This window comes from Triplophysa rosa, linkage group LG9 (assembly GCF_024868665.1).
Source record: "Triplophysa rosa linkage group LG9, Trosa_1v2, whole genome shotgun sequence".
Lineage (NCBI taxonomy): Eukaryota > Metazoa > Chordata > Actinopteri > Cypriniformes > Nemacheilidae > Triplophysa > Triplophysa rosa.
In genome coordinates this window covers 2,817,331-2,938,798 of record NC_079898.1, presented here as the reverse complement: position 1 = coordinate 2,938,798, position 121,468 = coordinate 2,817,331, and the positions used below count along the sequence as shown (strand labels likewise).

At 38.7% G+C, this 121,468-nt stretch overlaps 1 protein-coding gene across 2 annotated transcripts; it reads right to left on the bottom strand.

Annotated features, from left to right (window-relative positions):
- Window positions 1-8,720: 8,720 nt before the first annotated feature.
- LOC130559254 (exportin-5) lies at window positions 8,721-117,246 on the bottom strand. 2 transcript variants are annotated; one of them, XM_057342217.1, is made up of 34 exons: window positions 117,167-117,246; window positions 116,956-117,071; window positions 116,579-116,700; window positions 116,420-116,492; window positions 116,196-116,333; window positions 115,143-115,325; window positions 115,036-115,062; window positions 114,740-114,925; window positions 107,711-107,787; window positions 107,593-107,622; window positions 107,016-107,109; window positions 106,846-106,929; window positions 106,619-106,744; window positions 106,453-106,543; window positions 106,139-106,267; window positions 87,423-87,538; window positions 87,081-87,236; window positions 79,269-79,307; window positions 78,872-78,961; window positions 78,483-78,682; window positions 69,404-69,503; window positions 66,818-66,999; window positions 53,198-53,298; window positions 53,011-53,107; window positions 50,570-50,705; window positions 50,290-50,388; window positions 46,827-46,876; window positions 38,421-38,524; window positions 34,279-34,338; window positions 33,639-33,745; window positions 18,108-18,215; window positions 17,843-17,980; window positions 13,550-13,714; window positions 8,721-11,923 (listed from the first exon to the last, which is right to left on the bottom strand). In XM_057342217.1, exons 2-34 carry the CDS (start codon window positions 117,055-117,057, stop codon window positions 11,774-11,776), a joined length of 3,660 nt encoding a protein of 1,219 aa, XP_057198200.1. In that variant the 5' UTR covers window positions 117,058-117,071; window positions 117,167-117,246; the 3' UTR covers window positions 8,721-11,773. The 2 variants fall into 2 exon arrangements, with proteins under 2 accessions (XP_057198200.1, XP_057198201.1); XM_057342218.1 differs by lacking the exons at window positions 8,721-11,923; window positions 13,550-13,714; window positions 17,843-17,980; window positions 18,108-18,215 and adding an exon at window positions 32,078-33,321 and having other exon boundaries at window positions 116,956-117,231.
- Between the last annotated feature and the right edge of the window lie 4,222 nt (window positions 117,247-121,468).

Genomic DNA, 121,468 nt, shown 5'->3' with positions numbered 1-121,468 from the left:
GAATCGCGTAGCCGAGACGGATCGTCTTCCTCAGCCAGCCTGACAGTCTGGGGGCTCCCAGAACTGTGACAGGGGGACTAGAGGTTGATCTGCTTCATCGCCCCCGCGGAGGGTGGTTCGATGGCTAGCAGTACGGATTCCTTGCCAGGGGAGGCCCCCCGGGGAGGAGATCGGCTCTGCCATTTTTCCTGCCTGGCGACTGCGCAGCTCAACGCACTGTCTGACTGAGAGTGCTGAGGGCTGGTGTTTATACTCGACATTGCGCTTTGCCATGACGCAACGTCGAGTTTGCCGTTCACCGTCGTGCAGAGGGTGAGAGCGGCTGAGGTAACCCAGAGAGAGAGGAAACTCTCCTTTTTGAGAGTAAGTGGGCGCCAGCCCCCCAGAGGGGGCCAGCAGATGGAGGGACGGGGCAGGAACCGTCCCTATCCGACCTACCAGCGCTGTGGCTGGGGTCGGGCCCAATGGTAGCCTCGATCCCCCTGAGGTGATCCCATGACAGCCGCTGCCCGCGGCTGCTGATGGGGCGATGGTCTCCTCTTCGCTGTCTCCTCCAGGTCACTGGAGGGCGTTGAAGAGGACCAGGGCTGCTGGGAAGCAGACAGTGCACGGGACTCGACGGCCGAGGCGGCCGAGTTGCGGCACGGAGGACTGCTTTTTACTGTCGAGAACCCTCCACAGTAACACCAACCAGCCCCCCCTTGCGAGACGGGTACGTCGAGAAAGCGGACCTTCTCAGCGTTACTCATCTGCGCAAGTATCGGCCAGAGGAGTTCCTCATGGACCACAAGTGTGGACATCGTCCGACCCAGGGCCCCCGTGGTCACCTTGGTCGCCCGTAGAGCGAGGTCGGTGAGGCGCGGAGTTCCTGCATAAGCGCTGGGTCGGTCTTACCCTCGTGGAGCTCTCTCAACGCCCTGGCCTGGCAGGAGCCATAGCGTGGAGAGAGGAGGCAGCCTGTCTCAACCTCGAGGGAAGAGAGGGTGACAGAACTTTGTTTGACGTGAAACGTGCCGGAAGGGGCGTTCCAGGTCTTGCAAAGTTCCTCATGCACTTCCGGTAAACACGGCACTGGGGGCGGGCGCGGCTTGGAGCCGCGCTCAAACCCGAGGCGCCATGTAGCCAGCCGCGAACGCCGGGAGAGGCAGTGCGGGCACTGCAACCCAACACTCACGGCGGCCCGGGAAAGCATGGCCGACATCTCGACATCCGCTTTTTCCTGGGCTCGACCCCCCGAGGGAGGGAGCCCGAAGAATCGTCGGAGTCGGATGGCAGTACGTCACCCCCCGATGCTGCAAGAGACCTCTCATCATCACGCATCGTGTCCGAATACGTGATTGAGGAATAAGACGGCGGACCGTCTTTTTTGGGGAACGGTCAGACGAGCGAAACGAGGTGTGAACGGTCCGTGAGCCGTGGCTGGCGGATTATCGCTCACAGTAATCCTCATCTCACCCTCGCTGTTTGCCATAGCGGACGGCAGGGCCGTAGTCCTGCCGCCACGGAACGGGGAGCAAACGAGGTGGTGGCTGAGTCCCGTGGGAACACAGCCACCTGTGACGCAACGTCTGAATCGTCACCGCCCGCAGTGCGGGCAGGACGTATCCACAACGTCTGCCCCAGCGTACTGGAAGCAGGCATTGTGTCCGTCCCTCTCCTCGACGAGTGTCCCAAGAGAATCTCATCATCACGCATCGTGTCCGAATACGTGATTGAGGAATAAGACGGCGGACCGTCTTTTTTGGGGAACGGTCAGACAAGCGAAACGAGGTGTGAACGGTCCGTGAGCCGTGGCTGGCGGATTATCGCTCACAGTAATCCTCATCTCACCCTCGCTGCTTGCCATAGCGGACGGCAGGGCCGTAGTCCTGCCGCCACGGAACGGGGAGCAAACGAGGTGGTGGCTGAGTCCCGTGGGAACACAGCCACCTGTGACGCAACGTCTGAATCGTCACCGCCCGCAGTGCGGGCAGGACGTATCCACAACGTCTGCCCCAGCGTACTGGAAGCAGGCATTGTGTCCGTCCCCTCCTCGAGAGTGTGTTGCACCCATGAGAACAGCGGGACAAGCCACGCTGGAGAAATTTCTCTTTTAGAAAAGGAAATTTGCTCGAACACCTCCGGAACTGCCGAGACGCCCAGGGGAGAGTCACTGCAGGAAGGGACCGTCCGCTGTCCACGTCGTAGATTCCAGCAGAAAGAAAGATCATCCAGATCGTAGAGAAGCTCACCAGATGCGTAGGCTCTGAAGAACAAAAGGTGAATGAATGAGCACGCCGGCTTCCCTCTTATACCCGGACATCCGGGGAGGAGCCCGGCATGCAAATTTCATTCGCCAATTTTCATTGGCCTTTTAAATATACTCAGAAGATGATAGGTTCTCAAGACAACCCCATTCTGTCGGTTCGACACAACGTCGAAGAGACCGACAGAAAGGGNCACGCACACACACACACACACACACACACACACACACACACACACACACACACACACACACACACACACACACACACACACAACACACACACACACACACACACACACACACAACACACACACACACACACACACACTAAAACAAGTCACGCAGCTAATTAGAGAGATTGCTTGCATTGACAATCCATTATTTTACTGTCCGCCTGTCAGCGCACTGCCAATCAAGTCAAGTCTTTCAAGGCTCCTGGAAACTTCCAACAGCAGAGTATAACATTAGCTGCTATTTAATACATACGGCTATTGAGGAGAAGACCTGCAGAGAAGATAAGAGGGAAAAGAAATGTAGAACATCTATCCTCTCAGACAGAAACCACCGTTACAGAGTAAAATGATAGCATCTGTTTTATTCTGCAGTGGGAGGAAAGACATTTATAGCTCTGGTCTCAAGCACTTCTGGCTTCATTCTGAGAACTTCATGACACTCTGAGAGTTCATTCAGAATCAATTTCCCATCTACTCTCAAGTCCTAATGCGACCAAATATACTCGCTGAGTTGAACACAACATAATAAAGTTGAACGTCTCTGTGGATAACCAATTTAGATCACATAGGTGTTAAATGAGGGTAAAATAGATAACTTTAGGCAAACATACGTATTGTATTGCAGGCTGTTATCTGGTATTCATGAGAACGACATGATATACTTAACTTTGTAAAAAGCTACAAAAGGGATATATTGGATTTTTTTTGACAGCATTGAGTTCAAATGCAGAGCAAATGCTAAATTGCTAAAGTCTCCTTCTCAGAAAATGAAAATATCCCATATATGTCTTAGTAGTTTCAGAAGAGAGCTCAATGACTTTGACCAAAATCATTCATTTTAGAGCTCTATACTTGAACTGTATGTCAACAACTGTCTAATTTTTGGATATTTTGATTTTTTTTTTATATTCACATTTTTAAAGAGTAAAAATTTGGATTTTTAAGGTAATTTGCTTTATGGAGTGTCCAACAAAAGGTTTACGTACATACAAGGTGTAAAAACACTTTCATTTTCGAATAATAGGCAGTTATTATTACCTTAATTTCTTGACCGACTCTCTCTAATCCCCTCCTTTCTGTCAGCCCAATCTGATCTGATTGGTCAGATGGTCTAGTCTGCTGTGATTGGTCTACCACATACAGAGTCGCAAATGGAAAGTCGACTCCTTTTCTCTCAAGCCAATAACTTTGTTATTCGTTCACTTTCAGTTTTACAACTTGGCAGACTGCTTAAATTCACACACAATTCGCAACATTACACACTGCATGGAACATACTTTCAAGGACATTGTAATACTTACTCTTTAATATCAGTTAATTTTTGTGATAAGATGAGAGAGGAGCGTTGTTCTAAATAATCTGCACACACATTCTTGTGTCACTTTACAAAATGTAAAAGCCCATGATTTTACTGACAGGCAGATTTATTAGGTCAAAATGACATTTTAAAATGTAGGTGCCGCAAGGTTGCCAATAACCTTGATGGAATAAACACCTCCGGCAAACACATCACTCAGCGGCACTCTTAAATAGGCAAATAAACACACACACACGCACGCACACGTTTCAACATTGTGTTTCAACATACATTTTCAACCACAGGGAAAAAGCCTGATAATATCACGGGATCATAATAATTGTTAATAATTGTTCATCTCCATGGCAGCGAATCATGCCATGACAACTGCTGGCATCCCTGTAGTTCATTTAGTATAGAATTACTAATAACACACCATCCCCAAAACATTTAAGTTATGATTTTCTGTAATGCATGATTGTAAAAAGTACTACACAAATAAAAATGACTGAGTGTCATCTGGTATACAGTGGTGATACACACACAGTTTAACGTCACTTTGGGGACTGTGACACACAACTCCAGTTTAACTTCACTTTGGGACTGTGAACACAAACTCCAGTTAATCACTTTGGGACTCGTGATACACAAACTCCAGTTAATTCACTTGAGGACTGGTTATACACCAGTTTAACTTCACTTTGGGACCTTTATACACAAACTCCAGTTTAACTTCACTTTGAGGACTCTGGTTATACACAAACTCCAATTTAATATCACTTTGAGGACTATGGTGATACACAAACTCAAGTTTAATGTCACTTTGGGGACTCTGGTGATACACAAACTCAAGTTTAATTTCACTTTGGGGACTCTGGTGATACACAAACTCAAGTTTAATGTCACTTTGGGAACTCTAGTGATACACAAACTTCATTGAAACATCACTTTAGGGACTCAAAATCATGAAAACAAATCGCCCACTGTTACTAAGTAAACAGTTTTTAAACTGGTTAATGAAAAACTACAATCACTACAGTGATTCAGACCTTACAAACTACAGTGATGTTGACTACATAAGCAAAATCAGATGAATCAGATAATAGTGATTGTAGACAGAACCATGAACAAAAGTTGACCCCTTTCAAAAAGCAAAGCTAAAGATGCAGGTAGTTTTGCATGCATTTGCATTAGGGCTGTGCGATTTGGGGAAAATATCTAATTGCGATTTTTTTGACAGACATTGTGATTGCGATTTGATTTGCGATTTTAACTTTTCTAATTCAAGCTTCAGCTCAATATTGTTGTGTGGAGAACAGTATGGGTATAGTTACCCTGCTGAAAGAAAACGACAAAAAAAAAACATTACAGAAATGTTAATTGTTTCCATTAAAACTTTTAAAATTCATTTTTGTAGTGTGTTTTGGGCATTATTCAAATAGGGCTTACTGTTGTTCAATTGGTTCCCAACTTCCAGATTACATCACACCAATAGAATCCAAATACCAGTGTACACTATTATACTTTCCATTAAAACAAATACAACTCCCATTGTAACCCTTAAATCCATAACATTTTCTATTGTGTTAGTGAACTATTAAAATAGTTCATAGGTTACATAGGCTGATTTGTTATTTTTTAAGTATGTGGGATTTTTTAAAACAAGTAGAAAATGTGCTGAATGTTTAATTTCATCCAAGTGAAATTAGCAAAACAGTTAGATAGAATTTACATTTGTTTGAAACGCGGAGCTAGGCATGAGTTGACACAGGGTGCGCGTGTGCATCAAGCCTCGCCCATATTGCCAGATGCCCGTGTGGAGCCGGACTCAAGTACTATAAATGTCATTACGAAACAGGCTGTGTGTGCGCATCAAGTTTAAACGGCTCGTCCACGAGACCGCAACGCGGGGCAGAGACGTGCGAGTATGAAACAGGCTATGTGTGCGCATCAAGTTTAAACGGCTCGTCCGCGAGACGCGCAACGCGGGGAAGAGTCGCGCGAGTATGAAACAGGCTATGTGTGGCATCAAGTTTAAACGGCTCGTCCGCGAGACGCGCAACGACGGGGAAGAGTCGCGCGAGTATGAAACAGGCTGTGTGTGCGTGTGTGCGTGTGTGCGCGTGTCTTTGTGTGTGCACGTACTTGTCTGTGTACATGTGTGTGTGTCTACGTATATGTGTGTTAGTACGTGAGCATATTGTGTGTGTTTTGTATGTGGGTATGTCTGTCTTCTTTGTTTTCACCTTTTTCTTGTTTCTGCAGGTACAACTTTAATTGGTTTGCTTATATTATAGTCTTATGTACAGCTGCTTTGTAACAATGAAAATTGTAAAAAGCGCTATATAAATAAAGTTGAGTTGAGTTGAGTTGAGTTGAGTTGAGTTGAGTTGAGTTGAGTTGAGTTGAAAGGCATACATCTGCTGAGTCTGCTCAGAAAAGTGGTACAGAGATGAGGAAAATATGATTTTGTTGTGCTATTTATTGCTTTTAATGTATTGTGAATTATTAATTTGTCTCCCCAAATGGCACAAGGCGCATCCATGTATAAACTTTTTAAAGTCTTTAAAAGTTGAATACATGAAAATGAAAAACTTCAATACATTGACCTTGACACTATAAATCAGAATCAGAATCAGAATCAGAAGAGCTTTTATTGCCAAGTGTGCTTGCACACACAAGGTATTTTCTTTGGTGTTGGAAGCTTCTAGTACAGACATTTAACACAATGACAATACAATATAATACGATTTACAGTCTAAAAGATTCTAAATTGTGCATATATAAAATAAAGACTATTTTACAGAAAATGGGGGGTAATAACATATAAGAGACATTGTACAGGGTAGTAAATAGTAGAATATATAAAGAACACAAACATAAAACTGGAGATAGTTTTAAAAGATTGAAGATTTAGAAACTATTTTTATATTTTTTACTGACCTAACAGTTATTGCAGGTAAACGATGACACTGATACCTGCCTATTATTCATGGAGATTAAAAATAAATATGCATGTGGGCCTAAACATGTTTGTGTTGTTTTTTATTTAAGAATAATAAAGAAATGGTATTCCAAAAGTTACATCTCATGAAGCTCAGTCTAAGTGTAGTGGTTTGGAGATCATCATCAGTGTGCACTTCCATCACAGGTTTCCTCTCTTTTTTGATGATGTATGTAGTGTAGCACATGCAACATACAGGCCCTGTCAGGTTCATTCCTTAGACTTTTTATAAACTGAAATCCTTCATTCCTATCAGTTGCCCAAAGATCATTTCATGATCCTGTCCTGGCTAGAGCTGCAGTGTAACAGGTTTGGGTCAGGGAATGGTGTCTTTAAACACAGTCCCATCATAAATGGGACTGAAGATTGTTGACTGATGCAGATTCAGGTCATTTTGCTTCAGTGCTGGTGATACTAGGTGCACATTAGGTCACACATCATCTAAGATATTTAATCAGTCGGCTTCCTTATTGATTAAATTCCTTTTTGCTTAATACTATTATTACTATTAAAATTAATATTACCTGCAAATATTATAATTTATTTTCAGAAAATAACCTGAGGCCTCAGAGGCCTATGACACAGTCTATGGCATCAATCAAGACACATAATGCTCATTGATGTGATCATTAATGCAGAATCTTTAGTTCCCTTATATACTGTAATATTTATTAAGCTGGGGTCTTCAAAGACTGAAATACCACAAATTTGCAAATGGCAGGACAGACTGCATTTTTAATAAATGTCCTGCATCGTATATACATATGCACTTGTCTGTGCTTTTATATATATTTAATATGAAGGTCCAACAAATTAATATGGCAAATATCTCCTTCACAAGAACAAAACAACATTTTATTTATTTATTCACTCATTTATTTCAGTCCTCACTGAAGATTTTCACAGTAAATAAAATTTGTTCTGAATATATTATATTACAATAAATATTTTTCTAAAAGGAAAGTATCGCGTTAATTAAATGTTAAATTCGCAAAGCACTTTCTATTAATCCTGTACCTTGCACAACAAGTTTTGTATGAATGAAGCTGACTTGACTGCGTCAAGGCTGCCGTCTAATCCTGTTTACATGAAATAAACATGCTCCCGAGCAGGTTTAAGATAATGGACCAGTTGCTAAGACAACAAGTCCAGGATGAGCGTCGAAGAACCGAACAATCCAAGACCATGCGAAATAGTCAACAATCAAATCCAACTAAATGAGTTAGCGAGGTACGAAGAACGGGTCCCTGGTTGGAAAGGTACTCATGTATATTTATACTCACATATCTCGCGTATCTTGCCGCTGTGATTGTAAATACATATAAAACATTTACATTTAGTCATTAAGCAGACGCTTTTATCCAAAGCAACTTACAGAGAGTTCAGGGAGCAATAAGCAATATGTCATAAAGTAGCAATACTACTACTGTAAGTTACTAGTTTCAACAAAAGCTAGACCAATAGCTAGACCAAAGGTTAGTTTTTTTTCTGTCAAGTATTCACAGAAGAGATGGGATTTAAGAAGTTTTTTGAATGTTGTGAGAGATGTGGTTGACCGGACTGAGTTAGGAAGAATGTTCCACCGGGAAGGAGTTGTGAAGGAGAATGAGCGGGAAAGCAATTTACTTCCCTTATGAGAAGGTAACACAAGACGCCGCTGGTTTGCTGAACACAGGGTTCTTGATGGGGTGTAGGAGGGTGTGAAATTAATACTATATGTATTTGCTTAATTTATGAGTAATTTTATGTTGACTAGGATAAATGTTAGTATTAAGTTTGTAATTTTTGCTATATGTCAATTGTTTAGTTTCATTTATATGAATGTGAATTACTTACACATTCCAATATTGTTTATTCATCTGTTTTAGCTCTTATGGTGTTGTGAAGTTAATAAGGACAATACACAAATAAAGGAAACCGTACAACATTAGTGCAGGAGCTACACCCTTTATTATTTCAACCGGGCTGCTACACAGAATATTACCCTAACTTCTTCTTTCCAGATCAATCCATCCCCATGCACATCTATTGGGTACATTTGTGTTATTTTAATATTTGATAGACAATGGATAAAAGTAAAATATCCTTCACAATACATTTGATTTAGTTGCAAATCAAAAAAATCTTTTTTCATTAATGAAGTAATTATTTAAGTTATTTAAACATGTTTCTCAACACAGGTTTTTAATAAAACGACACTGCACCTCAGAATCAGACATATCAAGATACTGAAATAAATCATATAAATAACCATGACTTCAATACACAGCATCTAAAGCAGATATTTATTGACAGAAGAATGAACATTTATCTCTTCAGGCTTACAACATATTCTTGTCTTACAACTGAACTACCTCTGTTTCAGTCACTAACATCATGGGCTGTTGATTTAGATGTGTCAAATCAATCGAAAATTACAAAATGTAGGTTTACTCTAAAATATAAGTTAAGTTAAAAAAAGAAAATAAATAAACCACTAAACTAAGTGGTAAGTCAGTAAGGCAAAACGAAATGAAAGTTCCACTTACTTTAATACAAGCACTTCAAATGTACAAAAGTGGAGTCAATCAGCTGCCTTAAATTCTTTGAGTTAGTAGAACTTGTCTGGGTTTACAGTGTGGGTTTTGTGTGTGCTCTTATTTTGTAGTGTACTTTAAGTCTGCCTTATTCTTGTTTGTTTCCATGGCTTTTACTTGGTCCCTTTTTGGATTAAAATAAACCCAACTCCATGTGGATCCGCTTTCCTGCCTGGCTTGCTCTTGTGACAGCGTGCTGGAGAGGAGTGCGCAGCCTTGCACATAGCAAACATCCGCACTAAAGAAATGCGAAAGCATGGATTTATAATTGTATTTTAAGTGAAAGCGCCGCACCTTTAACCACGCCAGGCCAAAAATGTTATACTGCCTACACCATTGCAATAGGCTAATTTAAAAGTTTTATTCATAATACAAATATTTATTAAATAAGTCAAATGTATTATTTGAACTATTTGTGGAAGACAACTACCGACCATGACATTGAGTTTACCCTTTTTTCAGTCAAGTATGCGGGCGATACTTCACAACTTATTTTCTAGAACAGTGGTTCTCTAACTTTTTTGTTGTAAGAGCCCCTTTGTGTAGAGTGCATCGCTTTGCAGCCTCCCAAATAAAGACTTGTAATCCTAAACTTAGAATTGTAATGAAACCAAAAACATGTTCAGTTATACAATGCTGGAACATCAATTATTTTGGTTGGAGATCTTTTTTTCTGATGTTTGACAAAATCTGTGCCTCCCCTGGATCCATCTTGGGGCCCCCAGTTTGAGGACCACTGTTCTAGAACAAGTGAATATTCTTGAAATGCTATTAGAAAACCAAAGGTGTGACTGCTAACATCAGGGGCTGACTTAAAAAACAGGTTTGTTCTTAAATTATTCAAATCTAAAAAGAATGGAGGTAAATAGAACCTATCGCTCTGCTGCGCTGCACTCCTCTATATTTTGAGACATGGATAGGCTAAAAGAACCTGCAGTAGACTTAAAGAGGCATGAATCAAAATTGAAAATCATAGGTTTTATGGAATATTTCAGTGTTTTATAAGTGACTTATCTGTGCATTTCATTATTTTTAAAATTCATGTGCCCTCAATCTTCAAATACGCTTTCTTTGTGGACTGGTACCAATGCTGAGTCCGGTGTGGAATAATCCTCCACGATTGACTGCAAACTCACATTCAAATCTGCCTCCATTTTATAGCAATGCCCATCTTCCAACGATCCAATCAGTTCTCCATCAAGTCCAGCCCTACATTTCAGAAGCAGTTTCACTTGGACATATGTCACGAATACGATTGTTACTTCAGTTTCATGCCAACTTTAATGGAAACTCCAGTTTAAGTTTATTTATGTAACTGGATTCTTACCAAGATTTTGTGTTCCTCCACAATTATAATTGAAAGTACATTTGACTTTTTGTCAAAACAGCTTTTTTCTATTAATGCTCAATTTAAGAGGCAATCCACATCATCTTCAACCAACATACAAGAATACAGTTCCTCTACATTACTGTGTAGTACTCTATATTTGTATTTATTACTTATTAGAACTTTGGCTAAACATAGTCAACTTTTGACTGACATAATAGATTTTACACATGCAATGCTTATTTGTGTCGAAGTCTAACACACTTCAGATTTCCTAACTAAGGAAAGTCTATGGTAACTGAACTGTTCAAGCATACATTTATTAAAAATTCTGAATATAAATCAACACATTTTACATAATCTGTACACAGTCATGTCAAATGGTAATTAGCGTTAACCTGGTCTTTTATTTAAAAAAAGGCCATCATACAATATTGGAATGTAGTGTTGGATGCTGGTTTTGGATATCTAATTCACAGAATAGAATTAGAACTTTAAAGTTTTACTTAAGTAATATTGCATATAGGAATTTATAGTCTGTTATAATTGACCTGTGCTTCTCTCTCCTTTATCTTAAATGTGTGCTCTCACTGTGCGTGTGTGTGCGCGTACTTGTCTGTGTCTGCGCATCAGTGTGTGTTTGTCTATGTGTGTTAGTACGTGTGCATATTGTGTGTGTGGAGTGTTTTGTATGTGGGTATGTCTGTCTTCTGTGTTTTCACCTTTTTCTCGTTTTTACAGGTACAACTTTAATTGTTTTGCTTATAGTCAATATGTCTCATGTACAGCTGCTTTGTAACAATGAAAACTGTAAAAAGCGCTACATAAATAAAGTTGAGATGAGAATAAATTACAATTACAAAGATTACTCTTTCAAAGTTACTTTGTTTTGTTTAAATTGCTTTTTTTCCAAGCAGAGGTCCTCATACAACTTTTAATTTTTTTAGATAACAAGGACACATAAAACAACAAAAACACAACCAATCATGTGACATGAACACACAAATGTTCTTTTCTTGTGTAATAATGAATTGCTCTAACAAAACCCAGATCAACTGTCCATAAGATATTGTAAAGTGACTGTTCCCTCAGCAGTTGTCACACTCAGGAGTGAATAGACCCATCAGTCCTGCAGCATTAGTGTTCTCCAAAATATCTTGCATAGGCTTCGGCTTCTTAAAAAGAGATGGTAAGTTTCGGATGTGAACATATTTCCTGAACTGCTGTCCAAGTGGTTTCTGTCAGCACAAAAAAAAAACAATATCTTGGGCTGTCAGTAATTGGTTATAGAAACTTGTTAACAGAATCACAGGTGTGCCGATTTTCACAATTTAGTTTAAATCCACCAAAACCACATTTTAACAGTTAATAGTAAGAAGTTGGAAGGAAAAAGGAGTGACAAATAAAACACATGAGCAATTTAAATATTTTAATTAAGGGATAATGTACAGGCAGAAGGTTGTTATCGCAGAAATAAGCCCCGACAGTGTGATCAGGACCAGATAAGGCCCTAAAAACTTTGTTCATCTTCAGAACACAAAAATAGATAGATTTGAAGTTTCCTGACTTCTGTGCCAGTCTCCAATGTCTGAGAGCACGCAACGCATGCGCGTGGTCTCAGAAATTTAATAAAAGAAATGTTAACCAAAAATTTGGTGAAATACAATTTATCACTGAATTTATGTATGACAAATCAAACATAAATTGTAGACACCCATTTCATTCTGCTACATTATAAAATCATTTGTGAATATATAACATTATACAGTATTATATGATATTATGTATTGCTTAAAATTTTAAGTGAATGGAACAGAAATATGCATTAAAGCTAAATATTTCAGGTAATGTTGGGCAACAAAATTATCTTAATTAATCTTAGATGCACAGCGGTTTAATTCTAAAATTGTGGATAAAGAACCATTTCTCAAAAATATAACATTAAACAATAGAAAATAGTTCCAAATAGTAGTTTAGTTTAACATTACATTTTTAATTAGCATCATAAACTAGTGGTATTTGACTAAATGGGCCCCTAACAGAAACATCTGTGATAAAAGTCCAACCTGCGTAACTGTTAACACTACAGGCTGTGTCCACCGAGGCGCATTTACACGGCTGAAAACGCCTGCTGCAGGCGCAGCGTTCTGCCCAAAGTTGAGCATTTTTCAACTCTGGGCGCCCAGTCGAACGCTGGCGCTGATCGTGGGAAAAACGCATAGCACCAGTGCTGAGCGGAAAAAAAACAGGCATAAATGGACACCTACGTAAACGCATGGCCTAGTTGGGAATTTTTCATATGAAAATGTTCAAGTTAATACTCATTTTTATGATAATGATGAACGATCAATGAATTACCGGGGTCATACCATTTCACATGCATACCTAAGAATACCTGACCATACCCTTAAAATGTCAAATTATCTAACATGTGAAAAAGAATGACTAACCTTTGCATGCACCAGTTAGTGTTACCAGGGGTTCTTCTCTGTGATTTAATTTCCTGTCACATGTCTTCTCGCATAATATTAACAAAATTGCTCCTTAAATGGTGGTTACACCACTTTGACACTTTATGAATTTGACTTCACTCACATGATTCCCCAAATGAATTATAACATTCAGAACAATGGTGTTCCATGTACTTTTACTTAAAATAATCTTACAATAGCCCTTTTAATAGTAAGTTTAATTGAGAATTCCACAATTTTTAAACAAGATCAGTTTTTTAGTATACATTTATTTACGATTTCTGCAATATTTCCCCAAATATTCTCTCAAAATTATTTAAAACTGAAAGTTTTAAAAAAGTTGTTCTTGCAATAGGAAAAGATTAATAAAAAGGAACAAGTTAGCAGCCTTACCCCCACAGTGCCTGCAATAAGTCTCTTAAACTGATCCTTTCTCTTTTTCTCCGCAGCCTTTGAGACAGTGGGCTGGATGGTTTTTTGGTCAAACTGCTCAAGTGCATCTATGTGGATGTCTGGGATCTGATTCATGATGGAACGTAGCTCAATGTACCGAGGCCTCTGTGGAGAAATAAAATGTAATGCTCCTTTTGTTTATTTTCTCAAATTACAACAACACTGCCGCTGCCTTATGCACTTTTGAATTCTAATGGTTAACAAGGAACTGTTGTTTGTAGGTGACTGCTAGTTTCAACCCTTTGGCTTTTAAGGGATAGCTAACCCAATCATAAACATTCTGTCACCATTTATTCACCCTCTATTCCTAGACAAAACCCTTATATGTCTGTTTCTTCTGTGAGGCACAAAAGGAGATATTCTAAAAATATGTCAGTGGTTTTGTCCATACATTGGAAGTCAATGGGGGCCAGTGATGTTTGGTTACCAGCCTTCTTCAAAATATCTATTGCATTCTGTATGACCTTCTGCAGGTTAGTAAATGACGAAAGAAATTTCAGTTTTTGTGCATCTATTTTCCTCTATGCGGCAGCCTACCCACTTTAAAGTCCACATGAAACCAAAATCAACCCTATTTTCTTTGTGTAAGAAACTCGCACTGGCAATCAGATTTGAATCCATGTTAAAGAATTGTAATCAAACAAACCCAAAAGAGTAGGCAAATGATCATAATAAGGACATAGAATTGTTTTTAGAGGTATGTGAACACACACTCTATATCAGTATTACACAGAACAGCTTTTACAGCAGATGTTAGTCATGGATGGAATCGCTGACTGATATCTTTAGGCTCGTTTGAGATGCGCCTTGCCTCGCCTGAAATTCAGACGACAGCAGGTGGCTGCAGTGAAGGGTGAACTGAAAAAAAAGAGTTGTTACCCAAGTTGTTACTTGGTGATAGGAAAATAAATAGACTTTATTTATGTGTCACTACTATACTTTTATCTTATGTATATATCTGCAAAACTTTTGTTAAATTTAACATTTCTACATAATTATATCTTACATAATTGCCAGTTTGTAAAGGGAGTTTTACTGAATGACCGCAACAGCGTGTATTGCAAGAATATCACAAGAACCTTTAAAGAATGGAAGAACCCAAACTATTTAACAAGTAGATACCAAGTGTTTTTCCATACAAATGTATTGAGAATCAATGTGAAATGATCAAAGAAATCATTTGTTAATGGCCAATAGCTTTGGCTGTAACGTAGCATCAGCTTAAATAGCTGCCGTGCAGTATCTACAATGATTGGCAACATGCAAAGCCTTATGAAAGCAATCTGTGGAGATGGAGAGCACATTTACACTGTCTGAATCATTCACCATATAGGTCATAAAAACAAGTGAAAAAGTGGCTGATTTCTGGCACTGTATGGTGCTTTTACTCAATCCTTAGTGCTGCCTTTGTCACTATTGACCACAGAGTCCTTTTAAATAGGCTACAAAATTATATTGGCATTAATGGCACTGCTCTAGCATGGTTTAAATCATATTTATCTGACCGTTTTCAGTTCATAGCCGTAAACAAAGAGGTATCTTATCGATCATGAGTTTGGTATGGAGTGGCACAGGCCTCAGTGCTAGGACCTATGTTCTTCACGTTATACATGCTATCCCTAGGGGCTATAATTAAGAGACATGGAGTTAGTTTTCATTGTTATACTGATGACACTCAGCTCCCTGTGAAACATCAATTAACCAATATGATGCAATGTATCAGAGACAGTGTTAGGAGTAACGCATTACAAAAGTAACGATATTACAGTATTATATTAGTTTTTTTTGTAACAGTAATATAACGCATTACTAATAAAATTTGGGTAATATTATACCCGTTACAATCTCAGTAACGCACGTTACAGCAACGTATTTTCCCCCTGAAATTCTTTTTTAATAATTTACCAACACATCGCATTCCCAGAAAAACCAAATCTGTGATTAAAGTACTATGATTGTAATACCAATTCCTATTTCTGAAATCCGATGGTTGAAATGAATGCAACGGATTCTAAAAAAGAATAGAAACAAAATGAAAGTAAGTAGTAAGAAGTTCTGCGTTTGACCCTGTCATTTAGCAATAGCTTGCATCATAGTGGGCTTTACCGCTACCATAATATACCACATGGCAGTTTGTTTACTTTTGTGATTCTGACAGCGATTATTAGTTAAATTGTGCCATGAGCCTTCTCTGTGCCTTTTATATTTGAGGCTCCATATATTTCATTTGAGTATTTAAACGCATCTGAAAACGCTGACTGTGGGTGCTCGACAACGCATTGATGCACATTGTTTGCCTTGATACGGAATGTCCGCATAAGTATTGTCAAACTAGTACTAATTTTGCAGATAGTTTGTTTAATTAACTTTTTTTATATTGTGGTAGTCCAGGGATATTACCTGATACAGACATTGACACTCGAATCCTAAAGTATTAATTCCTGCATTGTTTTTAAGCATTGTAGACAGACATACTGTTGTAGCCTACAGCAATTTGCCGATTGGTTGATGCGGTTTTTGTCCCGCCCATGACATAGATGAGCACAATCATTATGCATTAACACATCGTCCTCCAGTGGATGTACAATGAGCAGCAATAAACTATATTTTAGCACTTTAGAATGCATACACTGCTGAAAAAGTGATAGAAGCAATCACATAAATTCTACTGGATTTAATGGTTATGATAGTAATTTTATTGGTTGTAATGGAAACAAAAGTCTCTACTGCTATGTGTTGGGTTCTGTTGAAGAGACCATTAAATCATAATCAAATAATGTCCAAAACACACTACAAAATGAGTATTTAATAAAACCTAATGGTTTCCATTAAAACTCCATTGGAAACCATTAGGTTTTATTAAATACTCATTTCTGTGGTGTTTTTTTTTCCAGCGGGGTAGTCATTACTTTTGTGGTTATTTTGATAAAAGTAACTCAAAAGTATTGTAATGCATTACAATTCAAAGACTAAAATAATATAACAAATTACTTTTCAATGACAGTAACTAGTAATATATAATTTATTACATTTTGGAGGTAACTTGCCCAAAACTGATCAGAGATATACAAATCTGGATGGCTAGCATTCCAAATTCAAAACAGAAGTTTTACTTATCAGACCAAAAAATCTGCACAATGATTTTCTTTGTAATAAAGTTTAAATCTAGATTAAAAACGAATTTATTCAACATCACTTACTCCTGATTCTACTGCTCCACACTCCAAATCCCTTACATGATTGTTAGGGTGCACTAGTTACATCGACCAGAACCAAGAACACTTCCCATTGAAACTGATGTACTTAATACATCAAATAGTATGGAATAATATGTTACTCTTAGTATGTTTGTCTTCTCATTTTCCCGAGGTAACCAAAGCTGGATCTGGCTCGTAATTAGACCGAATGTGTATCTGAAAGGATTAGATGATGGTCAAACAAGTCCTCATCACAACGAGATACTAGATACTTGTATAAACTTAAACATTGTGTCTGTATCCGTTTTAAGATTTTTTTTGTCTATAGCTTAGTTAGTTTACGGACAGACACAATGCTTCGTTGTCACAGGAACATGCCAGTTGAAGATAATGAGGAAATTATGTCGCTTCCATTGCCAAGTGCATACCAAACGTCTACATAATGGCAGGTAAATGCCTTGTTCACTCCAAAGTATAAACTCCAAGGGCTCTGCCCTTCGAAGGGAGTAGGGCATAGGAATGATGACTTCATTTGGAATTTTCCCCGTGACAGCTCATGACGGTTCGATACGAATACGCGTACCGTTACAAAAGCTGTAGCATTTATCACCAATAGAACAGGAAGAATTATTTTAACTTATCATAACATCTAAATCTACAATTTATTTATTAGACCCTGTACCCACCAAATTACTAAAAAAGTAACTACCTGTTGCAATAGAGCCCATTCATAATATTATTAACTCATCAATCAGTCTAGGCCATGGGTCGTCAACATGGGTCTTACCTGTCTATGTATTTAACTGCAGGTCATAGATCTGGTTCTGCCCATCCTTTAAAAAGAGGGTTAGGTAAAGTTTTCTTTTATCACAGTCTCCGTTTACTGCTGTTAGCTCTGGTGATAAAGACTCAGCTACACAAATTCTAAAAGATCACTTAAAGTCATCGATTCCTTCCATAATTTAACATCTGCTGTGAAAGCTGTTCTGTGTAATACACTGATATAGTTTGTGTGGTCACATTTGGCCTGACGTACCAGAGTCTCGTAGATGAGCCACGCCAGTTGAGTTAGAGCAGCATTGCAGCCTTCATGCTGCCCATGCATCTGCAGTCCTTTTAGTACACTGGTGAAAAGCCAGGTCACAGCTTCTGGTAGCAGGTTACCATCAACAACCTGTTCAGTAATTAAATTAGTTAATCTCAAATCCATAGTGACAGAAAAAGTATGCCTATCATATTTGTTTCTTTTATTTCACTAGGAAATGTATCACATTTCAACAGAAATTAAGGAATATAGGCACCTGTTTTAGCAAAGGCCAGCAGAGCATACTAGCAGTTCTTTGGCAGTTCATAGTGTCTCTCCAGGACAGGGAGTTAAAAGAAATAGTCAGGAGAGTCATATAAATATCCTAAAAGGAAAAAAAAACAGGAAAACTTTATTTAGCAAAAAGCAGAAGTCACCTGTAACAATTCATAATGTAATAACTGCACATAATGATACATTTTACAAGTATTACATTTTTTATGTAATAAAAATGTTTATAATGTAATATTTTTTCATAACGTAATAAGGTCTTGTGCTCATGATTGAATAAAATCATAAAAATATGATTTTTGTTTTTCAAATAATGTAATATGTTCTACAGTATATGACAAATGTGTACATACTGTGGCAACTTGTAATGTAATAACCATTCATAAGGCAATACCAGCACATAATGTATAACAGAAACAACCTTTACACTAGTAATTACCTTTCACTAAATTTGGGCACAAAATATATTTTTTATTTACATTATGTTTGCAAAAGTACTTGTTTTGTGTAATTGTTAAAATGTAACAGCTGTTATTAAAATCTGCTATTACAATAAAGTAAAAGAATGCTTATAAGGCTTCATTAAGATCCATGAACATGACATTTTTACAAATGCACTAATTTAGTGATTATGAGGTGCTCCATCAGTTATTGTTGCTCATCTCAACTTTGCAACTATTATGTAATTAATTGTTTATATATATTCATATATAGTAATTTAAATGGTTCTCAAAAACTATTCTGATTACCTCAATTTACTTTTGTCCTTGGTATCATTACACAATGTATCACATAAAAAAAGTTGTGTTTTGCTTTATTTTTTAAAAAGTTAAAAAAGTTTCTTTATGAACTTGAACATGCTGAATATGAAAATCACATAATTTTTTTTACCATCGACGGTACTCAAAAAACAGTAAAATATTTCCACACATTTATACATTATATACAATATTATTTTTCGTACACAGAAATGAAAAGGTACTGGCACAGCACTATATTCAAAACAACAGTTAAACATAGCAGTTACTTAAAATGAGTCGTCCAAAACTCCAGGGCCCGCATTCTTAAAGCTTCTAAGAATCCTCTAAGCTCTTAATTTAGCTTACAAACTTATACGTAGGAGTCTTATCTTAAAAACGATTTAGGACCAATCTGAGAGCAACTCCGAGCAAGGAAAAGACACATTTTTTTTTATCTTCGTGAGGAGGAGGGGCTGACCCCGTTGTTATGTATGACACAGTCTTTTTAAGACTGTGATTGGTTGGTTGACCAAGAAGGCGCTATGGCATTTCTGCGCTGTCTTGGAGATGTTAGCGTGTCTCTAATAGGATCGGTCACAAACATCAACCCTGCACGATATAATGTGTTGTGTCTTATCAACTCACAGTCATTCAATTCAACTCAATGTAATTTTATTTTATAGCACTTTTACAATTTGCATTGCATCAAAGCAGCTATACAAGAAAACCAAAACCAAGATAAACAAAAGTTGAACACACACAAAAAACAATAAAAATCAGATAAACCTTAACAGTAATATGGAAATTGTCATGAATAGCAACACATTTCTTCTCACTTTTTGTGTTTTTGGACCTTAAGAGCTCTTTTTAAGGGTTAAGATGGTTTATGAATTACTTTTTTCTTTACTAGGATCTTTTCTGCAATTCTAAGGGGAAATGCCAACATTTCTAAGAATTTTCTTAGAATTTTGTCACTAGGAGCAACTCTTTGTGCTAAGATTTATCATGAATACAGGCCCAGAAGTGTACATTTAAGCGCTTTTGTCTTCATGTCTAATACTGTTCTGGTGAGCCAAGTTCCAGACGTAGTCACCCACCATCGCTTCCTCTCACCTTCCCTATGCTACAGACATTTCTAGAATTTTCTGACAGTGACAATTGGAAAAAAAAAATTAATATGTGACCCTGGACAACAAAACCAAAACCAGTCTTAAGGCTCAATTTTTCGAAATTGAGATTTTTACATCATCTGAATAAATAAGCTTTCCATTGATGTATGCTTTGGATAGGACGATATTTGGCTGAGATACAACTATTTGAAAATCTGGAATCTGAGGGTGCAAAAAAATCTAAATATTGAGAAAATCGCCTTTAAAATTGTCCAAATTAAGTCCTTGGCAAAGCATATTACTCACAAAATAAAGTTTTTATATATTTCCGGTAGGAAATTTACAAAATATCTTCTCGGAACATGATATTTACTTAACATAATAACTTTTTTGGCATAAAAGAAAAATCAATCATTTTGACCCATACTGTATTTTTGGCTATTACTAAAAATGTTCCCTTGCTACATAAGGTTTTGTGGTCCAGGGTCACATATGTGAAAATTTGTACAGTTTTTGTTTATATATATGCAATATACCGATATATCGTAGTTAATGATAAGCTCAAAATTGACTTAAATATCACTAAAACATAGATTCTACATTAAAATAAATTTTACCACAATATTTAGCACCACAGAATTGTAAGAGAACTATAAAAAGGTCGGGCATAGAGTGTGAATTTGACCACGTCTAGGCTGGGATCATGGCCGTGCACAGAACTTTTGAGTGGCATGTGAATTAGAATTTTTAAGTTTTACTTAATTAATATTGCATATAGGAATTTACAGTCTGTTATATTTGACCTGTGCTTCTCTCTCCTTTATCTTAAATGTGTGTCTGCGCATCCGTGTGTGTGTTTAAATGTGTGTCTGCGCATCCGTGTGTGTGTTTAAATGTGTGTCTGCGCATCCGTGCAGAGGTGGGTAGTAACGCGCTACATTTACTTCGTTACATTTACTTGAGTAACATTTTGGAAAATATGTACTTTTTAAGTAAAATTAAAAGTGTGTACTTTTACTCTTACTTGAGTAAATTTCTAATAGAAAATCTGTACTTTTACTTCGTTACATAACTTACATTGCGTGACGTTCCTTCGTTCCTTCATTTTAAAATATGCTTTTTAAAACGCGTTGTTTATTTCAAGGTTGTCGTCTCTTTTTACGGGCATTCCCGAGTGATCGATTCTTTTGAGTCGATTCTTTTGAAAGCATTGATTGAACAATGGGCAAAACCATTTGAATAGGCTAATGAATCAGTTCAAATGATTTGTTCAGTTCGCAGCACGATCTGAATCATCTGAAGCAGGATTACTCACTCCTCGTAGCGTGAAACTTAAGAACACGCAGAACACAAAGAGCGTTGGATGAAGTGGATATTAATCTATATCTATACAATCAAAACTGCAAATGTGTCATATTGTTTGCCAGCGATGATAAATGCCCGCCATATGCGCGCACCCGCGCGACCTGTTCGTCAGACACCGCAACATGCGCGTTACCTGTTAGACACAGAGACTTGCGCTTGCAGAAATATACGTTTGAAGAACAGAAGGAAGAAAACTTGTTGATGGGCGTGTGGTTCACTGTTTACTGTTTGTTTACAAGTAAGAGCGTTTCACAACACACACGTGACACAACACGAGAAAACATGAGCTTTGTTCAAAAATGTGTATTTCATTTAAGAGAGCACTGCAGATGTTCTAGATCATCTTAGGAAATGCTCTGAGTTTAGTTCATGCTTTAGTTTGACATGGTCTATTATTCTAAATAAGTTGTGTAAACTACATTGACATCAGGACTAGATGAAATTTACAGAAATGCTTGTCTCTTCTGTGTTTGTCTATTCTTTAGTCTCTCTAGTATATTGCAAAGATATCTGCTTATGATAATTAAAAATATTGATTAAAATGTAATATTAAAATATTGCCGTTAATATTAATTTCATGTAGTAGGCCTATATAATCAGATACAAAGTAACTAAGTAACAAGCTACTTGAGTAGTTTTTTCATTGCATACTTTTTTACTTTTACTCAAGTAATTTTTAGAATAGTGACTTTTACTTTTACTTGAGTAACAATTTCTATAGTTACTTGTACTTTTAATTGAGGAAAGATTTTGGCTACTCTACCCACCTCTGCATCCGTGTGTGTGTGTGTCTATGTCTATGTGTGTTAGTACGCGTGCATATTGTGTGTGTGGAGTGTTTTGTATGTGGGTATGTCTGTCTTCTGTGCTTTTACCTTTTTCTTGTTTTTAGTTGAGTTGAGTTGAGATGTGCTGAAACTAAAAAAAAATGGCACCACCCCCTTTTTATTGGTCACATCTTAATGACAAATTAAATCAAACAAAACAATAGTCTCAAAAGCTTTAGATTTATTAACCATTAATAACAGGTAGTCTAACAGGTAGGAAATATGCAGAAATTGAATAAAGTTCTCAAACACAGTCTTTACTGCAAAATTTTAAATTAAATACATAAGCATTCTCATTAAAGCTACAAAACACTTTAATTTCTTCTTTCTTTTGTTCTTACATTAGTGACAGGAGTCACAGCAGCAGGTTTAAGAATGTGGCCCCTTTAAGAGCTGACGCTCTTCGCAGATCTGAAGCGTTCCGGATTTTGCTTTGTGCTTACGAAAATACTAAACAAAATGTGCTTTAAGGCATAATCTTGTGTGTTTTTGTTCATTCAAGCACGAAAGAGAACTGACACATTCTGACAGAGATTCAATGACGCAACCCGCTTTACTGTTGCGTTGTGCCACGTCACGCAGCTAGAAGCTGTCTTGAACTAAGGAAGGCTGTTTTGGCAAATATTTCTTTAGACGTAATGTGGACAGATAAAATATTCACGTACATCAGTGTCAATTGCAATCTTTTACACCTCCATATGAAAAAATTGTGTAGTATGCAAAGCATATGGCATTAGAAGTTGGACAAAACTATGTGAGCGTGTAAACACAGCGCGCAAGCAGATTACAGCTGTGCGGGCACACTGAAAACAGTGTCATTACTAAAGCTTCCTGTTTACTGCATCGCTGCCGGCGGCTTGTTTGTATCAGTGCGCTTACCACTTCGCTCTAATATTAGTGTATTTTATTATCGTTAATTATTATTGTCGTTGCCAACTTATCCTGATATCTCAATAACCCTGTTCTTGTTATTCACTTGAAGATTCTAAGCCAAAAGTGATAGTTAACTTAACGCCGTTAGCATAGCAATAGCATGTTAGCTTGCTTTCTGTTTACACTGTGGAATATCATCTTGCCTCTGGTTTGTCTTGTGTGCTAACTGTTTCTCTTTTTAAGCGTGTATACTACGATTCATCAAGTAACCTTGGTAAATTGGAATTGCACTTCAAATCCGGTGAGTTATGGCTTCTATTCCTATTATTGTTACTTGCACCTCATGTCATATGTTTAGCTTAGCCTTCTCTGTCAGCTGCGAGGGTTTTATATGCGATAAATGCAGGGAGATAGTTAGGCTGACAGAGAAGATCTTAGAATTAGAGTCTCGCATCCAATCTTTATCTGAGGATAGTAAGAGTTTAACGACGATAGAAAACACTTTGGATGTGAGCAATATTGGCGCACACAGCTCGGTTCCTGTTGAAAATCCCCCGCAGCTGGGAAACTTCGTGACTGTGAGACGGCGTAGTCGCAGGACAAAACATCACTCGACTGTTCCGATACAGTCTCGAACAGGTTTGCCCCGCTCAGTGACGCACCGACTGAGAAACCTGCTGAAAGTGCTTTAGTTATCGGTGATTCTATTGTTCGGAACGTTAACATAGAGGCACCAGCCACCATAGTCCAATGTTTACCGGGAGCCAGAGCGCCTGACATCAAGTCAAATTTAAATGTGCTGGCTAAGGCTAATCGTAAATTCAGTAAGATTGTTATTCACGTCGGCAGAAATGATGTTCGACTCTGTCGATCTGCTTATCGTGGTGATGAGATTTATAGCAGATTATCATCACTAAATGGCTGGTTGTCTGAGTGGTGCCTGCAGAATGATATAGTTTTTATAAATAACTGGAAGAGTTTTGAGGGCAGACCTGACCTGCTGAAACGAGATGGTCTCCATCCCTCCTGGGCTGGGGCTTCCATCCTGTCTAGAAATATGGCAAAAAGTCTTAATGCTAATGCTAAAGCTTTACTCGCTGGGGCCCAGGTCAGGGAGCAGACAGAATGGCTTAACCAACTGTCTGCTTGCCGTCTCACGTCGCAGAATAAACAAAATGTACAACATGTAATAATCCGTTCTCCCAAACATCACAAAATAGAGACTGTGTCTGTCCCTCGGATTAGCAAACATAAAATAATGCGTAAACCTTTTGAAAGTAATTTAATAAACGTTAAACAAACTAAACATGAACAAAATACAGATAATCAACTGTTACGACTCGGATTGCTAAATATTAGATCTCTCTCTAATAAAGCACTTTTTGTTAACGATATGATAACAGATCATAAAATAGACATGATCTGTTTGACAGAAACATGGCTAAAACCAGATGATTATATTTCTTTAAATGAATCTGTCCCCCAAGATTATTATTATAAATATGAGCCTCGTCTAAAAGGCAGAGGGGGAGGTGTCGCAGCACTTTACAATAACTCTTTTAGCATTTCCCAGAAGTCGAACTCTAAATATAATTATTTTGAAGTCATGGTTCTTCATGTTTCAACACCTAATACTAAGGATAAAACACTTTTAAAATTTATTCTAGCTATTGTATACAGGCCTCCCGGGCACCACATAGATTTTATTAAAGAATTTGTTGGGTTCTTATCAGAACTAGTACTGGCCGCAGATAGACTCCGTGTCGTTGGTGACTTTAACATCCATGTAGATAACGATACAGATGCCTTTGGAATGGCTTTCAAAGACACTCTTAACTCCATGGGCATTAGTCAACATGTGTCAGGACCCACTCACCTTCGTAATCATACTTTAGATTTAATACTGCCTTACGGTATAAATGTGGACGATGTTAAAATTCTTCAGCAGATTGAAGACATTTCGGATCATTATCTGGTATTATTATGTTTGCTTCACTGGCCTACGGCTGCAAATAAAACTCATTGTTACAAATATGGTAGAACAATAACTTCAACTACCAAAGATGCGTTTCTTGATAATCTGCCCGAATTGTCTCAAATCTCTAGCATGAGAAATAACGTTGAAGATCTTGACATTACCACTGAAAATTTTAACTCCACCTTCTTGGTAACGCTAGACACAGTTGCTCCTCTACGTTTAAAGAAGATTAAAAATGGCAGCCCCACACCGTGGTATAATGAACACACTCAGGCTCTAAAGAAAGCGGCCCGAAAAATGGAGCGCAACTTTAAGAAAACTAAATTAGAGGTATTTCGTACAGCATGGAAGGATAGTATTCGAAAATACAGGAAAGCCCTAAAAACTTCTAGATCCGCCTACTTTTCATCACTAATAGAAGAAAACCAGCACAACCCTAGGTTTTTATTTAACACGGTGGCTAAATTAACAAAAAATAAATCATGTCACAGTACAGAGACTGCTTTGATCAGAGTTACAAATGATCTGCTATTGGCGTCTGACCGAGGTTGTATCTCGTTATTGGTGCTGCTAGACCTTAGTGCTGCATTCGATACCATTGACCACAGCACACTCCTACATAGACTCGAAAATTATGTCGGCATTAAGGGAATAGCTTTGAAATGGTTTAAATCTTATTTATCCGACCGTTTTCAATTTGTAGCAATAAACAATGAGGTGTCACGCAAATCGCAAGTCCAGTACGGTGTACCACAGGGCTCAGTCTTAGGGCCTCTGCTCTTCGCATTATACATGCTACCTCTAGGAGATATAATAAAGCGACACGGAGTTAGCTTTCACTGTTATGCTGATGATACTCAACTTTATATTTCCTCGAAGCCTCATGAAACACAGCAGTTCCATCGAATAATGGAATGCATAGTCGATATAAAAAACTGGATGAGTAACAACTTTTTATTACTGAACTCGGACAAAACGGAAGTGTTACTTATTGGACCGAAAACTGCTATAAGTAACAACCAAGAATACTGTTTAACTATTGACGGATGTTCCATAAAACCCTCGTCGTCAGCAAAGAATCTTGGCGTTCTATTCGATAGTAATCTGTCATTTGAGAGCCACGTCGCCAACACCTGTAAAATTGCGTTTTTCCATTTTAAGAATATATCTAAACTACGTCATATGCTGTCAATCTCAGATGCAGAGAAGTTAATTCATGCATTCATGACATCAAGACTAGATTACTGTAATGCACTGTTAGGTGGTTGCCCTGCAGGCTTATTACAAAAACTCCAATTGGTCCAAAACGCGGCAGCTCGAGTTCTTACACGTACAAAAAAGTATGAACATATTAGCCCGGTTCTGTCAACCTTGCACTGGTTACCTATAAAGCATCGCGTTAACTTTAAAATCTTGCTTATTACCTATAAAGCCTTACATGGTTTAGCTCCTCAGTACTTGAATGAACTCCTTTTGTATTACAGTCCTTCACGTGCATTACGCTCTCAGGCGTCCTGTCAGTTGGTAATACCTAGAATTTCAAAATCAAGTGCAGGTGGTAGATCCTTTTCCTATCTAGCGCCTAAACTTTGGAATAGTCTTCCCTGCACTGTCCGGGAGGCAGACACACTCTGTCAGTTTAAATCTAGACTAAAGACGCATCTTTTTAATCTTGCATACACTACTCTTCCATAATATAAATCTTCAGAGGGTTTAGGCTGCATTAGTTAGATCAACCGGAACCAAAAACACAACTGATGTACTTGTTGCATCAAAGAGTACAGAACAGTACTCTACTCTCAGCCAGTCTTGTCTCATTGTTCCAAGGTTACCACAGCGAGCAGGATGCAGTTCATGGCCTGACCTGATGGTAGAGCGGAGAATGGGAAGTGGGGACCTGACAAGAGCTGAGATGATAGAGCTGGATAAAGAAGGACGCGGTCACCTGACATGTCTTCACCACAAAATTTCAAATGCTATTAGATTATTAATGATAATCTTAAACTATAATTTACCTTATTAGTAAGTTTATTTATTTTATTTAGCCTTGTTGTGCAAGCTCTCTGGAGCTTGTGCAGAGGCAGCAGCTTTTGCCAGAGGGGAACTGGAATCCCCTGGTTGGGCCTGGGTTCTCCTGAGGTTTTTTTTCTCGATTAGAGTTTTGGTTCCTCGCCACCATTTGCATACTGTTTTTTGCAATATTTGCCTGGCCGGGGGGGCTGCTTTAGAATTTTAAAGTTTTACTTAATTAATATTGCATATAGGAATTTATAGTCTGTTATATTTGACCTGTGCTTCTCTCTCCTTTATCTTAAATGTGTGCTCTCACTGAGAGTGTGTGTGTGTGTGTGTGTGTGTGTGTGTTTGCATACTTGTCCGTGTACGTGTGTGTGTGCGTGCGCATCCGTGTGTGTGTGTGTGCGTGCGCGTCCGTGTGTGTGTGTCTTTGTCTGTGTGTTAGTACGTGTGCATATTGTGTGTGTGGAGTGTTTTGTATGTGGGTATGTCTGTCTTCTGTGTTTTCAACTTTTTCCTGTTTCGCAGCTGTAATCTGCTTGCGCGCTGTGCTTACACGCTCACATAGTTTTGTCCAACTTCTAACGCCATAAAAGCATTTGCTAAAGTAAATTGTGGTAAAATTATTAGATATTATAGTGTTTTTGAACATTACCATAGTAAATGATACTATATTACAGTATATTATTGTAATATATTACTATTTAACATAGTTTGTCAATTCACAATATTTAATACAACGGAATACTGCAATACACATGATAAAATATCATTCACAGAATAGGGAGTAGTGTTGTCAAAAATATCGATATTTCGATAAGTATCGATACTGAAAAATCTGAAACGGTTCCAATACGCATGTCCCACGTATCGATACCAGCTGCGCGTTCCCGCTCACTCTCTTTTTTCCGACAGTGAGTTGACACACACTGCACGTGAACGCTGTGTCAACAGAGCTCCGCCTCCTCTCACAGACTTGACTCGTTTGCGGCAGTTAAAAAGTGTTAATGTTAGAAAAGATGGCCAGTGCAGAGTCTCAGTAACACATCTGGCGCTTGGTGAACGCTCGTTGACGCTTCCCATGTTTACCATCACGCTCTATGTATGTGCGCTGATCAATAATTTCATCCACTCGTTTTATTCGCCCTGGTTATATGTTGTTTATGTTCTTACAGAGTCTCCGCAACAGTTCTCATGTTTAATGCATGCGTTTCTGTCTTTATGTGCGCTCATCAATGATTTCATCCACTCGTCTCGTTCGCTCTGGTTAAGTTGATGTTTGAAATGATGCTGGTGCGGGTAAAGTCTCCGCAACAGTTCTCGCGTGTGATACACGTTTGCACTTTCTTGTTTAGCATAGCGCTCTATGTGTGTGCGCTGTTCAATGATTTCATCCACTTGTCTCGTTTGCTCCGGTTAAACGTTGTTAATGTTAGAAAGATGGCCAGTGCGGAGTCTCTGCAACAGTTCTTGCGTTTAAAGTTTGCGTTGGTTTCTGTCTATATGTGTGCTGATCAATGATTAAATGTGAATAAAAGCCAAATTAAAAAATTGTAATCATATAAATGTAGGCTATTAACTAACATTAACGAACAAAGAATGAGCAATACATTTGTTCAAGTTTTTTTTAATCTCTTTTAAATGTTAGTTAAAAAATACAACTATTTATGTAAGCTCTGGTCCATTAATACTGACAAATACAACTTTGATTTTAAATAATAAATGTATTAGTAAAATTAACATCAGATTAATAATTAATAAATAATGTAAAAATATACCTCATTGTCTAATCTTGTTCAATTTAACTTTAAATAAAATGTAAAAAATTTAGGGCCTTATTGTTAAGGAAGTTTTTACCCCGTGGTATCGAAAATGGTATCGAATATCGATATTTTTTTAGGTATTGTATCAAAGTTAGAAATTCCAGTATCGTGACAACACTAATAGGGAGGCGCAGAGATGACATATGTTTGAATGCAAAACCCGGAAGCGAGTTAGCATTTTAGCACTTCCGGTTCCATCTCTCCAATGTCTATGGGTTTTTTTAATGGGTTTTTGGTAAATCGCCCAAAATAAGGTCTGTGGTAAACAAAACTCACAAATAATGCAACATGGGCACAAATCTCTTAAATCGTAGATGTGGATTCATTCACGGAGTAATTACTCACCAGGGAACACATTTTTAATACATTTTGAAAGAGTTGTCGGAGGCTTGGTGGAGACGTTGATTTAGAGCGACCTTATGTGTAGTCTGTTGATAGCATTGTGTTAGCTTTTTACTTCTGCCGATTGTATTTCTGCTTCGAAAGTAACAAATGTGGTGTCAACTTGTAAAGATTATCTTGATAGACAAAACGTGTAAGTGTCATAACCCTTTTTTAATCACAGTCTATGGGAAAAATGCATAGGCTTTTGATCGAGGAAACCAGTGCGCCGCTAATTTCCGGGTTGGCATACAAAAACATGTCATCTCTTTGGCTCCCTATACAACCTACTACTGCTTACATATAGTAAACATTAAGAGTACATTACAGTATTTTTTTGTGTGCTAGTGAACGTTTTTAAGAATGTGTCAGCAGTTTTTAAAGGAGGCATGAATTAAAATCATAATTTTAACCCGAGCTTTTGTTATATTAGGGAAAGAGGGAATCGTATTCACGCGTAAGTGTCAGAACTGAAAACGCCCTTGTTACTGAGATTACATCTGTTATTGACACCAGGCCCAGCGAATGGCAGGTTCTGGAATGCACCTAGGTTGAACACCGCCTCCAAAGAAAAATATCAATGACTACTTCTAGCCATGCCCACTGGTTCGCGCACGACAGAACCAGTGGCGCAGAACCAGTGGCGCGGAACCAGATAGAGCGAGCAAGCAATAAACAAACATGTCGTTAAAGATAGCTAAATATTGTGCCATCCCAGGTTGTGGAAGAATACAGTCACTGCATAACCTTCCTTCGGATTCCGATATTAGGGATGGGGGGTTAAAGTTTATTTTTAAAGACGTTCCAGCTCATGTGGGAAAAACATGGAGCGTTTGTTCATTTCATTTCTCCAAGGATTCCTTTGTGAACAAGGCACTGGATTTGTAGAGAGACTAAAAATAAAAAGCAGTGCTGTGCCTTCAATATTGGATCCGATAGGAATGGCGCAGCAATCTTATGCTAGTAAAACATTTTTGTACTATGCGTCACTATTGCTTTGTTATTGATCGCTTGATCTATGCAGAGGTTGTCTGTGATCTTAAGCCCATGCGAATTGGGTTCTCTGTGATTTGGCGGGCTCATATATCATTTTTCAAGGTTTTATCCACCGTTTGCGAATAATGGAGGCTGTTTGAAGTGTTTTTGGTATTATTTCGGGTGCTGGGTGATATCCATAAGTTATCCATAAGTTATCACCGTGATCTTTTGTCGGGTTCGCGATCATGGGTCTCAAATGCAGTCAGTTATGGTCATATATCATTAAACGCCGTACAAGTATAGGCTATACAAACTATCCCCAAAGCCTTGCCATCACATGTTTGTTTTTCGTTTTTGACATTTGGGGAAGTGAATTATCATGAAATTTTAATTCTAAAGTGAACTACTTGATTATTTACCCTGCAAAGTGTCAGTTTGGCCTGGCTACTATTGACTTTCTTGGTCATTCAATCACAAATGTTGGGGCAGTTCCTCTACCGGATGAAGTCAACATCATTACATCAGTTCCCTGAACTACACCCAAGCACTGCAAGAGTTTTTAGGGATGGTGAATTTTTATCACAGGACCCTCAAAAGACAGCAAAAACATTTCCTGACCAAATTGACCCTTCGCGTGGAGTTTGATTGACATGCGAACGGACCAATCATAATGCCGATATTATGCGCCCCCCTGTTGCTACTGGCCATTTGTCCGACAATCAAACCATAGAGTTTAACTGGCTGAGCATTATGCGGTTTAAAAAAGTCCTTCGCAAATGTTGCTGGTCGTCACACTGTACAAACATGATCCCAGCTAAAAGTCATGTCACTGTGGAATCTTAGTTTTCATAATGTACAGTATAACAGTAAAGACTTCTTATGCCGAGTCACTTTCACATCCTGAATATATACTTCAAATGCATATTGTAGACTTTATTGCTTTTGGCTGAAAGTACACATCATTGTTTTCCAGAAAAGATTTTTCACGATAAATATTCTTTAGAGCAGTGGGAGCGCTTTGGCTGAAGTCGGACATAGCAAAATGGGGCGGGCTTTGTGAAGGATCAATTGTTTGAGGATGCTTAAGACTCCTTAACTCAAGCAACCATGCTATCTCATTCGATTCCGGATGCCCCCATTGCTATACCTATCGATGCCTCAGACTGTGCTGTACACAAACATTTACTTTGCGGTATTTGGCAACCCCTCACATTTTCAGTTGGTAGCTACACCCAAATGAGCAGAAGTATAGCACATTTGACAGAGTTGCTCACTTTATACCTAACATTCAGACACTTCCATTTCCTTTTGGAGGGCAGTGTTTTTATAGTATATGTTAACCACAAACCCTTGGTTCATGCAATGTCCACAGTGTCTGAGCCTTGGTCAACACATAAACAATACAGAACGGCTGACTCAAGTTTGAAAGTAGCAGATGTCCACTATACAGAGACAGGAGTAACGCAGATGAGTGTGATGTCTCAGGGGAAGGCCAATGGTTTGTCTCAAACAGGGCGGAAATGCGACTCAAACCGGCTCATGGGAGCTGGGCCAGCCAAGGGTTCCACAGGCTGCAAGAAGGGGTCGTCCAGCCACTAACAAGGACACCGACTTTAGGGAGGCATCTCAGACTGCTCAACCAGTGCAGTCCGCTACATAGCAACACCAATTTATGCATTCAGCGGACAAGCTCGAGCTCCAAGCAAGCTGATGTTGCTGGTGTATGTGAATTCTGTGTGGACCTGTGTAGGGGCAGACGCAGGCACCTCACAAATCACTGGCCTAATTACAAAACATACACACCAATAAAAAGAACAATAAGAAGGCATATCACATGAGTGAGCATTGATTTTGGGGTTGAGCGTTGTTATTCCTAATATATTTTGCCTTAGATGCTATAAACTGTAATGATCTGTTATACTGTAAATAATCTGTCATGCATTTAGGCATGTCAAGTCGAACACAAGTTAAGTCATTGTGTGAAAGTTTTATTTGAAAACAGCAAAATTCTCCAAAGATAAGTAGTTTGCATTTCTGAGAAAGAATCATATTTATTCTAAAACCATTGGCTTTATGTTTGCTTTCTCACATCTCACTGTCGTCATCATTAAAACTGCGCTTGGTTTCTGTTAGTGCCCGCCTGTAAAGTTTTGTCTTCTTCAATTTGACTGGCCTAAATGCTGCTTGCTGGCCTCCGTAATTTTTCTGGGTTTGAGGGAATATCTAAAATCCCAGTTGTTTGGAACGCAGCATAAGCGCTCCCTCCCTTCAGTGTGATGTTATTACTAGTAATCACCCATACAATGACGCTTTGACTTGGAGCGGCAAAGTACCGGCAACATCTGAGAAAAAGTGAAGGTACACTAAAGATTAAAATAGAGATGTATACTGTATACCGGCCCACTTCAAGCACTACACATTATAGTAGATGTCTGGCTTTCTAATAGAATATTTGCATCACAGACGATTTAAAGGGGTGGACAGGACATCACAGAAAAAAAAGTTCCTGTTTGACAGCTGTTAAAATAATGTGCCCATGAGTAATAGCTGTCAGTACTGTCTGAAACGGAATAAGACCTTATTTCCATTAAACTAAGTGTGACTATCGGACAATCAATAAAGAATGTGATCATTAGGAATTAAAGGGATAGTTCACTGCAAATTTAAAATTATCTCATGAAGTTGTTCCAATGCTGCATAAATGTATTTGTTCTGTTAAACACAAATGTTGGCAACTGAGATTTCTGGGTCATCATTGACTACCATTAAAATATTTCAAGTTTGTTTTATTTATATAGCACATTTAGCAAACACGGCTGACCAAAGCATAAAACATAGAAAGTACCACATGCACACATTCAAAGACAAGAGCTGATAGCGAATTAAAAGCTAGACAAAAGTAGTAATTCTTAAGGGATGATTTAAAAAAATCTGATTTAAGCCGGGGGAGGCTGTTCCACAACCTATGGCCAGCAATAGCAATGGCTTTATCCCCTCTATGCTTGAGCCGTGCTCTGGCTGGCCAAAAAACTCTGGCTGTTGGCCCTGAGTAAGTCCAGGCGAGGCACATTCGAATCCCGGAAGCCTCGGGCTTGATAGTGGAACTGCAGCTAATAATAATAATGGTACAACAATTAAGAAGATCGCTCAGATATGAAGGTGCTAGATTATTAAGAGCCTTAAGTAAAAATATAATCCGATATCTAAACGGAAGTCAATGAAGACACCTTAGAACTGGAGAAAAATGAATTGCTTTGTGAGCTCAAGACATTTAGAGAACATATCACATTATGAACATTTAATTACATAAAAAATGTTACTTATCTGATAAATGTTACTGTACTTATCTGCACATAATATAATAACGGCACACAATGTTATGTTAGAGTTGTTACACCATGTGGTGTTTTTTCAAAAAAAATCTCACCTCACACTGAAGAAGTTTCTTGCCCAATTCCGAGAGCTCTTCTGATGCCTGAGCAGCATTCATTTGAATACCATGAGAGGAATCCATTAACATCATCTCTTCATGTCCTAACCAGACAGTAACATGCCTTAAAGCCATTGTACTCAACAGTTCAAAATGCAAAATGTGACTGGGAACACTCAAAGTTGGTAACCTTGCTTTCCATATTTCTACTTTCATTACCTCTATGGTTAAGGTACACACTTTTATACAAACACAGGTCACACTTTATTTTAAGGTCCAATTCTCACTATTAACAAACCCTTAACTATGACTTCTGCCTCAATAAACTCCTAATTTGGTGCTTATTAATAGTTAGTATAATAGTTGTTAGGGTAGGATTAGGGATGTAGAATATGGACGTGCAGAATATGTGTTTTATAAGTACTAATAAACCGCCAATATTCTAATAATATGCATGCTAATAAGCAACTTGTTAATACTGAGAATTGGTCCCTATAATAAAGAGTTCCCCAAACACTTACTGTATATATAAATATACATATATACACAAGTATACACCCCCAAAGATCTATAAGGACAATCACAAAAGTACATTTACTATTAATGATAATTAACTGGAACTTGATCATAAACTCACCCTCTTCTTCCTCTTTTTTCCCAAACGAGTCTGGAAACTTTCTTATAATACAAGTCACACCTGGTAAAACAGGGTAAGAGTTAAGGGTGGGAAACGTTTGGTAATTTAGGATTCGATTTAGAGCTGATTCTCTATGTACTAATTAGCATATTTGTGATGTCATCTCGTAGCATTTGCGCTCAAAGTCAGCCAAGTGTTGTCACTTTTGCTTGTAGTCACTGAACTGTCACATACTGTATTTTCAATGCAACTAAGTGCCCAATAAGGGCCTGATCAGACAGAACTAGGTCTTCAATTTTAGAATTTTAAAGTTTTACTTAATATTGCATATAGGAATTTATAGTCTGTTATATTTGACCTGTGCTTCTCTCTCCTTTATCTTAAATGTGTGCTCTCACTGTGCGTGCATGTGTGTGTGCATGCGTACTTGTCCGTGTACGTGTGTGTGTGTGTGTGCGTGCGTGTCCGTGTGTCTGCGCATCCGTGTGTGTGTGTCTATGTCTATGTGTGTTAGTACGTGTGCATATTTTGTGTGTGGAGTGTTTTGTATGTGGGTATGTCTGTCTTCTGTGCTTTCACCTTTTTCTTGTTTTTACATGTACAACTTTAATTGTTTTGCTTATAGTCAATATGTCTCATGTACAGCTGCATTGTAACAATGAAAATTGTAAAAAGCGCTATATAAATAAAGTTGAGTTGAGTTAGCGATATGTATAATTAGTGTGAATCACGATATACTGTATGTCTAAATCGATTCTGAAATCGATTCTGTGTTTTATGCACAGCTCTTCTGTGAACTACGGCTCTTTGATCAGTAGGAAGTACTGCTCGATCTAAAATCATTACGAGATTGAGTCATTTACGTATACTGTAACATGCATTTGAAAAAGCAATACTCTTCAAACATCCTCACTATAAATATACTTTATTATCATGAAAATACAGGAAAAGGTTTGAAGAACATCAATAGAATATGACCACTGGCATTTCCTGGAGCTAATCGTTCTTCTTCTGTTTTCCATATTCGGAGTTTCTGCGCAAGAGCGCCTTCTGGCTTTCGGATTCTGGCAGCATTTAACCGTAATTCGTTGAGAAACTGAGAGCATAAGAATCGCACGATAAATCGGTTAGCCCTAGACAGAACGCGTCTTTTGCTGTTAGACGCGCCTCTTTTGAATTGTTTTAAGTTGACAGGAAGCGCTTTGCGTGCTGCTTATGCGCGCCTCGTGTTCTTGCCACCTGCTGCAAGAACGCCTCGTGTTTTTGGCGGAGCACTCTGAGCACCTGAAGTGCTAAAAAAAAAAACTCAACTCTGGGCAGAAAAGAGCTTGACGTCATGCTCCTTTTTCCCCATTGTCCAATCGAATGAAAGGAGAGGCAGTCCTTCCGATGTGGTGACGGAACATTACAGTTACTTGAAACGTCCGGAGATTGCAATGATGAAGATGAAACTTGTGTTGGCTGATGCGGGTTAACCAAGCAAGGTCAGAGCAATCGCCCTCTGCTTGTACCTTTTTAAAGTTTCTGATTATATGACAGTAAACAGCAACTAGAGCGCTCGCGCTAAAATCCTTGACTGACATGCCAGATGTTTCGGTGGTTACCTAGCAACATAAAAAAAAAACGCTGCGTGCTGCTCTTTTCATAGAGTCTTTAGAACAGAAAAGGCGCCTTCTGTGTGATCGCCTGCTAAAGCTGTTCTCATTGACATGTTTTCTTTTGCGAGACATTAAAAAATAATAAAATAGTAATTAAACATGACTCATTAATACTACAGTACGTTACACGGCAGTAACTTCCATAAACTGCCCCATCGCGCAAGCATGAGTCGCTGCAGGTCAGAGTAATGGGTGTGCTGAAAGGTGGGGGCGTGCCAAAAGGTGTCACATTGGTCAAAGGGGCTCTTCCTTGGCAACTGAGTTGACCAATCAGCGTTAACCACACAGATACATAATTTAGTTTAATCGGGAAGAAGGTCATAGCGTAATGTGTAATGCAAAGTTTGCAAACTTGTGAATGTGTGACCATAAGCCCTAAAAAACAAAACAAAACAAAAATGTATCAGATAAGTCTGTTTTGCTAAATTACAGAAGGTAACTTAACTGCTCTTACTCATCTAGAAGCAACTGTCATTATGTTTTATGAGTATTTCCGTCTTTTCTACATGTTTTTGTTTACATGTAACATTACTTGCAGTGAAATCATCCATCGTAAATCATAGTTGTTTTAAAACGGTAGAAATTACTTTAAGACAGCTGCTTTGTTGCTATTGCAATGACACCAAAGCAAATTATTTTTAACTTATAAAACACTAGTGCAACTGTAAGTGTTAATTTAGAGACATCTGTAACAGTAATTGTAATTGGCTTTTGATTGTGACACTCATCAGCTATTCCTTGAGTGTCAGTTATTTCCCAATAGTTCAACTCCAATACGGTCACTCCCATTTCCCTTCATTTTACATTTGTAATAAAACAAAACACAACACAACAACAGGCAGCGCTCAAGACTACGTTTAAGTAATAAAGACATCTAGATATTAGGGTTGTCACGGTACCATAAACATGTCTTACGATACTATACCAGCTGAAGTATCTCGATACCAAGTAGTATCACGATGCTGTGCCATATAATTCAAATCTATACAAAAAACACAGATTTAGATGAAACATTTTGTATTTACTATAGTAAACTGCATTATACTTTGCACTAGAATGTTGTTGTATTAACTGTAGTAATTGGATCAATTGTAGCAAATACATTTACATTTAGTCATTTGTAAATACTATAAATACTGTAGTATACTTAAACATTTACTATGATAAGTGTTGTATGTTAAAGTGAGTGTGGAGTTTGTCCAATAGGGGGAGGTGATGCATTGGGTGGGGGGTTGTAATCACTGTTAAAAGCAGAGAAGAACTCGTTGTAGAGGCGCTTGTATGTGTATTGTTTGCTGCCCAGATGGATCCTAAATAAAGAGAGACCATCAAGAAATTCCGTTCTCTTGGAGTTATTCAATTGTATTGGAGATACAACAATAAGACTCAAAAACACTTGTATCTATGAGTTTTAGTAGTTTACTGTAGTAGGAACTAATTCAAATGTGGGACAAATTTCATTGATACAGCAGTCTTTATAAAGGGAAATATTAGGCTTACTTTAAATGCAGAACTAAAACGGCCAGTAGGTGGCGTCAATTTTCCAATGAGTTAGTGAATCATTTAACCAACTCGTTCAAATCGCCAATTTGAATCATTAACTCGTCTGAGACATTCAAAATACACATTCATTTTGGAGATAAACACCGCAAAAAGGCAGATGTAAGTGTTCAAATGAATATTAATGCGCATATGCAACATTAACTACGGTACTACGATACTACCGTTTCAAAAATAGAGAGGCATCGCGGGTATTTTGAAGCTTTAGCATCGCGATGCTACCGTAGCACCGGTACACCGTGTAACCCTACTAGATATAGTTATGAAACTCTGACCTTAGTCAAAATGATTAGTCCAGGAACAAATATATCATCAGACCAACAATTGCCCATTATGAAATGTAACCAAAAACGAATAATATCCAATGTTTACCACTAAAGTGACATTGGAGCCAGCTGCCAAATTTAGGTGTATTTGGTGACTCAAACTCAAACCTCAGAATACGTCGAGGCCAATTTTAAAATAGGCACTATCTTTAAAAACCAACCGCAAATTCTTGGTTTCATATTTAAAAACTTCGATATCAAACCGCAACAATGAAAAGGTGGCTTTGGATGTAGTTAAATAGCACTTAAACTTAGGTGGAACAGGCAGCTTTCACAACCAATTGAAAAGAGCTTTCAGCTCTCCCCCCACCTTTCGGCCCAATTCTCCAACCTGCAGATAACCGTCTCCCATCGCCTGACAAAATCATTATACACCTCTGTTAAGGAGCAGTAGCTTTGGCAGTTTTACTGTATTTGTCAAATGCAGCGCCCCCAACTAATATCATTAAGTTACTATTATATTACCTAACATTTAAAATCGATTTTGAGATTTCGTCGACGTTCGAAACACAATGCATCTAGGAATCAAGTTTCCCCCCAACCCTAGTAACAATTTCACTTACATTTCTAATACGCTTGCATAAGGAGAAATACTTACTTAGAAGGTCCATGACCTCTCGTGTAAGCAACCGCAACATCTGTTCCTCCACCATTTCTCGAGTCACCTGGTTCTCTTCATAAGTATCATCCTCCACTTGACCGCTGATGAGACACATGATTTAAAAAGATGTGAAGTTTACATGTATGAATCCACATTGTATCCAACATCATAATAGTATTAGATTGTGTATTCGACTGTCTGGGCGCTGCCTTGAAATGTGACATGTCCTGAAATGGGGTAGGGGAGAATGGTGCATAACGTAACGCGTTTTGGTTGAGCTATGCATGCAACAAGACAGTGATTAAGATAATATATTACATGGCTTTTTTGAATGCTTGATTCTGATTGGCCAGTTGCGGCATTCCAAGGGTTGTTATTTTCAAATAACTACCGCTCAAAACTAATAACACCCTGTAACCCGGATGATGCACATCATTTTGAGAGGGGCAGTTCAATATTACACAAAAATTAATTATAAATATGTCTTTTAATAACATATATGACATTATATTTAAAAATGATAAAAACCAATTTGCCTGTTCGTGACATTTGAACGTCGTTTCTTACTTTAAAACCGAAACTAAAGGGCTTTTCCTCGCGGAAGGTCTGCATTCGGTAAAAATGAGCTAATAAAATATTTCATGTGGCAAGGAGCCGTGAAATAAGCCCCTTCAGTGTGATACAGGACCGGCCGGGGCTTATTTCTGCGATAACAACCGGCTGCCTATAAATTATCCCTTACATAAGATTGGATTTGTTGACTTACATACCCAACTGAGGTATCGAAAAAAAAAAAACTTTACTTTCATGCTGCAAAAAGCACAAATTGCTCGACCCTACATAACTATGCAAAACATGTTACAATTAACCCCCACGTTACGTTGTGCCCCGCTCTCCACTACTCTTCAGCAACAGATTTAGCTGAGCATTGACGACTTCTACGCTTTTCTGATATATATTTAGTCCTACCTATATTAGTGTTGTCAAAAATAACGTGTTAATGCATGCAATTAATTTTTTTCAGATTAACACGTTCAAAAATATTTAACGCAATTCATACTTTTGCTAGCGATACATTATGTGATCACGCTCTTACTCACGCTCAAAAGGCTTTTAAACAATTTGAAATGGTTGCTTTGTCCAGTATAGATGACAGCTTCTAGCTTGGCAGCCTGGCTCAGTTGTGAGCTTCAGCTGTCGGTGAGTCTCTGTCAGACAGCACACTAGAATTAAGTTTTCTTTCGTGCTTGAATGAACAAAAACACACAATATTATGTTATAAAGCCCATTTTGTCAAGTATCTTTGTAAGGACAGACTTCTACGAGTAAAATTAAGTCGTAAATGAATGCATAGAGTTGTGAAAATGGGAAAAGCATCAGATCCGCATATAGCGTCAGCTCTTAAATGGGCCACATTCTTAAACCTGCTGCTACGACTCCTGTCACTAATGTTAATCAAATAACAAAAAATAATTAAATGCGTTGTGTAGCTTTAATCAGAAATCTTCTGTATTTGATGTAGAATTCAGCAGTCAAGACTGTGGTGTTTCAGCACTTTCAATTTCTGTATTTTTCCTACATGTCTGACAAGGGATGGCACAGATATGATATTACAATTGGCTTGTAAAGACTGTTAGCTTAAATTAAAAGTTTTAAAAAGTCTAATAAATGTTCAAATTGAATTATTAAAATTATTAATTATTAAAATTAGACTTTAATGTTGAATGGCTATAATTAATGTTAAAATTAAGAAAAAATATTTTATAGATACATCAGTAGTAGTAACTGATATCAGGGATGCAGGTTTTCATTCATAAAATGATGGCATTAAAGGCACAGTTCAACCAAAAATGAAAATTATGTCACCATTTACTCACCCTCACTATCACTTTAAAGAAATATATAAAAAATAGTACTTATGTAGTTTCTACATTCATTTCTACAGAGATTAAATGTGAAAGAATCTAGTTGTGGCCTAATGGTTAGAGAGTCGGACTCGTGACCAGAAGGTTGCCGGTTCGATTCCCAGGGCCAGCAGGTAACTGAGGTGCCCTTGAGCAAGGCACCTTACCCCCACTTGCTCCCTGGGCGCTGCAGTGATAGCTGCCCAGTGATAGCTGAGGGTGTATGTGTGTTCACGACTTCGTGTATGTGTGTTCACTACTCTCTGGATGGGTTAAATGCAGAGGTCACATTTCGGGTATGGGTCACCATATCTGACTAATAGGTCACTTTCACTTTACTTTATCGATTAAAAAAGTTAAATTAATCAAATTTTTTTCGGAAATATATATTAGTGCTGTCAATCCAATAAAAAAGTTAACTAATTAATCACACTTTTTTATATTAATCGCGATTAATTACACATTCATTTAAAACATTAATGTTTTAAAATTAGAATTAGCATTCTACCAGGGATGCTCCGATACCATTTTTTAAAGATCATTTTTCACTTGCTCCCCGGGCACTGCAGTGATACCTGCCCAGTGATAGCTGAGGGTGTATGTGTGTTCACGACTTGGTGTATGTGTGTTCACGACTTGGTGTGCGTGTGTTCACTACTGTCTGGATGGGTTAAATGCAGAGGTCACATTTCGGGTATGGGTCACCATACCTGACAAATAAGTCACTTTCACTTCACTTTCACTTTATCGATTAAAGAAGTTAAATTAATGAAATTTTTTGGGAAATATATATTAGTGCTGTCAATCCAATAAAAAAGTTAACTAATTAATCACACTTTTTTATATTAATCGTGATTAATTACACATTAATTTAAAACATTAATGTTTTAAAATTAGAATTAGCATTCTACCAGGGATGCTCAGATACCATTTTTTTAAAGACCGAGTACGAGTACCGATATTTTTTTCTGGTACTCGCCGATACGGACACCAATACCGATGCCTGTACCAGTATTTTTTTGGTGAGGTGGCAATTTTCCAGCACAACACACTGAAACTAATAACTCTGCCTCAAAACACATTATGAAAAAAGACAATTTTATGTGCTTGGAAAATCAGCAGAAAAAAGCTTTCCTTCAGCCGGTTTGTGCGGGACCGGATGCTCCGGTATCGTCTGCCCGAAGGCAGCAAGGAGAGCAGCCTGTGATTCGGGTGGCTGGAATCACTGATGATCTTCCTGGCTTTCCTCATAAACCGCCTGGTGTAGATGTCCTGGAGAGAGGGAAGCTCATCTTCCACAACATGACAGGCAGTTGGCACAACCCTCTGCAGTGCTTTGTGGTTGCCGGCGGTGCTGTTTCCATACCAGGCGGTAATGCAGCCAGTTAGAATGGTCTCAACTGTGCAGGTATAAAAGGTTCTGAGGATTTTTTGGCTCATCCCAAACTAAGAGGCGCTGGTGTGCCTTCTTTAGCATTGCATCAGTGTGAACAGTCCATGTGAGATCGTCAGTGATGTTAACCCCAATGAACGTCAGGTGTCCCGTCGATGGTGCTGTGTTCCTTGTCCTGCCCCCTGAAATCCACCACCAGCTCCTTTCTTTTGTTGGTGTTGAGCAAGAGATGGTTCTCCTTACACCAGTGTGTCAGACTACATACCTCATCTCTGTAGGCCGAGGTCATTGTTAGTGATCAAGCCTATCACTGTCGCGTCATCGGCAAATTTCACAATGACGTTAGAGCTGTGTCTGGCAATACAGTTGTGTGAATATGGGGAGTAGAGGAGTGGGCTTAGGATGCATCCCTGGGGTGCACCAGTGTTGAGAGTCAGTGGGAAGGAAGTATTGTTTCCTATTCTGACAACTTGACGTCTGCCTGACAGGCAGTCCAGAATCCAGTCACACAGGGACCCAGAGCCTGGATCTTAAAACCAAGTTTGGTCGGCACTATGGTATTGAATGCTGAGCTGTAGTCTACAAACAGCATTCTCACATATGCGTTCTTGTTGTCAAGGTGGGAAAGAGCAGTGTGTAGGGTGAAGGCGATGGCATCATCGGTAGAGCAGTTGCTGCGATATGCAAACTGCAAATAAACATCTGTATTTAATAAATTCTACATTAAATACAGAAGAATTCTCAATAAAGCTACAAAACACATTTAATTCTTCTTTACTTTTGTTATTTGATTAACATTAGTGACAGGAGTCACATCAGCAGGTATGCACTCATTTAAGATTTAATTGAACTTGTAGAAGTATGTGCTTATGAAGATAATTGACGAATGTGCTTCAAGGCATAATATAGTGTGGTTTTGTTTATTGAAGCACGAAAGAAAAATTCTGGTGCGCTGCACAGCTAGAAGCTGCCTGTCTGTGCTTGATGCGTCAAGGCCATTTCAAATCGTGCTTAAATGGTTTAAAAACCTTTCCATGAATAAGAGCGTGATTTTATACATATAATGTTATGCTTAGGATGACAGAAAAAAAACAGATGCTGCGTAATTTGCATTAAATATGTTTAACGTGTTAATCTGAAAAAAAATACTTGGCATGCGTTCACGCATTATTTTTGACATATATTACACATGGACAAAATACTGTAAATACACATATGGACAAAATTGTTGGTACCCATTTTAAATATGAGCAAAGTTGGCTGTAAAAAAATATATGCATTGTTTCTCCTTTGATCTTTTATTTTAAAAATCTACAAAATTCCAACATTTCATTAAAATAAAACAATTTGAAATGGGGGGAATATCACATTGTGTCTCATTTTTACAAATATTTTTCTTTGTGTTCAACAGAAGAAAGAAATTTATACAGGTTTGGAACAAACTGTACTTTTTGGGGAGTAAATTATTAAAGAATTTTCATTTTTGGTTGGATTATCGCTTTAACTGTATAATTAAAGAGTAGGGGTGTAACGATACTTCGTATTACGATATTTCACGATGCAAAAATATTACGATGCGCATCGTAGAGAGATGGGGATATTTTACGATATGATGTTTAATTCTATTCGTTGAGCGGTCAAGATGCAACCAACTCAGCGCCAATGCGTCACGTGTGCTTCTCACATATATGCGGTATAGAGACAATTTGTGTCTCCGCGTGGTTTACAAAGCGTCTTACTTTCCCTCACAATCGCCGGTAAAACACAGCAAACTTGAAGCGTGGCTGCTCATTACAAAGGCAGCACAAACGTTTTTATATGCCAAAGTTAATTTATCCACTAACGTGAGCTGCTGCATTACGTGATATGCAACAAAGTAAGCCAAAAGAAACCAGCGCTGTTCCGATCAGAAAAGCGATGAAGTGAGTCGTACTGTATATTAAAAGATCAAATGACATGCTAAAAAACAAGTATGTGATTTGCATGATTGAAGAAATGTAATACAGTTTATGTAATATGTCTTTTTGAAAGATATTTCTCACTCATTACCGTCTCAAGCAAAGATCGTGCAGCTTCAAAGAGACACGAGCCAATAGCGTTTGAGTGTGAGCTCTGTCAGAGCGTTTCATTGGTTGAATGTACTGAATGAACACGCCCTTCACTAAACGAACGAGTCAATTGAGTCAAAATGAGACTGAATGAACTGCTACATGTCGTTCATGGTCTAATATTCTATGTGTTGCAACAATGCATATCCAGTAGTTACTGAACCTTTCTGAAAAATAAAGGTAATGACCTGGTTTTAATCTAAAGTAAATTATGCCAAAACAGTTAAATCTTTGTATGGAATTTAATTACACCAATTAAATCAGTTATTCCAGATAGATTTTAGTAGACTAAATGTATTATGGATTTTGTTGACTAAAACTAGACTGAAACCAAAATGATGGGGATGACTAAAACTACATCAAAATGACACTGATCTTAATTCTAATTTCAGTTAAGCCTTAAAATGTTACAATTCTTTATTCAGTTGTATGTGCAACAAAAAAAGTTACAGAAATTGTTAATATTTTGAAAATGAATGTTATTTGAATTTCAGTTTCATTTTTTAATTTTGTTCAAAATATCGAGATGTGTATAGTATCGTGAACCCAGCATCGAGATATGTACCGAATCGTGAGCAGAGTGTATCGTTACACCCCTATCAAACACACATGACACAAGCTTGAAAAATCCATTAATAACTGAATCATGATTTTATTTACATTTGAACAATACATAAACAATATTGTAGGAGCCATATTATTGCTTGGACTAGGTGGTGCCATTGGAATATAATGGTGTTATGTCGGTGTGACATGCGCACTTTTACTTGTGACACACGCTGTGAGCGGAAATTATCTTTGACCGCGCTGACAGGAGTTGACGTGCAGGAAACAGCAGAAGCCATGCAGTTTGTGCTTGTTTATTATTTGTTTTTGAGTTTTGGAATACAATAAAGACGACATGCACTTTCGGCAACTTTGTGGATTTTATTGAACAGGAAGCACAACTCAAACACTGGTCATTGGCGTTTCCCATGTGGTAAACGTAATGGAATGTTTGCCATTACAAATATACTTTTATATTTGTAAACACACATTTATGAGCTCTGTCGCTTGCTGTTAATACACCTCTGAGAGAGGTTAACACATGCGCTGGCCAAGTTTTTATTGGCTTCAGTATACGCTATAACTGAGAATGAAACATGAATGCCCCCTGCAGGTAATGTAATTCCTGTGCCAGAGAATTTCACTACAGGCGTCTAGCTGCGGCAGGTCGTGGGATGCCTTTACCTGTGACACGCTTTCTTAACCGCCACATCTCTAGATAAACTTCTTTTTTAAAAACTGCTGTAAAGACAGAAAACTTGGATGCATTTTTAAAAAGTGCCATTACTAAACTTTTTGTTATACTTAGCAAAACAGAAGTGAGCTTGAGCTTGTCGGAATAGAAGAGATTGTTAAATAAAGCCGTTATTTTTGTTTTTGGTACGTATTCTTGTCGCTTCATAAAATGATAGTGGAACCACTCAAGTCACATGGACTATTTTAACGATGTCTTTGCCACCTTCAAGGCACAGGAAGGTTGTAGTTGCATATATGGGGGGTAAGTAACCTCTTAGACTTCATCAAAGATATCTTAATTTGTTAAATACATAGGGTTTTTTGAAAGAAAGAGTGAACAGTATTACTGGGTTAGGTGTTGAATTAAAATGTGTGTCCTCAGTAAATTTTTGAAAATGGCTAAGGGGCCATTCACATTTGGCGTCTTTTGCGCCCGCAAGTTCGTTATTTTTAGGGATGCACCGAAATTAAAATTCTTGGCCGAAGCCGAATAAAAATGAAACACTTGAACATACTGAACATGGTTTTTCGTATGTCTTCTATTTATATAGCAATTTTTTTCACTATTGCATAAACTGAATGGTCAAAATGTGCGTTTTGTATTTTGTCTTGCTTTTCAATATAATACAATATAACTTAAAATAGAATCGAACAAAACAAGTACGCTAAATTAAAACTAAAAAATGGAGCCCTCTCCCTTCTTGAATAGCCTATATTAGGCCTATAACTGACTGCTAAAAGAATGTACTGTACTCTGTACCACTACAACAAAGCACTTCATTAAAAAGTGTCATTCAACATTATAAGCTAAAAATGTGAATATGAATATTTTCGGTTGCCGAACATTCGGTGCATCCCTAGTTATTTTAAATGTAGACACGCACGCACAAATCGGAAGCGATGTGATCATGACGCGCATACGGTGCGGCGCGCACATTTTTCTAGGCACGTCAGCATCCACATCAAGATGGAAATATTTCAACTGTTCAGAGTGCCACGCACGCACGGCAGGTCATGTGACAAGGGAAAGCGGCACGCCTCGCGTTTTTCGCACCGTTTTAGACGCGAAATCTGAATCGCCTCTTAAGATTCAGCTGATCTTGGAGAGACGGGCAAATCATTCCCCCAGTGCGGAACAGTCCCAAGAAAGGTGCGTGAAAGTGATCTGCGCAAGCATCTGAAGGGCTCATACGTCTGCACCCTCCTAACAAAATATAGCAAAACATATTGACAAAATATAAATAACACATTACATCCCCACCAGAGACCGAAATATACAGTTCCACTACTACAACAGACTAAAGAATGAGTATCACTCGGTCCCAAATGCAGCCCCTTTGATCACTTAAACTTAAATCAGCTAAACTTGTTTTAAGAACTGCAAAAAGATGGACCACTGAAGCAGAGCAGGATCTTTAGGATCTTCCTATCTATAGGACATCAATGGAGTGTTTTTTAAGATGGATGAGCTTATAGACACCATGATGTCATATTTGTCAGTATCTTTGAGATGTGCATTTCTACCAGATTACCTATTTTACATAAAGCACTGGTTCTCAGCTAAACTTAGACAGCTCCATCAGGCCAAAGCAGATACCCAGAAAAGTGAAAGGAATAAATAAAAAAATGTCATACATAAAATAAATGTCAGTGCATTTCCATCACTAGGTACCATGTTCATTTACGATGAGACTTATATAAAACTGAAATAACTTACCACAAATTACTGGTCCGTTGGTTGACAAGCGGCCACTGAAAGCTTAGTCTCTATTTTAATTAAAGATAAAATAAGAGACAACAACATTAGAAAAAGCGTGTGGATTCACAGGCACAGACAAAGACATTTACTTTTACATTTATGCATTTGGCAGACGCTTTTATCCAAAGCGACTTACATTGCATTGTACTACACATTTGTTTCTGACTATGTGCAATCCCCTGGGATCGAACCCATGACCTTGACGTTGTTAGCGCCATGCCCTAACCACTGAGCCACGGGAAAGCAAATTGAACCATGATTGTAATGGTTTAATATTATTTTGAATAGTATTTTACTATCGAGGACATGAACACGTGAACTTCATGCACAGAGTTTATTTTACAAGCATTTCACTGTTTGAGTGAAGCAACTGTCTTCGCAACGACCAGCCAAAATAAAAGTCACCTTAATTTGAACCAGATGATAAAATAATTAAATTGTAGTAAATGTATAAATCGTAGAAACACTATAGTATACTTTAATATTTACTATAGTAAGGTTCACATATACTTTACTGTAGTAAATACTATAGTGTGTAGTATTTTTATGAACAAATGTATTTACTACTGTATAGTAAAGCATTTAAAATACAGAACTCAAAAAATTAAAAAGAATTTGGTAAAAACTAAACATTATATGGCCCTAATTTATCCATGTGTATAACTTTAATGTCCTTTTTCAGTTACCCATCTATTTATGTAATGACCTGCATTTGTGTTTTTTAAAGATGATAACAGACATATACTTGTGCTACAACTGTTTGGCCTGTGCAACAAAGCTTTAAACTTCTATGTGCTATGTGCAAAAAAAGTTAACGTACAGCCCTACATATATGTTGTACATATGCTACAAAAAAACCTGTCTGTCTGTATTAAGGATACATTTACTAGTGTAGCACACTTGCAATACAGTTTTGCATGTGCATTAGACAGAACCGCTTGTTTGTGCAAAATGTGTTTGTTGTTGTGCTTGTTTGTGTGCGATGTTAATCTATGGAGCGCTGCTAATTTACTTAGTGTAGTTTTGAATTGAATCTTGTTTTACGGCTGCATTGAGTCTATATATGTAGAGCCCAATGATTTCCGTGATGCAGAATCACAGACGCAGAATCCTGCTAATTAAGGTCATCTTCCTGTTCTGCGTGTCTGAGTGAATGTGTTGCACAGTTTTACGTGCTACACACGTGGCACTCGTGGATTTGTATGTGTCTCACTGTATGAGGACATGAAGAGATGAACTTCATCTCCAGAGTACAGTTTGAGTAAACTTTAGTATTCTTGTAGTAAATTCATAAACTGTAGTAAACACTTTATACTTTAATATTTACAATAGTAAGGCTCAGAAACACTATATTATCTAAATTTTTTACTTCCTAGATAGTTAACTATGACAAATACTATAGAAGTGGATCTTAACTATGGCCCGCGAGATCCATTTTCTCTCTAGTTTAGCCCTAATTTTGATAAAATACACCTGATCAAGCTAATTAACGTCTTAAGGAATAGGCGTGTTCAACTGGATGCGGCGCTGTGCAAATCTATCTGCGAATGACATTAAAGTACCGTGAGCGTGATTCAAGTGCAGACTGCTCCATTTGCTTTTAAATCACTGTTGCAGTACTTTAAAGTGATACGCCAAGCAAACTGCACAGCCCCGCATTAAGTTGAACGCTTCTATTTCTGAAGACTTTGATTAGCTTGCTCAGGTGTGTTTAATCAGAGTTGAACTTTGCGATGTGGGAAAACATGGAAGGAATCACGAAAACAGAATTTTACTATTTAAATATGTCCTCTGCTTGTTCTGTGTGTCTATGAGTGAATGAATTGCACACTTTAACATGTTATAAGCATGACACTCATAGATTTGCCAGGATCTTACTATATGAGGACATGAACACATGAACTACATCCACAGAGTTGTTCTAAGTTTATTTTACGAGCATTTCAGTGCTTGAGTGAAGCTACTGTCAAACACACTGAAGCTCAAACATCTTCGCGACGACCCGCCAAATTTAATATACTTTAATATTTAAGAGGGTAACGTTCAAATACACTATGGTACACAAGAATTTTACTGCAGTTTACTGTAGTAAATAGTATAGTATACAGTATTTTTATGGACAAATGTATTTTAAAATGTGTTTTATCAGGGTTGGAGCTACACTCGACAGGAAAATGGATCTCGTGGGTCAGAGTTGAAAACCATTGTCCTATAGTAGACTGCAGTATTTTTATGTTGACAAAAATATTACTATTGTACAGTAAACATAAGAAACACAAAACTTAGAAAAATGTAAACAAAACAAAACAATAATTTAGGTAAGCTAAAAATTATATGGCCCTAATTTATCAATCTGTATGTAACATTAATGTAATTTGTCAGTTACCTACCTATAGAGGGTATGCAAATGACATCATTTTCCCACGTGAACATGCCCCCTTGAGTGTAATATAGTGAAATATAGTCGGAGCGAGTTTTTATCCAAAGGCCGGAGCGATCGCTCTGTCTCGCTCTGGTTCGCCAAAAATAGACTAGGCACCTATCTTTAGCAAAGCGGCGTGGAGAGCCGCTTCTGGGACGCTTTAGAAACGTGCAGCGGCGCGTCTGGTGTAAACACAAGCATAGACTAGAATGACCGCGATCAGTTCCGGTAGCCGCGTCGGAGCCGTAACGTGCCGCAGATGCGTGCGGTGTAAACGAGGGGTAAGGCTTCGGTTGAAAACGGCAGGTGTTATACATTTTTAATTTGAGCGAGCGTGGAGCGATATGAAATTGTAGGTGAGCGGGGAGCGGAATTGTGCAGAGCGGTCTGGTGCGACTGAGCGGTGGAGCGAAATTCTCACCGCTCAGCTCCACTCACATGCTCTGCTGTCAACTGATCACTGATCACAAGTCCAACTGCTTTTAATTTCAGCAAATAATTACATGTTTTATTCCCGGTTTCTTTGATTCTCCTATTAAAAGCAGCCATTTTGCTTAGTGTTTTCCACTCAGGCGAGTGATAGATCTGGATAGAAACATACACTTGTTTCTTGTTTTATTTCATTTTATTATTCTATTTCATTTATCTCAGTTATTACAATATTCATCTATCATATGTATTCATTCATTTATTTTATTATTCACTTCTATTCGTATTATTTGTTCCTTACTTTCCTTACAATAAGCATGACAATGTGAATGCATATTTACGATGGCACACACATTCTTAAATCTTGTTTGGTATCCTGTTCACCAAGTTCATGACACATTACGTGTGATTTAACATAGATCATTTTGTGCAAAAGGTTTTTGCTGAGAATGAGTCTCTGTTAATTATCAGTTTAAGAGTAAACAGTGGAAAAGTATATGCAGGTGTTCTCATGTGTATTTGGGCTGTACAGAGGTACAGTACTCGCAGCAAGTGTGTGATCAAATTTACCTGCAGTAGATGACGAAACAAAGGGCCCAACAGCAAACAGAGAAGGCTGTCATAGTACTCGTGAGGACAGGATATAGCCAACTGCTTCACAAATAAACGTGAAAGACATTTCGTTAAGGCAAACGACATAAATTTGATCCTACTGTGCATCGTCCATAACGCTTAACCTGCCACAGGAATCCAGATCTAATGACCCTATTAATATCACTTAAATATTCCAAGCTGAGTACGAGATGACAAATATTACTGCATTTAATTTCAATGTTATGACAAGGATATGGAGTAGGGAGCGAAGTCTATGGTCTGGAATGCTGTCGAGATGTGTAAAGGCAGAGCCAACAATCTGTTCCGTCAAACCCTCTATTGCATAAAAATCTTGTTCCAAGCATGAACCTGCATTCCCAAGGATCTGGTAACTTGAAGAAAAACATTCATTAATTAGTAAAATGATGGGAAGATGTGATAGACAAAAAAAAGTAAAGACTAAGAGGTACACTGACCAAAATTATAAACGCAACACTTTTGTTTGCTGAACTCAAAGATCTAAGACTTTTTCTATGTACACAAAAGGCCTATTTCTCTCAAATATTGTTCACAAATCTGTCTAAATCTGTGTTAGTGAGCACTTCTCCTTTGCCGAGATAATCCATCCACCTCACAGGTGTGGCATATCAAGATGCTGATTAGACAGCATGATTATTGCACAATTGTATAATAAAAGGCCACTCTAAAATGTGCAGTTTTATCACACAGCACAATGCCACAGATGTCACAATTTTTGAGGGAGCGTGCAATTGGCATGCTACTGCAGGAATGTCCACAAGAGCTGTTGCCCGTGAATTGAATGTTAATTTCTCTAAGAATCCCAGTTTTCACTGTACAGGGCAGATGGCAGACAGCGTGTATGGCGTCGTGTGGGTGAGCGGTTTGCTGATGTCAACGTTGTGGATCGAGTTGCCCATGGTGACGGTGGGGTTATGGTAAATGCAGGCGTATGATATGGACAACGAACACAGGTGCATTTTATTGATGGCATTTTGAATGCACAGAGATACGGTGACGAGATCCTGAGGCCCATTGTTTTGCCATTCATCCACGACCATCACCTCATGTTGCAGCATGATAATGCACGGCCCCATGTTGCAAGGATCTGTACACAATTCCTGGAAGCTGAAAACATCCCAGTTCTTGCATGGCCAGCATACTCACCGGACACGTCACCCATTGAGCATGTTTTTCTGGATCGGCGTATACGACAGCGTGTTCCAGTTCCTGCCAATATCCAGCAACTTCGCACAGCCATTGAAGAGGAGTGGACCAACATTCCACAGTGCACAATCAACAACCTGATCAACTCTATGCAAAGGAGATGTGTTGCACTGCGTGAGGCAATTGGTGGTCACACCAGATACTGACTGGTTTTCGGACCCCCCGGACCCCCCAATACAGTAAAACTGCACATTTTAGAGTAGCCTTTTATTGTGGCCAGCCTAAGGCACACCGGTGCAATAATCATGCCGTCTAATCAGCATCTTGATCTCGGCAAAGGAGAAGTGCTCACTAACATAGATTTAGACAGATTTGTGAACAATATTTGAGAGGAATAGGCCTTTTGTGTACATAGAAAAAGTCTTAGATCTTTGAGTTCAGCTCATGAAAAATGGGGGCAAAAACAATTGTTGCGTTTATAATTTTGGTCAGTGTAAGTAGAGTATGGGAGGCAAATCCTGCCAAATTTAAATAAACGATGAAAATGAAAACCAGATTAGCAATTTCATTATACACAACTGCGTGCACAATATGTGCCAAAATGAAAAATAAAATGAAATTATTTTATTTTCATTTTTACACTGACAATGCGTTGTCCCTGTCAAATTGAAAAAGAAAACGCAATTGGTGATTTGACATTTCATTTTCACTAAAATCTCGAGGCAAGACTGCCAATATGCAAATGAAAAGGCAAATGTGAAAAAGAAATTGTAAAAACATTTTTTACAAAGGTTTTATTAACGTTCACGCAATAATACTGACACAATTCAAATTAAAATGTAAACTTTGATTTTCATTTCATTTCATTTTATTTTATTTTATTTTCTCTTCTCTTCTCTTTAATTTCATTTTCATTTTATTTTTATTTTTCTTGTTCAGCCGCTCGTCCACACCCACTAATTAACATGTAATTTGCATGACTGTGAACAAGAAAAATAAAATGAAAACGAAAATGAAATAAAAGAGAATAAAAAATAAAATGAAAATCAAAGTTTACATTTCAATTTGAATTGTGTGAGTATTATTGCGTGAACATTAATAAAACCTTTGTAACAAATATGTTTACAGTTTCTTTTTCACATTTGCCTTTTCATTTTCATATTGGCAGTCTTGCCTCGAGATTTTAGTGAAAATGAAATGTCAAATCACCAATTGCATTTTCTTTTTCAATTTGACAGGGACAACGCATTGTCAGTGTAAAAATGAAAATAAAATAATTTCATTTTATTTTTCATTTTGGCACATATTGTGCACGCAGTTGTGTATAATGAAATTGCTAATCTGGTTTTCATTTTCATCGTTTAATTTATTTATTTAAATTTGGCAGGATTTGCCTCCCATAGTAGAGAAGACCAAGAGAAAATAGTTATATGATCAACAGAAATACTAAATGTACACTTTTGTTTGAGGAAATTTGACAAAAAGCTAGCAGAAAATAGAAAAAGCTCTAACCAGCTATCGTAGAGGGAGGAGAAGAAGCCCTGCATGCGTTCAACAACAGTTCTATACACTGGGGTATCGTAGGCATCTAACACTGGCTGAACAACTCCTGTTGGACATAATCATTTTTAGCATACAAAAAAGGGAAAACCTTACCGCTCTCAAAGAACAGAACAGACAAAAGCTTTAAGCAACCCACCTAAAACAAAATTCTTCTCCACATCCATTATGTCATAGACGTTAGTGAAGGTCTTGCTGAGCCGAGCAAGGTTCTCTGGCAAGAACAAACTGCTCAGGGTCCTGAAACAAAAAAATAAATCTATAATAAAAGTAAACATTAGCTGTTCACAAAAACTAAAATCAGATCAAGGGCATACTACTAGATCAGCAAGGATTGATTTCCTGCATATTATTTTGAGGCCAGTCCAGGTAAAGACTGCTGAATAGGGATGGTGCAACGACAAATCGCAACCAAAATAAACGTTTGTGTTTACGTTTAATACATGTCTGTGTACTGTGCATATTAATTAATGTTAAGATGTCCCCATCAAAATAAATGTTCAAAAGTGATTTTATGTCCACATTAAATGCAAGTAAAATGTCTACTTTATGATTTCACATTGTCATTCAGTGTAACACAATATGTATGTACAAATTCAAACAACACGCTTATTCTGACTTGTACATATTAAAATATATAAAAGAATAAGGGAGCATATTACATTTTATTGTGCTTTAAATGAGTAAAAAATTCTTATTGACAAATGGGCAAAACCTAGGATAGTGGTAAATAAAAAAAAAATGTAGGGCTGTCAACATTAACGCATGCGATTAATTTATCCAGATTAACGGGTTACAATATTTAACGGCATTAACGCAACATACGTTTTTTCTGTCAGCATTGTCTAGCGTTACATTATATAATCACGCTCTTATTCATATAAAGGCCATTAAACTATTTAGGCACGACTTGAAATGGTTGTATTGACACGTCCAGTATAGAATGACAGTTTCTGGCTGTGGATCACGGCTCAACGCAACACGACTGCGGTCCCGTCAGGTGTATACATGGGCTAAAGGCTGTGTCAGAATCTGTCAGACAGCGCACCAGTATTAACTTTCCCTCCGTGCTTGAATGAACAAAAACACATAAGAATATGCAGAAAGCATATTTTATCTATTATTTTCGAATCACGAGTTAAATAAAGTCTTGAATCCAACGAAAGTGTTTTGAGAACTTTATTTTATTTTCTGTATATTTCCTACCCGATAGGCACACTTATTATAGTAGGTTTGATTAGTAGAAAAAAATAATATATTTAATAAAGACATCAGTTGCAAAGCCAACAATATTAGAATGTTGGCTTTCATTCATAAAACGATGATGTTAAAGAAATGTGTTGTTTCTACGTTCATTTGGAGATCAAATGTAAAATTATTAGAATGTAAAAGTATATTTAAAAACATCAAAGCTGTGTGTGATTAGTTAGTTGATTTTCTTTTCGATTGACAGCACTAAAATAAACATGTTAAACAAAATAAATAGTGTATGTTTAATTTCACTATACGTGTTGACAGCCCTAGTAAAATTACAACTAATTAGCATTTGGGGTGAAAGTAATTAGTCTTAATATGTCATAAATTGATTTTTGTTGTAAATATGCCTGACAAGATTGTTACACTGAATGACATTTTAGTTGGCGTCTTGTGTAAATCAGGGGAAAATGTATTAGGGCTGTGTATTGGCAAGTGCCTCCCGATACGATACATATCACGATAGATGGGTCACGATACAATATATTGCTATGTATTTTGATACGATACGATACACATTTGTGATATATTGCAATACTTTAAATAGAAAATGTAAAAAGTAGAGCTAGAAATACAACACAGGGGTTTTCTGTAAGGATAAGTATAAAAACATCCCTTACCTCTGCAGAGTGGCCATGATGTGCGATGCATAGACCTTTAGATCAGAGGTTTAGGTTCTCAAACTGAGAACCCTCAAGTGGGTAGCACAGGGGAATAAGGTGGTTCACGCAAGTCACTTGGCTGTTGTGGTGCATTACACAGGGCTTGACATTAAGCATTGTCATGTGGTTGTCCTTCGGACAAGTAAATTTGACATTCACTTGTCCGAGAACAAAAATTACTTGTCCAAAGATAAAAAAAGAGAGATTTCATTTGAATTATAATATAATATAATCAATATAATTGTTTCGGATTTAGATTGGTCAAGTTTGCTTCTAATCATTTTAACTAGTGTCTGCTTTGGCCGCCTGAATTTGGTTATAGGCCGTTACTCTCCGTGACTGCTATAAAACAAAGGCAAGCAGTAATTATTATTAGTGTTAAGGCTGTAAATTAACTTTTTTTGCACATAGCACTGGTGCTAGAGAGGTTTAAAGTTTGGTAGCACAGGCAGAAATGTGCAAGTGTAGTTCAACACGAATAGGCAGATAACTGACAAAAGACATTCATGTTACATACAGATGGATAAATTGGGGCCATATCTACGGTGGCTCTGAACCGCAAGTGATAAAAAAAATTATGTTAATTCGTTATAACGAAATATTATTCCGTTAAAACGAGATGTTAATTCGTTATAACGACATATTAATCCGTTAAAACGAGATATTAATTCGTTATAACGAAATATTAATCCACTAAAATTAGATATTAATTCGTCATAACAAGATATTACAAGAAATTTTAATTCGTTATAATGATATATTAATCCGTTAAAACGAGATACTAATCCGTTAAAACCAAACACTAATCCGTTATTACGAAATACTAATCCGTTATGAAATACTAATCCGTTAAAACGAAATACTAATTTGTTAAAACGAAATACTAATCCGTTAAAATGAAATACTAATCCGTTATAACGAACTACTAATCCGTAAAAATGAAATACTAATCCGTTATAACGAAATACTAATCTGTTATAACAAAATACTAATACATTAAAACGAAATACTAATCTGTTAAAACGAAATACTAATCCGTTAAAACGAAATACTAATCCGTAAAAACAAAATACTAATCCGTTAAAACGAAATACTAATCTGTTAAAACGAAATACTAATCCGTTAAAACGAAATACTAATCCGTTATAACGATATACAGTATATCCGTTATAACGTTACAACATCTCTTTATGTCAACTCCTTGATACCGGAGTTTTGAGTTAGTGGCGTTTCATGACAGAAAACAATACACTTTTACTTTGCTGCTGTGCTGACACAATAGAGGACAATTGTATCTCTATTCATTCATTTATGTTTCATGTAGTGTCTGTGCCACGTATAAACGCACAATGTGCTTGAAAATACCGTTAAATGAGTCATATGCTTAAAAGCCGGTTATCCATACTTGCGGGTTCTCAGATCACACACCAGTGGTAGCCCATCGGACACTAGAGGGCAGTTTAATACAGGGGGAGCTCTCGACCTGATGTTAAGCATCATCATAGTGTAATATATTGAAGTTAAATATATGTAGCTTATGCCATAAATATGCTACATACAACCGTAAAAGGTTGTCATAAATTACCTATAATGGATTACACTACAGTTTGGGGATAACATCAGTTGTTCTCTCAAGTCTTCGTTATTATGGACGCTGGAAGAAGACCTTTTACAAGCAGTTATATACCGGGAACGTACCATATTCGTCGCAGTGACGTACCAAATAACGTTTCTGGGACGTGATGAGCACGTCCAAACGACCAGTCACGTTATTAAAATCGTTTTTTATTTGATTTAAACAATAATCGTCCCTCACACGGAGGATAACATGAATTTGTGATTTAATCTGTATAATATAAACTGTCAAGAACTGTGCGGAGAAGAACCCAATTGCAGGCAGCAGGGAATTAAGGGGTTAAACAAAAGACTTTATTTAAACAATAAACACAAAGGAAATACCCACGAGGGGGTGTCAAAAAGAGAACAAACTGAAATGCAAAACTAGAACCAAACACTTCCCTCGATGGGGCAAGAAATCAACAAAACAAACACGACACAACGTCAAGGCAGGATAATCAAATAAGCAACTAGGTGAGGGGAGCACACAAATAATACAAGCAACACGGAACTCACGGTACACACCAAAACTCGGGACATACACGAGACTAAGAACGATACAGTACATACAATCACCGAGCACAGGACAATGAAACAAGAGGGCTTTTTAAAGGGTGACAAACAAAGGAAGATAACGAGGGGCAGGTGAGAAACATAAGACACGGCAGGGAAGCAATACAGGAAACGAGAGGGGCGGGGCCAATGACAAGACACGAGAAAACACATGAGAAGTAAAAAACATAAACAACTCGTGGCTTTCTCACATAAAACATAAGGCTTTGCCACGACTCTGCCTCCAGACCAAGAAATCCATGACAAGATAAAGCAGTGTCGTGACAATAAACACTATAATTGGAGTAGTTCTTCATTCAAATATGTATAAAGCACAGTGTAACGATTAATGAAACTCAACACCGCACTGTACATCACAATCAGATATTTTATTTATACTGTAATACATGACATAAATAATCAAAGACACAATATAGAGGATTTAGAGCAGATATTTATTGATGGAGATGAATAAACATTATGTTTAGGCTTAATGTTATATTCTTGTCTTACCACATAAGTTTAGTAGGTTGTCCGTTTCAGAAACAACAACCAAAGGCTTTTTTAGTCACAGTCACAAACATCAGGGTCCGTTCATTTAAATGCAAATCGATCGAAAATCACTAAAATATGTGTTTACTCTCACATATGTAAGGTGTGAAGTAAAGAAACAATATTAATAAACCGCTAAAGTAATATATCAGGCATTGAGGTGACGTGAACGTTTAAATGATGCGAGCGTGCGGCTCTTTGGAGAACAGAGAAGGCACATGCTGTAGAAGCGCACTCAGATATCAGACGAGCGCACTAAATAAATAGAAACGCAGTTTTAATTGTGGTATCGAATTAAACTCCAGTTTAATAGCTGTCAGAAGTTGGATTTATAGCATTCGTCTTGCCATTATAACAGATTTTACTCTGATCATAAATTTTCCATACAATAACAATAAATAGAAATGACCAGGGCTGCGTTTTCTGATGTTGTCTCTTAGCGCGCCACGAAGACTCTAAAGGTACACCTTAACTCAAGTACACCTTTTCGTGGCTTGTCCTCTGAACTAAACCTTCTGAGGTTACTTAAGGTAAACCTTCTTAAGTGCGACGTTAGCAGGTGCTGTCCATGGCGGTGGTGTTGAATAGGTTGATATCGATGTCTCGAGAATCGATTGTTCGCTCCACCTTGCGTTATAGTGTGTGTGTGTGTGTGTGTGTGTGTGCGTGCATGTGTATTTATAATATTGCAAGTGTCTGATCCCGCACCCTCACGGACATACGTTTTCTGCGTTAACCAGCTACATTAACTGGCTAATTAATTAGTTTGCCACCGTGTGTTAATGTTCTCCACGATCTGTGTTGATTCACATTAGTGGCGTAAATGACTAATTTGTGTATAGGGATAAGTGTCCCATCCAGAATACCAATCACTCGCGGGACACCCGCAATGGCATGGAAGCCTTGATGTGCCTCCATCACGTCATGCCTGGCGAAAGGTATGTGTAATCGGTGGCATGACAGAGCAGGATGTTTGTCACTGAATGAATGCACCGCCACACCGAGGTCTTTCTCAGCCCAAATTCATCCCCAAACACCTCCAGAAAACTCCCCATGGCATGAAAGAAGAGCTGCCAGCAGCTGATTTTCGGGGCAGCTCCGTCGAGTTTGTCTCGACAAAGTTGGGCCAACAAGATGCAAGAGCTGCAGAATTTGCTCCCGTAGCAGACTAAATTTGTGTAGAATTTTCTCTTCTGACATGGTAGCCCGAGGACTAAAATGTTCTCTAATGAAGTTGTGCAGCACTAACTGGCTCCGCGGACGGCGCCGTCTTTGATTTAAGACAACTATTCGCTGTCTCGCTGCCATAGTTTGACCAAACTACCCATAACATTCATTCCCTTTATAAAGACTACGCCTTTCCTGTGAAAATGGTTTGATAGTTGATATGCCTTGGGATAATAGGCTGTAATTAGAAACGCTAACAACCATCAATGTATGACAATTTTATTCATGAAAACACTTCAAAAGCCTACACTGAGTGTATTAAACCCGAGTATTTTATTTGTAAAATTATAACTAAGTTAAAGTAAAATTTTTAATTTAATACTAAATAGAATTTTATATTAAATTATTATATCCAATTTTATGTGTGAAATTAAACTGCGATGTAGAAAAGCTGTAAGGTATAGCGTCTATGAACCATCAACTGCGATAAGGTATAAGAGCGGTCCAGACCAACCTTATGAAAGTATGACTTACAGAAGGTATAATTAACTAAGAAGGTTTCGGGAAACACGTATTAACAATAAGGTACAGCTTAAGATATAACTTAAGAACGATGTAGCGTTAAGAAGGTTTCGGGAAACGCAGCCCAGATTGATTAATAAAATGACAGTGTCCAGGTTATCTGAAGACCAGTACATTACGTCGCTAAAACGTTCTCCATGGGATTAATGCACTTTTAATTCACTTCATTATTTTTAGGCTATTATTTTAGGTTTAGGGTAGACCATGCAGGTACAGCTGTACAGTCGTACATTTGAAACACCTTAAAAAACTTGCGTGCATGCGCATCAAGTCTGATATGTGATATTTGTGCGTGTTAGCGCCCTCTTCGATTGTGGTAAATTTGAAGTATACATGCACTTCTCCAGTCCGAAGATATCGGCAAAAGTTTTTTTCTATGGTAGGTTTTTCAATTCACCACATCCCCTTCCACCTCGAATAGCTTCTCATCCTTAATGACTTTAAAGTTAACTTATATAACTTACTTTGTGTCATGCAAGGTCATCATAAAATCTATAGAGAAATGTTCGAGGTGGTCAGCGGGGTACAGTTACGCAATGTAATATGTTTTTTATTGTTATTATGTTTATTAGGTTATTGTTTGCATAAACAAAAGTTATGATTATTGATATAGGCCTACGCGTGTTATGTTATATTTATTTTAAAAGTAGGCCTACATTACAATACTTATCATGTAACACAATCTGCGCTACCCTGCCGTTGCCTTTCTTTGATGACATTGCAGGGCATTCCAAATGAGCGATTATTGTCAGCAAAGTCCACTTCAACAAACAGGGAGTAGAGATCAGTAAACACTGCGTACACTCTAAAACCCAATTTGGGTTGTTTTCAACCCAGCTGCTGGGTAAATATAGGACAGAACACATTTGGGGTTAAACTAACCCAATAAATTGGGTTATTCATTTTAACCCAGGAAATGGGTTGTTCCCTTTCTGTCGGTCTCTCGACGTTGTGTCGAACCGACAGAATGGGGTTTGTCTTGAGAACCTATCATCTTCTGAGTATTTAGAAAAGGCCAATGAAAATTGGCAAATGAAATTTGCATGCCGGACTCCTCCCCGGATGTCCGGGTATAAGAGGGATGCCGGCGTGCTCATTCATTCACCTTTTGTTCTTCAGAGCCTACGCATCTGATGAGCTTCTCTACGATCTTTGGTGATCATTTTTCTGCACAGCGGACGGTCCCTTCCTGCAGTGACTCTCCCCTGGGCAGCTCGGCAGTTCCGGAGGTGTTCGAGCAAATTTCCTTTCTAAAAGAGCAAATTTCTCCAGCGTGGCATGTCCCGCTGTTCTCATGGGTGCAACACACTCATCGAGGAGGGGGACGGACACGATGCCTGCTTCCAGTACGCTGGGGCAGACATTGTGGATACGTCCTGCCCGCACTGCGGGCGGTGATGATTCAGACGTTGCGTCACGAGTGGCTGTGTTCCCACGGGACTCAGCCACCACCTCGTTTGCTCCCCGTTCCGTGGCGGCAGGACTACGGCCCTGCCGTCCGCTACGGCAAGCAGCGAGGGTGATATGAGGATTACTGTGAGCGATAATCCGCCAGCCACTGGCTCATGGACCGTTCACACCTCGTCTCGCTCGTCTGACCATTCCCCAGGAGACGGTCCGCCGTCTTATTCCTCAATCACGTATTCGGACACGATGCGTGATGATGAGTTGTCTCTTGCAGCATCGGGGGGTGACGTACTGCCATCCGACTCCTACGATTCCTCGGGCTTCCTCCCTCGGGGGGTCGAGCCCAGGAAGAAGCGGACGTCGAAATGTCAGCCATGCTTTCCCGGGCCGCCGTGAGTGTTGGGTTGCAGTGCCCGCACTGCCTTTCCCGGTGCTCGCGGCTGGCTACATGGCGCCTCGGGTTTGAGCGCGGCTCCAAGCCGCGCCCGCCCACAGTGCCGTGTTTACCGGAAGTGCATGAGGAACTTAGTAAGACCTGGAATGCCCTTTTCCGGCACGTTTTCACGTCAAACAAAGTTCCGTCACCCTCTCTTCCCTCGAGGTTGAGACAGCTGGAGGATAAGTCGTTGTCCCCCACCTGGGGGGGGCTCGACCTAGACTCCCGTCCAAGTGTGGATGTGGGGTCTCGGCATCTCTGGTGTCGAGAGCTTATTGCGGCGGACTAAGCTGCCTCCTCTCTCCATGCTATGGCTCCTGCCAGGCCAGGGCGTTGAGAGAGCTCCACGAGGGTAAGACCGACCCAGCGCGTATGCAGGAACTCCGCGCCACCACCGACCTCGCTCTATGGGCGACCAAGGTGACCACACGGGCCCTGGGTCGGACGATGTCCACACTTGTGGTCCATGAGAAACTCCTCTGGCCGATCCTTGCGCAGATGAGTAACGCTAAGAAGGTCTGCTTTCTCAACGCACCCGTCTCGCAAAGGGGGGGCTGGTTGGTGTTACTGTCGAGCCACAGCGGCCCCGCTCACCCCCCGCCCATCGGGGGGCGCGAGACCCACACGCGGCCTCCCCCTGAGGGTTCTCGACAGTAAAGAAGCAGTCCTCCGTGCTGCGACTCGGCCGCCTTGGCCGTCGAGTCCCGTGCACTGTCTGCTTCCCAGCAGCCCTGGTCCTCTTCGACGCCCTCCAGCTCTGGCGCCCCCCACTCAGGCAGCCCCCCCTGGAGGAGACAGCTAAGAGGAGACCATCGCCCCATCAGCAGCCGCAGCGAAGCGGCCCTCATGGGAAGACCTCAGGGGGATCGAGGCTACCATTGGGCCCGACCCCAGCCACATCGCTGGGAAGTCGGATAGGGACGGAACCTGCCCCGTCTCTCCATCTACTGGCCCCCTCCGGGGGGCTAGCGCCCACTTACTCTCAAAAAAGGAGAGTTTCCTCTCTCTCTGGGTTACCATAGCCGCTCCCACCCTCTGCACGACGGTGAACGGCAAACTCGACGTTGCGTCATGGCGAAGCGCTCATCGAAGCGCTCAGCGCTGGCCGCTCATCATGACCCAAGTACTGGGTAGCCTCTGGGACAGCACGACCTGGTCATTAGGTTCCTAAGGGGCGCGAGAGGGTGACCACCTTATCCGCGCTCCGTACCCTCTTGCGAACTAGGTGGCGGGCCTCAAGAGGCCCCGCCCCCTTCGAGCCTCTCCGGGTTGCCGCTCTTTCTCAGTCTTGATAAAGTCGGCTTTCCGCATGGCGCTCACCTCCAAGAGGGTAGGGGATCTGCAAGCACCCTCCGTGTCCACAGATTGCCTAGAACTTGGGGCCGGGATTCTCACGTTATCTTGAGACCCCGCCCCGGCTAAGTGCCCAAAGTTGCCACCACTCTCCCGAGAGACCAGGTGGTGAACCTGCAGGCGCTCCCCACCGGAGAGGAAGACCCAACCTATCCGTGTTGTGTCCAGTACGCGCACGGCGCCTCTACTTGGACCGCACGTAGAGCCCAGAAGATCTGAGTGTCGTGACGAAAAGCCAATGTTGAAAGAATTCACGAAGACCAGAGAGCCAGGTTTCAAGAGGTTTCAATCTTTATTTGCTCGAGCAAGCAAAGTGAGACACACAGAGTTCATCTGTAGATGCCCAATGATGTCCAACGAATACATGTCTGACTCCATCTTTTATACATTGTTCTCAAGTTGTTATCACAGTTCAAACCAATCAGGTTTTACCTGACATCATCTTCTACCAACCAGGTTTTACATGACGTCACTTATTTTTATTAGTCCATCCCCTTATCACTCGCTACAGTTACATTTTACGTTACAGTTATATTTCCGGCCTACCATATTAGGATTTAATCGTAGGGAGCGCCTCTCAATCAACACATACGTATATCATGTGCTCTTTATCTTGACACCTTTCCGGGGGCTTTTCGGACGATACATGATTTAACATTGGTTTTAAAAAATGAACTCATGCTTTAGTGATAATGAGCACCCCAGCGTCCTTGGCTGTATGCGATAAGTTAAACTCCTTTTCGTTCTAACGGATTAGTATTTCGTTTTAACGGATTAGTATTTCGTTTTTACGGATTAGTATTTCGTTCTAACGGATTAGTATTTCGTTTTAAAGGATTAGTATTTTGTTTTAACGGATTAGTATTTCGTTATAACGGAATAGTATCTCGTTTTAACGGATTAATATATCGTTAAAACGAATTGAAATTTCTTGTAATATTTCGTTTTAACAAATTAAAATTTCTTGTAATATCTCGTTATAACGAATTAATATCTCGTTTTAACTGATTAATATTTCGTCATAACGAATTAATATCTCATTTTAACGGATTAATATGTCGTTATAACGAATTAACATCTCGTTTTAACGGATTAATATTTCGTTATAACGAATTAACATAATTTTTTTATCACTTGCGGTTCAGAGCCACCGTACATATCATTTTTAGATTACCTAAATTTGTTTTAATATTTCTAAATTCTGTGTTTGTCCTTTTTTACTATACAATAGTGGTATATTTGTCCACATAAATTACTGTAGGTTACTAAACTATTTACTATAGTAAATTGCAGTAAAATTCCTACTATATTGTTTTTGTACTTTACTATAGTATACAGTGTTTATCAATTTACTACAAGGGCACTTCAATTTTCAATAGTACACTACAGTATTTTTTGTCTGAGTGTTAAATTTAACGGGACTTTTATTTTGACGGGTCTTTGACGCTTGTTTGCAGATAGCTTCACTCAAAACAGTAAAACGCTCGTAAAATAAACTCTCAGAGCAACTCTGGAGATGAAGTTCATGTGTTCATATCCTCATACAGTGCAGCACAGATAAATACTCGACCATCACTCATGTTGTATGTTAAACTGTGCACATAATTCACTCAGACACGCAGAACAGCCAGATGACATTTAAATAACAGGATTCCACGTCCGCATGGACTCAGTGCGGTGCGCCATTGATTATTATTACACACAACAAGCACCACCACGACAAACACGCAGCTCTGTCGAATACATATATTTTTATTATTCTACATATATGTCGCGCTGTTCTTTTTTTCAAGTTACTTGTCCGGTCGGGCAAGTAAAATTCTCTCTCACTTGCCCATACAAAACATTTACTTGTCCCGGACAAGCGTTAATGTCGAGCCCTGATTACAGTTAAAACACTGAACATGTGCAGTATAAAACCCCTGCTTCATCCGTGCTGTAAATGCGCTGGTGTCACATCCGTGAAAGCACAATAAATGTCATTGTTACTTTTCTTAATAAACTTTCTGTCTAATGCACTGCAGTAGCCAAGTGACTTGTGTCATGACTTGCGAAGCCTACAAACAGCATTATTTTACATAACTCATTACTCCATTACTTATTTTGAAAACCAAAGCACACCCACACATGAGCTCTGAGAGCTCCAAGCGTTCTTATATTTTTCACCATGCTCGCTTCCACTTACTTTTGGCCGTATGTATATGACATGATTTTAAAAAATTATTGATAGTAGAGGTATCACTATCGATACACTATTGAAAAAATAAATATTGCGAGTTACATGTATCGAAATTTTTGCACAGCCCTAAAATGCATGATATTTATTTTTTGCTCAGAAAAACAAAAATGCAATTAAATTAAACAAAAAACGTTTTAATTTTTAACAACAACAATTTAAAGCAGTATCACACCCGTTTCATACTGCACGCGTGAGCAGAGCGTAGGGAGAGCGTTAGCAGCGTGTGCCCATAGTCCTTTCACACCTGCAGTGTATGTACCGTGCACCACGCTGTCTGGGTACCACAGTACAACAATGCAATTTCTCATTACGTTATTTACATACATCAATGAGCAAAATATCTTCCAGAACATCATCAAAGCGCTTTTAAGTAGATTGCATAACTATGATTTGTATTACTCGCCCGTTTCATGCTCTTTTAGAACTACGTAGTACAAGTTAAAAATAAAAAGCCATCGTGTGTTGAAGGATACGAAGTCACTAAAAGGTTAACTCACCATAGGAGAGAGTGACTGACTTGTGATGCGATCGCTTTTCTCTCACACATACGCAATATAAGCATATAACATGATGTCTATGTAGTTTTATCTGTTTTTTCAGGAGGTTATAATGACAGAGGGTTTCACACAGTACACTTACAGCATAATGCGATCTTTTTCCACTCCTTCATATGCAATATAAGCATAACATTTAAGATATACTGTGCTGTTGTGGTTTTGGCCAAAAAACTCCTCTCCTGCTTTTGAAACTCGTGGCGACTGTTAAAAACACATTAGACACCACTTACATGCTTTAAAGGTAAGTGTTACTTTTTCCTGTCAATCCATGTGGATTTTGTCCGTAAAGAATGCACTGTCGCTTTAATTGAGCGTGAGCAGCACAGCAACAATAGACTCTGCGCCAAAATGATCCCTGCACTGATGCTTCTGCTCCGAGAGGACGCGCTGCTTACACGTGCGGTATGAATGCTCTCATCTGTTAACATGTGCGGCGAAAATAAAACATGCGCTGCTTACACATGCGGTATGAATGCTCTCATCTGTTAACATGTGCGCCGAAAATAAATACGCGCTGCTGACACACTGCTGACGCGTGCTGTGTGAAGCCGGCGTTACACTTATTGTTTCTATGCTTTATAAATATATATATAAATGTATATAATCTTAATGATATATATCACTAATTGATTTTTCCATTTTTCTTAAATATATTCAGTACATGTGTACTTATGTCTTTATAATTACAAAATTAATATGTATATTACATAAACACAAACGTTTATTTTGGATGCGATTATTCGCAATTAATCGATGCACAACCCCACTGCTGAAGTTTCATCATTTGATGTGCTTCGCAATCTGTTAACTGTGTCACATTCTGTTTTGCAGGATGTTTACCAGACCTAAATTGTAGCTGTCTGTGTGAAACATGCCTTCTCTATCAAAAACAACTGTTAATTTAACAAAAAAAGTCAGAGCAAATACTATAATAAATACAAAAAACTTTGCTGGCAGGTTGCTAACATAATATGACCAATAGTGAAAGATTACCAATTATTATATTTTTATAATAGTTTGAGTCTGCTAAAACTAAACTTGTGTTGAATCTGTACAGCAATAGCAAACTGCAACAAAGCTCACTGAATTGCAGAACAGAGGATGTGAGTGTACTTGTTGGCACGTTTAGTAAGACTGATACAAATAATGCAAATAAAAAATCCATGTGCAGGACATGAGCTCTGTATGCACCATTTATTATTATGTAAAATATTGATATAATAAAATTGTAATTTAGTAAGTATAGATCATAATTGCAAAAACAAATGTAATGTAGTAACTGTCTTTGTTATAATAGGTTATTTGACGTGTTGATGAGCGTGTATGTTTTTATGGTTTAGCTACCATAAAGACTATTTTCAACTCAGGAAATCATATGTACCTGATAAGGGCCAGAAGGTTAGGTAGGAGGGGACACAGGGGCTCAGCACAGGGATTTCTGTAGAGAGGGGCTCCATCAGTAGTGTACCCCACCACGAAGTTGCCCCTTTTAGCTGCTTCAGGGTCAGCAGGCCAACGAGCACGCTTCACCACTGCCATTATGGTGTACACACAAAAACTAATCTGCCATAAAACACATCAGCAATTAGGGATGGGTGATTTCTTATTGTTTGCAATATACCAGTAAAATTCTCCCCATGATAGGAATTAGTCTTCTTGCGACAATAACGATAAAGCCTAGATGACATATTTCTGTGCGAGACTGATTCACAGCTCATTTGCAAAGCGAAAGAACAGCGGAGGGGAGCTCTAGCGAAGGTTTGTGCAGTAGATGCGCCCCAATGAATGTTTAGTGTTATATTTGTTTTATCCACTTTAAAGGTTAACTATTTGTTAATAGTCATAATACACATTTGGTTTTCACAAGTTTTTTTCAAACATTTGTTCAAATTTATGTGCACATGCTTTAAACGCATGTTTAATATGATTTTTGCCCGTTTCATACTGAATGCGTGAGGGGAGCATCCTGTGAGCAGCAAGCGCCCATTGTGCTTTCACACAGAAGGTGTTTGCTGCCTGTGTACATCCAGTACAAATAAAAATATCTTGAGATCTGAGGCCATCAACTCCTTAGGTGCCATGTCATTGAAAGGTCAAAAAGCAGATACAAGCATTATAATATTTCATCAGGAGCCGTGCGGATTACTCTTAATGTCTTTTGAAGCGAATCGATCGGTTTGTGCAATAATTATTTAGTATTAGCTGTAATCTACAGCTTCTTCGGACGAATATCAATCGCACCTATCAGTTCTACTCACTTTGAAAGGCACAGCTCATGAAGTGGAAATTCTGAAAGGAGATTGGCAATTGGTCATCTCATCACATAGCTATTTGGATCACACTTGTCAAACAGAATTATAAAAAAAATGCATTTTCTCTTTATCTGAGATGACACTTTGTGTGCATCCCCTTCAGCAGTGCCTTTCAAGGGATCAAAAATGATGCTTGGGACGCGCTCTTCCTAATGCTATGATGTTGTCTCTTTCTGTGTTTCAAAATATGGCACCTGAGGACTTACACTTTATAAATCAGAAAATACTGTGATATAGTTTTAAATCCACAACCCCCGTCCCTAGGGCCAATCAAAGCTTAACATTAGAGATGCACCGATTGCAATTTTCTTTGCCGATTCCGATTTCCGATTTTATTACAAGTGAAACCTGCCGTGGCCTAATGGTTAGACGTGTGTTCACCACTTGCTGTGCGTGTGTTCACTACTCTCTGGATGGGTTAAAAGCAGAGGTCACATTTCGGGTATGGGTCACCATATCTGACTAATAGGTCACTTTCACTTAACTTATCTTCAATACACATTGTTTTTATTTTCATTGAATAAATGATTAAACATTACAATTTCCCCAAATTTCCCTAAATGCAGTTCTCCAAGCTGCATTAAATTACAGAATCTGCTCTTTCCCAAACAACTCTTAAATTGAATAACTCTGTGACTGAAAACAAGTACAAATAATAAAATATAACTAAACATGTTACTTAATTAACCTTTTCATGTTTGTACTCATCTCACAAAAGTCTAAGATAACAATAAAACACTTCAACTTTATTCTCGTCTGTTTCCGTTTATGAAACATTGCTTTATTTCATTTTTTCTGAAATGTAAAATAAATTGTCTTTATCTTGTGTCTGTAGTATTAAAAGAAGTGGGTTGATTTTTGCTGCAACTTCAATAAAAAAGTTAAAAATCTTATGAGTGAATTCTACTCTAAAGATGTATATGTATTTGCAGTTTTTTGTGATAGTAAAGAACTCAATCAGATATATATCACATATATTGGTTGATTTATTCATTTTTTTATATTTTGGAAGTCGTGTTGAATGTCATTTTACCTAGGTGAAATGACCACAGTTTTACCGTAAGACAAGCAATCAGGTTGAGTGGAATTTACGTTTGTCTTACACAGAGTGAAAAACATCAACGTGAGTTTAGCATGATGCTAATAGTATCACTGTTAGCATACATACCCCATGTAGACGGAGCAGCGAGAGATGAACTACAGTGCACCTTTTTGTCTGTACAGTACATGATGCATGCACGCGCAAGTCAGCGGATATGAGAGATGCGCGTCAGTCAGCAGAGACTCGCGGTGCGGTGGACTCACATGTGAGTATAAACGAGCCGTGAAAGACAAGCTGTGCGCACGTTTACATGTTTACTTGCGGCTTTGAGTGTACTGACGGCTGTGACGTTCTTGCCCGCATCACGGGCAACAGAGAGAAGATCAGCTTGGAATCGGCGAGACGTGAGACTGACCGGCCGGTCACCAGTCGGGCCGATCATATGAAAAACCGGCCGATTCAGATCTCTGGCCGGTCAATCGGTGCACCTCTACTTAACATGCGTGTACTGTATTTACTGCATGTAAATACAGTACACACATGCATCACATACTGTGATACAAGAACAAAAACACAATCACCTCTGCATGCACATACTGTATATGAAACCTACCTGTGCCCTGTTAATACCAGTTTGATCCTCTGTGCCTGATTCACAGTTCACCTGATCAGCTCCAACATAAGCCAAGAAAGCAGCAGGATCCCATAACACCCTGGATAACACAAGAGAATAAGGCTAAGTGAAGGTTTGCACATCACCAGACACCTAACTAGTTAACACAAATAAAATACAAACATCCACTGTTTTCACACATTAACAGCAGTCTAAAAATGTGTAGCGTATTTTCTAGGTCTAGAAGATTTGTACTGGTTTTATGAGCACAACTCATCTCAAACTAGACATTTCCTCATGGTCAGCAATATTATTAAGCTGCAATTAGCCAATCAGTGTTGGGTACTGAAACCTGTACCTTTACCGGACTGTATAGTCAGTCAAAGTCAGGTTTATTGGTACTCTCAGACCCTTGGTGCATACAAATAACACTAACACAGAATAAAATTATATAAAAAAACAGATAAAGACTAATCTTGTGATAGATACAGCTGTACAGCAGGTCAATAATTTTATTTTTAATATCAGTAATACTTAATTTGTGCTAGTTTGTTGACATTCACACGTTTAAAGACTGACGTTCTCTCCTGAAATCCATAGAGATCTGATGGCTAACAGAGCTTGAGAAGACAAGCAAGCGCAATTTCATCCAAGATCAAGATGAGTATCAAGATGGATAAGTCACAGCCTTGCAAGAAAGCAGAGGAAGTGGACCAACTCTAGAAAGAAGATCATGATCAGGCAGACCACAGCGCTCTTCTTGATCTTCAGCTAGTGCAGCTGCAACCATGGCAAGAGCTAAATCAGCAGCATGCAAAGCAAAAGCTTCTTATGCAGAGAAAGAAACATCATGATGAGAGAACTCAACCAGAAGAGCATAAAAACACTAGCTGAAAGTTGAGGCTGAACTGTATGTATTACAACTGCAGAAAGAAGCTGCAGCAGCATCTAGAGACGCGGATGTTTACAAAGCTGCAGTTTACAGAGATGTGGACTAAGTGTCAACCTAGAAAAAGCTTCAGGCATCTCAAACTGAAATGAATGCAAAAGAGTATATGCAGACACATCCTCAGCTGCCAAATGACTCCTAATCTGCAACATGCAAGTGAGAATTTGAATTATGAGAAGGGGAATTATGTTGCAGACTCACTTAGTTCCCTCCTTCCGACAATGAAAGAGGAGTCTCACGCAGAGACTGTTCCTGAGGCAGGAACACACAGTACAACACAGCTTCCAGTGTTCTCCTTCAAATGTTAAGACTGAACCATTTGATGGAGCTGGTGAGATGATGCATTAATGCGTGAATAAGACCTGCCATCCAGGTACCTGAGCGGTGCTTTACTCTAACACCTCCACACACCAATGTCTTCACTACGAATCTGCTCCTGAAAAAAATGTGAGTTCTGGCTTGTTCCCATTTGATGACTGTCCTGAAAATTCCTGGGCGTGAAAAATGTATTTTCAAACTGTAACCAGTGAACTTAATTCAATCAGTAGAGACGAGATTCTTCTAGTAAGATGGCTTGGTCCTGATTTGCTCAATTATGCCCAATGAAATTAAATCGTTAGGAGTTTAAGTGATCTTGATGTTTTCCCTGGCTCTTATCATGCTGTCAAGTCTTTTACATTGCTTTTGAATTACTTCTGTTTGAATTACTTCGGTGACTGAGTTTCTGTGACTGAGGTTTGATTTTGTTGACATTCAACAGACACTGGAATGGCCACAATACATCTGGACATGCTGACTAAATTAAATTTTGTGGTCACCTATTTTTTTTCTCTGCTAAATTTTCCTCCTTTCAGCTGTGTTCTTTCGATCCCCATAAGATGATAAAGCAGCTCTATCTGTGGATGTTTAAGCCTTTTTAGAAAGAATGAGGTGTACCTTGGAGAAAATAGCCACTTGGTGGCCCCACTTCGATTACTCTCTCCAAGATTTCAACTTCCAAACAATAGAGCAAGCTATGCAGAGGCTGAATTCTTTACAGCACACTCTCAAAGAAACCAAAAATGAAAACGCAGTTCTTTTGACTTCTTGAAGAAGGTGATAGAGAATAAACAAGCAAAAATGGTTCCCCCCTACTACCAGAGGAAGAATCCTGGTATTTTCATTTAAATACTACTTGTGCAATTTTATCGAAAACTCATTATCTGTTGCAGAGACGGAAGCAAAACAGCTTAAACAAAGAGTATAGATACCAAGAGGCGAAACTCAACAGAACGCTCCGTTGCAACACCAGCGCACTGCGATTTCCGCCATTTTGGGGTGAAAGCGACTCGACTTTTTGCTATCGCAATGGCAATATCAGCTGCTTTGTAAAAAAAAAAAACATTAAAGCTGAAATTCAACCTGAATGATGACGACGACAAGAGCCTTGACTCGCTAGAAACCATGTCAGTTATAAAGCATTTTCACCCCAACAAGTTTCCCAAAAAGCACCATTTTCGCCTCTTGATATTAATATTATTTGGCTTAAATGCCTGTGACGTGAATTAACACTTAAGGTGCCTAAAAAGACCATTTGAGAAGTTGTATACAACTAACACTGTGGTTATCCAGCAGCGTGTCTCTCTGAGATCTGATGAGTATGGGATAATATGGTCATTTAAGATCCCATGGCACTTCTCGTAAAGAGCAGGGGTGTAACCCTGGTGTCCTGGCCAACTTCCCTCCCCTGGGCCACCTAATAATCCCCAATTTATTTGATGATGCACACTGGTGATGGTTAAGGAGAGACCCCCCTCATATGATTGTAAAGTGCTGTGGGTGTACATCAATACACAATAAAGCGCAATATAAAACGCCTCATTCAATCATTCATGCCTTCATTCATAAAACCATACATAGGAAGGTTGTGAAATTTGGCACATATACACAATTATACTATACATTTGTAAATTTGTGCAATCCCTGGGCTCAAACCCATGCTCTAACCACTGAGCTACAGGAAAGACAGTCTGCACTTTTACTAGGGCAAATAGGAAGTCTCTAAATCTAACTCTATAGCGCCACCACCAGCTCAGGCTTGCACATACAACCGTGAACAAAACAAAATACCCTATGACGTCATTTTCTGTCATGAAAACTTTCCTGCCTTTAACTAGAGATGCAACGATTGCAATGTTCTTCGTCAATTCCGGTTTCCGATTTTATTATAAGTGAAATCTGCCGATTCAGATTTTCTATCGACAAACTATATTTGACAGTATATATAAAACCATATTTACTTTCCTTCAATGCACATTTTTTCATGTTAACAAATCATATTTTCATAAGACAAATTATTAGTGATGCTTTGAAAAAGCATAACTATTGTTATTCGAACATACATACTTCTTCTAATTATTCTTGTTCCCCCAAAAGTTTGGCACGCTACTTGTCCCGCAGCTTTTGACGTAGACCCATGAATGAATACATCACATCGACGGGCCTATTCGGGAATGGTGTGCTATGACTTTTATTAGCGATCGGGTGGGAGGGGTGCGATGGGGGGGGCGAAAAACCACCCGAAAAATCCCATTGACTTAACATTGCGCCCAACTTTGAGGGATCGTAGCTCCGAGCGAGGATATCGTAGAAACATGAAAATAATACACGATTTGAAGGGGTTATCAGGCTCTATAAGAACATCACTCACAATGGGGTGTAAATTGCACCCCTGGGGTGTGAGAGCTTTTTCCAAAATTTTCACAGGAAGCATGCCCATATAAGGCATAAAACGTCCTGTGTTGAATATCTTAGCAGTACAACCACTTAGAGACAAGGGGGTGGGCTCATTTTACTCAGGCTACCAATCAGTGTGACATGATCTTTATGAAGTTATTAAGCCACGCCCATAGCAACCATTTACAGCAACCTAGCAACCGATCCCATAGACTCCCATTATAAAAAGTCCATGTGGATATTTTTGCAACACAGTGTCATAGAGACAAGGGGGTGGGCTCGTTTTACTCAGGCAACCAATCAGTGTCCCAGGATCATCATGAAGTTTCGAAGCCACGCCCATAGCAACAAAACATGTCAGCCTAGCAACCGTTTAGCAATACCTGCATCAGAACATAGTAGAGAGACGGGGGTTGGTTCTTTACACTCATAGCTTAGAGCATCATCAATTGGCAGATTCTAAGCCACGCCCATAGCAACCAAACAGGTTAGCCTAGCAACCATTTAGCAAAACCTATATCTCTGCATAAGAACTTCGTAGAGACACGGGGGTGGTTCGATTCACTCATAGGTTAGAGTATTATGAAGTGCAGATGCCAAGCCACGCCCATAGCAACCAAACATATTAGCCTAGCAACAGTTTATCAATATGTATATCTCTGCATCAGAACATCGTAGAGACATGGGGATTGGTTAGATTCATTCGTGGCTTAATGTGTTATCACTCTAGTGCACAGTTCCGCGATTTGCCACAAAGCATCACTCACATTTTCTTCAGAAAATGTACCTATCTAGTTGAATGTTACAATTTCCCCAAATGCAGTTCTTAAAGCTTCATTAAATGACTCCACCTAAATAACTCTTAAATTGAAGAACTCTGTGACTGAAAAGTAGTAGAAATAATAAATATAACTAAACAAATGTCACTTACAGTATTTGACCCTTTTCGCTTTTGTACTTGGATTGTAATAAGATTACAAGCCTGTAGGGGTGTAACGGTACGCATATTCATACCGAACCGTCACGGGGAAAATTCCAAATGAAGTCATCATTCCTATGCCCTACTCCCTTCGAAGGGCAGAGCCCTTGGAGTTTAGACTTTGGAGTGAACAGGGCATTTACGTGCCATTATGTAGACATTTGGTATGCACTTGGCAAAGGAAGCAACGTAATTTCCTCATCTTCAGCTGGCATGTTCACGTGAGAACGAAGCATTGTGTCCGTCAGCAGATGTCGCTGTTTTAATGGTCAAGAGATAACAAAATGTATTACAATGCCTATAACATATGAAAAAAATCAACAATGTCGATTGATTTAGGTTAGTATATTTGTACTTCAGTATCAAACTTGTCATATTCCACCATACTTCCAAAACATACTTTTTCGAACTTGTACAAAATTTGTCAGATTTGCACAAAATGTGTTATGTAGTATCTGGAGACAAGGCTGACAAATAGTTATTAAAAGCTTTTTGATTGATCAAATGGTTCTCGTATACAGAGTCAACGAATTCTAATGCGAGCGCTCCAAAGCGTCATGATGGGGCTGTATCTTTGTGACATTTGCATTTTGACATGAACCTTGGTATTTATCATCACTGGAATATGATGTCTGCCTCAGAAACATTTGGTAACATTTGTGGTGTTCAATGTGCATTTCCCTATTTTTTAAAAATCTGAAAGTAAATGTAGGAGTCTGACGAAAAACGCTTATTTAAACGAAAGGTCGTCTGACGGATTTAGAGGGTTTAGCATCTGAACTCTTCATACATACACCAGCATGTGCTATTAACATCTTGGTATATAATGTTGATAACCTGTGCTGATCTCAACTGAAGGCTCTAAAAGAGGAATCACACAAATCAGACTTTTTCGTGAGAGGTTTAAAAAATACATTATTTATACAAATAAATTGTATAGGTTGTATACAAAGACATAATTGTATACAAAGACACCAGCAAGGCACATCACTATATTTAACATAAGCTTTGTTTTATTTACGTGTATACGAACACCATGTGTTTCAAGTTTATTCCTGTACTCCACCGCATACAGCATTCTCACCCAAGACGCAAGTCACGACGCGCTCACTTTCACGCGCGTCCCATTCACACATCCCCTTCTACACCTCTGTCTCTCTCTATGGGTCTCTGGAACTGCCAGTCAGCTGTGAACAAGACTGACTTCATCCATGCGTTTGCCAGCCAGTCTGACATTCACATTCTTGGTCTTACTGAGACATGGATTCGTCCTGAAGACTCAGCCACATCCGCTGCTCTCTCCACAAACTACTTCTTCTCTCACTCTCCCCGCCAAACCGGAAGAGGAGGAGGCACAGGTTTGCTTATCAACAATAATTGGAAATATTCCCCACTATCTTCCCTATGCAGCAACCATTCATTTGAATACCATGCTGTTAATATCACTTTTCCCACTCAGCTCACTGTTGTTGTAGTTTACCGCCCCCCAGGTCCTCTTCACAACTTCATTGAAGAGTTAGATGTTTTGCTCTCATCATTCCCGGAGGATAGCGGCCCTCTTGTAGTCTTCGGGGACTTCAACATCCACCTAGAGAAACCCTATGCCTCTGACTTCCACACCCTCACCGCCTCGTTCGACCTCACGCGCCTCGCCACAGCCTGTACTCACAGATCAGGAAACCAGTTTGATCTCATCTACACCCGTAACTCCACCACAGATAACATTCAAGTCACACCTCTTCACATTTCTGACCACTTCTTCATCACTTTCAACATACTCCTTCTTATATGCACTACACCAACACCACCACCCGTTTATTTTAGAAGGAAACTCCGCTCTCTCTCTCCTAGCACCCTCTCTGCTAAAGTCACATCCTCTCTTCCCTCCAACTTTGCATCTCTAGATGCTGACACCGCCACCGACACCTAATGCTCAACCCCCTCCTGCCCCTGGCTGTCTGACATCCTCTGTGAACAACGGAGTACACTCAGGGCTGCTGAAAGGAAATGGCGCAAGACCAAGAATCCTGCTGACCTAGGGGACTACCAGTCACTACTGTCCTCCTTCTCTGCTAGTGTTACCACAGCTAAAACGTCTTTCTATACCACCAAGGTAAGCAATGCGCATAACACTCGGCAGCTTTTCAAGACGTTTAACTCTCTTCTTTGCCCCCATCCTCCCCCACCCACTTCATCTTTGACCGCGGAGGACTTCGCTGTATTTTTCACTGAGAAAACATCATCCATCAGCGAACAATTCTTAGCACCTCAGACCTCAGTACACACCTCCCTCACTTCAAACATTGAACTCTCCTCTTTCACCCCACTGACTGACACTGAAGTCACCAGACTTCTCTCCAGCCACCCCACCACCTGTCCCCTTGACCCAATACCCTCCCATCTCCTTCAGGCAACATCCAGCACACTTGCACCTCCACTCACACACATCATCAACACCTCCCTGCTCACCGGCACCTTTCCATCCACATTCAAACAGGCCCAGGTCACACCCCTACTGAAGAAACCCACATTGGACCCCTCTACTACCGACAGTTACAGACCTGTCTCTCTCCTCCCATTTATTGCAAAAACACTTGAAAGGGCAGCTTTCAACCAGGTGTCGTCCTACCTATTCCAGAACAAACTACTGGATGACAAGCAGTCTGGCTTCAAAACAAACCACTCCACTGAGACTGCACTGCTATCGGTCACAGAAGCACTGCGGCTAGCCAAGGCGGTATCTAAATCCTCGGTCCTGATTCTGCTAGACCTATCTGCAGCGTTTGACACTGTCAATCACCAGATACTGCTAGCAACCCTGTCATCACTAGGAATCTCAGGCTCTCCTCTCCGCTGGTTCAAATCCTACCTCTCCGGCAGATCCTTCAGGGTGTCATGGAGGGGCTCGCTGTCCACTGCCCACCACATGATCACTGGGGTCCCTCAGGGATTGGTGCTTGGACCGCTACATTTTTCCATCTACACGTCATCCTTGGGACCTATCATACGGGCACACGGCTTCTCCTATCACTGTTATGCTGACGACACCCAGATCTACATCTCGTTTCACCCAGACGATACCACTGTAGCAGCTCGCATTACTGCCTGCCTAGAGGACATCTCGGCTTGGATGAAAGAGCATCACCTCCAGCTGAACCCTGCCAAGACAGAACTGCTTGTGTTTCCAGCACACCCCACGTTGCAACATGATCTCACCATCCGACTTTGCAATACCACAATCACTCCTTCCAAAACAGCCAGGAACCTCAGAGTCATATTTGATGAACAGCTGTCCTTCAATGATCACATTGCAAAGACAATGCGGTCATGCCGATATGCCTTATTCAACATTAGAAAGGTTAGACCCTTTCTCACTGAGCATGCGGCACAACTCCTTGTCCAGGCCCTGGTAATCTCAAGGTTGGACTACTGCAATGCTCTCCTTGCTGGTCTTCCTGCAAAGGCTATCAAACCGCTCCAGCTGGTTCAGAAAGCAGCAGCACGCCTCATCTTCCAACAGCCCAAAAGGGCTCATGTGACGCCCCTTTTCATCTCTCTCCACTGGCTACCGGTTGAAGCCCGTATCAGATTCAAGTCACTAATGCTTGCCTACAGGACTATCACTGGATCTGCACCGACATACTTTCACACCCTCCTACACCCCATCAAGATCCCTGCGTTCAGCAAACCAGCGGCGTCTTGTACTGCCTTCCCATAAGGGCAGTAAATCGCTTTCCCGCTCATTCTCATTCACAACTCCTTCCTGGTGGAACATTCTTCCTAATTTGGTCCGGTCAACCACATCTCTCACAACATTCAAAAAACTACTTAAAACCCACCTCTTCTGTGAATACTTGACAGACAAATGAAGGGAAAAAAAAACCACTAACCCTCTCGCTTTCTCTCAACAGGTAGTGGTCTAGCTTTTGTTAAAACTAGTAACTTTGTATTGGCACCTATTGCATTATTGCTCCTGTATGACATATCGCTTATTGCTCCTTAAACTCTTTGTAAGTCGCTTTGGATAAAAGCATCTACTAAATGACTAAATGTATATGTATGTTTTTGGGGCAAATTTATTTTAGTCAAACAGTAATTTCTACGCTTGTGGGATAAACGTGTGATAGAGCTTTATTTCCTTTTTCAACACTGGTTCAGAACACCACTGCCAGTGCAGAATAATAGATAATAAAACTACACATGAAATTGCAGCATGCAGGGTTCACATATTTCAAGGACAAAGCTCATTGGTTCTCAGGTGTCTCAAAACCTATATTGGCTAAACACACTCAAAATAGTTTTTCATCCCAAACTGAACAAAGTCATATACACAGGATGGCATGAGGGTGAGTAATTTATAATTTTGGGTAACCGATTCCTTTAATAAACATAAATGATGCACTTCAAGTGATAAGTGTAGACTTCAGTATTTATACCTTTTCATCTCTCCTGACAGCCACTGTGCAGTAACAGGTGCCATGAGCTCCACCAGGAAGGCTTTCTGCTTGTTGTAGTCATTAAAATGATTGCTGATAAGTATCAAGGCTTCTATGAGGGCACATTTCTCCATCTGCGTCAGCAGCAATTCATCGGAGAACAACCTCTTCACATGCTCGTACATCAGGTCAAAACACGGCTACAAAACACAATTGATCAAAGTATAACAAACATTTCTGACAGATTTTTGCCTTTTGTCCTTAATCACACCCTCATACTGAAAACAACTTAGAATTTTACTATACCTGCTCCTCACGAAGTACTAAGAACAAAGCATAGCAAAAAAGAAATAGTTTACAATGTAAAAGACCATTTGCTTTATACATACCAGCATAAGGTCAGAAAAATCTCGACACATCCTTACGATGGAGGAACAGGCATGTCTTCTGACGTTCTTAACAGCTCGTGTCCAAGGCACCTAAAACCAGTCACTGAATGTTAAAAATGTTCGATTAGAGAATCACCCACAAGCATATTCAGTCCCGGTTTCATAGTCAAGGCTTAGCCTAAGCCAGGACTATGCCTTAGTTGGTTAGGCTATTTAAGTCACTTTTATTAAGATGCCTTAGAAAAAAACATTACTGATGTGCATCTTGAGACAAAACAATGGCACTGACATATTTTAAGAAACGTCAGGGCAAATTAATTTCAGTTAAGACAGCTCAAAATTCATCTTAAGCCTTGTCTGTGAAACCGGGGCTCAGTGTTAAGTGTGGGTACCTTACCTTGCTTTCTTCCAATTCAAATGTGATTGAAGGAAATATCTTAAAAACAAACAAAAAGGCATCAATGAATCATGTTTAAGAAATGGTAATAAGGAGGGAACGAGGATTGTAAAATGTGACAGATTCAAAACTTTGCATTATCCTTTCACACTACAACCATAACAAAAAAAATAGATACAATATTGTTAGCAGGACCGTCACAATTATGCAATTTGGATGATGATTGATTGTCTAATACATTCAGTTATGGGATTAATTGTCTGTTTTCGGGTTTGACAATTATTCTGACATATTCTTTTACACACTGGCCACAATTTTTTTTTCATTTACAGCTTTGATTCTTCTCTTATAATGTCTGATGAGGTTGAAAAATACATGACAAGTGATCTTAGACTATTCCTCCATACCAAATGCCTCCAGATCCTTCAAATGTTGGTGCTCTCTCTTCTTGAGTTCATCCCACTCGTATAGTGTTCGGATCAGGGAACTTGAATGGCTATGACAGGACCTTAAGTTTGTGCTCAGAGTTATTTTTTGTTGATTTTGACATTTGTTTCGAACCAGCGTGTGTTGAAGATTTTATTGACCAAAATATAAAGGAATCATGTACACTTTACATTACTATTATAAATCTATCTCTACATAAGATCTGGTCTTTGTTAGCTCATCTCTAGTCATAAATACCAGAGTCTTTGTTAGTAACCCCCCCCCCCAGCAGCTAGGAATGCTGAGATCAGACATCTGTTAAAGGTATCAGGGTAACCCCCCAATAACTTAGGTGTGTGTGTGTGTGTGTGTAAGGACACTATAAAGGTCTGCCCCCAACCAGGGTTGGGCAGTTGCATTGCAATCCAACTCGGCTTTGTTTCAACTTTGTGAGAATAAAGTCTAACTACTTTTGGTTTCAAAACCTTGACTCAAGAGTCGTTTCTTCAGAATCAAAAGAGGAAAAACCACAACACGTGCTGATGGAAGATCTAACCACGACTCATTGTTAGATTATTAGCAGAGCAAGTCAGGTTTTGAATTTGTTTCTGTTATTATTATTTGATGATGCCCTGTATCTGAACAAGATGTCCAGAACCTCTGGTATAAAAGTAGGTCCACAACAATAAAGATTCAGCGGTATATTTAACTCTGGACATGGGGTCATTTTTTATCCCCGTATGCACCAAAAAAAACTCTCATTTCATACGGCCATAGACCCCAGTCCTGGTTGAAGTTCCAGTATGGCAGATTAATATGGTGGAGTTTGGTTTTGCAACAGAGCAGAATGTTTGTTTCTTGAACAGTGTCCCAAACAACTTGTGGTAATGGAGGTGAAGTTTTCCTTTATTTCTTTTTAATACATTCTGACCCCAAAATTGTATTGACATTTTCTTCAGGCTTTTGGCCTGCACAAGTTTTGTAAGTGCACCACATGACACATATGGAGCAGCAGCTAATCACATGGCAATATGTTTGACAGGAAAAATGGAAAATATGGATTCTGGTCGAATTTGAGATTTCGTAAAAAATAAATGCATTGCCCTCATCTCGCGATCCCAATTCTCCAATTCGTAATCAAACATCTAAAATAATCTTAATTTGTCTGCGTTTTCTGAGAGGTGCACCTTCCTAAGTCTTTCCTAATACAAACTGGATGCGTGTCCATCAGAAGCAAACCGTCTGAGGTTTTGGTTTTAAAACATGCAGGATTGAGAAAATAAAGTGCGGGACTGATGGTAAAAGAGTTATTAAGAGAGATAAAGTACAGGACCTGCTTGATGCGTGTTATAAGAGCTCGAAAAAGAGTTAATAAGAGCTTTCATCTAAAAGATTCAACCATACGTTTAAGCATAACTACTGCTTATAGTGATTATTCAACTCAACTGACTGAATTTTTACTGTATTTTCAATCATGTGATATTAACTTAATAAAACTGAATAAAATATGCAAACATTAACATGCCATCATAAATAACATCAAATAAGTATCTGTAACTACACAAATTGCACTGAGCACAGATAGGAGTATTGACAAACTAGAAGTCTTACAGGGAATGCCTTATTAACTTACACCATGTCTACACCGGACGCGACACGACACATGGCTTGTTTTAATGGCAGGGCTTGACATTAAGCATTGTCATGTGGTTGTCCTTCGAAAAATAGAAAATTATATTCAATTTGCTGTGTCAATATAATTGCTTCGGATTCTTTTTTAAAAGTTTTTAAAGTTTGCTTATAAGCATTTTACCTAGTGTCCGCCTGAATGTGGTTATACTCTCCGTGATTGCTATAGAACAAAGGCAAGCAGTAATTATTAATAGTGTCAGGGCTGTACTTTAACTTTTTTGCACATAGCACTTGTGCTACAGACGCCAAACAGTTGTAGCAAAAGTATAAAACGTCTGTTGTCATCATCATTAAATTTTTTTGCAAGTGCAGTTCATCATATGAATAGGCAGGTAACTGACAACAAATTACATCGTTACATACAGATGGATAAATTAGGGCCATATAATTTTAAGTTTACCTAAATTTGTTGGAATTTTTCAAATTCTGTGTTTTTCAATTTGGCCACATAAATTACAGTAGTATACCATATTTACTATAGTAAACCGCAGTAAAATTCATAGATACTATAGTGTTTTGAACTTCACTTTAGTATACTATAGTGTTTACTACAGTTTATCAATTTACTACAAGGGCATTGCAATTTTCTATAGTACACTACAGTACTTTCATCTGAGTGTTCAGGTTAACATGACTTTTATTTTGACGGGTCGTAGTGTGTTTGATGAAAGCTTCATCAAACAGTAAAATAAACTCTCAGAGAAACTCTGGAGATGAAGTTCCTGCGGAGCCCGTCTGGTCACCCCTCGGAGAAACCCGCAAATCCGTGGCCACAGTTTTGTAATTCGTTCCCTCAGTTTAAAAATCCGTACTCACAGATTCTAAAACTGTTCCCACAGTTTACAAAACCGTGCTCTCGGATTAATAAACTGTACCCACGAGTTTACAATCCGTGCTCTCGGATTAATAAACTGTACCCACGAGTTTACAATCCGTGCTCTCGGTTTTGTAAACCATCCCCTCAGTTTTTGAAATCTGTACCCACAAATTCATAATCTGTAGCCTACTCGCAGAATTGAAGCCTCTGTCTGTCAACAGAACAAGCTCCTACAGGAACATTAACGAATATTGTATACTGTTTTATTTTAGATTATATTATAAATTGTCTTAATGTGTTTACACACGAGCGCGTGGTGCAAAGCATGTTCACGTTCAGCAAGCACATTCACATCCACGCTGTGGTTAACTATCAGGCATATGCAGTCGCTTTAGACTGGCAGAAAAAAATATCCTTATATTATCATAACACGTTTGTGCTAATGATTTTTGTTCTAATGATTTAATGATTACTTTACTATGTCCTGCATTTGGTTCAATTCTCCACCTATATCGCTTTTTTTTGTTGTATTACAAAAGTGAATATCTCTTGTTTGTAATCTTTAATGTGTTGCCTCCTGTCATGTAATAATGAATTTATTACATTGAATTTCACTGTTTCACAGTACATGTGGTTAAGTACTTGAAGGCGCAAACTCTCCCTTTGCGCCTCCTGGCAGAAATTTCACAAACTAGTTTCACATGTAAATGTTTTTTCACTGCCGCCCTTCCCCAACGGCGGCACTCAACGCAGTGGTAGAGAGCATTCTGGTTGACTACCTACTGTACAGTGACCAGCCTGGCCATTCGGCAACGTGATTTTCCATCCTGCAGCGCTACTTTCCTACCGTTTTTATATATAAACGCGGTAGACAGACGGGTTTCAACGTTCGTGTGCATCTCTCGCGTCTGCAGCACATCATGTATATTAAGCACGAGTGTTTACGGCGGTTCCCGCAGCCAGCAGCGCTTTGGGAGTGCGCAACGCACTGCTGAACAGAAGCTGAGCTGTCTGTACCACAACTGCAGTAGAGCAATTGAAAGTTCACATTACGTTATTTTAAATACATTCACAGGCAAACCTCTTCAAAAACAGATCATCTGTCTCTTACTTTTTAATTTAATCTTAAAATTTAAGCAATTTAAACATACAACATGATGTGTTTATGTAGTTTTAACTGTTTCTCCGAAGGCTATGAGCGTTCAGTCAGTGGAGGAAGGAGGATTAACAGTGTGATATGATCCCCACCTCTGCTAACACGAGCAGTCGAGAACTATGCAAAAGCATATAAACAGACACAGCTCTTTACTAAAAGCTGCACCTGTTAAGAAAACGCAGCATATTTTTTGTGCAATTACTGCCAGTCAGTTGAGTTTGTGACAAAACATTTAGCAGTATTTACAAATTGTTTATTACTGCATAATATAATTCATGAAAATAGAAGCTTAATTTATTTCCTAAAGTACAAGGTGATTTTATAATGACTACATGTTCTGCATTTTGTGTTTTAAGGTTAATAAAAGTCAAATTTTCCCTATACATTTCATCATTGAGGATTTCTCATCACGTGGCCTAATGGTTAGAGACTCGGACATGTAACCCAAACGTTGCCGGTTCAAGTCTCAGTACCAGCAGGGATTGTAGGTGGGGGGAGTTAATGATCAGCGCTCTCCTCCAACTTCAATACCACGGCTGAGGTGAGACCCTTGAGCAAGGCACAGTGCTCCCCGGAGGCCGCAGCAATGGCTGCTCACTGCTCTGGGTGTGTGTGTGTGTTACTCACTGCTGTGTGTATGCACTTGGATGGGTTAAATGCAGAGCACAAATTCCGAGTATGGAACACCATACTTGGCCTCACATCACTTTCATAAGTGTCTCGTCACACCCCTAATGCTCGGAGTCATAAATGAGTTTTGTCACTGTTGAGACAATTGTGATGTGCTTTGGTGGACTTATTTTTTGCATGTCATGTAGAGCTGCACGTTTAATCGTTGAAGATCGCGATCTTGATTCAAACAACCACACGATCTCACTGAAAATCAACGATTCTCCTGTGTCTATTAACTTACACCTTCAAATAAATCCATAACACTGTGCTGGTGCTGCCGCAGAAGCAGAGAAATCATTATCATCATTAGGTATGAAACAACATCACAAACAGAAATAATGATAGGGTTTGGTTGAAAAGACTGTCAAATTATCACAGAAGTACTGGGATTAAAGCAGAGAGTTGCCAATTCACACACATGAGACACGCGTTTACAGGCTCTCACTCTGCCCAAATTATTCTCACACCAAATAACAGACCAACATAAAGTAAATACAGCCTGACAACAAAACTGCTCTTATGATTGTCTTTCAGGATTGTGTTACATTGTTCTGATTATGCTTCACATCTTAACTGGACACGTTTGAAACTAAACTAACGATTGCAGTTTGTAGCGCAGACAAATCCGAGTGTGCGCATATATCTGTCATTACGGTAAAACACGTCATGAGTGTGGCGCTTTTCACTGTATTAACTAGGGCTGCACGATATATCGAAACATTATCGTTACCTCGATAATAGTATATGCGATATCCATATCGCAGAGAGTTGCGAAAAATTAAATTAGTTTCATGTGTCAATCATTTGTGTGTTGCATGCTTAGATTGTCCAAATCGGACCAATCAGAAGGGGCATTACTATCTTTATACCCGCCAAGTAGGTGCTATTATACTATTGGCTAGATCGCGGGCCCAAAGGTGAACCTAGCGGCTCAAAGCAGAGAGCGGAAAATAAACATGGCAGGAATAGAGACGAGCGAGGAAAATGACAGCGACAAACTTGTGCCTAAAAAGAACGGTACGTTACGTCTGAAATATGGCAATATTTTGCAGGGCTCGACATTAACGCTTGTCCGGGAGAAGTGAATGTTTTGTATGGGCAAGTAAGAGAGAATTTTACTTGCCCGACCGGACAAGTACCTTGAAAAAAAATGAATAACAACAGTGCGACATACATGTACAGTAGAATAATACGAATATGTGCATTAGACAGAGTATGTGTGAAGTGCGTTTGTCGTGGTTGTGCTTGTTTGTGTGTAACAATAATCAATAGTTATCAAGAGTCCATGTAACGTACGTTAACTAGATACGAACGCAGAATCCTGTTATTTCAATGTCATCTGGCTGTTCTGCTTGTCTGAGTGAATTCTGAGCACAGTTTATCATTCAACACTAGTGAAGCATATGAACTTCATCTCCAGAGTTGTTCTGAGAGTTTATTTTACGAGCGTTTACTGTTTGAGTGAAGCCATTGGCAAACACACAAAAACTTCCCAGAAAACCCGTCAAAATAAAAGTCCTGTTGAATTGCACACACACTGTAGTGTTAAGTCTAAATGTTTGCCTCTTCCTCAATAGTTTTTTTTTAGCCTGAATTAGATTTAATTACATCAGAAGAATATCCATTACCTGTTTATTTCAGTATGATAATTACATATATAAATACTAAAAAAATAGCTAATAAAAATTCTCTAGGAAATGTTATATTGCAAGAAATATCGTTATCGCAATATTCAACAACAAAATCGCATATTTTCTCAATATCGTGCAGCCCTAGTATTAACGCTAATAGAGAAGCTATTAGAGCTTTTCATTAAGTTGCCCAACATTTCATGTTTTCAGATTATTTTAAACTGTTTATAGGTGAGAATACTGCATTATGTTTATCAGTTGTGTCTTTCTTTAAAGACCTCTTCAAGCAATCTGTAATGTCAGGAAAATGTATCAATCTTTCTAAAGACCTTTAATTGTGTCACCTTATGAATTTGTTTTACTGTAGAAATATTTCATACACAAGTTACTTCAATGCATTAATACTTTAAAGGAAGTTTAAATTTTTTTCACTTAAAGTAAAACTTTAAAAAAATCACCACTTAGTTTACCTATGGTAAAAATTCCTATAAATTCCTAAAAAATACCTATAAAAAATTCTCACTATAGTTACTGTAGGTTAACCATGAAATATGTAATCATTTTGAAGCAAAGTCCTAAATATTACATATTACCCAACTATTTTTTGTCAGAACCTCTAGTAAATGATGTATTACTTTTAATCGTGATTCAGAATCATAAAAGAATCGCAATCGCTATTTGAAGCAAAAGAATCGTGATTCTCAATTTAACCAGAATCATGCAGCTCTAATGTCATGACAAAATGGGCATAAAATAAGTTGTTCTTTTGATCAATTATAATTTCATTATTTGTTATATAATGCTTGATTGATGCTTAATTAAATCACTGTTGGTGTAAATAATCTGCCTAGTTAAACTTAAAGCAGTATTGCTTTAATATGAAAAACATAACAGGCAGTGACGGGCAAGCTGTGTGTTCTTATAGAAAATGGAAGCACATGGGATTTACTAGAGTCACATATTAGAGCATCATAGGCTTTTACAAACTGATCAAATAAGATTTTCGGGTGCGAAAACTACTCCGCTCTTGGTTCTCTGACAGTCTTTGGAAAGAGGAGGGGAAATAACGATTTCAGTGAGGTTGACCTGTGAATGCAAATATGATGGCTGGATTGTGTTTACACGGAAGAATACCCATGTACCAAGACAGATAACGTTATAACATTACAATCACAAACACTTTTACACTTGTCTTTTCAATGTGTATGTGGACAATATCTGGATACAGGTCGCATGTTAATGCCAAGTGTAAATGCAACCATAGGAGTAAAGTATTGAAATCATGACATTTATTGTCTCTGTTAATATTATGAGCAAGTATGATGGCACCTGTTTTATATGTTAGTGTTATTACTATTATTATGTGTGAATAACAGTACACATTCTTTCACATTTGTAATAAGAGTCATACATCTTACCTTAAAGAGTACTTGAGGCAAAAAGTGAGGCTGGTGTTTCACGAAGGGAAAGAGAGTGGATATGTTGGTAAGAAGACATGACAGAATGAGTGGATCTTTCGTCTCATAGTTTACAATCGCCCTCAACAACTCCATGCTCCCATCTACAGGCTGTTTCTAAAAGACAAACACGTTCAAAGAGGAGATCATCCACATTTCTATTTAACTACCCTCTTTACATTTTAAATCCCTCAGCAATATAATAAAAAATCGAATTAAAAGGACTAGGTCAACCAAAAATTCAGTTTCAATCACTGTTTCGAGGGTGAACAATTCTTTTTAAGGAAATATGGTTGGTTGTACCTCCTTTTCTGGCATTTTGAAGAGCTGTCCAAAAACACATTCAATGAAGAAAGTCATGGCTTCCCACTGAACCACTGAGGGGGACAGAGCAGAACAGAGACCTTCCCCTGTCTTGGCTTTAACAGTGAACAACACAAAAAGCCATGTTAAAGGAATGTTCATTGCCAAATACATGTACTTTATTAATGCATTAATAAAGTGGCTGTGGCTTAAAGTTCACCCAAAAATGAAAATTTGCCCTCTTGTCATTTCAAACCTTTATGACTTTCTTCAAAATATCTTATTTTGTTCTGCGAAAGAAAGTTGGTAACCGAACAGCACTGGCCCGCATTCACCTCTATTGTTTGGACACAAATCCTATGCAAGTGAAAGGGGGCCAGTTAACAACATTCTTCAAAATGTCTTCTTTCGTGTTCTGCGGAAGAAAGTCATTTATTTTTATTATTTATAATTTAGACAGAATTTTTATTTTTGGGTGAATTATCACTTTAAATGTTATACATGTAAACATGAAACTGGCCTACACATACTGTGAAAATTATATATTCTATCAGCCAAGTAGTCAACGTTATGCTGATAACAAGCTGCAAACAGGTTATGATTTCACAATACACAAAACAACTACAAGAATAGGAATGTAATGTAACTATAATTATAGAACAGTTTGGAGTGAACGGCGTGTGAAGTCAAAGTACCATGAGAGTGATTGGAAACAGTCGCTCTCGAAACATCGGTCTGCGTGCGCAACACCGGAATAAGTCAAACACACCTAGTAACAGACAGGTCTGTCTCAGCAACATATCTGCAGCTTAATGCATGGTTTATTCTTCCTATGTTTACCATAGCACATGTATGTGTGCTGATTCATGATTTCACTCACTCATTTCATTCGCTCTGGTTAAGTTTGTGTATGTAATAATGCCAGTGTGGGTAAAGTATTTGCAGCAGTTCCCGCATGTCATGCATGTTTGCGCATTCATGTTAACCATAGCACTTATGTACTGTATGTGCGCGCTGATCCATGTTTTCATCCACTCATTTCATTCGCTCCAGTTAAACGTTATTAAAGGTGTCATGAACTAGCCTTTATAATTATTTTATACTGTTGTCTGAGGTCTACTTATGACGTTCACTTGGTTTTTACATTCAAAAACATCAAAATCAATGAGTAATAGACTATTCAAGAAACACTCTGTTGTTATGGTCGGGCCACATTGAAGATTTGGAAGTAAACACCCACTGCTATGATTGGATAACAGTTAACAGACAACAGATAACAGACATCAGTGTGCCCTGTGATGTACATTTCTGTGTGTCTGTTTGACAAGCTACATGCTTAGTTGGAGCCTTCTGTAAACTTAGTTAGACACGTAGGTTACACATAATCAGGACATATAAAGCGATCTCTTAACAACGCAATAGTGACGCATCATACACTGTATATATTTTTACTCACATAAGATTCCGGTCGGATTCAATATTGATGGCACAGCATTGCTTTTTAATCTCAGTCTCTCTGCAAATCCAGCATCGACATGTGCCTTGTTTACAAAGGAATCCACAGTGAAATGAAGCGAACAAACGCTTAATGTTTCACCCACGTGAGCTGGAATGTCTTTAAAAATAAACTTCAACCACACATACCTAATATCAGAATCCGAAGAAAGCAACCAGGCGCTGCACAATATGTTGTATGTTTGTTGCTTGGTCGCTCTAAATAAAAATAACAGTGAAAGAAGTCCTCACTTTTGCACATATGACATGGGGATAGCAGCTCTCGAGAGCACTTCGCTAAAGTGACAGGGTTGCCAGATCTTCACAGAAAAAATAAGTAAATAAAGACAAGACGAAAATAAACCTTAAAATGCAAATTGTTTATATATTTTATAAAACCAAAAAATCTTAAAATCTGCAACTGAGATTAAGATTAATACCTAAATGCCGAGGCTTTATGATCTAAGACCAAACAACAAGCATACATGGACTAAAGTGAAAAAAAATCTTCTGACTGATTTTTTTTCAGGCCAAGTCATATTCCTTTAACCGACACTTTATCTCAATAGTCGAAACCAATAGCGTTTTAAAGGGAGATGTTTTGAACCAGTTTGCGTATTTTTAATCTATGAAAAAGTTATTCTTACCTAGACAAATAATCAACCATCTATAACTTTTCAGTGCATTTGTAATTTATCTTATAAGACCAAACAATGTTTTCTGAAACTCTTAATTTTAATAATTAATAGAAAAAAAGAACAAAATAAAAGCACCACTTAAGACCAAACATTTTGTTTGTATTTGTCTCCAGAGTGCTTTTCACTTTTTCTGCCTTTTGGCTGTGAAACCATATTCCTGAAGCTTGGCTACACCTGACACTCGTTGCAGTGTTTGACAAGCTACATGACTAGTTTCAGTGTTTGACTAGCTTTTCCAAGGCGACCGTTAAGAAGGTAGCCTATCACTTTAACATTTCCATGGTGACGCGGCACTGCTTATCACGTGACACACCGCAGAGCCACAGCAGCTGTATGACTGATTAATTGATTTTACATCTTTTTTTTTTTTACTCAAAAAATTCACAAACTTAACTATGTCATGAATTATCTGACATTCCGATTGTCAAATATGTGCATGTGAATGTGTTTTGTTGTTTAAACACTTTTATAATGATCGCGTTAGTTGAGCTATAAACGGGCGCCGCCATGTTTGTTTCTGCCGTGGTCTGAGATCTGTCGGATTTACATCACGTGAATTCATCCACTTCTCTTAAAAACACAAACGTAAGTGCCTGGTGAACTGGTAGAAGAATTGAGTGATCTTAACAATTGCTTAAATTGCAGATGCTGTGTCTGATCTGAATAAAACACATCCGTCAAATTACATTTGAGGAGATTGTTATTAACGCTTCCATAGACATCAGTGTGTATTATGCGATCTCTAAATGTATTTTGTGCTTGTAGGCACGTGTATATGTCTGAAGGCTAAATTAAACATGATGTGGTTGAAAGCACTGCACAGTTGTGATATGTGATTGAGTCTGTCTCTGGCTCAGTGCCAGCCAAAGCGCTGAATGTTCTAATCACACCGGTGTGATCGTACGCGTCAAAGGGTTAACAACATTATGAAAAGTGAATTTAAGTCATTAAGGACAGGCTGGAACCCTGCAATTGACGGAAATCCGTCGTAGACTCGCTGCAATTAACGGAAATCCGTCGTAGCGACGGAGAACTTTAATGCATGAGCATAAAAGCACTTATTAATAACGAACATGGCAACACTGTAAAAGAGCGCTGTGTGATGGAGCCTTCCGAGCATGAGCATAAACACAATAACACAGCGTGTATCAGCTGTTTAGTTTAAACTGACGGACAAAACAAATCTTTAGCCGAAAAATATGTCGCTATGGTTATCAGTTTGTCAATCATAACAAATGTGGGAGTGTCAGGGTTCGTACGGGTGCTTTAAATCCTGTAAAATGATTGAATTTGAATATAGTCATTTTAAGGTTAGAAAAGTGATTGGATTTGGGATCAAGTGCTTAAAACTGCCTAAAACATTAATTTCGTTGCTTTCATAATAATTCGCAATTTTACGGCGAATTTTTATTTTGAAATAAAATATACATTTTGCACATAACGAAAATACGAAAAAAATCGGCGCGTGTCTATAATGTTATCTGCCAGTCTTTTGGATGTGCGCCCTCTGGTGGAGCAGAGTAGGAGATGAAAATATGCCGGGCGTTTGCTGTTTCAATGCTCGCTGGCTGGAGGACGAAAATTACAAATTATGGCTAAAACGTGGACCAAATCCTCGAGTGGCCACCTGCAAAGTATGCAAAAAGGACGTGCAGCTCTTCACCATGGGGCCAGCTGGGCTTTCTAGTAGGGCTGTCACGATAAACCGACGATAAATGTCACGTGATTTATGGACAGCTTTTGAGTGAAGTACGGGAAAATGCTGCTGCATCCGAAAGCCAGAGGGCGCTCTCGTGCGGAAAAATACGCACTGCAGAAGGAGACCATGACACCTTCTAGAATCTATGCCTATGGACATCTTTTTATCACTGTTACTCAAGCCTCCTCAGGTATTTTTATGATAATAAAGTATATAATGATCATGTTTGACGGGTGTTGCTTTTTCAAATGCACATTATAAGCGACTCAAACTTGCACTGCTTTTAGATCGAGCAGCATTTCCTACTGATCCCAGAGCCGTGCATCACGGACAAGCTACGCATTAAAAAAATATTGACACATTGCATATCGCAGCCAGCTCGATTGCAATAGGATTTAGTGGTATCGCAATAAAATATCGTGCAGCCCTACTTCCAAGCCACATGAAAGGTAAGTTTTTCGATTATTTCGAAATTTTCGATTAGGCCAATTAAGTTTAAGGTAGATGGAAAAATTCGCGAACTAATTAATTTTCGGGAGGGATGTAAAGTGTAATTGTAGGTCTTTTTTGCCAGATATGGTCGGAAATGAACAGGGACTCGGGCAGAAATTAGCCTATCTTACTTAAAAACTACGTCAAGTTGTGTGTGTGTGTGCTCACCGACTGAATTCTGCAGTGTCGCGAATTCTTTCTTTCATCAAACAACAAAGTGCTAATACGATGTTAACGATATCAGGGATTAGATTTTTTTCGTATAAATAAAGACTTTTTAATTTTTTTAGCTCGCTGGGATCACCCGCGTAAAGTGCAAAATGTATTTGTGACGGGGTGGGGGTTGGGTGCTAAGTGGTATAAATGGCGTAGGTGCGCCATCTAGTGGCTGTGTATTGAAACAGAGAAATACATTCCTGTTTTAGTTTTTTTAACACTACACAAAAGTTTGAACAAAATACAATCAAGGGAACTTTTATAACGTAATGTTAAACAAATATCTTTAAGATTGAAATACATATGATAGATATGATAACCAGTTCATGTTTTTTCTTCTGAACTGTCACAAATTTACAGGTGGGGCATTTTCCATACTGTTAAAACAGTACCTTAGTCTTATCCTAAAGTAATATTGACAAACTAAATATATCATTTGAAAGCTTACAACCTACTGTTCCCACATTTGGTGACTAATTTTCAAAACAAATTACATAGGAACAGTATTATATTAATTGCATTTTAATGAGCAAATTTTTTTTAAATTTAAAGAAAAACTTGATCGATTCTCTATTTGTGATGTGGCGGCAACCTATAATTCGCACCCATGTTCTTTCTATGTTTCTTTTGTGTTATTTTATGTGGTTAAATCATATCAATTACAAATAAGTGCCCACAGTACTGTATAGGATGTCTGCTTTGTGAGTTAAATGACAATTTGCTCAAGTCTTGTATGGAATAAATTTAGTATAGTTAGTATATAGTATAATTACATATAATTGGCATACAGTATAACTATGGATTATCTACAAAGGAACATACAGTATATGTATGTCAGCATGTAATTAACGCAGTTGTAAGTGACTGGAAAAGTCTAAAAACACATACTAAAAGTGCTTTTAAAGTGCTGGATTTTGAAGTTGAAAAAGGTGTAAGAACCCTGGAGTGTGTACTATGTGTACATGGCTTAAGCAGGGCTCGACATAAAGGACTGCCTGATGGCCCGGAGATCCTCGGGCCAGTTGAGAGAACTGTCACTTGCCGATCGGGCAAGTGCTGTATCATCATGGAAAATGATCATTTGTAAGTTTTTAAAACTTGCCTATTTAAATATTCCCAATAAGATGCAAAAGAGGACTGGATTCAGTACGTAAGTGCTGTTTGAGATACGCAACCGGAATGCCGCATCAGACAATGCGCAAAATACTAAATTGAGTTCTCTTTCACGTCATCTTACTCTTAATCAGACATATTGACACAAAATTATGCCAAAATGCCAATATTACCAAGTATCCTTGTAAAAAGTAATCAATTATGTCTTACGGGAACAAAACGTATGTGTACACAAAACGCGTGTGTTACAATACAGTATATTGGATCGGTGCATCTCTTAAACGGGCGGCAGCATAATAAACGTCTCAGTTTTTTTCATCAAGCAACAAAGAACGAACACAAAAAACACTCACTTGTCTTCACTGATTAAATTATAACTTTAGTAAGTTTAAATCAATATTATTTTTAATACAGTGAAGACTATAAAGTATTTACATTATTTAATTTCTGTACCTGATAACTACTATTATTAGACCAACCTAAAACACCTGAAATGCACTGATTATTTGTATGTTTGCTTTATTACATTTATCTGTGCTTTTCCACATACTTTGATTACTTACTGATTAGTTGTCTCCAACATTATTTGAAATTTTGAGTTATAGGCTAATTGTGTTTATGGTATCATACCCTTATTTATAAAGATTACATAGGTAAAAAAAAAACAATTCGATTTTATTTAATACTTTTTTGTGGTTGGGCCAGTGAAAATGTTGGCAGGGCCAGTAAAAATTGAAATCACTTGCCCGACCGGGCCAGTAGAAAAAATCGTTAGCGCTGAGCCCTGTTAAGTCATTCGCGAGCGAACCAGTGGTAGGGATGGGCGATATGGCCCTAAAACTCTATCAATATATTTTCTGGTATTTGTTATGATAACGATACAAATGACGATATAACTATAACATAGTAGTGATAGTAGCTGCATGTAGTCTAGAGCCTCAGAAACACAAACATTAATCAAACAGGAAAACGTACCCCAAATCAAACAGGCTCCTAAAATATACCTACAGTATTTTTGTAAACATAAAATATAATGATGACATTCAACTTCAAAAGGTTGTAGTAAATAAATAATTTAATGAACTAAAACTCCATATACACATGTCATATTGTTGGGTGGAAACGATCACATCACCCTGTCTATCACTCTCTCCTGAACTGTGTGAACCTTCTCTTCTCACAGAAACATAATGTATCGGTCTATGACTCATGCTACTAAAAGAGAACAGAAAAAAGCAGATAAAAGAAATCTAATTAAATAATCTACACCAGGGGTCTTCAACTACTTTTCTTTGAGGGCCAGATTCCAAAAGTATAAATAGGAAGCACTTATAGAGCAGATCCTTTGTATAGTCCGAGTTCTGGGGGAGATGAACAGCTGTTTTTCATAAATATAGCCATTACTCCTTATGAATGCAGTAATAAAAACAACACCGTTTCCCCCTTATCTGAGACAACCGTTCACGTGGTGTACCCTTCCTACAGTTAGCCTACTTTCAAGGGCACAAAACGCGTTTTAGAAAGCGACCAATCGCGTGCGCAAACCGATTGCCTGTGGCTGTGCAATGCATTGCTGATTATAACGTTGTAAACAACATTAAGTTTCTTGGACTGACCGATCAAGTCGCTTTATAAGCGCCATCCTTCACGAGAGTTAGAGTGCTTTCTCACCTGACTCATTTAGTACGGTTGAATTGCACTAGAGTTCGTTTTTCTTCTTGGTACGGTTCGTTTGGGCAGGTGTGAATGCAGCAATCGCACTCAAGTGCGCACCAAATAAGTGTACCGAGACCTCTTTGAAAAGGTGGTCTCGGTATGATTTCAAACGAACCCTGGAGCAGTTCGTTTGTGGTGAGAACGTGATTCGACCTCGAAGAGACCCAAATGCAAAAAGTACTGCACTTTTGTGAACTAAACCAGTTGTCGTAGTCAGCTGCGCTGTGCATTATGGAATGAGGACAAGTGTTTGTTGACAGTTTGCACTAGCATGGCAGCTCGCGGACAAACTTAAGTGTTGTGAGGAGGTGAGGAGCCTCATAGAAATTTGGTCTGATGACCATATTCCATCCAAGGGATGGGCATTTTTCAATAAATTCATATTTGAATATTTGAGATCATAAAAACAATATGTGAATATTTGTTTATTTAAATTGAGTTAATAATGACGTTATTTGTTAAGTTTTTATTTAGTCACAATTTCACATCAAGCTTATAATTATCATTAAATGTTCATAACGCATTAATATCATATCCTGTATAGGTTTTTTAATGTTGAAAAAAAGGAAAGAATAGAAAAATACATAACTGCATTTAACCCTGTTCGGAACGGTATAATACAAAAAGAAAACATACAAAACCAAACGAACAGAACGCAATGTATATTGACAGTCTGTGATATATGGTTATCTTGTTTATTTTGTTTTACATGTTCTTGATAAGAAAAACAAGCATATAGGTCTATTTTACTATGGTTAACGTCCCTCAGCCGGTTAACAAGCTGACAGCAGAGAAAACAAGCTGCTCTTCTCAAACTCCCGCTAACAAAACCCACCTGACAAGAATAGCTGGCTTTATTGTTTATAATGTTGATAAAGTAAACGGGCTTGATACCTCCATGCCGACTGTTCAGATCCTAAAATTTACCCCGCAACAAAGACGGAGCCATGTAATGCTTGTTTTTACAGGATGTAACTTGAAGGTGACGACCCTATTTGAACTTCTTAAAAGGATAATTCAGGCATTAGATTTGGAAAAAGGTGCCAGTCTTATGCTAAGGCCAAATTCATTAATACAATGAATTCATTAATTCATTGTATTGTCATTGTGTTGAATGTCTGTACTAGAAGCTTCCAACACCAAAGAAAATTCCTTGTGTGTGCAAGCACACTTGGCAATAAAGCTCTTCTGATTCTGATTCTGATTAACATCAGTTGCAGTCAAATGTACATTTTCATGTTGTTGAAATTAGCATTACTTAATATATTTTTAAAAAACGAATATGAATTTGCCAAGAACAACCGCTCCGAACATTATTAATTTTAAATTAATTATTGTTAATCTTCTAATATTACGTTGGCATTTTTATACCTAATGTAAGTAATGTTAACAAACTCTGTGTCTCAAACATTTAAATATGTGAGCCGAGCATAACACGCGATACGGGCATCCGGGGTGTAAACTTAAAATATTTAAACTAGCTTGCGATCAGAGTGAACAAAGAATTAGGAACACATACAAATGATTTTTTAAATATTTTCTGTATATTATAAAATCATTACAGATGAATTGAAGAAGCATTAAATAAGACGTGACAACTCTAAGGTCTTCTGTAGCGGTAACTTAATCCTGTGGTGATGCAGTTTTTAGTTATTTAGTTTAGAATAGTTATTGCGGATCGAATATTTGAATATTCGTGCACATTCCTATTACATCCCAACTTTCGAAAACTCCTGAACAGCAAGATATTTTTATTGTTTAGCAGTGTTTCCCACAGAATTTTGTGAGACTATGGGGGCTAAACATATTTTCCTCTAGGGGGGTCCGGGGGCATGCTCCCCCGTAAGAAAATTTAGCATATTTTAAAGGTAAATGCTTTGTATCTGGTGCATTTTTAGAGCAAAATTAAGTCACTCAATCTATAAGAATACAATAGCTATAGTATTAATTTAATTACTGGCACCATAGATATAAATGGGGATAACACATTGTAAAATGAGTTCACAAACAAAAAAAGTCAAAAACATGTAGAGCATGAGCCATCAAAAAATGAAGCAAAAAAGTGTTTAACAGTTTAACTAATTTACATATTACCATATATTAAAACGCAGGCCGGGCATCAGGCCTTTTTCACAGTGCCATTGTCCCACTCCCCCGCATGGCAGTCAGCCTATCACTTTACTATCCGGACCAGAGCATTCATACATTATTATAATGCGGCGACTGTTTAGAGTTAACCCGTAAGAAAAGCACACACTCACTCAGCACAACAGAGTAATGTTAAGTTTGTGATTTATTATGTTTTCAACTTTATGCGCGCGTTGCGCAGACCTAACACGATAGCAATTAATGACAGACGCTTTCTCCTGCGGTACACGCCTATCGGTCTGAGCAGCGCTGCTTGATGTCAATATATTTGGTTTGTCTGACAAGTTTTGGACACGGTGACACACAGGGCAGCATGTAATCGTGAGTGGTGCGCCCCCATATAATTTATTTTTCTTACGGCGACAGCCGAAGCTAAAGGAGGAATTTAAGCAGACTCACGCCCATCATGCATTCAAATCATTAAAATTGGCGGTTGGCAATCAAACCACGTTCTGTGCCTGAGCCACAAACAAATATACTCAAAACATTTTTCTAACCTAATAAAGAAACAAAACGAAATATAACTTTTTAACTGTTAACTGTAAAAACAAAACGGAACTATTTTGGCGATTTGGAAAAGGTTAAACGAAGTGCTTTTGGCGCTAAATAAGGACGGATATTAGAGATATAGCGCCAAAAGATAATCATTATAAATGTCATGGGTGCGCGTGCTGCGTACAGCTCCGTTGTGTAGACGCGCTGCTCATTTTAAACGACATAAATGGTGTATGTCAAATGTCCCTATATGCAGACTGCTATTTTAGCTGGAAATAATATGATGCTGAAGCTGAACATAATGATGTTAACGCCATGAGGTAATGCTATCGGTTTGCTCTGTCATACACTGATAAAATCATGTTTGCACTGTGGATAACTGCAGTGAATACTGAAACATTAGATTTTACTTCCCTCAAACGATGTTGTATTCAGTATGGCTTGGCAACATCTTAAATACTGGCCAGTTCACGTGTCTGCGTTTCAACCGTGAAAGCTGAAACAGTAGCGAGCGAGCGTGCGTTCGTATGTACAGTATGTGTCTGTGTGTGTGCTGCGCACACTGCGCTGAAGCAACAGAGAGGGGGACGCATTTTTTGCCGTGAACAATGGCACAACAACGAAACAGCGGTGGAGAATTCAACGTTACAAATAGTTATGTTGTTGTAAAAAAAACAATTCGGCTCGTTTTAAGACTGTGGCGGAACAAAATAGTCTATGGCGGGCCACCATAGTCTCGTCAATGAATGGGAAACACTGTTTAGCAAACAACTCAGGGAAAGGGGGTTTAATAGATCTGTGGAACAGTGCCGGGTTAAGGTAAAGAAACTCCTCCAGCAGTGCATCCAAGTGCGGGATGTACAAGTTTTTAATTGGTCCAGACCAAATGAACCGAACTAAAGGTGAGAAAGCGCCCTTAGAGCTCCTCTTTTAGTGCAAACTCCTTCTCAGCTTCAAATCAGCCCTCCGCTGATACCCATTTTCGCTCCGCATATGAGCTATGAATGGATCTCAAAAAGAAATACGTCATCAACTAGGATTTATCGTTTATATTGCGGGAAGACTAATTCCTATCGTGGGGAGAATTTCTACTGGTATATCGCAAACTATATAATATCGCCCATCCCTAACCAGTGGGCGGGGCTAGAGAAGTAGTCGTTGATAGTCTTTCAATGACGTCATGGATAGGTACATTCCAGGAGCTGGCGTTTGCTGGGCCTGGTGTCAATAAAAGTTGTCATTTCAAGGACGTCTTCAGTTCTGACACTTACAGGCTGTTCGTTTGAATACGATGAGCTTTGATATAACAAAAGCTCAGGTTAAAATTGATTTCTTAATTCATGCCACCTTTAATGTTAGAAAGATGGCTAGTGCAGAGTCTACGCAACACTTCTCACGTTTCAAGTTTGCGTTTTCTTTCTCTATGTGTGCTCATCAATAACTATGACTAACATTAACAAACAATGAGCAATACATTTGTTCATGTTACTTAAAAAAATACAACTATTTATGTAAGCTCTGGTCCTTTAATATTAACAGATACAACTTTTAATTTTAAAAAGTAAATGTATTGATAAATTAATATTAGATTAACAATTAATAAATAATAGGGGTGTAATGATACTTCGTATTCCGAGATGCAAAAATGTTACGATGCGCATCGTAGAGAGATGGGGATATTTTATGATATGATGTTTAATTCTATTCGTTGAGCGGTCAAGACGCTACCCACTTTGCGCCAGCGCGTCACTGAAGCGGAAGCATAAGACACAATCTGTGTCTCCAAGTGGTTACGAAGCATCATATTTTCCTTAACAATCGCCGATAAAACACAGCAAACTTGAAGCGTGACTGCTCATTACAAAGGCTAGCACAAACGTTTTTGTATGCCAATGTTCATTTGTCCGCTACCGTGAGCTGCTGCATTACGTGATATGCAACAAAGTAAGCCAAAAGAAACCAGCGCTGGACCGATTAGAGAAGTGATTAAGTGAGTCGTACTGTACATTAAAAGATTGAATGACATGCTAAAAAACCAGTATGTGATATGCATGATTGAAGAAATGTAATACAGTTTATGTAATATGTCNCAGCTCCGTTGTGTAGACGCGCTGCTCATTTTAAACGACATAAATGGTGTATGTCAAATGTCCCTATATGCAGACTGCTATTTTAGCTGGAAATAATATGATGCTGAAGCTGAACATAATGATGTTAACGCCATGAGGTAATGCTATCGGTTTGCTCTGTCATACACTGATAAAATCATGTTTGCACTGTGGATAACTGCAGTGAATACTGAAACATTAGATTTTACTTCCCTCAAACGATGTTGTATTCAGTATGGCTTGGCAACATCTTAAATACTGGCCAGTTCACGTGTCTGCGTTTCAACCGCGAAAGCTGAAACAGTAGCGAGCGAGCGTGCGTTCGTATGTACAGTATGTGTCTGTGTGTGTGCTGCGCACACTGCGCTGAAGCAACAGAGAGGGGGACGCATTTTTTGCCGTGAACAATGGCACAACAACGAAACAGCGGTGGAGAATTCAACGTTACAAATAGTTATGTTGTTGTAAAAAAAACAATTCGGCTCGTTTTAAGACTGTGGCGGAACAAAATAGTCTATGGCGGGCCACCATAGTCTCGTCAATGAATGGGAAACACTGTTTAGCAAACAACTCAGGGAAAGGGGGTTTAATAGATCTGTGGAACAGTGCCGGGTTAAGGTAAAGAAACTCCTCCAGCAGTGCATCCAAGTGCGGGATGTACAAGTTTTTAATTGGTCCAGACCAAATGAACCGAACTAAAGGTGAGAAAGCGCCCTTAGAGCTCCTCTTTTAGTGCAAACTCCTTCTCAGCTTCAAATCAGCCCTCCGCTGATACCCATTTTCGCTCCGCATATGAGCTATGAATGGATCTCAAAAAGAAATACGTCATCAACTAGGATTTATCGTTTATATTGCGGGAAGACTAATTCCTATCGTGGGGAGAATTTCTACTGGTATATCGCAAACTATATAATATCGCCCATCCCTAACCAGTGGGCGGGGCTAGAGAAGTAGTCGTTGATAGTCTTTCAATGACGTCATGGATAGGTACATTCCAGGAGCTGGCGTTTGCTGGGCCTGGTGTCAATAAAAGTTGTCATTTCAAGGACGTCTTCAGTTCTGACACTTACAGGCTGTTCGTTTGAATACGATGAGCTTTGATATAACAAAAGCTCAGGTTAAAATTGATTTCTTAATTCATGCCACCTTTAATGTTAGAAAGATGGCTAGTGCAGAGTCTACGCAACACTTCTCACGTTTCAAGTTTGCGTTTTCTTTCTCTATGTGTGCTCATCAATAACTATGACTAACATTAACAAACAATGAGCAATACATTTGTTCATGTTACTTAAAAAAATACAACTATTTATGTAAGCTCTGGTCCTTTAATATTAACAGATACAACTTTTAATTTTAAAAAGTAAATGTATTGATAAATTAATATTAGATTAACAATTAATAAATAATAGGGGTGTAATGATACAGAATGACACAGCAAACTTGAAGCGTGACTGCTCATTACAAAGGCTAGCACAAACGTTTTTGTATGCCAATGTTCATTTGTCCGCTACCGTGAGCTGCTGCATTACGTGATATGCAACAAAGTAAGCCAAAAGAAACCAGCGCTGGACCGATTAGAGAAGTGATTAAGTGAGTCGTACTGTACATTAAAAGATTGAATGACATGCTAAAAAACCAGTATGTGATATGCATGATTGAAGAAATGTAATACAGTTTATGTAATATGAAATAATATTGAAACTGATATATGGAGCTGTCCCAGCGCTAAAAGATGCCGGACATGAACCGCATGCGGTGAGTGAAACTGATGTCTGTGTTTTGTTGGCAATGGGTGCGCACGTGCTTTAGTTCAGCCTACGCACGCGCCATATGCTTTCGGAAAAAATCGTACAGCTGTATCTATCTTTTATAAATGTGATCAAACTAAATACTCTTCTAAGATACGAAGTATGCAATTATTACTCCTATAGGTACTCAAGATTAATATGAGATTGGCAGAAACCGCGTGTGTTAGGGCCGCTTTAAGATTTTGAAAATAAATGTTATTTGAATTTCAGTTTCATTTTTTGATTTTGTTCAAAATATCGAAATGTGCATCGTACCCTGAACCCACCATCAAGATATGTATCGAATCGTGAGCTGAGTGTATCGTTACACCCCTAATAAATAATGTAAAATATACCTTAGTCTCTAGTCTTGTTCAATTTAACTTTTAATAAAAATCAAAAATGTTAGGGCCTTAATGTTTTGGCAGTTTTTTCCCTGTGGTTTCGAAAATGGTCTCGAATATCGAAAATAAGGTATTGGATCGTGACAACAGTATTAGTATATTAGTATAAAGTATCAAATTTTGCCCCACCACTTCGGAGTAGTGGTGCCACTGGCTTTCTTAATGCACTTACCTGCAAAGGCCCACTGTTGTAATATTACAACATCAACTTTAAAATAAACCTTTACATGTTTTTTTTTCTTTAAGACCACATTTACACAACTAATAGGTCCTATAGTTCACCCCTGCAATGTTGTTGGGTGGTAGATTTTGTAAATCGGTCTGTTTACCTGGTGATGAATTTACACATCCGGCAAACTTGCTTCAAGGAAATTCATAGTTTTTTTTATTGGACTGGATAAATCAACAATGCAAGTAAGTAACCTAAATATTTATTTCTATGATTAGTAGTATGTCTACTGTCTACATGTAGATGTTAAGATGCTGTTAAATAATTTGATTTTATACCACGGAGCTGTTGAATGCTTCAATCTGATTGGTTGACAAATGTTCTATGGGTATGCATTAACTTTAAGTTAAACGCACACCTATGAAGGTGTTCCAGGTCTGCTGACCGCATTACCGTTCCATATCACTTCGCCAAGTTAAAATAACAGAAAGGTTATAGTGTAGCCTACAGGACATCACTTCACACAGCACCCTACTCTTGATCTGATGTTTATAATGTCAAACTTTACTGTTAATGGAAACGTGTTGCAGTGTGCTTTGTTTATTGAAACGAAACTGCAAAGATGACTTTCTTACTTAGTATTTTTGTCTTGTTTTCCAGTACAAATATGTAAAAATTCTTGAATCAAGATGCATTTTCTTGATGAGCAAAATCACCACAGAAAATAAGTTGTTTTAAGACAAAAAAATATGAAAATTCAGTGAATATTTGCTTAGAACAGGCAAAAAAATCTTGAATTTAATGACTAAGAAAAAGGTAAACCTTAATTCAAGATTATTTTTCTTACCCCATTGGCAGATTATTTTGCCAATGAAATTTCATATTTTTATTTTAAAAACAAGACTTATTTTCTTGGGTCGTTTTGCTCATCAAGAAAATGCATCTTGATTCAAGAATCTTTAGACATTTGTACTGGAAAACAAGACAAACATACTAAGAAAGTCACTTTTTGCAGTGCATTGCAATAAATAAAATAACTGATAGCCTTCTGGTTCGTTTCCTCTTCCTGCTGATGATAGAAACAATACGAGGAATAAATAGCCTAATTTATTATCACAGGCTATTCTGTCACATTACTGCAAACACGCGGTCTCTCGCTCTCACTCGCACACGTAGCCATGACTCAAGCCTCCGAATACAGACGCTTGAAATGAGATGCGCAAGAAAGTAGTCCTACCATCAACAGCATTTTATAGGCGATAACACGACTAATGTTGAAATGAGACAATTGAACAATGTCCTGTGGTGTGGTAACCGTGGTATAAGCGGAATTATTGACTCCGGTCAGTTAAATTATTCGAAAGTTAATCTCCGCTTCGCGTCGTGGCCGCATTACCACCTCGGGGTGTGCATTAACTTTCGAATAATAATAATTCCTTACATATTAGATTGTGAGCTTGTGGTGTCGCAATTTTACAGAATTGGGCTTAAGTGGTAGCAAAATTTGCCTGTGCACCTTGCACATTACATAAATTAATTCTACTTCTTATCTGTTAGCAACATGCTTTTTTGATCATTTTTGTCAGCTACAAAATTAAATATTTACTTTTAATGTCTTATTTGTTACCACTTTGAGTTTTAATTAAAATTAAATTATTACATTAAATGATATGTCCAAGTTTAATAAAAAATTAATTATTTATTTGAGGTTGTTCAAGTATTTGTAATGCAAAATGTAAAACTATATTTAAAAATAAACATAACTGGTCCCGTTTTCTTTCGTGGGCCAGGTGATAATGTTATGGAATGTGGGGGTTACATACAGTATGTGCTATTAGCATGATATGTAGAACTATCAGACGGTATTATCTGAGATATGTTGAATGTGTGAAGTCCTTTAAATATGTGAATTCTTTAAAATGTTCAAGTAGGATTGACTTGAATTGAGATCACTTAACATTGAAAATAATCAGTGTTCTTTTTTCATTTCAGAAGTATACCAGGCATGTAAGGTCATCTTTCTATAAAGAAGTCATCCTCCATTACGGCCCGTGAGCCGGATCTGGTCCTTTGCTTCGTTTCATCCGAACCGCGAGACATAGCCTAATAAACCATTTAAAACATTTGACTATTTCGGTTGTTTAAATTGAGCCGTGCGTCTAGACAACGGCGAATCACATCACACACATTCTCATGTACATTTCTGTAATTGATCTTTTGCCGCTATATCCTCTAATATCTTTATCTAGCGCCAAGCCGCCAGATAACAAGCATCAAAGATTAATTTCAAGCATTAATTTTACTAAGACTTCAATCTTTAACAATGAATATTGAAGATATTGTTGTTATATTTTCACAGAATATTCTGTATGATGATTTTATGTAGAAAACAGTCAAAAGTATTTTGCTGTGTTTTCACAAGCAGGGTCACATTTTGTAATGAACAATGTTCTAATTGGGAAATTATTTAAAGATAGAAGTAGTTCTGGTATAAATGGCATGGAAAGGCTAATTCAGTAAGTAAATTGATTTCTGTTTATGATGAGAGCATTTTAATTGTTACATTACCTTTGTTGAATGTTTGTTGTCAGTAGTTTTTATTTACAAATAATAAAGGGGTCATATGACATGGCTAAAACAAATATTATCGCTTGTTTAAGATGTAATGCAATGTGTATACACGATTTAAGGTTCAAAAACGCTGTATTATCCACATACCGTGCATGTTTGTATCTCCTCTTTGCCCCACGCTCATCGCTCTGAAAAGTGAGGTGTGCTATGATTGGCCAGTTCACCAGTGCACAGTGATTGGTCGAATACTGCAAGCGTGTGACGGAAATGTAACGCTTCTTACCATATTTGGAAGATCAGGTTCCAAAGCAATTGTACTTACAGGTACGCCCACCTTACTTGCGTATACATTTGGGCGGTCTTAGTCAAATCATACCACGAACTGACATAGATTTGTAGGCGTGTGGTTACACGAGGCGTTTCAGGCATTCGCTTTTAGATAGAATGCATCTTTTGTTCCGACACTTTAATTTTTGCAATTTTACATGTCTAATATATGCATGGGCAACTTATAACACACCAAAGAAAAACACGTATTTGCGCCATATGACCCCTTTAATTATCAGACTTCTATTAAGAGGGCATTGCCCCAGCCACAGGGCCTACAATACGGATTACTTGTCACATTAATGCTACAATACTTAGTATTTAATGCTTAACTTACATCACATGACAGCAGTTTGAAGTTATAGCTGCATTCAGTTACATTACACTATTTTCCCTGCTTATAACATTCTTCTGTTGTCTGATATCGATCACAAAATAAAATCAAATTAGACCTAAACAGTTTCAACAAATGAAATTTCCTAAATCACAACTAATAATCTCTCCCTATTTTTCATAAACATTTACTCCGTAACTTTTAATCAAAGCCACTGAGTGCAGCTGTGACACGTCAGAGGAGACCTGGCCCTCCTGGCTGAGACTGGGTTCTCCTGAGGTTTTTTTTTTCTCCTTTTATTTATCTTTGGAGTTTGGGTTCCTGCCAAAGGGCAGTGTTGGCTTGCTCACTGGGAAGACTGCATTTATTAGATTTTATTTACTAGAATGATCTTGCTTGTTCTATAAACACCATGCACTGTGCTGTGTTTGAACTTTTCTGTGTTTTTCTTATTTTCTCCTGTAAAGCTGCTTTGGAACAATGCACATTGTGAAAAGAACTATATAAATAAAATTGAACTGAATACGCTGCGTAAGCATTATACCCTGCAAATGAATTCTTAGATGTTCTTTAGATTTGTTCAGACAGTGCAGAAAATCCCTGAAACTCTGCTAACCCAAAAGCCCAATATTGTAATATTACAATGTTTCCCTAAAAACTAAAATGTTAAAACCTAAATATTTCTGCATTTAGAGGTTTTTTTCTATATTTGGGTCTTTCAGGGTTAATGGAACTTCGCTTTTTATTCAACCCTTTACTAAAATGATGACTATGTTAGCATCCACACCAACAAATAATAAATGTGCATTACAAGCATGTGGGTGCAAATATATTCATACATTAAAGGGGTGATATGACATGATTGAAAACATTATTATTAAAAAAAAAACATTTTTAAACAAGCCTTTTGTGGAAATTAGGCAAATGTGGAGGCAAAGAACTTACATGTAGTACTTCCAGTATCTATAGGTGTGCTTATCTGATACTTCAGCCATTCTCTAGCAATCTGAAAGGCTTCAAAAGAGGCAATGTTGCAAGCCAGGCGAACTGCTTGCCCCTGCTGAGCCCTGAAAGCTATGCAGATGATAAAGTAAAAAAATAAATAATGGATTTGTTAAAACATTTTATATCTTAGGGGTATAAATACACATATACACAGGGCTGGAAATAAGGAGGGACGGATTCCAGGGTTTGATTATTTACGAGGGGGGCAGTGTGTCAAAATGTGAAGGATTTGCATCTTTTATCCATTAACTTACAATTAAAGTAGGAGTTAAAATCTTCATCACTATCAAAGTCCATCCTGGAGAATTCGCAGCCTTGACAATCATTTTTTGAGGGAAATCCAGTCTGTAAAAGGCAGATAGAGCATTTGTATGAATGTCACTAGCAGTATGTTCTGGTTCAGGAATACACCAAACCTACCTTAACAAGATTAATCCTTGCCACTTCTAAATATTTAATGGCCATTTGGCCAACTACAGGATCCTTTGATAAAACCTCATGTCGGAATAGGCTACACCATGTGATTTGAATGGAAGACCTCAAAAACTGTAATTAAAGGAAGAATTTTTGAAATATATGATTACTAAAAATAAGAAATAAAGTTAACAGAATGAGTATATACACTAGTAGCTATAATGATGATGTACCTGGCTGGGATGGGTGGTGAAGGACAGAAGTGCTTCCATAAATTTATTCAGGTTAACAGGAACCGGCACTTCAACATCTGAACCCTAAAAGGAACAAATCCATCTCTTGCATGTTCTCATAAGAGGGAAAATAATAATAATAAACCGTGACGATTAAGCTATCAGCTTACCACTAGTGAGCAGAGTTGGCCGCAAAGGGCACAGAGAACTTGACACAGCCTTTTCAAAAATGTGTATCTTCTTTCAACAATGCCATTTGATGATCTGATGTGTTAAGAGACAGACAGTGTTTCATCATTAAAAACATTTTGTTTTTCAGTTACTGCAAACTTATGCTGCACACTAGACTTTTTCATTCCATTATCTTCCATTCATGTGCATACAAATGTGTATGCGGAAACTCAATTGTTAAAACCTCAGGTGAGATTCTGCATTCAGCGGCGTTCCAAAGATCAAGGTTGTTGAACTGCTAATTCGTATCAAATCTTAACATGTGATATATATGCCACTGCGTGATCTTTTAAATGAGATGAAATGGTAATGATTATAATATTAAACAATCCAATTTTGTACAACACAGCTTTAAAATAACAAAAATAGCAATAACAGCGTGAATGCTCCAAAATCCATGGTGTGTAAATAAGTGTTTTATCAACTACCCATTCACTCGGGGTCCCCAAGGAAATTTCGCATTCTAAAAGTCTAGTATGCTCACAAAGGTGTTTTTAAAAGGGAACGTAAACTCACTGGATGCATGAAGCTGCCCCATCTGCAGACCTGTAACAGCAAAATTCAAACAAACCATGTCATCCACCCAGTCCAGTTACTACAAATTTCGAGTAAGTTTGAGTAGCAGTTCACTTACTGTGCAGCAGAAAGGATACAATTCATGGCAGCTTCATTAAACAGCACCATAAGAGGCTGCCGTTCCTCTAACTTTCCCTGTAGAAACAGGCAGTTAAAATTTGTATTATTGTAGTATTTTAATAACATTCTTTAATTAGAAATGTAAAATCATATGGGGTCATTCCAGGTCAAATCAATCAAATTTTGAAAACTTGTCTTAAATTTTTGATGTTAATTATTTTCTGAAATAAACAGGGTTTTTCCTGGCTCAAAATGAGGCGGAGGTGGTGCCATCCTGATCTTGTACACACACACGTAGGCCTACCGTACCTTTAAGTGGCTTAACCAAAGTGACTTTGAGTTTGACATATTAAAAGTTCTAACAAAATTAGATAAAAATGACAATTATTAAGTTATATAAAACAATACTTTTATTCAACCAAACAGAAATGTTTTTTTATCAAATAAAGCATTTTTATAATTTTCAACTAACTTTCCAGCCCACAATAGCCAAATGAATTAACCAGTCTTTCTAAATGAGCAAAGCTCATTCACATCTTGCATTCTCTGTGGTTCACTTTAAATGATTTAATGATCTCGTTAGTGACTGAAAAGTTCAATAGTTTAAATGAATCTGTTCAAATGAGTCATTTGTGTGCAAGTCGTTCTGAACGCAATGTGCGTTCATACTGGCGAACTCGCTGTGTACAGTATACGCTGATTCAACGATCCAACTGCACAGCTAAAGACATTACAATGATGTACGTCATGTTAATTTAAAGGCGCAGTTCTTAATTAACAGCGGCCACTAGCGTTGTATTATAGATTTGCCACGAATCGCTCAGTCCGAACACGATGGTGGCCACCACAGTACAAAAAGATGTCGTTCTCATGTTGACGCAGGGAAGAGATTTTGCGGGCATTAGAAAGACTGTAGAAAGAGCTATGACTTATGTATTACATAAAATAAAAGGTTTGTGGATTTTAAGTTTAAAAAGAAGGAGAAAAGTCAGGCAGGAGCTAGGACCTGCGCTAATATTATAAAGACTTTACAGCAGAGACACGTTAGGATTAAGTCTTTTAGCAGAGATACTATGGAGGAATTTCATGATATGTCTTTATGTTTTTGATCTGTCTTTATGTTTTATGTATTGCTCTTCGTTTTAAACACATTTGTATGAGATTCTGAAAAGCACCCTGCACAGCTGTGTTTTTGATGTCTGGCAGTGTTTATGAAATCTGGGGACTTTTTCCGGCCCCAACCCTACAGTATGACCAAATCTGGGCATGTTCCGCCCCGTTACTATGACTATAATCTACATTGAGCAAGGCCACAGAGAAGGAGGTGAAGAAGGGGAAACAGGTCATGATGACCATTACATAATTGTGGTGGGCGAGGATATATAAAAATATATTTTAAAAATTAGGTAATAGCCAGCCTACCACGAATAGATACGCACCTTGTTGCCTGGGATATATTGGTGGCAGAAAATAACAATTGGTTAATAAAAATAAGAGATAACGGGAATCTACCTGATTGGTTTTAGAAAGGACCACCTTTCAGACATTTTACTATAACTGTAGACTGAAAACACTTGGTTTTTAGATGACTTGGAACATCTCACTTTGTTTGACTCGAGCAAATAAAGTTAACCCCTTGACACCCGGACCTTCTTTGTCTGAGAGATTTTTTGAACTACAAGACTGATATTTTTCCACAACAATACTCATAGATATCTATGGAGATACTTTCCAGCAGAGAGACGTTGGAGAGAAAGATCATCTTAAAATCATCCCCGAGGAGGTTGCTATAATTCGGATCAGTATGTGAGTAACATACTAACATACCAAGATATGTTGTAATATTATGTTGTAATATTAGCTGTGTGACGGAGCAGTTTTGAGTGTCACTGTTTATCTGGAACCGCTTTAATATTGTACTCGTCCAGATACTGGAGAGAGAGAGCGAGAGCGCGTTGGAGCTGAAACTGGAGAGCGAGCAAGAGCGCATTTTACTCTTTTACTCAATGATGAATAAACTTTCAGTTAATCCGCGGGTCACATGCGTTCCGCACCAGAGAGCACGATCCGTACGGATCACGGATCTTCCCGCGATCTGTTTCACCATGATACCGCAGCAGAGAGGAAGAGAAAACACGCGTTGTAGAGTTGTTTGTCCATTTAGGGCTGCTGTACAAAACATGGCGGCGAATTCAATGCATGTAGGCCCGCTCTGTATGTAGATATAAATAGCTTATTCTAAGGTATTACAAACTTAATGGTTCATTACGTAAGGTCTTTATACACCTCTGAAGAAATAGTTTTGTATATTATATTGTATTTCTGTCAATAGATCCTCCTAAAAATGCCGTATTGTTCCTTTAAGAAATTTCAAGAAATTAAACATACTTGGATGCAAAACAAACAGCCGTGAAACACAGGCTGGCTCTTGTTCTGCAACTCTTTTTAGCACCTCAGTGTGCTGATAACGAAACAACGCTTCCGCTGTGGCGGAATGTCGCAACTGCAGTTACAAATGACAGTCTGTTAAATGCACACAGCATTTCTTGTGAAGACTCACAACATAATTTTGGCGAGAGCCTGAGGCGGCACGACATTTGACGGAGGCGGCCGCCTCCAATTTCTCTATGCAGGAAAAACCCTGATAAAGTTGAATTTAAAGAAAGTTGTATTAAAAGTCTGGGTAAAGTCAATTCCGAAAAAAAATTCTAAACATTTTAAATGTTATAAGCGTATTGGTGTAATACTTTACAAAGCCTGTGAACTATGTAGTATTGAATTGTGGAGTTAGACCACAGTTCTTCACCATTTTCTTTTTTTGGCAGGCCTGTCTCTATGACTCACTGGAGCTACTAAGCATGGCCCCTCCCCTAACACTATAACAACTAAAGCGCAGCATCAGTGGTTCGCACCGCCTGCTCAATCCGTTAGTAGCTGACTACTGCAGCTCTAGATTCTACATACCAAATTTCGAGCAAATCGGACAATGAGGAGTTCAAACAAGTAGGTTTTTCAAATAAACTCAAGATTTTCATGACGGAAAATGACGTCATATAGTGCATTCAAATCGAAACGAGCCAAGGTTTCAAAGGGAAAACATAATTCTTCAGTTTAAAGATAGGGTAACAAACTATTTCATGCATTCTGACTTCTGCACTGTTAAACATGCTGGCTTCTCAAGCTTAACAAGATCAAATTGTCAAAAAACAAGTTGACATATGACGTAGTATTTCTGTGCTCCACTCCGCCAGGGTTCGTACACGTTTCGGAAAGTTGTTTTTCGAACATGGATTCCCGTTTGGTAACAACGGTTCTTAGTCCCTTATTGGACAATTCACCCTGAATAGCACATCCACGCATCAACCAGCCAGCGTGAGAAAGAGCACTCCCATCAATGGTTCTTCACTCGGCTGACGGAAGTTATGCTGTGTTTGTTTTCTCACTGCATTTCAGTGATGGATGTTATATAAACTGGGGGTTCCCAAACTTTTCAGCCCGCAACCCCCAAAATAACAGTGCCAGGGACTCGAGACCCCCACTATCCTCGGAGGTGGGTAAAGTATACAAACATTGCACGTAACTGCGCACATGCACTTATTAGGTCTGTCCAAACACACGCATAATGACAACACAAAAGAACACAGCCTATTATAATATGACTAGGGGGGTGAGGACGATGGCCTTTCTGACTGCAGCGTTTCTCCGCCCTTCTCCGCTGGCCTCCCTGCATTGTCTTTGGTCGATATCAACCAACATTTCATTTCGACAAATAAAAATATTCTAAATTTATAGCCTGAAAAATAATCTGCGTGCACAAATGGGAATGTTTAACGTGGTGCTGTAAATTTACTTGCTGCACCTAACCTAATGCGGTTGCTAATGTGACGTCACCTCAGGTTTCACTATTGAGGGGGAGGAAATTCCAAAGGCTGACGGATTTTTATTTGTATGGTTTTATTTTTAACTTAATTAATATTTTTATATTTTGTTACACTTATTTATTAAATACGCTATTCTTGAGAAGAAAAATATTTCAGGAAATCATCTTGCAACCCAGACCCCCCCCCACCCGTTTCCAGAATGTTGCAGGGTAGTCGTTTAAAAATTGCCAGAAAATAACGTATACAGGTAATTTTCGCTATCAGACAATAACTTGCACAGAATGTTCCCTAATAACACAATGTAACATTTTTTTGAAGTTTTTTTTCAGTTTAGTTTTTTATCACTTTAATTTCTATATGATGAATATATTCTATATATATTCTATATGCTGAATACGAAAATCACATAAATGTTTTTACCATCGACAGTAAAAAAAAAAGAATATTCACACATTTATACATTTAGGTATTATTACTCGTACGCAGAAATTACAAGGTTTACATAAAAATGAGCGGTCCAAAACTTTGGAATATGTACATTTGATCGTTTTTGTCTTTAATGACTAATACTGTCCTCACAAACCAAGTTCCAGACGTAGTCACCCCATCATTGCTTCATCCCACCTTCCCTGTGCTACAGAAATTTCTAGAATTTCTAGAACAGTGGCAATTGGATTTTTTTCATTTTGACATTACAATGAGGGCAATTTGTAATTCCCGTTTTGTCGAGTTGGCAGCATCCAATCATTTTGAACGTAAGCGGCCAGAGGTACCCCTGCCCTGAACGCATTAGCGAAGGGACAAATGTTTCCCATTCATTACTCACAAACGCCTCGTCCGTTCAGGAAAACCCACGAGGGATCAAAGGAGACTCGCGTAGCGGAGTCAGGCGCGTGTATAAACAAGGCTTTAGACGATGACGGCCCGCCACCCTCTGATTCGTTTCCCCATAGTTTCAATACGAACTGAAAATCTTTATACACTTTTCCAACACAGTGATCTCTACCGTTGTTTCTGGATCTGATTTTGCAAAGCTGCAAATCTGTCACTCAATCAGATCCCCGCGTTGTGTGCTCAGACATACACAGATAAGCGCACACAAACCAGTGGTGCTGTGTTTACAGACTTTTTCCTTCATAGAGCGATTGTGACTGACATTGTTTTGGATAAACCATCACTTTCAGTGAGTGGAAAAATGTCTCTGCGTCTTCTCCATTCAATGAGCGGAAGCAGCAGCACATTCATGACCAAACAGCAGCTTAAAGTTACTTACGTGAATGAATGAATGACTACAAAGCAGCGTTTACAAGCAACTGTCATTGTTACTGGACATATGAACAAACATTTGTCTGTAATTATTATTTTATGTCTGACAACAGAAACATTAAATATGTAAACGACTTCAGCTTTATTGGGTTTTCAGTTGTATTAAAATACAGTAAAAGCATGTGCGTCGCGATGACGTCAAAAACATGCTAATTACCATGTAACGTCACCTTGCACCATAGTGAACCTGTCCGTCAAAATGATCTGGTCTGAATCCATGTACTATATATAAAATCAGTCACTAAAACACCCCATAACGCAAGTGTGCTTGAACCATTTAACAAGAGTGGTCAGATTTTAGTCAAAATAATTCACAGTATTTACAGTTTGACACATATGACATATGTGAAGTAAGTAACCTATAAAACGAAAACGCGTTCTGCAGAGCAGTTTGTCCGTTTAGGGCTACTGTTGAAACAGGGCAGTGCAATAGATAGAAATAGCTCATTCTAAGGTAATAAAAACATAACGCTTCATTATGTCATACACATCTGAAGACATAGTTATGTTCATTACATTGCATTTCTAGCAATAGATCCTACTTAATCTTACACACTGGTCCACTGGTCAATATTCCATAAAAAATGAGAGTTGTGAATTTCAATTTCACTCAAACTTTAAATTCTAAGAAATGTGTTTGCAGGATTCAGCGGCATCCCTCGGACGAACTGCCGTATGCCGCAGCAAAAACAAAACAACATCCTTAATTGCCACATCTGTATTTTTGGATCTTGACAGTCCCAGTTCCCATTCACATATTTTCACTAGGGCTGTGACGGTGGCTGTGACAACCGCACCACCGCGGTGGTAAAGTGCCTTGACGGTGGCGAAGTCACCGGCGGTAGTGCACGTCACTCTGACAAATATTGGTGTAATAAATATGAGAGTTGCGATAACGATTGCTAGTTGTAGCCTTTCAGTTGTGGATGGTTTTATTTAAAAGATTTTACATTAACAGAAATTATTGGCATACGTTTCTGTTTGTGCGTTCGAGCGCGGGCCTGCACGGCAAAACCCAGGTTATTCTGCAGGTTTTGCAATGGATCTTGTTGTGAAATGAACAGATACGTAAAATCAAAACTGGCTATGACCCGCTTGCTTAGTGTCGGAGTGCGCTCAGGTTTTGCCGCTGTTGCGGAGAGACATCTTTTCATTTGCGCTCCTGTGCACATCTTCTGAACGCGCATTTAGTGCAGCTGTACACATTTTAATCTGGACAATGTCAACAAGTAAGTTTCACATCAACGAGTCGGAAAAAGTAAAGTTTTTATGGCAATCTGAATAGGAAAGCCAATGTAGGTTTAAACAGTTTGTTTCAAACGGAATTGTTAAGGACTGTAAGTGTTAATATGTCACTGACTGAAGTTACTGCAACAAGAGCTTTTTTATTTAGTATTTAGCTTTCTTATATCATTTAAGTTTTCATTATTTACTGATGTTTATTTAAATGTTTTATATGCTGTAGTGTGCCGTTTCACTGATGGATTTGCGCGTTAAACATTGACGGATGTTTCATCCTCATTTATTTCAAGTATTTAACAATTTCAAGTATTTAAATAAGGTCTATATTTCTCTTCCACTCGCCATGTGGTTGCTACACGCAAATATAATAATATAAATATTATTTATATAAATAATATATATTTCTCAACCACCGCACCACCGCGGTCGATTTGTCTATTACCACCGCGGTGGTAAAAAACTGCCACCGTCACAGCCCTAACTTTCACTACATAAAAGAGACCAGCATTAAGACCTCTAGACAGCAACAACTTTCAACAAAACAAAAAAAATACTTCAGAAGAGAAGTAGTCACTCACCTTCCTACTAATGGCAATGAGAAGACACTCTGCAGCTTCCAACTGTAGCTCAGGTTCACTCAGCAAAAGGCACAGAATCTCCAAAAGACGGCAGTTATCATTAGTGATGTGACCTAGAGCAACCCAGTCAATGTAGCCAGCCAGAGTATTAAGAGTAGCCACACCAACTCGACAGTGAGCTTTCATCTGTTCATAAAACCAAGGCAAGACTATATCTTTAAAAATATATACTGTATACAATAATAAAAATGGAGTAAACAAATACACTAAATTGACTGACAAATAATCCAACTCACCCTTAATTCTTGACCAACAATGCTTTTCTAGAAAACATGAATAAACCAATTTAAATGATTTAAACATCACAGCACATGCACAGAGCATGATTGTCTCAAAAACTAACCAGTTTCTTGTACTCATTCACATGGAGCTGCAGTACGCCAAGCAGAAAGGTGAAGATGCTGTCCATATTCTGTGTAAGGGTGTGCTGGATATCTCGCCGTCTTTGAATGGGTAATGTTTGAAACGTGATCACATCCTCAGCTAACCGTAACAGAATAAGCATCACAAGTTCTGTCTGAGCATCCTGAAAATAATTAGGGATAACAATCAGTTTCAACCAAAGTCAATTCTAGATTTTAAGAACCAAACATGCAGAAGATTCTTGGACTTCTGCATGATGTGCTGCAAAACCACATAACATAAAACAAGAAAAACAATTATGATAACAATTATTAGTTTCTTGTACTGTTTATATGAAAAAAGCATAAGAGAGTAAACCAAACAATTGTGGCTTCTAGGGAACTTAAAAGAAAAGTTCACTCAAAATTGAATCATTTACTCACCCTCATTCCATCTCAGAGGTCTATAAATTTATTTCTTTAGCTGAGCACAATTTTTAGAAAATATCCCATCTCTGTAGGTCAATATAATTGACACTTCAAAAGAATATCGAACAGTTATTAACATTATGCATTGGTGGGTTAATGTTTAGAGTTAAGCGAAGCAAAACAGTACTGTTGTGGTTCTATTTAATCATGAGACAAGCAAAAATAACAATATTTAACATTAATAATATGCTGGCATATTTTATTTGTGCATGAGTATATATTATTGGATTTGGATCAAGAGATTGCAGTAAATACATTTAAAATGATCTGTTTCTTACACAGGCCTATCATTGTTTGTCAGAAAACACTTGTTAACACAAGTCATATGGATTACTTCTAAAATGAGTGAGTACTGTGTGAGCTCGTGCTCAATAAAAGTGAGTACCATCTGGGGTGACAAGAAGAAGGTGAGTAAATGATATATATATTTTTGTTTACAAAACATTTATAAATAGGGCTGGTGGCCAAAAAAAGTAATTCTGGTCCCTGGTTGGAGCTTGGAGTGGGATTATCAACACCTTCCCTATAAACTACATCCCTCTAGGTGTCTAAAATGCCTGAGATACCCCCATAGCAGTAAGCGCCTCCATCTCCTTAAGCATGTCAGGCCAGTGCTGCGGCCACTCTCTTTTGACCATTTCAACTACTATGCGTGACAGGGCATCCTTAACATAACATTCCTCTTCTAGAACCGGCTGCATACCCTGAAAAAGGACATGATGCATATGATTAAAGAAAGCTTGCTGGACCATGCATCAAGATTTTACAGAAATACAATGATGACGCTCACATGTGATAACAGCTCCATTGTGCAGTTTTTCAACTGGACTTTCTCCTGCAGTGGCATGTCATTCCACTGAAACCTGTAAACCAGTCAAAACAGACATTTCTGATCAATATTTCTGGTTTAGTATGATATGCAACCATGCCAGAGGCTTTGCTCACTTACTTGACCACATGTTCCAGTATCTGCAAGCCAAAGTGTCTGACCACAGCAGTCTGCGATCTCTCTGCTAACTGGAGACCACACTCAACACAGAAGGGACATTTCTCCTTGAACTCTTCAATAAACTACAAAACAAGGAAATTGACAATTAGGCTACTTATGATCATCTGAAGGTTAGAAAGTAGCATATGTTGTAGCTCACATAAAAACTAAAGCACTTGTTCTGAACCTGACATCGTTATGAATGAGGATGCTAGGGTAACAACAGCGTTCATCAAAATCTATTAGGATTTACTTGTTTTTATCAAAATGGGAATGTCTTATTAAACTAGCTTCTATAGTATGAACGATTAAATTCACAAAATGCTTCTGATTATCACCTTAAGGGCCTCCAGGCGGTATCTTTGGCTGGATTCTGCATCCATCATCACATTAACAGCTTTTGTAAGCTCCTCGCACATCGCACGCACCGCTTCGGACATGGCTTTAAATGCGTCTACGAGATATAAGGTAACACAATGTAAAACACCCGCAAAAAAATGTAAATTGTTCGCGCGTCTCACTGCTCTTTCAGCATTAATGTATACTCGCTACAAAAAAACGTGGTAGGTCGCTGGATATGCACACATAAACTTCACATTAGCCGTTGAATTGTGTGTCTAAATCGCCGCCATATTAGACCGGAACAGACTGTCTTATAAACGCATTAGCTTTGAGGGAAGCTACGGTTATTCTGGATAAAAGCACATTATTGTTTACATTTATCAACCTATTTTGATGGTTTAAGAACTGTCTGCATTTTAAACCCGTTTTGTCTTTAATTACATAGAATCTTATTATTAAAAATATTATTATTAAAATATATTTATTGTCAAGGATTTAAACCTCGCGTTTGTCAAGCAGTTATTTTTAAAATAAATTTTAAAAATTTGCCCCTTCTTGTTTCACTGTCGCTGTGCTCCCCTTCTGGGCTGAACCTTAATGTTATGGCATGTATGTCTAGATGATATTTTCCTGTGTGGATTTGCTGTTTTATAACTGGTAAAAATATAACAACAGTAGAATATATATTTCATAAACAATGTAATGTTTAGATGCACTGCTTTGATTTTTCTTGTTGTATTATTATAAAGTTAACCAATGTTCATAATTTCTAAGGACGAATATTAAATATTAAAGTCGATTAAGATTTTCTCTAGCTGGTGACAGAACTTTTTTGTACTTTAGGTAACTTTAGGTCGAGAAACGTTATACGTTAACGTCACTGAGTTTCTTATTAGAAAATCACAGCTCTAGTTCCCTTGTGGGCACTGTGCCCTGTCCAATATGGCGAATTTGCTGACGTTTTGCAGCAACGGACGAGCGTCTTTACAAGGAAAGCCTGCAAGCTTAGCCAAAACGGCTAATGCTAACGCCGGTACGCAGGAAATGAGACCAGAGGCAGTTTATTTTGAATGGATGTCAATGGAAGAGAAGCTTCAATACACTGAATAAACTGCTTTTAAGAGGAAACAGCTATTAATTTAAGGAATCGACTGCCTGTTCAACATGTTTTACATCAAACAATAACTTCGTTGGGAAGGATATGTAGATTTTACTGTAATAAAAAAAAAGAGTTAAGGCAGAGTAGCGGATGTTGCGACAGGCAGGACTCACTAATGGCATTATCATAGAATTAAATAGTAATATTGAACTTTGGCTTTCAGGTTTCAGCAGTTATGAGAAAACTTGAATTAAAACTGCATGTATGCATATGAAGCTAATTCAATGTTATGAGAAATGTATAATATTATACTGTATATTTGTTGTTGAATGAATATTAGGGATGCACCGATAGGATTTTTTTGGGCCGATACCGATTTTAACAAACAGCTATCGGCCGATACCGATATTGGTCAATTGCATACAGTACTATACAATACTAGCTAGTTCCCTTTTGAGGGAACTCAACACTGCGTCATGGAATGACTCTATGGGGGAACGCCAGCAGCGTGACTCGCGTGAAATTGTGTATGGTACAGGTGTCGGTACACGATCCGGGATGCCTGCACGATCCGTTCTGCGCATGCGCATAATGACGTAGTAAACAACTTCACGGTTTCCCTACACTATTGGTATCAAGCATGCGATGAAACGCTTGACGGCCAGACGGCACAACTGGCGGCATATTTTTGTAGGCTACGTCGTGTTTTTCATTTAACAGTTCACGGCGGGTCTATTTTGATGTTTTAAAATGTAGCTTACGCTATGCATTACGATGTGTTTACGTGGTTGCCAATCCAAAATAATAAAGGAGTTGTTATATGAACATACACGATTTTGGTTACATGTGGAATAAAGTCTGAGTCTTGAGAGTCTGTCACTGCAAACCTTCAGTTTCCTCCATACTCCCCTTTGCGATTCATTGCTGCATGGCATTAGGCCTACTTAACTTGCCGTGTTTCGATCTGAGGTCAGTAGTATTGTCAAAGACGGTTTTTATTAAAAGCTGCTAATATTAGTTCACTTTAAATCGACTCGTTTTGTATTAGTATGGGTCTATATATAGGCTAATATATCTATCTATATAATCTAAATGAGGAATAATCCCTTCAATGGTGGTTACAGAACACAATAAGGAACATAATATGCATTTCTGCCTAGACTATCTGCACTTACATGAAGAAAGAACTACAAACAAGTCTGGGGAAACGTTACAGAGTATTTCAACGCATAGTGTGCACACAGAAGTGACATGAGACCAGAGGTGGACAGTAGTGAAAGTCGCGGTACAAAGGTGCTCAAGCGTGGAACAGATCGTGCAGTGTCGTCGCTAAACAGAATTGTCTACTACGTCATTATGCGCATGCGTGAACGGATCGTGCAGGCATCCCGGATCGTGTACCGACATATGGAACTAACTCGCGATTTATAGTCGCGAGGAGATGACGTCACGGATGACGTCACGAGTGACGCGAATACTGGAAGGTATAAATAGACCGCGGTAAACAGCGGCAACTCAGCTTCTGCCATTTCAGCAAAGCGCTCTGTGTATGTGAATGTGTCTGTTCCTTTTCTAGAGTTATCAAAGAGTTGTAATAGATAATTTTAGTAAAATGAGTAAGAGAAAGTTAAATTATAAACCGTGTGCTACACCCTGCCCTAGATACATTACTGGTGGGGATACACACGAGTTATGTGTAGAATGTTTGGGAGCTGAGCATGCTAAGGCAGCTCTCGAGGGAGCTGCCTGTGAACACTGTCTGTGGTTACCCCTCAGAACGCTCAACTCCCGTGCAGCTTTGTTTGACGAGTCAGGCAAAATCCGCAAGCCTCATGGTTCGGGACCCGCTTCTGTCGAGGCGGCGCGGCGTCTCAGATCATGGGGCTCGCAGATGGAGCTTCGTGGGGGTGCTGAGACGGCTTCTGCCTCTTCTCAGTCCCCCAGTCACAGTGCTTTCGGGAGGGATTCGGGAGCCCGCATGGCGGCTTCTCCCGCCCCGTCCGAGAGCTCTATGCACTGCTCTAGTTTTGAGGACCAAGAGAGTGCTAGTATTAATACAGATGTATTAGAGGAATTTCATGAAATTCCTCTTTCCCCTGGGTATGAGGAGATTGTGGAGGTTGTTGCCCGGGCGGCAGCAAAACTGAATGTTGACTGGCCCATAGAGCAAACGGAGGTTAAGCCCGCTAGCAAATTAGACGAAAGGTTCTTAATAAAGCGGGTACAGCCTCAGCGTAGGGGGTTTCCGTTTTTTCCTGATTTACATGATGAGCTGTCTAAATCGTGGAGAAAGCCATACTCCTCACGTATAGCCACCACGTCTGCTAGCTTCTCCACAGTCTTAGGGGCTAGAGACAAAGGCTATGGGATGATGCCCAAGGTGGAAGATACACTGGCAACTTATCTTTCACCAGAAGCGGCATCATCCTTGAAACCCCCAACATTGCCCACCAAACCATGCCGTGTTACGTCTAGTCTGGTGGGCAAGGCTTACATGGCTGCAGGTCGGGCTGGCTCATGTCTACACACCATGGGTCTTTTACAAGCATACCAGGCTGACTTGCTGGGGGAGATTAAAGAGGGTGAGGTCCTAGATCCTGGGCTACTGTCTGAGCTCAAGACAGTGGCAGATCTCACTCTCCGGGCTACCAAGGAGACAGCCCAAAGTACTGGCCGCTCCATGGCGGCACTGGTAGCCACGGAGAGACATTTATGGCTGAATTTATCAGGCATTAAAGAAAAAGACAAGTCGGTGCTTCTTGATGCACCGCTTGTGTCTCAAGGCCTCTTTGGTGACACGGTCAACACTGTTGTTGACCGGTACCAAGAGGCAAAGCGCCAATCGGCCGCTTTTAATACATTTATTCCTCGCCGTTCTTATCCCCAGAGGCCTGTAGCCCGAGGGCAGCCCCAGCCAGTGCCATCCACAAGCGCATATAGACAGCAGCAGAAACAGAGTGTTGCTACTCGTGCCCCCCCTCAGAGAGCTTGGGGGTCAAGTCAGCAACCTCGATATCCTGCTAAACAGGCTAGACCCGATTTGAGAACTACCATCGTCTCAAATCGGAAGTCTGCTGCCAAAAAACCCTGACGTTGCGACAGGGAATCAGAGGGCGCCCCCTCTTGGAGGTCAGATGAGTCCTGTCCTCTCAAGAAGCCCTCTGGAAGAGTATACGTTAACCCCGCCGTCTATGACGCTTCGGGACACGTTGACTTTCACAGCACAGAGTCTACCCAAAGACGCTGTAGACCTAGTGTTCATAAGAAAGAAGGTAAAGGGGTCATCATCCCCTGCCGTTCAATCGCTTCAGGGCACCGAACTTCACACTCCTGGAGTCAGCGTCGAGAGGCTGACTCCCTTAGTGTACTTCTTCCACGAGTGGAGGAAGCTCCCCAATCTCACGCAATGG

Excerpts from the sequence above, each read along its gene's own strand:
- LOC130559254 (XM_057342217.1), bottom strand. The coding sequence starts at position 117,057 with ATGTCCGAAGCGGTGCGTGCGATGTGCGAGGAGCTTACAAAAGCTGTT. Across the intron at positions 78,683-78,871 it reads ATTTTTCTGACCTTATGCTG|CCGTGTTTTGACCTGATGTA; the intron begins GTATGTATAAAG and ends TGTGTTTTGTAG. Across the intron at positions 11,924-13,549 it reads TTATTGCAGGCACTGTGGGG|AAACCACTTGGACAGCAGTT; the intron begins GTAAGGCTGCTA and ends TTGTGCTGACAG.